At 40.5% G+C, this 144,179-nt stretch overlaps 4 protein-coding genes across 4 annotated transcripts in view; 2 read left to right on the top strand and 2 right to left on the bottom strand.

The window, feature by feature from the left end:
• LOC139452368 (uncharacterized) overlaps window positions 1–29,064 on the bottom strand; it is an 80,790-nt gene extending 51,726 nt beyond the window's left edge. The window contains exon 1 of the mRNA XM_071233827.1: window positions 28,697–29,064. Within this exon, the coding sequence (XP_071089928.1) occupies window positions 28,697–28,934 (238 nt within the window). The 5' untranslated portion in view covers window positions 28,935–29,064. The remainder of the gene's footprint in view (window positions 1–28,696) is intronic.
• A 4,453-nt stretch (window positions 29,065–33,517) lies between these two features.
• LOC139453207 (spermatogenesis-associated protein 24-like) lies at window positions 33,518–41,169 on the top strand. Its single transcript, XM_071234836.1, has 6 exons — window positions 33,518–33,680; window positions 36,319–36,396; window positions 37,504–37,566; window positions 38,887–39,017; window positions 40,129–40,199; window positions 40,857–41,169. The coding sequence occupies exons 1-6, from the start codon at window positions 33,519–33,521 to the stop codon at window positions 41,069–41,071; spliced, it is 720 nt and encodes a 239-aa protein (XP_071090937.1). The 5' UTR covers window position 33,518; the 3' UTR covers window positions 41,072–41,169.
• A 4,277-nt stretch (window positions 41,170–45,446) lies between these two features.
• Window positions 45,447–133,815, bottom strand: LOC139452174 (PDZ domain-containing protein 7-like). Its single transcript, XM_071233536.1, has 18 exons — window positions 133,746–133,815; window positions 133,013–133,078; window positions 127,691–129,226; window positions 119,702–119,851; window positions 106,672–106,846; window positions 73,279–73,467; window positions 72,499–72,646; window positions 68,389–68,464; window positions 65,268–65,935; window positions 64,085–64,250; window positions 63,734–63,796; window positions 61,339–61,472; window positions 60,236–60,327; window positions 59,489–59,649; window positions 54,059–54,413; window positions 52,076–52,167; window positions 49,973–50,073; window positions 45,447–49,217 (listed from the first exon to the last, which is right to left on the bottom strand). Exons 3-18 carry the CDS (start codon window positions 128,058–128,060, stop codon window positions 49,071–49,073), a joined length of 3,087 nt encoding a protein of 1,028 aa, XP_071089637.1. The 5' UTR covers window positions 128,061–129,226; window positions 133,013–133,078; window positions 133,746–133,815; the 3' UTR covers window positions 45,447–49,070.
• LOC139452931 (sericin-2-like) lies at window positions 86,446–92,049 on the top strand. Its single transcript, XM_071234550.1, has 3 exons — window positions 86,446–86,492; window positions 90,324–90,584; window positions 91,491–92,049. The coding sequence occupies exons 1-3, from the start codon at window positions 86,446–86,448 to the stop codon at window positions 92,047–92,049; spliced, it is 867 nt and encodes a 288-aa protein (XP_071090651.1).
• Window positions 133,816–144,179: the final 10,364 nt, after the last annotated feature.

Genomic DNA, 144,179 nt, shown 5'->3' with positions numbered 1-144,179 from the left:
CCCTAACATTAAAACATGATGCTCATCAATTAAATCTTGTCAAGTTAAAACATCAACACTGGTAATGATACCATGCTTGGCTATGCATAGTTTTTATACATGCTCATATCTTGATAGCAAATTAAAGTCACAATACAATGCATGATACAATCTATGAAATCTCATCACTTGACAGGTTGTTTGTTGTTCAATGCCACACTCAGCAATTTTGTGAATTGTCACAGCTCTATAAAAAGGCCCCAGTTGGCCCCTAGATATAGTAAATACCGGCAGACGCTCCGCCAAGATTCCTCACTGGAACAGAGCTCTGATCAGCTCCATTCTTTGAAACCAAACACACAAAGACAAGATTGAAAATAGTACATTACAATCCATTGAGAACTTAATCATCTATAAATATTCCACGGACAAAATGAGGGCCTCATGCATAACTGATCCGGAGGATCGAGTACTTACTTTAATGTATAATTCATAGGTCTGCCTGGTTTTCCCTCCGTTCACGGCACCGGTTCCAGCATGTAAACTCAGTGTTCTACATCACCATCATAGGTTCTAGTCCACTGACTGTGCAAATACATCTCCTGTACAGATCAATTGTTGGACCGGAGCCGCTCTTCAGGATATGTAAGATGCCATTCTACCCATACATTCCCACATAGATCATGGAGGCGTCCGACATTGATCTGTCAATATGTTTATGGATATTAAGTGATATTGGTGTGGAAAATAACTTTCCTCTACTGGTCATGAGCAACAATAACATCTGTAGTATGTTTTACCATTTTTTCCAATGATTGTGTAATAGATGGTTAATTACCACAGAGTAACCTCATAGTGACAGTTCCAGAAACGAGCATGGGGGAGAGAAAGGACACATTGAGATATTTTATTCAGTTTACTGAAGAGGAACCTGTGACCTACATTTCATACCTACTTTTAAACCAAGTTCACATTCACTACGATGGAGCTTACAGACCGAGGATAATAATCAGAAAAAATGTGGGATTCAAACCCCAGACCAGAAGATCTTGGCTCAGCAAAGAGATGCAAATGGATAGTGACAGATGTAACTTAGGCCAGTGGACCATGCATACGCTATGGTGTCTTTATACATACATGACACATGACACAATTATTGAGCGTTCATACGCCAATCTCTGTCACAAACAAATAACAAGAAATTTCAGAACCCACAATTCTGCATCCTGGCACAGTTAATGTACCCGTCATTTCTTATAGGGGTGGGTGGGTCAGAGGGCACCAGAGGAGGGTGACCGAAAAATAGGACAATATCTAGGAGAGGGTCATAAAAAAATACACATACATGTTTTGGGAGAGGGTCATATCAAAATGGACATTTTATAGTATGATAAAATATTAAGTGCTTTTTGATTTTGTCTTCTTGGAGAGGGTCATGTAAGATATGTATAAGGACATAGGGAGGGTCATCCAAAAATATGACAACCATAGCTCCCACAGGCTTTATTATAAAGTTGATTTAATAATATAAAACTTATTTGTTTGAGACCGTCATCTAGTCTAACCAGTGAAAAGAATCTGGCTAAACTCCGGCAATGTCTGACATATTGATCTGTGTATCATTGGAAAAACCTTCAGGATAGTGACAATAACACAGGTAATTTGAGCAGACGATTGATTCCATGATCAAAAGCCGAGAACTGCATGGAGTGATGTGCGGACAATAATGACAGCTTCACAATGATCAAGAAATAGTTGTGCTGTGTACATTTGTGTCTCCATATCAATCAGAGAGCTTAAGTGAAATATACTTGACAGCCATAGCGTAGAGAGCTTGATGGCTGTGTACTGGTGGGAGTCCGAGATAATTTCTGTGCTGACAGTGTGGTTACTGGATATACCTGTTGTATACTAGTATATATATATACAGAAAACTACGTTCATAACAAACACGTTTATAACAAACTGACAGATATAATGAACTTTTTTTGGTCCTGTCCTTTTGCTGTATACATGCTGTAAATGTGCTTATAACAAACTACGGTTATAACGAACTAAATTTGTGGTCCCTTTGAGTTCATTATAACCATAGTTTATTGTAGTCCGTTTCTAACATATAATTCTCATTTATACTTTTCATCAAATATACAATTTTACACAACTTTGAAGGTTTTCTTTAATTTCTTAAATTAAGTAATTCATGTTCTGTTTTACTTTATATTGTTTGTTAACTCAGAACATACAGTGAATATTAGCCCATACTTCTAAAAGGTATTGATCCTGAAGAAATCCCAGATGAATAATTTTCTATTTTGTTTGTTTGTTTGTTGTTTAACGCCGCACTTAGCAATATTCCAGCTATATGACGGCAGTCTGTAAATAATCGAGTCTGGACCAGACAATCCAGTGATTAATATCATGAGCATCGATCCACGCAATTGGGATCAATGACATGCATCAACCAAGTCAGCGAGCCGACCATCCTATCCCGTTAGTCCCCTTTTACGACAAGCATGGGTTGCTGAAGGCCTATTCTACCCCGGAATCTTCACAGGTCGAATAATTTTCGGGATTTAATAAGTGGACATAGATTCATATAAGAGACCGACTATTTGATACATATATTTGGATTAAAAATGCTTGAAAAAAGTAAATATTGAAATGAAGAAAAGAATTGTCTGACACCAAAAAATATTAGGTTCATATCAATTAAAACAAATTCTTGATTTTCAGCTGTAGCTGAAAAGAAAGTCTCCATACAAAACTCAAGGCACACCCCCGGTAATGTATTCATCATTTAGAAACATGAAAATACTTACTTCAGATCACATTTCAACACAATATGTGATGGTTGCAACACAATTTTTAAAAGCTTCCTATGAATTCAAAATGGCCTGACACCCTTGGTAATCCAACCATGGTTTCATCTGCATAATGAAAACTCTGCCATCAGTTCAAACTATCATTTACAAAATGAGTTGCGATGACGTTGTGTGACGTGCATGTCATCCCTGCTCAGCTGACATCATTCACACGGCAACCACTCATGTGCATCCAGCTGACACATCCCTTGAGATGCAACACGATTAGCGTCAGTTGGCTACGGACATTGTGAACAATGCCGTCTATTGAAGTATACAACCCAGTGATGTACTTCATCCCCAAGTGAACGACAGACTCACACTACAACACTTGCTACAAATCCATCACTAGCTTTCAATAAATAGGTATTTTTAGGTACATGTCTTTTCACTGATTACAATGGGTTTTTTTTGTTTCCATTCTTTCTGGCATCAACTGAACTGCTTTGACATCCTGCTAGTAACACCAGCTAAACTTAGGACTCAAACTACACTTTCAGAATGTGTATGCTATGGAACAGATATTCATTTCATGATTAAATGTGGAGGTGTTAACAAATAGTCTCTGAATCCATGAAGAACCATCCTCTGTTGTCCAGGGCATTATATCTGTTATAGTAAGGACACCCTGGACCCATTCGCCACCAGTGCATCATGTCATGTCTTCATCTCTCCTATCTCTAACTTAGCCACCATCAAACAAACAAACAAACAAACAAACAAACAAAGGCATTCTCTCACTCCTGGGTGTTATTTGACTGCTAGATTTAGCACTTGTCATCTGGACTGGGCTACAAATGAAGCTATGGTGGTAGATGGTTTCCGGGTATTTATCCTAATAGAATGGAGTCATAATACATTAGATAATTGTGGATGTGTCTTGAAATGTATGTCATATCTTAGGGCAATTGGCATCTTCCAGGGGCAAGGGAGTTAACTGACTATAAAAGTCCAGTTTCCACCCTTGCCGAACTTGGCTGCAATTTCGTCTATTACAAGTGTCTATTACAAGTTCTGACACTTCTATTTCGAATTCCACCTCTGATATCACTTGCTTTTGCTTCAACCAAAATGGCGGTGCCCAGTGAAGACGATCAAGATCTATAGTGTAATAAAACAGGTCTTTCTTTGCAAAGCGCATCAAATCACGTGAGCACCTTAATAAAAAACATGAAAAGATATGGAAAATGTCTGTGGACTCTAATGTGATGGAACACATGCTTTGCAAATCCTGTAATTGACTGAAATCTGCACAGCAGTTTACGAACTGGGTGTTTATTTCGGTACGCGATATTGATTGGACTTTGCATAGACTCAGCCAAAATATAACTCAATAATTACAGCCTAGTTTGGCAAGGGTGGAAACTGGACTCTTATTGTCATTAAATTCCTTTGCCTTGGGAAAATGAAAACTCCCACAATGCACTTCTGTATAATATATACCATTGATTCTCATAAAACTCCCACAATGCACTTCGGAAAAAGGTATATACCATCGATTCGCCAAAAACTCCCACAATACACACAATATATAATCAATTTTCATGTTTCTTCCACAATGGCCAACTGTATGTTACTTAATACCCTGCTATCTAAAATATGTTCCCCCAAAGTTTCCCCATGTTCTGAAATGTATCTTACCACATATCAATCCCGAAATTCCATTCGCCTTGTCCGCTGTGGTAGAGAGGGTTGTACACTGCTGTGGCCATGTTGTACACACGGGATGGATACATTGACACAATAATTACCCAGTTGGCAATTAGGCCACAGTAGCTTGTACACAAGTCTTTGCATCATACTTTAGTGAGCAGCCAAGCATGGGATGATCGATATATGGGATTACATAGTTCTGTACAATAACCTACACTATGACATACATAGATCCATTGTGTTTCACTTGGTGCATTTATGAGTGGGTTCGGTTGTATATATTTTAAGGATGATTGTATAAATGTTTAAAAAACAGGAAGTCAGTGAGGGCATTCAGGGTGGCCTGTGCATGATGGCTCCCAACATGATCTGTTTGTTTGTTGTTTAATGCCGCTCTCAGCAATGTTCCAGCCATGTCGATCTGTAAATAACTGAGTCTGGACTAGACAATCCAGTGATTGAAATAATGAGCATCGATCCATGCAATAGGAATACGATAACATGCATCAACCAAGTCAGCGAGCCTGACCACCCGATCACGTTACTTGCCTCTTACGACAAGCATAGTCACCTTTAACAGCAAGAATGGGTTGCTGAAGACGTAATCTGGTCTTGTCTTGATATGGCTGCAGAATTCTCAGAAAGCTTAAAAAAGATTCCCTCACTCACTCTGCATTATGATGCTCTGTGCAGTGCTCTCATTGGGTTCTGACATGCAAACACATCACTCCCTCACTCACTCCATGTCCCAACACACCTGTACAACTCACTCCCTCACTCACTCCATGTACCAACACACCTACAGCACTATGGGATGAGCTGATCAATGACATCAACACACAGGACAAATCACTCACTCACTCACTCCATGTCCCAACACACCAACACCACTATGGGATGAGCTGATCAATGACATCAACACACAGGACAAATCACTCCCTCACTCACTCCATGTCCCAACACACCAACACCACTATGGGATGAGCTGATCAATGACGTCAACACACAGGACAAATCACTCCCTCACTCACTCCATGTCCCAACACACCAACACCACTATGGGATGAGCTGATCAATGACGTCAACACACAGGACAAATCACTCCCTCACTCACTCCATGTCCCAACACACCTGTACAACTCACTCCCTCACTCACTCCATGTACCAACACACCTGTACAACTCACTCCCTCACTCACTCCATGTCCCAACACACCTGTACAACTCACTCCCTCACTCACTCCATGTACCAACACACCTGTACAACTCACTCCCTCACTCACTCCATGTCCCAACACACCTGTACAACTCACTCCCTCACTCACTCCATGTCCCAACACACCTGTACAACTCACTCCCTCACTCACTCCATGTCCCAACACACCTGTACAACTCACTCCCTCACTCACTCCATGTCCCAACACACCTGTACAACTCACTCCCTCACTCACTCCATGTACCAACACACCAACACCACTATGGGATGAGCTGATCAATGACATCAACACACAGGACAAATATCACTCAGCCAGGGCTGTCACAAGTGCCAGTCCATCAGTGGGTGACAGGATGAAAGTCTCTGATGCGTTGACAGTGTTGTACTTAATTGATGTAGTATCACAGGTAATGCCTCACTATATGCAGGGACAGCATCCTACTCAGCTGCCATGTAGGTGGTACATGGAAAAATTGCTGAATAAACAGATTTTTTCACAAAACAAAACTCTTTTTTACACAAAAGAAAAAAATAATATTTGCAATCCTTTTTTTTATTGCAAATGTGATTGTGTTGTTGGGATTTATAGATTTTTTTCATATTTCTATATCAATACGTCAACATGTTTTACTTAAGTGAGCAAGTGAATGAATGGGCTAATGTGTCAGCCTGTTTTATGTCGGACAACGTACTGACGGAACTACCGGTAAATAAAGCACACTCATACCAAGCGTGCTGTCTTCTTAAGCTCAAACCCAGGTATTTACATCGGTATTTACCCAAATGTTACTGTATTTTAAATTCAGAAAAGCATCTTACCACATGTTCACATAATCCCTGTATTCACAAAATCCATTAGGTGTGACTTTTTACAACTAGCGATTGTCCACGTATGTCAAAGAACAAGCTTCCCTATGCACATACACATTTTTTAAACCAACAATCAAAGCAAAATAACTTCAACTAAATTAAACCTCATTGTAGGAGCACTTATATGTTGATAAAAAAAGAAAGAGATCATCAACGTTTTATAATACTTATTCCTGGAGGCTTCCCTGACGAAGAGCCCTGCTGACAAGCCATCGAATGTGTTATAGTAATGTCACATATTGGCTATCAAACCACTGATTGATGCTGTACAAACTGGGGGCACGGGTGGCCCAGTCTTCTAAGGCGCCGCGATTGGCTGTGCAGAATTGCATCCCTTGGGCACGCTAGAATCCTATGATTGTGGGTCCGAATCCCAGTTCGCCCCGATTATGTTTCTAGGTTTGTCAGCACCATACCTGTGCTCATGGTAAACATTTGAGACCTGCATCACTTTGGGCTTTCCTCCCACATTAAGCTGACACGCCGCGATATAACTGGAATACTGTTAAAAGCGGCGTTAAACCAAAACTCACTCACTCACTGTACAAACTTACTTTCTGATGTTGCCTTCCTAGCTTCCCAGTGCCTGAACTTTGAACTCTGCGATGCCATGTTCTGATTGGACAATATTTATATTCAGTCACAGCAAGGACAACACAGGACAGTCATAACCCACTCATCAACAATTGGCCTGTATCCATGACAACAAGAATTCCTGGTAAGAGCTGCCTCCAACACAAGTCCTGCCGTGTCACAAGGCAGTGAGATCTACACCAGGTTCAGGGGGTATGAAAATATCACTGTCCAATTACTGTTATAGAAACGGGAATCATTTTCCCCAACCTGTTGGATATGATGTTGAAAGTTTATACCCCCTGTGAGGCATTTGTGTAGCAAGTAATTTTATCTCCACAACTCCCCATACGTCCATTGTTTGTGAACCTCTTTCACTGACAAAGTCCCAGGTAAACGTTCCTTATCGTTTCACCTGAGCCATCGAATCTCAAGACGAGTCATTAATCACCTAAGTGTCCACAAACCCATACGAGCTAAACTCCAGAAATCTCTAGGAATCCTAGCATTTTGTTCATTGTCTTCAGATCCTCTTTTAAACCATTGCACTTGGACAAGAACACATTCAGAATGGACTTTCTTTATGTACATGTGTGATTTTGTCACACTTGGTTACAAAAGTGGCGTTTAAGAGATTGTAAGCTTCGCCATACCAATCAGTGGCAGTAGCAGGGGTTGTGCGATCATGAGCGTGTGTTTTCTTAAGGTGACGGCAGCTTGGAGTCTACGTGAGACTTGGTACACAGGCGGCAGACAGAAGACACAATGTCTCACGTCTCCCCAGCACCTGTTTACTTCGGCTGTAGCACTGTCCAGGTAGACGACAGGTGAGACAATCTACCTGTGTGCAGGTTGGACAGAGGTTGTCTTATGCATCTGGCACCATACTGGCAAACAATGCCGTGAGGCTGATTGAGGGAGGTTGTCACAGTGGCAGGTGCAATGATTGTGATGGTATTGTGTTGACCCCTCGGACCAACATGGCACCACATATATAAATAGAGAATCTCACCCAAGTGTCTTTGATATCGAATATATCAAGACGAGTTGATAAAAAAATCACTTATGTCACTTTTATCAACGAGTGTTGATATGTTTGATATCAAAAGACACTTGGGTGAGATTTTATTTATCCCCCAACATCATTCTTCCAACTTTTTCAGTTTGTAGACAGTAATAAGCAGTGTGTTAAGTGTAAAAAGTACTGCTAACAGCTTCAGTAGCAGAGCCATTAGTGATGTCATTTGATTGTGACGTCATGGTAACAATCAAGTCACAATGGTCTGCAAAGCATTGTGATGCAATTTCAGTGCAGTGATATTTACAATGTAGATATCGCTTGATCTTACCCAAAGGAAAATCTCCTGTGGGAGCCAGTTTGGGATGATAAACACACATACTCAGACATAATACACAAACATTGATTGTTGTGTCTACATTTGAGAATGAACAATTTACTTTTCTTAAACAAGACTAATAATTTTTATGTCATCACAAATAAATACACATACTAAATAAAGTAAATAAACAAACAACCACAATAATATTTGTTGTGTCCATATCAGAGAATGGGTAGTCTCATTTTCGTATTCTATACAAATGATCTTAATGTCGTCTAAATAAATGCACTCAGACATAATACTCAATATTTATCATGTCTATATTTGAGAATGGGCAATCTCATTTTCTTTTTCAACACTAATGATCTTAATTTCATCCCTTATGTCAAATCTCAGATGTATTATCTGGTGATAGTGTTAAGGTTGTTCAAGACATTTCTACATCAGATTACACCTGTAGTTGACAACTATACCAGTATCTTAGTACTGAATTGAATGCCTGGCAGAAAACTGTTTCCACCCATAACATCAACAATACATGCAGTGACTGATTGACTAACTCTCATTATAAGAATTAGTTTCGCAGCCATGATCAGCTGATCCTATCACTGCCAGAACCTCTTATCTGAGGTGGGACATGAATAAAACTGTGTTCCAATCTGGTGTCTATATATGCTCTACAATCTGGTGTCTATCTATACTCTACAATCTGGTGTCTATCTATGCTCTATAATCAGGTGTCTATCTATGCTCTATAATCAGGTGTCTATCTATGCTCTACAATATAGTGTACATCTATGCTCTACAATCTGGTGTCTATCTATGCTCTATAATATGGTGTCTATCTATGCTCTACAATCTGGTGTCTATCTATGCTCTATAATATGGTGTCTATCTATGCTCTACAATATGGTGCCTATCTATGCTCTATAATCAGGTGTCTATCTATGCTCTATAATCAGGTGTCTATCTATGCTCTACAATATAGTGTATATCTATGATCTACTATCTGGTGTCTATCTATGCTCTATAATCAGGTGTCTATCTATGCTCTATAATATGGTGTCTATCTATGCTCTACTATCTGGTGTCTATCTATGCTCTATAATCAGGTGTCTATCTATGCTCTACAATATAGTGTATATCTATGCTCTACTATCTGGTGTCTATCTATGCTCTATAATCAGGTGTCTATCTATGCTCTATAATATGGTGTCTATGTATGCTCTACAATAAAGTGTCTATCTATGTTCTATAATCAGATGTGTATCTATGCTCTACAATCTTGTGTCTATCTATGCTCTATAATCAGGTGTCTATCTATGCTCTATAATATGGTGTCTATGTATGCTCTACAATAAAGTGTCTATCTATGTTCTATAATCAGATGTGTATCTATGCTCTACAATCTTGTGTCTATATATGCTCTATAATCAGGTGTCTCTCTATGCTCTACAATCTTGTGTCTATCTATGCTCTACAATATGGTGTCTATCTATGCTCTACAATCTGGTGTCTATCTATGCTCTACAATCTGGTGTCTATCTGTGCTCTACAATCAGGTGTCTATCTATGCTCTACAATCAGGTGTCTATCTATGCTCTACTATCTTGTGTCTATCTATGCTCTATAATCGGGTGTTTATCTATGCTCTACAAACTGGTGTCTATCTATGCTCTACAATCAGGTGTCTAGCTATGCTCAACAATCTGGTGTCTATCTATACTCTACAATATAGTGTCTATCTATGCTCTTTTAATCAGGTGTCTATCTATGCTCTACAATCTGGTGTCTATCTATGATCTACAATATAGTGTCTATCTATGCTCTATAATCGTGTCTATGCTCTATAATCTAGTGTATACCTATGCTCCACAACTTGGTGTGTGTGTCTATGTATGTGTGTATGAGTGTGATGAATAAATGTAACATGTATTCGGGAAGGGTTCGGGTGGGTGAATTGAGTACATTACATGGTACATATTGTCAGAAGAAATTAATCTTAATTGGACTACTGTTTTGAAACAAATGCAAGTTTGAACAATATCCACATGAAATTATTGCGGAAGTTAACAGCCCTAAAGTTGGGTTACATCCCATATCATCCATCTGATACTTCCTGAACAAAGTCAGAGTTGGTGCTTTGATATCAAAACATTTGACACAGATAGTAACACGGGACACGGAGATTGTTGGACTTGCATGTTGTTCAGGCGCACACTGCTGCTCCAGAATAACAAACAGAACTATATCACCTAGCGTGTATATAGATAATACAGCACCTGATGGAGTCGTATAGCTCCTAATCACCTGGTGTTTATATAGATAAAATAGAATCTGATGGAGCCGTATAGCTCCTAATCACTTAGCGTGTATTGGGATAATATAGCACCTGATGGAGCCGTATAGCTCCTAATCACCTAGCGTGTATTGGGATAATATAGCACCTGATGGAGCCGTATAGCTCCTATTCACCTGGTGTTTATATAGATAAAATAGAATCTGATCGAGCCGTATAGCTCCTAATCACCTAGCATGTATAAGATAATATAGAACCCGATGGAGCCGTATAGCTCCAAATCATCTGGTGTTTATATAGATAAAATAGAACCTGATCGAGCCTTATAGCTCCTAATCACCTAGTTTGTATATAGACAATATAGAACCTGATGGAGCTGTATAGCTCCTAATCACCTAGCATGTATATAGATAATATGGAACCTGATGGAGCTGTATAGCTCCTAATCACCTAGCATGTATATAGATAATATGGAACCTGATGGAGCCATATAGCTCCTAATCACCTGGCATTTATATAGATAATATGGAACCTGATGGAGCCATATAGCTCCTAATCACCTGATGTTTCTATTGATAATAAGAACCTGATGGAGCCCTATAGCTCCTAATCACCTAGCATGTATAAAGATAACACAGAACCTGATGGAGCCATATAGCTCCTAATCACCTAGTGTTTCTATTGATAATATAGAACCTGATGGAGCCGTATAGCTCCTAATCACCTGTATTTACACTATACAGCCCCTGAAAACAGTACAACTTCTACTCACATGAAGACATGGTCCTGTATCATTGCCACAAATTAATTTTTTCATGCTTGACAAAGGCAGCATGAGGAAGAGTTTTAGTAATCATTAATCATTAAAACGTCATTTATCAATCGATGAGATTTAGTCAACAATTTCCTGCAAACTATTAAAGTTATATGGATGAAAAATATTGAAATGTAACTTTATCCATTCCTACTTGAAAACTTCCCTCCATAATGTTTACAGTTAGGACATCATATTTGGAAAAAAATAAGGCCACTTTTCTTGAATCAATATAGACATGCTTAGGCTTCCACTAGAAATAAGAGTACTGGCACTGCTGATGAGACTATGGTAATGTTTGAAAATGAATTCAAACTGTTCAACTGTGTTTAATCTTGTAGTATCTTCCATTCAACATAGGGCTGCAACAATTCACCGATACCTATGATATCATCGATATTTCAATTGTCAGTTTGTGAGATTGCGATACCCAATAACTAGAAGAGGAACAAACAGAGTTACCTCCCATAATGGCAGAAGTAGCACAGCGCCACCTTTAAGTATGGCAGAACACAAGGACTTGATAGCTGAGGATGTGCCGACTTACATTTAATAACCATCCCTTCATTTGAACCTGTTTTGTTCTTGTGGTTTTCTTTGTTAAAGTTTTTGAGATATCAATACATAAATGAATGGAGATAGCGGTTTTAGAGTTGTATTTCAAAGATTTCATCATTTCTTCCTATATGATGTGGTGTGCAGTAGTATCGACAGTCTGTTTCGTGATACGAATCGTATCGCAAGATACCAGATGATACTCAGCTATAATTCAACATCAATAACACTATCATATTTTATTTCAACAGAACATTCTTTTCAAAAAGGGAGACTGGACCAAGTCAAGTCTAATATAAACACAACTCTCTATCTACAGGCAAGTCAGTGTGACCTCAGGAAACCCGGGTTGTACTCGTGTATAATATGAAGCTAAATACGGGGAAAGTTTAATATCCACCCAGGTGAAATATATTGAACTCTTTGCCTGCTGGAACAGAAGGGTGGTGTGTATCATGAAAGGTTGGTTGTATATCCATGTATAAATCACAGGAGCAGGCAGTTTAATGGTTGTGGGGCCTATTCCATAACACATTACTGTAACAGTGAGAGGTCAAGTCTAGCTGATAACATTGTCAATTGCATGGGAAGTCAATAACTTTATGACTTTCCTGAGCCAGGTTTTCATCAGTTGTCATTACAGGATTATTCAAAGCTGCTCAAGAAAATGAACACCATTTTTTCAGCACAAGTATACTAATGGAAACAAATAAGGGAACAATGACACATACAGGGAAATAAGCTTTGCCGTCAGTACATTTGATATAGCGCGCCTACAAATTCAACACGTCAGAATCAAATGTTGAGATGTGTTTGTGTGCATTGTTTCCAACGTGTATTTGGTAGACAAGGCTGGGAGCCCATGATGGCATATCAATTTACTGTCTCTAAAACTAAACGTTCCTTTATTAATTTCCATCATGTCCATCAGTATATCACTTAAGTCAGTACTAAATGGCTTAAGATAAATTAATATTTTGTAAGTTACATTTTCTATTGTCATTCATGTTCTACTGCTTTTGAGTCTATAACTTTTTGAAGTAATATAAACAACTCAAAAGAATTTAAAGAAAACCCAATGTATATATTACTATAGTAAATCAGTGAGTGTCATGCCAAGCCTTGGCAGATTAACTTTTGTATTATGAAAGAATCAGGTTTCTTAACTTCTTTTGGGTAATATATATGGAAATTAGAATATTTTCAATGACACAATCAGCTTTGAGAATTTCTTTTCAGAACAGGTTGATATAACATAGTGTCGCACTGTTCAGAAAGTCTATTTTTAGTATGTTTATCTGAACGCTGGTTTGTGAAGTAAATAGCTGACACTATATGGGACTACGTTGTACACAACACTAAGAATCTCACTCCCGGCCATCAATTATATATCAATGAAGCCACCTGAAGCTTTCCTGATGAAGATCATAGTTGAAAACCAACATTAAATCTGAACATACCTGGCTAGAGACCATTAAACACAGGTAACACTGTTGCAGTACACCTGGCGGCCAGGTGTGCACAGGTATGTGGAGATGATCAATGCAGTTCACTGCAAATTTCATTCAAAACTTTCTAAACTCTACTGTCTAGAAATACACCTTGGCAGGTGTTAATAGTTATATTGTTTATTCCCTAATGAGGCCAGCGGCTCATTATACAAGTCCATCCATTCATCCATCCATCCATGGGACAGAGATCGCCAATCTGTTTGCTCAATGATTGTTTGTTTGTTTGATTGTTTGTATAACGCCGCACTCAGCAATATTCCAGCTATATGATGGCGGTCTGTAAATAATCGAGTCTGGACCAGACGATCCAGTGATTGACACCATGAGCATCGATCAACGTTGCCTCATGATATGCAATAGTGGACAGTGTTACTACTTTGGATAATCAATGACATCTATTAATGAAAATCTTTTGTGTTAATATAAATAATATATATAAGTGCTAAAAAAACCACTTTTAAGTAAAGACAGATTTGAGCCGGAGAATAGCAGTTTAAGTTCTTGCTAGCTTGGATGGATACAGGAAACTGTAAGTTGTAAGTTGTAAACTGTAAAGCCATTTAATGTTTATTACTAGATTTTAATTAGTAAATTCGAATTGGCTTCTATACACAAAGTTTTCATGTTTGAACGAGTTCTAACTGTACATGCCTTAAATTGTAAATCCATTTAATCTACTTTCATATCTTAAAAATATCAGAATAGCTAGAATAGCTTTTTGTAGATAGAGATTTCTTTTAATCCCTTGAATATATCAAACAATTTGTTATTTTGTTTTCATTGGAAATAGACGTTATACCTCAAAGATATAAAATCTGATAGCAGTATCATTAAAAAAAGTCCCCTCTTAACCTCATCAAAGAAAACCTAAGCGTGTACCACATTCAGAAGGGTAGGTAACTCCGTAATCAAAATAGTGATTTCAGCACATTTAACGGTTGTGGAACAGGCAATACAGTAGTCTACTCATACTACCGTAATAAGTCTATTCTATTATTTAGCTAAAAAAAGTTATAATAATATTTGAATTTCAGTTGTTTGTATGACAATAAATAATTAATGATCACATTTCAGAAGTGTTTTTTATCATAGAAACTAGGTCTGGGATGGGTAGCTCAGGTACTCGGGTCGGGTAGGTCCTGAATAGGACCCGGTAACCCACCCGTGGTTATCATGTGATATATTTTTTATGGCAATAACAATAATATTCTATGGTTAGAGTTAAGTACAAGTCGCTAATGTTCGTATTTCTTTCTGACTAAGTGCACATTCCTTCTGATTTTTATATGTAGCAGGGCGTGGAGTCATCCCACAGATGACATCCTTACCTTGTCAGCTTGCTGACGGGGTTAACCTCTTTGGTCATGTGGACAAGGCGTCCGACCTCTGATCAGAAGGTCCGTGGTTCGAATCCCATCACGGGACTCGGAAATTTTATGGCCGCTACATTGGCGCCCAACGTGGGGCTGAGCACGTTCATATCAAATTTGAGCAAAATAAGCCTCAGTACCCTACTATGCGGCCCGGGACGTGCCTTCTGTTGACGGGGGAGTATGTAGCAGGGCGTGGAGTCATCCCACAGATGACATCCTTACCTTGTCAGCTTGCTGACGGGGTTAACCTCTTTGGTCATGTGGACAAGGCGTCCGACCTCTGATCAGAAGGTCCGTGGTTCGAATCCCATCACGGGACTCGGAAATTTTATGGCCGCTACATTTGAGTAAAGACAAAGATTTAGTCAACTTCAGATCGTTACATACTATATCTAAATACTTTTTGCCAGGGCTCCTGTAAAAAAATTCCCAAGGGAACATTTTGTACCCAACTTGAGTGGGTACCGGGTAGGGTCGGGTAATAGGGGGTCGGGTACCCGGGTAGTAAATTTAGACTTGTCCCAGCCTTAATAGAAACAATGAACATATCTTTATATAAAGCTTAACATTAACAGACAATACTTATATAAATGCAAATTTATAAATTATTTAGTGAGTGAGTGAGTATGGTTTTACGCCGCTTTTAGCAATATTCCAGCAATATCACGGCGGGGGGCACCAGAAATGGGCTTCACACAATGTACTAATGTCAGGGATCGAACCTGTGTCTTCGGCGTGACGAGCAAACGCTTTAACCACTAGGCTACCCGACCGCCCCTATAAATTATTTAGAAATCATATCTGTTTTGAAGTATTAACAAAGTTGTAATAATGTTTTTGAAAAGGATTTAGATGAAGCATATAATTCTACATTTTCCATTGAGTTTTTGAGTAAGTAGAAGTCTGCACTACTAGTGTCTTTACGGTAATATCGGTGACACATAACATACAGGGCTAATGCTCTGAGTTGAATGAACCCACCATTAGGCTAACACCAATGGGTCATATTTCCCCTTGACCTGGGTTCGATGAACTGGAAAGACACACTGCACACACATATACATCTTTGGTATGGACCAATACGCTGATCAATGTCTGTGCCAAACACTCCCAGTTCGACACACGTTGTGTGGAGTATAGAAGCCCCTTGTTGTTTACTGATATTCATAATTCATACACTTCAGTCACTGATCGTGTCAAATTTATATTCAGGTTAAGTCTATGAATTTTAATTTGGTATACCGTCACAATATTGTCAGTCAGTTGGGCTGGCATTGATAAAAAATATATCAGTATTCTCATATTGATTGATAGATATTATGTTATATTGGTATACTAAATACAGATTGTATTACAGACACGTTTTCAAGTACACGGTACATTTTACATTGGATAATTAGATTCCCGAAGATTCCTATTACTATGAGTTGTTATCAAGATCTATCATAATTGAGTTCTGTGTGTTTTTGCAGCAGCATTTTGCCAGATCCATTGTTGACAATTGCAAAATAATAGTAGAGGAAAAAGTTTTAAGTAATGACAATTATGTTTTCATCAATATTATTGTTAAGTGCTTTGATCAAGTATCTGAAGACATGTTGTAAAGATATATCAGAGAGAGAGAGAGAGAGAGAGAGAGAGAGAGAGAGACCAACCAACCGCTACCAAACACTCACCTCAAATTATTTTATTGTGGCCAAGTAAACAGACAAATACAATTGCTACGTGTGTTCATGATTCATGCGAATCACAGATACCCTGTACACAGACATCTTGAACAGTTTGTTTTTCATATAGAATAATATATAAAGAATAAAATGACCCCTGCCTTACATTTTTTAACAATTTGGATGAAAATCAAACAATTAATTTAAAATGGCCTAAAGTTGAATAAAACATTTGCAAATAGACAACAGAGTATTTCTACCCAGAATGACAATCACCTCTGTAGAATGTTGGTAGTCATTTCATTCGAAAGCACCAGTCATGTGTGATCATGTTGCGATTGAGTGCAACATACGAACCACACTCATTTCCAGGACTAGTCCTATGCTGAATCTGGGTCAGCTGTCATGTACGAGGACACATTCCCTATATACTTCACATGTCAGAATGAACGGGTCATTAATTAGAAAGTTTAGAATCAATATATTGACGAAAAAGTATCATGGTATATTGATTAATAACAAAATTACTTAATCTGCATGTGAATAGATACAAATGTCCTATCGAGGCCTGCAATTAATCAACTTAATGTTAAGTAATCACTTACTTGATAACAGTGTTAGAACCTACACTGAAACATCGCTCTTAGTTGTAATAAAGAAGTTGTTCATCCATAAATTCTTATATTTACTTATTACTCCAACTTCTAAATATCTGTCAAAGAAATTAAACTTAATGCTAATCAACTTAAAATTGAATATTCTGCCTTCCTATTGTTCATTTTAACCATTGTAATTTTAACAAAACTAAACGTTTCTGTGGATAATAAATTTATAACATATAGTTATAATTGGCATCGATGTATTAACAACTTATGATGACATCCCAACATGTCAGCATGGACTTCCCATTTTTGTCAATTTACCAGATTATTATTTTGTAAACATTTTTTATTGGTTTTCAAGAAAGAGTACAAAGCCAGTGACCACTGTCTACTAAAAGCTTGTTATTTGTTTAATGCGGCAGTGAGCAATGTTACAGCTGCATGTAATAACATTCGATCGATCGTTCGTTCGTTCATCCACTAAGTGCTGGGGTAGCCTAGTGGTTAAAGTGTTCGCTCGTCAAGCTAAAGACCCGAGGTTGATTCCCCAAATGGGTACAAATGTGTGAAGCAATAGGAGGATGGTTTTCCAGACCAACAGGGTCTGAGGAACTAACAAGGTTCCATGGTGTGTATGCTACATATTCAATCTTGTCACAGGTAAATATAAATATTTACATGACAGCAGCGAAAAAGGGGCATATAATTGCCTAGTAACTCTTCTTTTCTCACTACTGCTTTGTGTTTGGTTTTAAGAAGCAGCCCCACTTTAACAGTTTTCTAAGCACCCAGGGTGCTGATTAAGGCAAATATGGTAAATAGAATAAAACCATTCTTGTAACAGAAGTTTATAATTGATATAATGCAATGAGAATGTCCATTGAGACATATGTCACCAATTACCAGATTTCCTAGCAAGCTCTATGACACCTGAGTGTTAATGACAGGCATGTACAGGTACTCTAGGAAATTGATTACTCTGTGATATATAACTTCACACAGGTGACACACCTGAGACAGGTAGGAAAACGGGGGTAATTTGTCAATATCCTTATCCTCTGTCTGACGACATCCATTCATCATGATGTGGATTATCATAATCATCATCAGTTAGACAGGCATCATCATCAATATCACCTCAAGACCATTGGTCACTGACTCTCTGTGTGTGTGTGTGTGTGTGTGTGTGTGTGTGTGTGTGTGTGTGTGTGTGTGTGTGTGAGTGAGTCTGTGTGTCTGAGTGTGATGGGGGCTTTAACCCTGCCCTCCCTATTTTGAAAGTAACATTTGACCCAAAATAACCAAAATACTTTCTTACATAATCCTCAAATAACGAAGAAATTTGCCATGGTTAGATCGCAGCCGTAAAGCTGCTGCACACATCAAAGACTCTGCTGAGACAGTGAAGATAATCAAACAGGTTAGCCTGACCAGAATAACGTCCATTGTGACTGTGGGGAGCAGTGGAGGCAGTGCTGTGGAAAGTAGCATCTGTGACAGGCTAACATCTGAAGAGATGACAATAAACTGGGGTGGGGAAGAAGATGCAACAAACGACAGTGGATGACACCTGACATATCTAGGGAGGTAACTGTTATTATACTGATGTCAACACCACATTATGATAAAATATCAATCTCAAGAACACTCTTCGGAGGTTTGGAGGGGGCTCTTCATCAGCTCCGCTGGAACCACTTTTGGCATGTAGCTATGCCTGGGATGCTTCAGTGACCCAGTGTTGGAACCTGATCTGCTTGTGGCTTCAAACCTGTTGCACATATCCATATTATTCAACATCAGTGTCTGGGACAGATGACATGTAGCTATGTCTGGGATGCCTGTGGAACCAGAGTGACCTGTTATATCCCGGATGTGGGATAACCTTAAAGACATTTCACTTATAGGTGTTACACTACAGAAACACTGACATAGATTCCTACATGATGTAAACTTGGACAGGATTCCAACAGAGATAGTTTGATGGTAGTTTCACCACAGTCGATATCTCATTTTAATGCATGTGTTTGTGTGAATAGATATTAAATTCACATTGGGACATCCAACAACAGAAGGCAAGATGGACAAAGATTAATGCCGACTAATCAATTTCTTCTGTTATAGACTTTGTTGGTCAATGTGTAGAAGTCAGTAGGCTAAATACATAACACAATCAAGGTTTAGATACATGTATAAAATGATCTGGCCATACATACACTGAAGATGACTGAAGCTTTATCTTTATATATACTCATTGTTTATTTCTTAAATATAAAACAGCTACATGATAAATCGAAAAGAACAATGAAGAATATAGTGTGTTCTATCATGACGTCATTTCTGGAGATACGAATACGCGGCCTCAACTTGATATACTGTAGTACATTATATTTGAGAGGGAAGTGTCTGGAGAGTTGTTTCCCATGTAGCTGGGCTATGCAGATAAACACAGTGACTGAAGGGTTGCATCCAAAAGTGGGAGAGATATGTCAATCGTTATTAGGAGAAAAGGTCCATACAATCACGTGAGGATTGTGAGAATATGCAGGAAATGCCAAATTTAACCCACCCTTTCGTAAAATGGACTTGTCCGACATTTGTGAGATCAAATTCTCTTCCAGGAGTCATCATTAATAAACTTTAGGTAAATATTTTTAAAGCTTGTACATTTTGTACATAAGTCTGTGCCCCTCATGGTTTATTCTCCCTGCAGTGTTTCATTGTATGATAAACAACTCCCACTCTTCATTTATTTCTGAATTAAACACTTAAGAGGAATGAATGCATAGTCAGTAAGAAATACAAAAATTAGTGATTTGAAGTGAAACCATGGAGTTCTAGATCACTTTTGTCATTAAACTATATGACGCGTGACTAACCATGGGTCAGAGTAGTCCTGTGGGTACCTCTATCCTTTTCAGGACGGGCCCACCCAACCCGAGTACCCAAGTCATCAGTACCAGCCCTACTACAAATGTGCATCAGCAACTATGTACATCAACCATACACACACAAAACAAAGAGGAGCTATCATCTAAATGTATGACAGTTAGTTACAGGGGTTTAAGAAGTGCTGTATAAGCCTTGATAATCGTACAAGGGCATTGACGCAACAGGAAGCTCGTCAAAGGTCTGCAACAGGTGGCCCGTTTGACCGGTCAGTAATTGGTTATAATACCGGCCATATATATGTCAGGCAGCCTCAGGCATATGGTGAATGCAAGTAATAGTTTACCTATGTACATCTGTAATCACCGAGGTACCTTTAGAGCAACCCTGGGGGCTCTTGTCTAACTGGAGATTGTCTTTGATGATATGCGGTAGAAGTATGTGCCACAGACGGAACATTTCATGGGCATCTCAGCCTTGAATGTCAATTGTATTAAATCTGTATTCTACTGTGAGGAGACCCTCGAGTCACTCTCTGCCAAAGATTTATTTCGGAATTGATGTGACCATCTCAATCTATCTTATCACTATCTATAAATCTCTCTCTTGAATTGTGTGAGTGAGTGTGGGTTTACGCCGCTTTTAGCAATATTCCAGCAATATCATGGTGGGGGACACCAGAAATGGGCTTCACACCAGTGGTCTGGAAACCGTCATATGCGCCGGACATGTCCGATTAGGAATCTCAAATGTCCGGTTTAAAATATTGCTTACCGGACATTTAAATGTTTCTGTCTGGACATTTTAAAAAGTATTGTCCGGACACTCTTAAATTTTGACCAGACATGATCAACAGTTAGGACTGAGCAATTTCTGTCTGCAGTTGTAACACAATGAAGATTATCTACACTGACAAGCTTTGTTTGTTTTGATTGCTGTAAATACATCGTACCTAGAATGATAGTCCAATCGGTCAATCACTGTAATAGGCAATAAACTGAGTTGACACTGATTAATCGAGGATTTATTACTGAGAACATCTTGTTAATTTGAGTAAAATGTGTTTACAACTGTACATAAATACCTTGCATCATCGATGTACCTCATAATCCTCACAATGCTACGATACGTAACCTCAGACAAGAAGCGAAAGCGTGACGACAGCCAGTCGACCGATGCAGATCAGTCGAGCTGATCTGCCAAACCCTCAAAGTCTGAATGATCATTTTGTAAGTCGTGGCTAACGACTTTCACTTGGTTGACATACAATGAGGATTTGCAGATTTTATTGTTTTCAGTAGCTAGTCGTATATTGAATCTTGTTTGACCGCCATTTTGCTTTCTGTGACGATCGCTATCAAAAACTTTTATGGTCAATAATTAAGTACAGATGAAAAAGTATTCAAATAACTATTGCTATCAACGATAGTTTAGGATTTATGATTATATTATCTGTCTTGTTTTTAAATAATCTTTAGTTTAAAAAAAAAACTCTTCCCGTGAGGTCACGTGATAACCAAATGTGGGATAATAGTCTCGATCCAAATATTACAACGCGTGCACTTGAGCAGACTCATGAATATTAATTAGACCGTTCACAACGTTGACAGATCGTTATTATAACAGAAACAAACGTATATATCTAAAATGATATTATTTGTTATTAATCGTCCGGCGAATTAAACAATTTAAATTGAAACAATTCATAATTCATCATATTATGAATACGTAACAACTTGTAATTTGTGTGTAAAAAGTCGTACTAAAACACGCTGTTTGAAGGGGGCGTGGCATAAATGTAAATGTCCGATTGGGATTTTAAATTTTCCGGACCCCTGCTTCACACATTGTACCCATGTCGGGAATCGAACCCGGGTCTTCGGCGTGAAGAGCAAACGCTTTAACCACTAGGCTACCCCTCTATCTCTTGAAACAAATAATACTCAGGATAAACGAGGATGCAGGAACGTGAGCTACACATGCAGTGAGTGAGTGAGTGAGTGAGTGAGTGAGTGGGTGGGTGGGTGAGTGAGTGGGTGAGTGAGTGAGTGAGTGAGTGAGTGAGTGAGTGAGTGAGTGAGTGAGTGAGTGAGTGGGTGGGTGAGTGAGTGAGTGAGTGAGTGAGTGAGTGGGTGGGTGGGTGGGTGGGTGAGTGAGTGAGTGAGTGAGTGAGTGACATCATATAATGTCCAAAACAAAAGATTTCACAATTACACAATTCTTTCTCAGAGAGGCTCAGAACTTTTATCAATCCACCCTCGTATCAATACGGATTGCTTAGTTAATAAGAATGCTACCATATTATAAATTTCTGTGCATAGTGGCTGTTGGTCATTACTTTTGTTAATTTTACACCACAAAAACCAGATGTGGGCAAATATATTTTTGTTTGTAATAAACTTTACATTTCATCCTCTTACAGTATTCGGACATGTATCGTCACCACAAAGTCTAATACTGTTATTGAACTGTGTTGATATGTATTATATGAAAAGACACATGGGAGTGATTCTCTATCTATGCACCAGTGAGTGGGGTGGTGGAGAGGAGGGGTGTGGTGTGTGTGTGTGTGGGGGGGGGGGGGGGGGGGCACTGAGCCGATTGATGACTTAGATGGTCAAGTTGCACATTAGTGCTTCAGTCATTAACATATGACTGAGGGATGACCCTCAGAGACATTGGAGACAATCAGGACAACAATCGCCTTGGTATCAGCCAACAATAGCACCAATCTGGCAATTATGTTTAATGCGTGCCTTAATCCCTGTATTTGTCATGAGGCTGTTGTCAGAATGTGTGAAGTGGCCCTGATGACGCTGGGCTGGACTGATTCTTTGTCAAATATACCTTAAAAATATTGGGTTTCAATATTATTAATAAACGATCAATATTAATGTTATGATTAACAATTCATTTACATTGCATAATTATTAACCTTAAGCCGTTGCAATATTAGTAGTTGTTGTAGAAGTAGTAGCCATTATCAACATCATAAATACCCTTCCCTTTAAAGTACTTGTCTGAACTATATAGTTGTGAGTTCAGCGTAGAATTATGAAAACTAAACATGAAAAATATGTGCCAAACCATTATTACACTAACTATTGGTTGTATTGATAACTAAAAATCACTTCACATAACTGTCACGAAGACCATGAACTTGAATTAAAAGAGTAAAAACAAAACATTTAAGTGATAGTAGTAGTCCTCAGTACTTTTCAAATGATGGAAACATGTTGTTTCAAGAAACAAAATATATATGATATAATCTAACACACTAAAACTGCACAACAACACATTTGACCTTGTACATGTCACGCTTCATCAACAAAAGCTGTTTTCCTCAGAACTATTCCCAGGAAAACATCATCCAGCTTCACATGCCTCCATCAATATTGTCTAGATTCCCTGACAGCTAGTGTACCCTGCCCAATTGTAACGTATTCATAAAAAAAAGCTGTTTTCCTAAGAACTATTCCCAGGAAAACATCGTCCAGCTTCACATGCCTCCATCAATGTTATATATTGTCCACCTCACCTGACAGATAGCATACCCTGCCCAAGTGTAACGTAGTCATCAACGAAAGCTGTTTTCCTCAGAACTATTCCCAGGAAAACATTGTCCAGCTTCACATGCCTCCTTCAATGTTATATATTGTCCACCATACCTGACAGATAACACACTCTGCCCAAGTGTAACATATAGACTACCTATTACCTACCTGCCAAGTCATAGCATCTCTTTCAGAACGGCAAAATTGATTTGACAGGAAACTAACACAAATTTACTCACAATCCAGTTGGGATGCCACAGAGAAATGTACTTTCACACTTGATAATTAATTATTTAAATGTAACTTCGTTAGTGCTAATTACCCACTTAAACCTGAGTCGTCAATGTATGTACGATGACGGTCACAGGTGAGTGAACATCGTCGCCTCAGCCCAATGTGTTTACATCACAATCAATACTCTCCCGAAGTACATGTATTTTCGTATATAAACAAACCTAATTAACTATTGAATTGCCATGCTTCCAATAATAAATAATTAACACATCACTAATGTGTATGATTGTTTTTGTGAGGAGATGCTGGTGGTAGTGGTAGTGGTAGTGGTAGTGGTAGTGGTAGTGGTAGTGGTAGTAGTAGACGACATGGCTCAGGAACAATATTATTGAATATTTGTTACATCTATTTCAAATAAGTTCCGAGTACCGTACTTGTTAAAAGTTCTTGAATCTTTATTTTAACTTTGTAAAATGATTTTTTTTATCTTGCCTCCTATTGACAGAAGCTGTTTAACAATAGAGTCAGCTGGTCTTGACTTAGCCTCAATATAATTTGATTGTTCAGTGATTATCTTGGAAAAACAAATTAACAAGTCTTCTGTATGCAGCACTGAAACACTTGAACAATTTTTCCCCACAATAGGATGGGACAATTAAATTGAGCAAATTACAGCCACATCTTGGATATCACCCAAATCCTTTGACTAAACATGAAACACAATTGTCAATTTAGACACATCAAACAAATATTGTTATTGGCAGTGCAACAGAGAAAAGAAATCTGTTCTTAATGGCTAAAGGGGAAAGGTAATTACTCAACAAAAATTCTCAGACTTTGCCAACTGAATGAAACTATTGAAAACTGTTGAAACCTTGGTTATCCAGGGTATAATATCTCCAATCCATTCCTACCCTGGGCCTTCACCAGCACAGCCTGATTATGATTCCAGTTCAAATGCTGCTACACAAAAAGTGGTCATCTGACCAAATTACGTTGTGCTTTCATCATTGGAACAAGTGGCAAAATCACAAATACTTGACTGGAAATGATTTCCAGCATAACGACGTCCCTCACTCTGTCTTGACACTTATGGAAACATCTTCCCTGCTAAAAGTTCCTTCACAACAGTTTTCTGTTTTGATTGAATCTGTCAAGGGTTTTCTTGTATGACTCCACATGTGTAAGTGTAAATCTGTCCCATATTCTTGTTCAGGAGAGTCATTTTGACAAATTAAGCAAAGGTAGCGAAAGTGTATTGAGTACTGACCATGACAGAATATTGTGAGTGAGTGAGTGAGTGAGTGAGTGAGTGAGTTTTATTGATCTTACAAGACCAAACGGATGTTTACTAGACTCGGGCATCCGATAAGAAGCTAAAGTCGCAGACTGATGTACCAGTATAAATCAGACCCGGGCTCGTCACACCATGGGTGAAAACCAGGAGTGATGAGTAAGGGTACAATCAATAGCATTATGTACACACAAAGTAGGTCCAAAATGTATTCAAGGTAAAAACGTCATTTTCTTAAAGTGTTTGAGTGGGCTCCGTTTCACAAAGCTATCTCAGCACAACGATTATCGTAACTCCTACACTTAAACATAGACTTACGACATACATAGCGCTCCAGTCGCTCCTTGAAGGGGGACCAAGGTGATGGGGAAACAAGAAGTATGTGGATCAAGCTTAATGACTTTATGTGGAATCCGCAAGTGGAAGACTCTCTGCTAGGGCTGGCTATCGATATAGATCATAGAGATTGATAATTGTTAACAAAATATCGATCAATTATCAAAACATATTGGAGAAGTAATTTTGAGCAAACATCCAAAACATCCGAAAAGAAAGTCCGAAAGAAATCAACATATTTCACATGAAAGGTGAGTGGTGACACATTTATGCATGGATAACTTTCTGGACATTTAACATATATAACTGTTGCTTCCATGATCAGCAATTGACATGTCATTGACAATAACAAGTGTTTTTCAGTAAATTTAAACTTTATTTCTTCCCAATAGTTTGTGAAAGATATTATCGATAACAAAATTTTCATATTGATATTAGTTAATATTTCTTCCCATCGACGATAATTCAGATTATAAATCTTTTTAGCCAGCCCTACTCTCAACTATCCTGGGATCTGTTAACAGTTGTGAAACACTACAGACTAGTGAGTGTATAGGTCATCATGATTACACAGTGATACAATTACACAACTTTTCTACATGTAATATAGATATTAAACTCTTGACTCCACCAATCATCAGAATGATCTAGCTGATGGCAGCCTAACCTTACATCACTGTCCTACCTACCTTTACTGCATCCCAGCTACATCCCACAGGTAGATGTGTTTATTAACATACCACTGAATACAGCAATCACAATTCTCAGGGTTTATCTTGCAGTGTTCTCACTCAAGCAGGTCAGAGGTCAGTCAGGTGTATCTCTCTGACTGTGAGGGCGTGCTCGTATACATCAGGGATCACTATTATTCTGCTCTATGTATTGTACCATGACTAAAATGATTTCACTCAACATGGTTATTTTTGTCACAGCCTTGTATATTAGCCCAGCTTAAAACACTCATTTGATTATATGAAAAGGCTGGAGATGTCTTATTTTAAACCTTATAAGATACCTCCTTCCTCTTTTTCTAGGTTTGTCAGCACCATACCCGTGCTCGTGGGTTTCACCAAAGTGGTAAACGTCTCAGACCTGCATCACTTTGGGCTTTCCTCCCACATTAAGCTAACATGCCGCGATATAACTGGAATACTGTTAAAAGTGCTGTTAAACCCAACTCACTCACTCACTCACTCACTCACAGGAAGAACAAGATGCGAATTGTCTATTTGGAACAGATTTCCTCCAGGCAGTCAGAACAAGCAATTATCTAATAACATGAACAGAAGATTTAGAAGGAGATAGACTGACATGCAGTCCCAGGAATAAAGTCATCTTATCTTAAAATATGTATCTACAAAATAAAAAATGGAGCCCAGGACAACGCTTCGTAGAGCTGAGGCAGTCTAGATTTGTCATATCATTCAAGACTTGAGTTGGATTCATTTTTTAATTCCTTCTCCAGGGTCTGTGAGACAGACTAGGGAGACTGTGAATAATTTATGAACTGAGCTCACGTCATGAGGATAATCTGAGCAGAATATTATCAAAGTTGAAAAAAACCTCATTGAATATTTTATCAATGAGTTAATTGTCAGGGATAACATTATTATGTGTTAAAATGATATTTTTTCTCAATGTTATTAAATATGATTAGAAGTGTTGTAGTTAAAACAATTTGTTGAAAAGAAAATGTTCAACTTGAAACGTGTTTCATAAGGCAACAGTCAAGGTATTTTCTTGGTTTGAAGTTGTAATTAGCTGACCTCATTTTGAACCCCTTTACATTTATACGTAACATAATCTTCGACTTCTGTGTGGCGTTTGTGTAATACACAGAGCTGATAATCTCCTCATAATCATGGATTAACATTTCAGCAACGTTTAAGCGATGCAAAGTGTCAATGGGAACATTAGCTACTCTGATCCCACCAATCAAGACCATCACCCATGCATGGATGGGCATACTCCCCCAGTAATAGCAATAATCTATCACGTTTTGGCCAAACGATCGAGGTAAAATAATAGCTAGAGTGCATAATTTACATGCTTTAGAATAGCTGACTGAAAAGATAGATAATTTGAAGGTCTTGGTGTGTTCAGGGCCCACTTGCACAAAGCGATCTTAGCGCTACGACTATTGTAAGCCTATGTTAAAGTATGGGAGTTAAGATTATCTTAGCCCTAAGATCGCTTTGTGCAAGTGGGTCCTGGTATGTGGTGGTGTGTTGGTATGTTAATGTGTGTTGCAATACACGAATATAGTACACAGACACAAACATGACAGAATTAAATCAGGTTAATTACATAGTCAAGTTTCATGGAGAACGAACTGCTCTCTCTGTGAAAGATCAGAGTCGAGGTCCTGCATGTTGTTCAAACCGATCGATCGTTACTAATATTGTGTGTGTGTTTCAGAATTTATTTTGATTAAAAATACATTACTCTTTTAGAAAAAACAAACTTTTTTATGTACAATGTTCAGCATTTATGTCTAAAGCCCCCGTTACACTATCAAAAACTTTTATCAACAACTTGGTCAAAGAAAACTTTGACCAAGATTTCTTGGTCCAAGTTGGGCTGTTTACACTTATCAAAGTTTTTGAAAATTGTAAGAGGCTGCATTTTGGCAGGAACTTCAACATTTCAGACTCAGTTTCCTGGTATATTCAGATTTGGGCAGATAATCCGGTCTGTGACATATTTCTGTTTATTATTGATCTTACAATGACATGTCCATGAACGCATTGAGGCAGGAATGATGTCATACATCTGTGTTGTCATCTTGAGCATTCTAGACATTCTACTACAAACCACAGAACCATCAGAGATTCTAAAATAAATCTCTCACTTACGCAGGGACTAGTGAAATGTTAGCTTTGTCGGACATATTTCTGCTTTGGTTTTGGGCTTTCCTCCCACATTAAGCTGACACGCTGTGATATAAATGAAATACTGTTAAAAGTGTTGTTAAACCCAACTCACTCACTCACTCTTCATCAACTTCTCACTGCACAGTTGATTGCCAGTACATGGTTCTATATCGTAATTAAGATAAATAAAAAATGAAAGAAACTCACCAATTCCGAGGTCCAGAAAACAAACGCTCCCAGTCTGATCGAAGGCAACAGTTTCGGGGGTGATGCACAGCCCCTGGTATAGATCAGGCTCACTCTGCATGTACTCCAATGTGAGTGCACACTCTCTGCATAATGCCCATACCTCCAGCTCTGTGATACACGAATTCCGACTAGACAACACCTCCAACAGGGACAACGCTTCCTCCACCCCTTCGCTCATTGCTTGTAGGTGATCCATGCTTGATATACTGATATCACACTGAGTATTTCACTGAATTATTTTCTATTTGGAAAAAGTGCATATTTCCATCATACTTTTGGAAATTTTCTGGCCAGTTGACTTCTGGAATCTAAAGTCAGATGAACCTTCACCGACACATCAAATTTCCATGCTGCAGATCCATCCTGGAGGAGAAGAGTGTTATGTTTTCAGGGATTATAACACTCTATATCTACACATTATAACATATCAAGAGTTATAACACTCCATATCTAGACATCATAACATATCAAGGGTTATAACACTCCATATATAGACATTATCACATACCAAGCATTATAACATACTCTATCCAGACATTATAACATATCAAGGGTTATAACACTCCATATCTAGACATTATAACATATCAAGGGTTATAACACTCCATATCTAGACATTATCACATACCAAGCATTATAACATACTCTATCCAGACATTATAACACATCAAGCATTATAACATACTATATCCAGACATTATTACACCCTAGACATTATCATATACTAAGCATCATAAAATACCAGACATCATGTAGGTTACAAGACATTAGTCATGAAACAATATGTATAAGATAAACACAAACATCAAGCTATCGTTTTTTCTCTTTCTCTCTGAGACTGGTGACTAACATATGACTACAAGTAGAATAATAATTCAACCTTACGACAGAAACCAACATGTTTATCTTAATTTTTTAGACAGCCTCTGTGGTCTAGTGGTGGATCATCTGCATGGAGAGCGAGGGTCGGGGATTCCATCCCCGACCATGTCATACAAAAGGATGTTAAAAGATGGGACTTGTTGTTACCCTGCCTGGCGCTTGGCATTAAGGGGCTAAAACAAGGACTGGTCAGCTCAGAGTCAGTATACTGTGTCTGAGTGGCATATTCATGTTAAACTGCATGATATCTTAGTGTGCTAGCACTATAAAACTAGCCTAGACTAGTACAACCAGACACATACACATGTGCTTGCATGTCGCATATAATCTTAAATGTGACGTTAACCCCCATTTCACCTCACCTTAATTTTTTTATAAAGTCCAAATAGGATTTTTGGGGTGAAACGTTGGACTTGCAAACATATCTAATATTCCCATTTAACTTTTTCATAGAAAATCATGTTTGTATTACTGTAAAACAAGCATAATGAAATCAACTTCCTTATACCCTGATTATGAGGCAGTATAAAAAATATTACACTAACAACAAGATCCACATATAACACGTCTTCATCAACAATCTAACGTAATCTTCCCAACCCTCCAGTCTGAGTAGGCCCTTGTTATGTCAGACTTGCAAACATATCTAATATTCCCATTTAACTTTTTCATAGAAAATCATGTTTGTATTACTGTAAAACAAGCATGATGAAATCAACTTCCTTATATCCTGATTATAAGGCAGTATAAAAAATATTACACCAACAACAAGATCTCCATCAACTATCTAACGTAAACTTCCCAACCCTCCAGTCTGGGTAGGCCCTTGTAACTATGTTATAGTAAGTCTCACCTAAGTTGTGTGAATACAGTACAGGACCAACTAAGTTATAAGATGAATCTTTTACATATACATTGTGTAACATGTAGGAGCAGTATTGTTTAGCACTTATTCAAACATGTACCAGTTCCCTGATAATACAAGTACACCTCCTGCCCTTGTGTAACACAGGTAGAGAGGTATCCATCTTTATGACAGGTTTGTCAACACAACATATAACTAGTCACCACATGGGAAATATCAATTGTTAATTCATTTTCAAATGAGATAGTTTAAATTATTTATATTCTCACAAAAGGAACTAACAACACAGTTTACATACTGATAATATACCTGCACTTAAAGCAGTGCCAATAACCTCACTGTACTACAAACACTGTACACAAACACTGTACACAAACACTGTACACAAACAGGCTACCTAAGAGAACAAACAAGAGACTGAACAAACATGACAGACATTATGTCAAATACCACTCCCAAATCTTACAAGAAACACATTGTATACTGTATATCAACATAATAAAAAAAAATTAAACATAACTTCAGACAATAAATACAAACACAGATAAACAAAAAATCCAGAAAATCTCACCTGTGAGTTCTGTTCAAGGAGACCTAAGAAGATAAGCTATGTTTTGTCTTCAATCGTCTCTCCTTACAGTATAACAAGCACACTTGAATTCCTTCAAGTCCAACCCCTCACTCCTCCCTGCTTGACATGGGGCCAGTCAGTGGTCATATTGTTCTACTGTCCACTTGGCACAGGTCTGGGCCATCCCAAATACTGACTTCTACCGACACGCAAATCAAACGAGACAGATCAGCATGGACTCCCCCTAGTCTTTCATGTTTCACAACATGACCCTCCTCACTAATTAGGAACCGTTATCCGTCTCAAAGCCATGCCTCATTAAACAACAGTCCGCAATCAAAGAACAAATATCGTCCCAAGGAAGCAAATATGGAGACTGTCACCTTATAATGAAATCTTGAGTACACCTGTAGGAGTGACACCTGGACTAGGAATACGGTCCGAGAGTCGATCACTTGGATCAATCGTGGTTCAATACTCCTCCACTGAGGCCCCGAGGTAGAGGATTGAATTATCAACAAGAGGACAGGTTCGTGCCTGTATAATCTCCCTGAAAGAGAACCAGACCCAGTCTAGCCTCGTTATAAATAGCACAGATTAAGAAGAGATTACACATATAGCATTAGGACAAATTAATTAGATGTTAAGACAATGGGTGATTAAGAAGTGGAGCAGGTCAAAGCTCATGTCATTGCTTAGTTACATGTCTTTGTTTATCCACTGCTGATAACGCAGGAGAAACAATCCATACAGTGTAGGCTGTTTTTAAGAAGGGAGGGTTATCTAGTTCGGAGGGGTGAATATTTGAAACTTGACTTTGTGCAGTAGAAGTGACATGCACTTTTATACTAGCTACTTGGATATAATCCTGACATTGAACACACAACACTTGTCTTAGGTTATCAATACCTTTGCATGCAAGTGATATAAACATGCTAAAATATTGAGAAAAAATATTCAGGTGTGGTTGATACATGTAATTTGATCACTGAGACAAATACCCTCCTAAATTACACAACACACGTTTGAGGAAATCTGACAGTTTTCCTGTTTTCAAAATAATTCGGGTTAATCACACCAAAGAATGTTCATGATAAATAATTACTGTTTTAAAGAAAGTTTACGAAATCTTCCTATTATTTCTATATGGAATTATATTAAACTATTTTCAGTTGAAATCTGAATATACAGACTAATTTGGTATTAAAAAATCTTCAAAACAATAACAGAATGAGAATGAGATAATCCAAATAAATATTCAAATCTGTCAAAAATGCTCCACTAAAATAGATGAAAATTGATACATTAAGATTTCTCAATAAATTGGTGTATGGTATATTTAAATAAAATTACATTCAATGTAGAGGTAGGTGAGGAACTTCATGAATATACTTCCTGTTATATATAATACACTTTTGTTAAACTTTATTAGGGTGAAAAATGTAAAAGAGTTTTTTATATAGGGCAAGGAGAAAACTGACACCTTTCCCTTTACAAATTGATTGATGAAACCAACATGAATTCCATGAATGAATAATACTTTTCAGTATTTACATGGAAAAATATTTACTCGATTTTCATCAATAGTTTTTCTTTTTATTTGCAACAATATAAACAGTAGCAACACGAGACAATATTTGCTGGATATTTGGAGAGCTTAATGTCGGGACTAGTACACTGATACTACACTTGAATCAACACCAATATTTGCAGTGGTGGGGGACATAATGATGTCAGTTCATCTGATTCAAGGGTGGTTGGGTAGGCTCGTGGTTAAAGTGTCCGTTCCTCATGCTAAAGGCCCCGGTTCGATTTCCCAGATGGGTATATTGTGTGAAGCCCATTTCTGGTGTTCCCTGTTGTGATATTGCTCGGATATTGCTAAAAGCAGCTAAAGTTCCAACTCTCTCATTCATCTGATTCAGAAACAATTTCTGCATGCCCTGTAAACACAGAGAAATCTACATGTATTATTTTGACTTTAGTTACATTTTTTCTAAAATTTTGCTATTTTCAATCCTCACTTTTCTCACATTTGTTGTTTTAAAATAAGTCATCTACATTAATAATCACTGTGTCAAAACACAGGAATACGTTGCTGAACATAATTTTTTCCACATTTTGAACATTTTAATTGTTAATGTCAGCTACTTATTCCTGTGGTCAAATTAAGAAGGCATAATTATGATATTGGAAATAGATATCTAATAGCTCTGGTATTGGTAATAATCACTACGAACTCATACTATTAGTTTCTCTGTTTCAAACTAAATACTGTCTCAAAACTGCATTATGTCAAAACATTGACATTTGCTGTGACAGAGGTCCCGGTACGCCTTCCACTGGCACCCTCAATGTATTTTTACTGCATCGTTTACATTAGCAACAGGCACGCACTTGTCAAAGTTACGTCCTTGACCGCGAAGGTGACCTTCACCTTTAGTCATTGCGGGAATTTCAAGATGGCTGCCGATGTTAGGGAAGCCAACTGTGTTGTCACAGGGGAAACCACCCGAGGGAGTGATCCGTACCCGTCGTCTCTGCCGTCACACATCATTGTCCAGAATCAGCTGAGAGATATCATACTTGCACAGAACGAAGTTGTTACTCGACTGGGTCAGAATGTACGTTGTATCTAACATGAAATGACAAAATTACAAATGGATCTTACTGTTGAATTTGAAATGCAATACAAGTTGCAAATCGTCTCAGTCACAGCAGAGACCATATACATGTATGGTATTTGTCTCTTGTCACAAAGATTTCGTTCTTGCAAATTCTGTACTAGTTCAAATAATGATGCAGTTTTTGAATGAATATTGCCTTCATTTAGGCCTATTCAAAGCGCTAGATGTTACCCGATTATGTAATCAGCTGGTACACTTATCTAAATATAATTTTTTAATTTGAAGTTTACACGATGTTTGGCTTTTCCATTGGACGAGAGGTCAGTCACATGACCGCGAAATTGACATTCATAAGTGTATGAACGACTCAATTTGACGTTCATACGTTTTTCACGAGACTGTGTTCTTGAAATGACGTAAACACTGACAGACTACTTCCACATTCCTGGGGAAACCCCTGGGAATTCCCTAACATGCATAAGCATTCTTTCTGATCATTTAGAACCTTTAATCTTGGTCTCAGCGTTTCAGTATACATTGATAAATGTCAGAGAACGTGACTGCATGATTGTTCACGAATATCCTCGCTGCGGCCTATCCTAATAAACAAACGATGAAATGCACATCTAAGCTATCGTAGTGTCGACTCGATCCGTGCCTAGGCTGATATTGACCGTCTGCAGCAATCTCTGAATTTACCTTAGTGTATGTTTGAAGTATCTTTATTCACCTTTCAATGATCGGCCAGTTGATTAATAACACATGTAACCGCCACAGGTTCATTAAGAACTTCGGAAATCTCTCCCGTCACGTTTATCGTGTCGGCCATTTTGACGTCTTGTACTTGATGTAAATGTATTACGACGCGCTGTCATTGTGACTGACTTACTGAGGTAGTTCTTGACAGACCTTTCTCATCTAATGCAGATATGATTTGAACACATGTGCTTCGTAAGATGTTTCTGAAGAGCAAGTTGTGCATCCATACACCCATGTCACCTCTCTTTTTGAGGAACTATTATACTCTGCGATATAGTTGGTTGTTGTATGGCTGTCAGTGTAAACATGAAGTCATACGTACTAAATAAAATTGTGTTAGGATCATGGCCTACATCCTTTGAGGTAAGAAATTGTGATAAAAAAATTATAAGAATTGGCTTTCACTTTGTGTGAGTTCATTGGAGTATGAACCTTCATAGAGTGAGCGCAAAACATTGTATGAACGTCGTCGCAAGCTCCGACGTTCATACAGTTTGGCCCTCACTCTATGAAGGTTCATACTCCAATGAACTCACACAAAGTGAAGGTCAATTCTTAAGTGACTTCAAAATATAATATAAGGTGATAAAACGTGAAAGATTCATACCACATTTTGGTAAACATGCACAGTAGTCTGGGACCAGGGCCCTGTTCTGTAAGATGAGGTGACATTGGATTTAACTGAGTGTTCAATATGATTTCACTCTTATTGTGATATGCATCTGTAAATGTATGTCCCCAAGTCATTATGGGTTTTTGGACACATAAGAAACATTTATATTTTCTCTCTAGTCACATGAACAGCTGTAAACATCTCATTCACTTATAACATTGTATAAAAGACAACTTTCTCCAAAGAATTAGCCATCATCTAAGTATTTACAATGTCTGTGTGATGCTACATCCCCCATTACCGCGAGAGTAAACGCCATCAATGTGGTCTTCGAAAACCTATGACCCGACAATATGTTCTCCCTTAACATTTGTTCTGGTGGATTGAATATACCAGGAGTTTTGTTCCTGTGGAACAAAAGGATGAGAAAAAAAATCCACAGGAACATAACTCCTGGTATAGGGAATCCTCCAGAACAAATGTTAAGGGGGAACATATTGTTGGTGCATGCACATCATTTCATAAGTGCAGTAATCTTGGGCGCGATGTTAACACCATTTCACAAGTTGATTTGGTTAGTGTGCACTAGGGGTGTCACGATAAATCGAAATATCGATATATTGCTATTGTTAAGCACTTAAAGTTAATAAATCAATTGTTAAATCAGTTTCCGATCAATAGTATTGATTTCAGTTAGGAATATTGATAGTTTTGATTGTATTTACCGTATCAATAAATACATGCAATGCTGTTCAAATTTGTTTTTCTTTTGATCATGAGTGGTAGTAATTTACACATGGTAATGTGGAAGTTTCTTTTTCTTGAATTATTAGGGTAAAGAAAAAACAAATCAGTCATATCTCAAACTTTACTTTTTATATGGTGTTAAGGTTATCACATTCAAAGGAACTTCAGTTCCAAGGTTTAATTCAACTTTAGAAATAAAATCCATCTAAAATGATACACTGAAAACTATCAATATTTATCGCAATAGTTGCTTGCAATATCAATAGTTATCGCAATAGTTTCTTTCAATATCAACATTTATCGCAATAGTGATTTCCAGACCAATAGTCACCCCTAGTGTGCACCCTAGCCATGCCTGTGGGTTTCACCAAAGTGGTAACAACATCACTTTCTGCTGTCTTCCCACATTGACTATGATGACATAATTGAGTTAACATGCCGTGAAGATAACTGATATATTGTTCAACATGTTCAAAGGGGCTAAACCCATCCCTCTATCTGTGATATCATTGCCAGGTCAGCCAGCAGGAGTCCTTCATCAGGGAGAATCTCATGTCCAGAGAAGATCATCAGTCAAAGATGCAAGAACTGCAGGTTCTGATATGGATAATACCTTCTCTCATGTGATCTTGCAAGTGTCATGTACAAGTCAAACAAACTTATTCCCTGAGTAAAATAGCAGCTTTTAGATGCTTTATTTATTAAGAAAGGAACCGAATAAGGAACAATGTGGAACACACCTTTGTTTTTGCTTGTACACTTCATGTACATGTCACCGTGACAACCTTTAAATATTTTTTAGAAACATTAATCATGATGAAGAAGTTATCTCCTATGAATAGGGCTGTCTATCGATATAGATCTTAGAGATCAATAATTGTTCACTTAATACTGATCAATTATCGATAAATAGAAGAGATGCAACTTTCAGCTAATATACAAGAAGCTCAGAGGCAGAACATCCTGTTTCACGTCACTGGTGCATGGATTACTTTGTGTACATTTAAGATGTAATCAGTTGCTCTCCGTCTTTAGTTATGGACAAAACAGGGTTAGAAACTTACAGTTTTTGTCCACTAGTCCTTATATTGATAACATATAGCAAAACCCTTAAAACATGTTAAAATGGGCCAATGTCTACTAGTCCTTAGGATACCTTTACTATTGGGCAGTTTGGTAAGGACTACAGGACTAGTGCCAATTTCTAACGCTGCAAAAACAAGTCTGCTTCGGTAACTTAAGACTTTATTTCATCACAATAGTTAATGTAAGATATTATCGAGGACACTATTTTCACATCGATTATCATTAATCCATCTTCCCATCCACAATGATTCCGATTATCGATCTGTTCAGCCAGCCCTACCTATGAAGTTTCAAGTCTTCCAAACATGATGGCAAGTACACAGATCATCATTAGGATGTGGTAGCTTGAAGTTATCTATGAAAATGCGACATGAATGTACATATATTTGTCCATGTTTAGGCAGAAAGGGCCTAGTTGTTAATTGTCTGCTTATGGCCTATGTTATTAGTTGGTTTGTGTTTGTGAGAGTAACCATGGTTTATCAAGTGACATTTAATGTGTTGAAGGGTTGACATTGTTGTATGGACAGGCAGAGTTATGTATGTACAGTGAGTGTTTTTTTGTGTTCCAAAATTTGAAACCCAGATGCTGATTTAAGTAAATATGTTTTACAGGTGTCCATGTTGGAAGATTATGTACCACGCGATGATTATGAAAAGGTTTTGAATGATTATGAGGTAAGTTTCAAACTCCAGAATGTTTGGCTGCGGGTTTGAACTCGTGTATCTCCTGCTGTCATGACTATCATGTATTACATCAACTCTGACATGATGTGGGGCGGTCGGGTAGCCTGGTGGTTAAAGCGTTCGCTAGTCACGCCGAAGACCCGGGTGCGATTCCCGACATGGGTACAATGCGTGAAGCCCATATCTGGTGTCCCCCGCTGTGATATTGCTGGAATATTGCTAAAAGCGGTGTAAAACCATACTCACTCACTCACTCACTGACATGATGTTTTTGACACATGTATAACACATAGCATGTATAGTGTATAGTATGGCATATATGTTATGAATGTGTGTTGTGTAGGGAGATATGTCACTAATATGTCAGATATGTGGGGTCATATGACATATATGTCATGAATGTGTAGGGAGATATATCACTAATATGTCAGATATGTGGGGTCATATGACTTATATGTCATGAATGTGTAGGGAGATATGTCACTAATATGTCAGATGTGTGGGGTCATATGACATACATGTCATGATTGGGTAGGGAGATATGTCACTAATATCTCGGATATGTGGAGTCATATGACTTATATGTCATGAATGTGTAGGGAGATATGTCACTAATATGTCAGATGTGTGGGGTCATATGACATACATGTCATGAATGGGTAGGGAGATATGTCACTAATATGTCGGATATGTGGAGTCATATGACTTATATGTCATGAATGGGTAGGGAGATATGTCACTAATATGTCAGATGTGTGGGGTCATATGACATACATGTCATGAATGGGTAGGGAGATATGTCACTTATATGTCAGATATGTGGGGTCATATGACTTATATGTCATGAATGTGTATGGGGATATGTCACTAATATGTCAGATACGTGGGGTCATATGACATACAGGTCATGAATGTGTAGGGAGATACATGTATGTCACTAATATGTCAGATATTTTGGGTCATATGACATACATGTCATGAATGGGTAGGGAGATATGTCACCAATATGTCGGATATGTGGAGTCATATGACTTATATGTCATGAATGGGTAGGGAGATATGTCACTAATATGTCAGATATGTGTAGGTCCTATTTGTAGGTTGGTGTATAATGCTGACAGATGTGTAGGGGATATAGATCATTTGACACATGTTGGGGGAGGTATATGACTTCTATAACAGATGGGAGTTGGGAGGTATGTAACAGATGGGAGTCGGGAGGTGTAACAGATGTGTTGGGACTAATGAAACATGTGACAGATGTGTGGATCAGTATGTAACATATATCAAAGCCTCAAGACTGTTCTTCAGACAGAGAAGCTGGAGCATGCTCAGACCAAGGGTAAGCTGATGGAGGTGACAGATAAGCTGGAGTTCGCCCTTGGTCAGATCGAAGTCCTCACCAAGCAGCTCGAGAGGGAGAAAACTGCTTTTGAAAATGCGTAGGTGAAATTTGGCACAGATCATGTTGAAATGTCATGAAGGAGGAAGCTGGACTACCACCTGCCTTTCACTTATTGGGGTGGTGGGGTAGGACAGTGGTTAATGTGTTGGTTCATCAAGGGTCAAGCTGAGGACCCATGTTTTACTCCCCAAGTCAGTACACTGTGTGGAGCAGCATTTCTGTGCCTCTACTGTAAAATTGTTAATAATCTAACCAACTGAGTACAGGTGGCCCAGTTATGGTTATTTAAGGTGACACAATTTGCCATGCAGAGTTGCATCCCTTGATGTACCATGATCCCATGACCGTGGGTGTTGAATCCCAGATTTTGCCCTGATTTTGTGATCCTTGGTTTGTCATTACCATCATTACCATAGCCATTTTAATAAGTTTCACAGAAGTGGCAATGTTTAAAATCTGCATCACTTTGGCCTTCCTCCCACATTAGGATGACAAGTCGTGAAGTACTGTTCAAATCAGCCTTAAACCAAACTCATTCTCTCACTAGCTGGCTTCCTCATCATGGTTAGAAATATCGCTGGAATGTTGCTAAAAGCAGCATTGGATTGTCTCCAATGTCTCTGAAGGTCATCCTTCAGAGTCATATGTTAATGACTGAAGCACTAATGTGCAACTTGACCATTATAGTCATCAATTGGCTCAGTGCCCCCCCCCCCCCCACCCACACACACACACACACACACCACACCCCTCCTCTCCACCACCCCACTCACTGGTGCATAGATAGAGAATCACTCCCATGTGTCTTTTCATATAATACATATCAACACAGTTCAATAAAAGTATTAAACTTTGAGGTGACGATACATGTCCGAATACTGTAAAAATTACACAAGTTGAGGATGAAATGTGAAGATTATTACAAACAAAAACATATTTGGCCACATCAGCCTTTTTAAGTGAAAAATCAACAAAAGTGATGAACAGCCACTATGCACTCACTCACTCACTCACTCACTCACTCACTCACTCACTCACCATATTCAGTTTATAAGTATTTATATGTTGGTAGCAACAACAATGAATCATCTGTACTGTAAACAGCCACTGTGTAACATTTTATTTTCAATTGCTGTTTTATTTTTAAGATTTGGAAGTCTGAAAACAAAGGCAATAAAAGAAACATCGAAAAATCAGCAGCTGGAAAACAGATGTCAAGGTGCGTTGTGAATTGGGTCAGTCAGCAGCTGTTCATGGAGATATGAGATTAAAGAAAGTTATTTCATTGTTTGATATGCAGATGACTGAAGGGTGTACATATTATCTGTCCCAATATTACAATTTCAAATCAATTAATTCAGAAACAGTGGTAAGTCCAGTGGATAAAATGTTTTCTTGCATGCAGAAGACCATGGCTCTGTTTCCAACATGGTTGCGTGAACCCTAGACGTGGTGATGTAGTAGTGTGTATTGTCCGATATTGCCCGGCAGTGCAGTGAGAAGGAGGTGGTGATGTAGTGGTGTGTATTGTCCGATATTACCGGGCAGTGCAGTGAGAAGGAGGTGGTGATGTAGTGGTGTGTATTGTCAGATATCACCCGGCAGTGCAGTGAGAAGGAGGTGGTGATGTAGTGGTGTGTATTGTCAGATATCACCCGGCAGTGCAGTGAGAAGGAGGTGGTGATGTAGTGGTGTGTATTGTCAGATATCACCCGGCAGTGCAGTGAGAAGGAGGTGGTGATGTAGTGGTGTGTATTGTCAGATATCTCCCGGCAGTGCATCGAGAAGGAGGTGGTGATGTAGTGGTGTGTATTGTCAGATATCGCCCGGCAGTGCAGTGAGAAGGAGGTGGTGATGTAGTGGTGTGTATTGTCAGATATCGCCCGGCGGTGCAGTGAGAAGGAGGGTGTGCTACATCAGAAGCAGGAGGAGATCCGGGTCCTGGAGCGCAAGTTACGGGAACAGGCCCGGGTCAGCAAGTACAGGGTCAGCGAGCTCGAGGTGCAGAGACAGCAGGACCGGTACATCGCATCAATCATGGGTGGAGACAACAAGAAGACCAAGATCGGGACATCCAAACACAAGTTCTGAATGTCAAAGCTTGTATGCAAGGACACTTGCAAAAGGACTAATACCATGATGTTATTCACCAAAACTGTGAGCTACATGCAGGGCATACAGAATGTCATTAACAGGGCGTATAGAATGTTATTAGCAGGACGTACAGAATGTTATTAGCATGGCGTACAGAATGGGGTGTACAAAATGAGCCTGTACACCCTGAGAGAATAGATTTCTTTTCTTTGGAATATATATGTAGCGAAGCAAGATCTATTGTATTGCCCTTGTGGACTTGGATAGGTTTTTCACTGATGCAGTCTAACAGTCCACTGTGGTGTTGTGAGCTGACACAGCTATATCTTATAACCAGTTATATAGTGTGTCTGCAAGTGGCTGTCAGTCTGCTGCCACAGGAGCCTTTCTGACAGTAATTGTGTTAAGTACAGCAAAAGCAAAGATGATGGCATTTGAATCAGAAACTTGGTCAGGTGTTAACTTTTGGAGCCAAGAGATCGTGTCAAACTGGACAAAGGGAAGTAACTCTTATTTGCCAGTGTAGCAGGACACATGCACTAGAATAATTTCTGTTTTGGGCGCTATGCTTGAATTTGCTATATTCCAATACAAACCTTCATTCTCACATGTTTTATGAAATACTAGCAATCCATCCTTTTTCAAAATGGCCACCACAAAATGGCAGCAGATCACAATATGCCTGGTGTTCTCTCAATTCTAAGGGGGCACGGGCTCCCCAGTTGTCTAAGGGGCCGTGTTTCGCTGTGCAGAGTTGCGTTCCTTGGACTGTGGTTTCCTATGATTGTGGGTTCAAATACCTGTTCCCCCGGATTATGTTTCTAGGTTTTTCAGCACCATATTCATGCTCGTGGGTTTCACCGAAATGATAAACGCCTGACACCTGCATCACCTCAGGCTTTCCTCCCAGATTAAGCTGACACGCTGAGATATAACTGGAATACTGTTAAAAGCGGCGTTAAACCCAACTTACTCACTCAATCAATTCTAAGTAGTTTGTTTGATTCAAAGCTGAGAGTTGATAATGAAGTGTATCCATGCTGGTGAGTTTCTCGTGAGTGGTAAATATCTCTCTGCTTCATGTTCGCTTGTTCTGGCATGTAACCACATACCCGGACATGCCATCAATATAATTGAAATGCTGCTGAACAATGTGTTTAAAAACAGCTTAATCACTCCCTCAAAGAATATCTACCCTATTCTATTCAAATGTTGGACTGGAACCATTCCACTGATTGCTTGCCATGGTCACTGCCTACTTTTGGACACAGGGCCACCTTAAAATAAATAATTGGTCAGCTTTAGATCATGTTATTGTTCACTTTTTAATGACTGATAGGTCCACCTTTAAGTTATTGATTGGACCTCCTCAGATGATTGATTGGTGCATCTTTAAATTATTGATTGGACCACCTTTAAATGATCTGTTGGTCCACCTTTAAATGATCTATTGGTCTGCCTTTAGATGATTGATTGGACGGCTTTTTCATGATCTACTGGACTGTCTTTAAATGATTGATTGGTCCATGTATAATTGACTGATTGGTCCTCATCAAGATTATTTATTGGTCCATGTTTAAATGATCTATTGACACTCCTTTAAATTACTGATTGGTCCACATCGGGATTATTTATTGGTCCATGTTTAATTGACTGATTGGTCCACATCGAGATTATTCATTGGACCATGTTTAACTGATCTATTGACACTCCTTTAAATTACTGATTGGTCCACATCGGGATTATTTATCGGTCCATGTTTAATTGACTGATTGGTCCACATCGAGATTATTTATTGGTCCATGTTTAAAGGATCTATTGACACTCCTTTAAATTCCTGATTGGTCCACATCAGGATTATTTATTGGTCCATGTTTAACACGACAAAGCATGGAATATTATGTTTCACGAGAAAGGGGTTGTAGTGTACATGATAGTCATTTCTAAACTTCCTAAATTATTGATCAGTATTACAAGTTGTGATCATTGTCCATTATTAATGTGATGAGGGATGGGAGAGGTCTCTGTCAGGACAGGGAAAACTGAAGTGCTGAATCGTCATTGCAGGGATTGATGCAACTGGAGCCCTCAGCCTCTTTCCAAGTTAGATGCCAAATGGATCCGTTATTTTGAAACTGAATAGGATTGGCTATGAAGGGGGAAGCTTTAATTGTGACAGCTCTCTCAACTTCTAAAAGATTTGGTGTTAGTGTCTTCATCCTCTCTAGGAGTCAACTAATCTGTTAAGACAAAGATTTGTTTGTTTTTAAATGCCGCACTCAGCAATATTCTAGCTACATGACGGCGGTCTGTAAATAATCGAGTCTTGAGCAGACAATCCAGTGATTGATATCATGAGCATCGATCTATGCAATTGATGGCATGCATCAACCAAGTCAGCATGCCTGACCCCCCCGATTCCGTTAGTCGCCCCTTACGACAAGCATTCTGTTAGTTGCCTTTTACGACAAGCATGGGTTGTTGAAGACCTATTCTAACCCGGATCTTCACGGGTTGTTTAGACAATGAAAACCTCTTGCCATCATTCTGACCCTTTCACTAGATGTTACAAGATGGGTATTTGATATATGTGATATATGAGTGCTTAGATGGTCATTATATAGTGCAGATATAATTAATCCTAGATGGTGCTACTCATGATAGTATTGTGGTTAGATGCATGTGTGGGTACCCAAGACATGTGCCCTGGACAGGTGCCCCGAACAGGTGCCCCAAACAGGTGCACTCACAGGGTGTGATGTAACTATGCTAATAAATACTATATATTATTGTTTGTCTTCATTGTTGTTGGAATTCCAAGGCAAAAACAAGAGAATCAGGGCAAGGTCGCCACCATGGAGTCCCAGGGTAGTCGACCCTCACCAATATTCCAGCAACATCGTGGACTTCACACATTGTAACCATGTGAGGAAACGAACCTGGGCCTACGGTGTGATGAGCAAACACTTTAACCACTTGGCTACCCTGAACCCCTTCCAGATTAGAAGAATAGAATCCTATGTTGTTTGTTACAGTTGACAATGTGTAGCTGATTGTGTGTGGCTGATGTTGTTGATGGCGGATTGCAAGGTGCCGTGATGCAAGCTACCGTGATGCAAGATTTCACGATGCAAAATGCCGTGATGCAAGCTGCCGTGATGTGGCTGGAATGATAGTTGGAGTTTGATATGGTGTGGATCTAATCATTGGTAGGAGTAGGAAGAACAACAAATGTGGGTAAATTCATGAAACTGAAATCAGATTTTTTCACATCAAGAAACCATAATAAAGTTTAGTGGTTGACAGATGATATTTTATGAATGCTTCAAATTTGTTTGTTAGTTTATGGAATAGCTGTTGTTAACATTCTTGGTTATTCAGCCTTGGCCTTGGTGCAAAGTAGAGCCTCCATGATCTGGCAGCTGAGCGATCACAGACTGGTTAAGCGATCACAGACTGGTTAGGTGGTCCATGCTTCACTCACTGTTAAATGAGCAAAAGAAAGGTGGTCAGGTGACTTGGTTGATCTATGTCATCCTATCCCAATTGTGTGGATCGATGCTCCTGACGTCTGGTCCAGACTCAATTACTTACAACCATCATATAGCGGGAATATTGCTGAGTGCGGTGTTAAACAACAAACAAACAAATCTTTTTTCTCCTATCCATTTTATTTTTATTGAAACAACAAGGACATGATAAGTCTGTTTGATCTACTGAATAAGCTTTATTAAAGAGATATACACTTCTTCAGAAAAAGACTGATTTTAGCGGTTTTCAGGAAGTATTTGTAGTTCTGTACATATAAAGGCAATCTGTAAATAATTGAGTCTGGACCAGACAATCCGGTGATTGACATCATGAACATCGACACAAACAACAATTGGGATATGATGCCAACCAAAAACCAAGTCAGCAAGCGGGAACACCCAATCCTGTCTGTCTGACAAGCATTGGTTGCTGAAGACCAATTCTAACCTGGATCTTGAAGTGGTGATATAGAAATAAAAAGGCTAGTTAACAGTATTATGAACATTCCCGTAACTTTAAGAATTTCTATTTCGAGCAGGCCAAAAAGGGCCGTTTTCTAAATCTTGGCCAATGTTGGTAGACACCATGAAAGAAAAGACACCTCAAATTATTATCATGATTCGACGTTTGTAAAAATTTGTCAGCTGAATGGGAAAGCAAAGTGATAGATAAGAAGAGCATGATAATATTTTGATAACATTTATATTCAGATCTTTTCCTCCAATTTGATCAAGACCTGGAGAGAAGTACCTGATCAGAGAACCGTGTCTGATCTTATTGAGTTGACGTGTCAATCAGATATCCCAGCCGATCCTTCTACACAATAACAACACAACATGTCAACACTTCCCCGACTTTTATTGCAAGGAATAACACCCACCACCCTGAAAATGTAAATCATGGAATGTGCAGAAAACACAAATCAATAAATAAATTTGTCATGTTTGCAACAATTTGCACAAATTTCATGGAATGATATAATGCAACAATTCATACAGAAGATATAAGAATTTCTTTGAAGAATATATACTAGTCAAGTCAGCAGCACAACCCAATAATGTTGGTGATAAAGGTTCTAAATATGAATATAAATATGAATATTCTCATTATTTTGCATGTTTTACTAATTCCTGAAATGCATATTACTGTGACTTCAAGCTGAACATCTGGTTGCTATGGTAACTACAGCACCTTCATCTTAAGCACCTGTTCAGTAATATGCTGAGTTAATGAGGACAATATCAAACTCAGAACACTACACACTAACACATGGCTAAATATATGATATGTACACATTGAACAAAATGTTTCAGGGATCCTGAATATTTTGGGGATTTATAGACTGAGCACACAAGTTCATAACAGTATCCCCAAAATATTCATGATCCGTAACTTTGGTGAGTAAATGTCATTAATATCTTCCTGTTAGTATGATACATCACACTTTTCAAGACAATAAATGATATCTCAATTAACATGGAATGTATTTACATATGATTCATGTACATGATTCATGACTTCTGACGTCACTAGACTCAACCACCTCTTGATTCACTGATTCAAACCTCCAAACATGACAAGATTTCACCTCTGGTCTTCAACAAATAACATAAATAAAGACATCTCAAAGACCTGAGTAGCATTCCTTTTTGAATATGAAGAAAAGCCCCAACAAGCAAATACAAATATTTAGATACTGATAGATGAAATGATCTTTCATTTTTTTTTCCGGCAGTGGAATAATGATGAGCCATCTTTAATATTTCTGTCGCGACCTATAACGATTTATTTTTCTGACAATGGTCCCAGGTACCTAACGAAGCGAAAACCAGACACACAGTCTCTGGAATTGAGTAAATGTGGTTCCCGAGTGGCTTATATAGGACCCAAGGCTAGAACAGAAACTTGGTGTGGGGTGTGGGTTGGCTGAAGAAGGTGGATTCTCTCACTGGTGTGAAATGCTTGTACCCTCCCAAAATAGGTACACATTTTCTGGTCAATGAAATAGAGTCTTCCTATGGTGTACGTATTCTTAATCCCTTCTACTTGTGTTTTGTTTCAAGTGTTCCTCCATATCACTATGGTAACACATGACCACTATACATGTCATCACTATGGAAACACAAGACCACTGTATATGTTGTCACTATGGTAACAAATAACACTACATGTCATCACTTTGGTAACACATGACCATTGAATACATCATCACTATGGCAACACATGGCCACTGTGTTTCATCACTATGGTAACACATGACCACTATATGTGCCATCACTATAGTAACGCATGACTACTGAATGTTTCATCACTATGGTAACACATGGCCACTATGTTTCATCACTATGGTAACACATGACCACTGAATGTTTTATCACTATGGTAACACATGACCACTGTATGTTTCATCACTATGGCAACACATGACTGCTGTATACGCCATCACTATGGTAACACATGACCACTGAATGTTTCATCACTATGGTAACACATGACCACTGAATGTGTCATCACTTTGGTAACACATGACCACTGTATATGTCATCACTATGGTAACACATGGCCACTATGTTTCATCACTATGGTAACACATGACCACTGAATGTTTCGTCACTATGGTAAAACGTGACCACTGTATGTTTCATCACCATCACAACACATGACTACTGTATGTGCCATCACGATGGTAACACATGAGCACTGAATGTGTCATCACTATGGTAACACATGACCACTGTATGTGCCATCACTATGGTAACATGTGCCCATGATCCATGTTTGCTGGGGGTAAATTCTAACTACAGTATCTAACATAGTCTAAGAACCTGTACACAACTTGACACTGTTACACTGTGTAGGATCACACACAGGGCGGGTTACACTTCTGTGTGCAGTGACAACACATGCTTTGGTTGACACCCATGATGTGGTTGACACATATGGTTTGGAAGACACACATGGAACAGGTTGACACACATTGGTTGACAGACATGTGGGTTGACACACACAGATGGTTGAAGGGTAGTATTACTCACATGGGTTGACAGACATACATGATTGGTTGACACATAGGTTAACACACATACAGAATTGGTTGACACATGGGTTAACACACATACAGGATTGGTTGACACATAGGTTAACACACATACAGAATTGGTTGACCCATAGGTTAACACACATACAGGATTGGTTGACACATGGCTTAACACACATACAGGATTGGTTGACACATGGGTTAACACACATACAGGATTGGTTGATACATGGCTTAACACACATACAGGATTGGTTGACACATGGCTTAACACACATACAGGATTGGTTGACACATGGGTTGACACATATACAGGATTGGTTAACACATGGCTTAACACACATACAGGATTGGTTGACACATGGGTTAACACATATACAGGATTGGTTAACACATGGCTTAACACACATACAGGATTGCTTGACATATGGCTTAACACATATAGAGGATTGGTTAACACATGGCTTAACACACATACAGGATTGGTTGACACATGGGTTAACACATATACAGAACTGGTTAACACATGGCTTAACACACATACAGGATTGGTTGACACATGGGTTGACACAGATGGGCTGGTTGTAGTACTATACACACTAGGTAGGGTTAAACATGTAGGTAGGTATACACCTTGTTGGACAGGATGCTATCACATATCACATGCCCTGACAATGTATGCCTCATGACATGTTCCTTGGCACTTAATGCCTCATGACATGTTCCTTGGCACTTGATTCCTCATGACAAGTTTCTTGGCACTTGATGCCTCATGACATGTTCCTTGGCACTTGATGCCTCATGACATGTTCCTTGGCACTTGATGCCTCAAGACATGTTCCTTGGCACTTGATGCCTCATGAAATGTTCCTTGGCACTTGATGCCTCATGACATGTTCCTTGGCACTTGATGCCTCATGACAAGTTCCTTGGCACTTGATGCCTCATGACATGTTCCTTGGCACTTGATGCCTCATGACAAGTTCCTTGGCACTTGATGCCTCATGACATGTCAATCACTATAGCGTCACATAATGGAATGCTTCAAATGACCTTTACCTTGGTTGCCATGATACACAGAGGCAGAACAGTTAAGCCATGTAATGGTGTTCACAGTGTCACAAGTCTCATTTAGAAAGGTTTGAATCAAATCTATCTTCAACTGACCAGGGTAATATAATTACTGGTAACTCTTCCAAGCCCTTCAGAACACATAATATTTGATGTCTGCTGCAGTTGTCCCACAGTTTGTTCATCAGCACACACTGAGCTGAGTCAAGCCATACGCTTGTCTGTGTCTGAATATAATCTATCTTCAACTGACCAGGGAAAAATAATCACATTGTACCGGTAACTTTTCCAAGCCCTTAAGACCACATAATATTTGATGTCTGCTGCAGTTTGTTCATGAGCACACATTGAGGTGAGTCAAGCCATACGCTTGTCCGTGTTGATCTCCAGCTTGATCCTGGTCGTGGCCTTGCTGTGGAATGCCTTCTCCAGCAGTTCCTCTGTGTCCTCCACAGTGTAGCCACCCAGACTCTGACTGTCCACCGATATCAACGTCACACCAGGCTGAAATACAGACATCGTACATCACTGTCTATACAAATCTGCATCCCATTAATCAACTGTCCCATGTATACAAGTATACAAAGTCCCATATATACAACTACAATGTATACAATCCCCCATGTATACAACTATCCCATATATACAATCTCCCATGTATACAACTATCACATGTATACAATCCCCATGTATTCAACTATCACATGTATACAATCCCCATGTATTCAACTATCCCATGTATGCAATCCCCATGTATACAACTATCCCATGTATACAATCCCCATGTATACAACTATCCCCATGTATACAACTACCCAATGTATACAATCCCCATGTATACAACTATCCCATGTATACAATCCCCATGTATACAACTATTCCATGTATACAACTATTCCATGTATACAATCCCTGATGTATACAACTATCCCATGTATACAATCCAAATGTATACAACTATCCCATGGGAGTATGTATCAAATTTTACTTCACCTTTAGCAACAAAACAAGATATTTTTTATATAAACATATGAGCCTGATTTGAAAGAAAAGAAAAACACCTTGCAACAATGTTCTTTTGTGGCATGAACTTTTTTTGTGAAGTGTAATTTTTGTTGTTGAGACTTTTTGAGTACAATTTATTTGGTTGCACAAAATCCAAAATATCAAATTGCAGGACCCTACGACGGGACAAATCCAACCAAACTGTGCCCCTTGTGCTGGGATTTGATTTGAAATAGCAAAGAGAGACAAGTCACCTGGAGTTTCTCTTCATCTGCAGCTGCACTGTCCACGAGCACCTCATCGATACGAACTGGTAGAAAAACTTGACCGATAAGGCCCCCTCTCAAGCGGAGTCCTGAAAGGGGCAAATAGCTCTGTATATGACATAGCAGTTTGATTTAATATAGAAATATGCTGTGTTAAACCATCTTGAACAAAAAGCAGTTCAGTTGTGCATGTACATGCTTGAGTTTACAAGCTGCATCTAATGATGACTTATAGTATGTAGGGCTGGGACGAATCCAAATTTACTACCCGGGTACCCATCCACTATTACCCAACCCTACCTGGGTACACGCTGTCGGTCTCAAGAGATAGGTACAAAATGTCCGATTGGAAATAGTTTGACCGTAGCCCTGACAAAATGTATTATACATGTATAAAACGATCTAGTCATGCATACATTGAAGTTTCAGTTTTATTCAAACATATAAAAGTCAGAAGGAATGGGTGCATAGTCAGAAAGAAATGTGAACATTAGTGACACGTAGTGTAACCATAGGTTTAGATAATTTTTGTCATTAAACAATATATCACGTGACTAACAACAGGTCTGGGTAGTCCTGTGGGTACCTGGGTCCTACTCAGTACCCATCCATCGCAGGTACCTGAGTTACCTGTCCCAGCCCTAACAGTATGATATAATTGTGTGGAAGATAATCCACCTGTTAACATTGTTTGCAAACATTGCGATCTGAGATGAAACCAAATCAATATGTCAGGATAAGATGGCCGTGAGTACATGATGTAAGGGTAGGTCGAATGTAAAATGTTATGAAAAAGCAAACTACAGAAAGTAGGAGCTCATTCTTAACAGCAAAACACCGCACAATTTCATTCACAAATATCTGATCTTGATTATTTGAAAATTACATACATTAATTACAGAATTTCACAATGCCTGTGTGTTTTGCTGATTAATGAGCAGCCGATGATGGGATTATAAACTATGTAAAAAAAACCCAAAATGTTCAGTCAATAAGGTGAAGGTCACACAGACAACAAAGAAAGGCGTTGACTGAAACTTCAACAACAACAACCCAGGAATTCATACTAAAAATCTACAAAGAAAAATCTCTAGAATTCTCTAGTTGTAAGAAATCCAAATCCTGTTTAAAGCATTAGAAAAAGAGTTCTCTTGTGTCCAGATTTCCATTGTGTAAAAACTTTGACTTCAAAATCATGACAATGTTAGAGGAATTAGAGATGTGTCAAACCATGTTCTACTGATCAAAGACAACCTCCAAATACACAGGGGTGAGAATCTTCTGCAGATCCGCGAATTTCCGCGAATTTTAATGACCATAAATTTGTTAAAATCTGATGGCTTCCAAGCCCCCCTGAACCCCCATAAACACCCCCAAATTATGGGCCACGCTCCATTGAAGAGAAGTTTCAGCTGAAAAGGAAAATATCTTTCTCATCCCTGAATACACTAGCTACCCTGAGAAACATAGGGACTTCTTTTGGAGGAGCGTTATGGATATGGCTTGGGGTGGATCCATGTGATTGGCTTAACAGAAGTGGTGATCCTAGCCACTCCTCTGGCAGGTCAACATTATGCAGACAATGCGGTACCCACACTGATCATCACTACAAACTATACAGACTAATTTTCAGTAAACTAATTTTGTAAGACAATTAAATCAAATTTCAGTTTACATTAAATATGTCACAAACAATATCAGTTAATTCTTTGATGTCACAATGGCTATCCTGGCCAACCCGCTGACTTCTATAGGTTTTGATAAGACAACTGGTCAATAACAGCTCACTGGCTAAAATGGTGCCTCATTCAAGGGGAGATAACTCGTTACTGGGCAGGACAAAACAGACCACAAACTGTAGTGCCTGTCACTAGGTATAATATAAGCCAACAATTCTGATTACACTGATGTAAGACGAAACAAAGGACCAGATACCGTTCTATGATCCCTGGCATAACAGAGATGATAGGGAAGGTTATCTCATAGGTAATTCCACAAACTGATACAAAAAGAACTCTTTATTCTATGAAAAGCTGGACTTCGTGACTAAAACCAAGCTATCCCAACTCCAAGAGATTTTGGAAAGCATACCTAAAGTTTTCTTTAGCTTAGGGACAAACACAACCGTGGAATTTAGGTGTGGAATGCCATCCTTATTATTGAAAATTTGCCGAATTGTGCGTCTGAAAAAATATTAAGTAATATGTAATTTAAACATCATATTGTTTTCTCATGTACCAGGTAATTAAAGTTTAAAGCATTATCACACATAAGTGAACTGAGAGTCGAAGATATTGATACACAATGTCGGGGAGGAAAATACAAGGCTATGACAGAGAGGACCGTCCTCTTGTTCCAAGGACATTCTACTCATCAGTTTACTTCTAGGCAGGTCAGATATGTAAGAAATGTTTTGACACACCTCTTCATTCCTTTAACAAAACAGTTTCATTATTTCATGAAGTTTATTTACAACTGGGTCGTGCCAAATGGCTACCAAATAGACAGAGGTGATTATGGTGTTGTACACTTTCTATAAAACATTAAAAATGTCAACACCTCCATCCCAAAACAAATATTAATCATGTAAATGTCTCTCTTCCTGACAACCTCCATGGTCTAGTGGATAAGGCGTCTGCCTGGACAGTGGATCCCATCCGTGTCACACCGAATTACGCTAAAAGATGGTACATGTTGTTACCCTGTCTGGCGCTCGGCATTAAGGGGCTAAAACAAGGACTGGTTGGCTCGGAGTCAGTATACTGTGTCTGAGTGGGGTATCCATGTTAAGCTGTTGGCTGGCACATTAAGACTGACATTAGTCTAGACTAGTACAAGCAGACGCACGCACGCACGCACGCACACATGTCGCTATTTATGTAAGTACAATAATCTTGAATGCAATGTTAAACTCCATATCACTGCTGTATTCATGACTAAATTGTGTATATATCAACTTGTTCTCGTCGCTATATGATTGAAATAATGCCAATGTGACGTTAAATTTTAACTCACTCGCTCACTATCTTTTTCTTTGATAGCATATCACATAACTGTCTGTCTATTTCACGGATGGTTCACATAAATATGTCTATTTCATTGATGGCTTATAGCAAATATCCATCTGCTTCATTGACAGCTTTTCACCCTCGTTTGGTTTTATTCCACTAGCTGGAACGAATTTATCTTACCAACATGTTTTAATATGACATTGTAAAAGAATTAAAACAAATTCAAATTTGAAAGTAAACATGACTTTCATGACTCAGAAACATTGTGCAGCTTTTTGCTTTGAAGCAGGGCATAAGGGATTTATTCTGCCTCTCAAAAACCGTGAAGATTTCGGGAAGAATAGGTCTTCAGCAACCCATGCCTGCCGTTAAAGGCGACTATGTTTGTCGTAAAAGGCGACTAATGGGATCGGGTGGTCAGGCTCGCTGACTTGGTTTATGCATGTCATCGATCCCAATTGCGTGGATCGATGCTCGTGATATTAATCACTGGATTGTCTGGTCCAGCCCCGATTATTTACAGCCCACCGTCATATAGCTGGAATATTGCTGAGTGCGGCGTTAAACAACAAACCAACCAAAAATCTACATGCAGCCTGACCTGATCATGGCGGGGTATAAGGGATATATTCTCCTGCTAAGAAATTTAATTCCCTACAAGGCGGGATACATACTAGATAATCAAGATCACAAGGACCAATCAAATCTCATCATTCTGACATAGAGATATGATATAAGACAGTTGTCAGGGTTGATATTAGCTAAATACCCCAACATTATGTGATATCAAAAGCTAGTTGTTATAATTCCTGAAGAAAAACATTTGATAAACAATGTAACAAAACCTGTTATGATGTTATTTTTCAAAACAAGCCTATTTGTAATGTTTAGTTATTTCTTCATCGGTTCTGCAAACAAGAACAGGAACATCCTCAAAACAAAGAACAAAATGGTCTATGAAGACACGCATACTGCAGAAGTCATAAGGTGGTCATATTTCTATTGTCATGTATGTTGTAATGAACTTTCAACAAAACTCAACTAACAGTGGCGAAAGTCTTACTTATGTCCACTGTCTGCAACGTGGTTGAGCTTCACCCAGTGGATCGGCTCGGGCGTGGCAGGTTTGTGTTCAGATGTAATGGCCGACGTCTCCTTGAGGTGGATTGGTTTAGCTGCCACTGGTGTGGCTGAAACTGGTGTGGCTGAAACTGGTGTGGCTGAAACTGGTTTGACTGCAACTGGTTTGACTGCAACTGGTTTGACTGCAACTGGTTTCGCTGCAACTGGTTTAGCTGCAACTGGTTGGGGGCTGTCGAAACTTGAGTGAGTCTTCATGGTTTGTAGAACTTTAGCCTCCGTCCTCTTATCCCGTTCATACTGATCCACTGTCTTGATGTGGAAGTGGCCATTTTCATCTGGAAAAACCAGTGCTGGTGATTCTTAATGCATATTTTTGTTTAGGTCAGTGGTTGAAATAATAATAAAATTCCACTGTCCTATTTTTGTGCTTTTATAAAGAAAATACATGGCTTTGTAAGATGAGAAAAAAACTTAAATTTCAAATTCTCTATTTCTAATTATAACAAATAAAATACCTTACAGGCTTGAAACATGTCCAGATTTATAACCTGATAAACTACACCTATATCACGGGACCAACCGGTTTCCCATTTTGTATACATCATTTCAGAGCTGATGCAAATTGTTTCTGCCAGGAACAATGCAAGTTGTTAAAAGAACAAAATGGCAATATTGACAGAGTTACAATCAACAATAACACAGCTATATCAACATGGCAGCTTGCAAATAACCAAGACAGGATCAGACCTTGTAGTATTAGACACGGACATTAATCTGCTAGTCTAAGACCAGGTAATTCAAAGGTTTACTTAATTTTGCCCCCGATCTATTTGTTTTACAAATGGTGGTTGGATAGCAAAGTTGTTAAAGCATTCACATGTCACGCCAAAGGCCCGGGTTGGATCCCCACATATTGCTGAGATATTGCTAAAAGTGGCGTAAAACCTTACTCACTCACTCACGCACTATTTGTGTTAGATGAGCTGCTAGTACAAGCTGAGTGGTGGAATTGTTGGATTAAATGAGTTGTCTACCCCTGTAATGACTGACGGCATGAGCCAGTAGCATAACAACAGACAATAAGGGACCGGGAACCCGTTCCATAAAGCGATCTTAGTGCTAAGTTGGTCGTAACTCCCATACTTTATCACAGCCTTACGATCAACATGGCATCAAGATCGCAAAGCGATCATAGTGATACGACAGTCGTAATTCTATGTTAAAGTATGGGAGTTACGATCGTCTTACTACTACGATTGCTTTGTGGAACGGGCCCAGTCAGACACTCAGTATGTATACAGAACGAACCTTAATGAAAATAAATATTGAGTGGCAATGGTGGTCAGCAGCATAAAGAACAATGTTAGGCTGCAATGACACACAATCAGCCAGGGCCCACTTGCACAAAGCAGTGTTAGTGCTACAACTATTGCAAGCCTATGTTAAAGTATGGGAGTTACGGTCACCTTTGCGCTAAGATCACTTTGTGCCAGCGGATCCAGGTCACATATTGTGACCACCAAGCGGCCTATTCACAAAGCTTTTTTAGCACTAAGATTGTCTGGCGATTATGTGCCTCACTCTGGCGGTGTGGGTTTGAATGGGACTCAACCCAATAATGTACAAGAATCTCTACTTTACTAAGAAAGTGTTATCCCAGATATAACATTTGTTACTAAGATTGTGTAAAGAGTCCCAAGCCTAATCAGCCCTTGTAAGCTTAGGGTGCTAATAGGGCATATTCTTCTTGTGAATCTCTTTGGTGGGTCAAGTACCAAGATTGTGAGGCAACTATAAGAGATTATTGGAAACAAACTTGATCTAGATGACTTCAAAACAGACATCAACCGTGCTCATCTAATAATAAATGGAAAGGCTATTATTGCGCTGATACTGGATGATCACCATAGACGTGACACATTCACAGCCGCGAACAAGACCAAGGACTTAGACTGTGGATAAGTGGAGACTTCTCTAGGACCGTGCGAGAGAAGAAGAGGAAGCTGAAACCTATGATGATGGAGCAAGACATAATGAAGAGCGAACTTTTCTTTGATTTGCAAGTTGTTTATTAATGATTGTGTTAACAGTGACGAAGTAACCGCCAGTCACGCCCAGGGGCTGGAATGATGTCACATGTCAAAGGGAGTCACATGATCACCCACAGGAATTCAGCCCAGCCCTGACTGACGTTGAAATTGATGACAAACCTGAGAAATAACACCACATGGGTATTCCAGGTTAACCTGTTTATGACGGAGATACTAGTGTTAAGGAACAGTAGTTACCGACGGAGTTATGAAACAACGTTCATGGATGGAAAACAGATGAAAACATCACGTTATTACAACTATCTAGGTGTCTCTACACAGTTGTCATGGACGAAATGTACAGTGACTGTATCCTCAAAAACAAAAAAGGCACTACTTTCTGTAAAGGAATTACAATACAGTGTCCCAAATATATCTGCAACTGTACTTATTAAATTGTTTAACAGTAAGGTAAAACCTATATTACTTTATGGGGCTAAAGTTTGGGGATTCAGGGATAGACCAGTAATTAATTCCACTCTAACTTCGGTATAAAGTTTGCACTAGATGTGGGAAACCATGTCTCCAGCTAGGCATCACTAGCCGTGTGCAGCAGATAAGGTCTTAATGTTGAATAATATAGCACATGCATACGTTATTGGTGTTAACTATTTCATAATGCTGGCATCAGGTACCCAGCAATGTTCATCTTCCTGAGGCAAGGGAGTTAACGGACTATAAAAGTCCAGTTTCCACCCTTGCCGAACTAGGCTCATCTTCCTGAGGCAAGAGAGTTAACTGACTATAAAAGTCCAGTTTCCACCCTTGCCGAACTAGGCTCATCTTCCCGAGACAAGAGAGTTAACTGACTATAAAAGTCCAGTTTCCACCCTTGCCGAACTAGGCTCATCTTCCTGAGGCGAGTGAGTTAACGGACTATAAAAGTCCAGTTTCCACCCTTGCCGAACTAGGCTCATCTTCCTGAGGCAAGAGAGTTAACGGACTATAAAAGTCCAGTTTCCACCCTTGCCGAACTAGGCTCATCTTCCTGAGGCAAGAGAGTTAACTGACTATAAAAGTCCAGTTTCCACCCTTGCCGAACTAGGCTCATCTTCCTGAGGCAAGAGAGTTAACGGACTATAAAAGTCCAGTTTCCACCCTTGCCGAACTAGGCTCATCTTCCTGAGGCAAGAGAGTTAACGGACTATAAAAGTCCAGTTTCCACCCTTGCCGAACTAGGCTCATCTTCCCGAGGCAAGAGAGTTAACTGACTATAAAAGTCCAGTTTCCACCCTTGCCGAACTAGGCTCATCTTCCCGAGGCTAGAGAGTTAACTGACTATAAAAGTCCAGTTTCCACCCTTGCCGAACTAGGCTCATCTTCCCGAGGCTAGAGAGCTAACTGACTATAAAAGTCCAGTTTCCACCCTTGCCGAACTAGGCTCATCTTCCCGAGGCAAGAGAGTTAACTGACTATAAAAGTCCTGTTTCCACCCTTGCCGAACTAGGCTCATCTTCCCGAGGCAAGAGAATTAACTGACTATAAAAGTCCTGTTTCCACCCTTGCAGAACTAGGCTGGTATTATGGAGTTACATTTTGGCTGGACTAACGAGTCTATGCACATTCCAATCAAAATTGCGCACCGAAATCGAAATCCAGTTCATAAACTGTCGTGCAGATTTTGGTGGATTGCAGGATTTGCAAAGCATGTGCACTACCAACTCGTTGTCAGCAGATATTTTCCAAATCTACTCATGTTTTTAATCAAGATGATTTGATGCATTTCGCGATGTAAGACCCGTTTTATCACAATATAGATATTGATTATAGATCAGATCGTCCTGACTGGGCGCAACCATTTTGTGTGAAGCAAACGCAAGTGATACGAGAGGTGGAATCTGATTGGTCCTAAGGAAAGGCTTAGAAGGGACATAACTGGTAATAGCCACTGGTGGCGCTACGATCGAGCCCAGTAATTCCAGCCTAGTTCAGCAAGGGTGGAAACTGGACTTTTAAAGTCAGTTAACTCTCTTGCCTCTGGAAGATGAGCCTAGTTCAGCAAGGGTGGAAACAGGACTTTTAAAGTCAGTTAACTCTCTTGCCTCGGGAAGATGAGCAATGTTATACTCTCCTGAAATACTTAGATTCTGCAGCTAGATGTACCTGGGCATCACATGTAAAGTCATGAGTAAATATGTATTAGTATATATATTCTGGTTTAGCCAGGATGTTAGGGATATTTTGCAATATATTAGGATGTACAAACAGAGGCTTGAAGATAGTGAAAAGCAATGCATATTAAGCAAGATTACTGATTCATCTCATATGTATTATTAATGCAGGGGCAGTCGGGTAGCCAAGTGGTTAAAGTGTTCACTCGTCATGCCAAAGACCCGGGTTCGATTCCCGACATGGGTACAATGTGTGAAGCCCATTTTTGGTGTCCCCCGCCGTGATATTGCTGGAATATTGCTAAATGCGGCGTAAAGCCAAAACTCACTCACTCACTCACATTATTAATGCATGAAATTGTTATTCGATGATAAAGGATATAGAAGGGATTAGTGCCTGCTGAGACTGCATCAGCTGCCTCTATGCTGTAATGTTAGATGTAAAGATGGTGAAAGTATTAACAGATTATAAAGAATGTGTAACAGCAACAGTGCTGAAGATGAAATGCATTTTCTCTTTGACTGCAGCGCATACATTTTATACAGAGATAGATACTTACCATAATCTGATGGTTTATCTACAATAATCAAACACAAAAAGCTACCCAACAGCAAACATAAGCTTGTACTTATTAACTGTGCTAAATTTATTAACAGGCATTCTCAGAACTGCCAGAGACCGCCTCCGTGGTCTTGTGGTAGAGCGTCCGCCCGGAGAGCGGAAGGTCCAGGGTTCGATCCCGGGCCGCGTCATACAAAAAGACGTTAAAAGATTGTACTTGTTGTTACCCTGTCTGGCGCTCGGCATTAAGGGGCTAAAACAAGGACTGGTCGGCTCGGAGTCAGTATACTGTGTCTGAGTGGGGTATTCATGTTAAACTGCGGCATGGTATCTCAGTGAGCTAGCACTATAAATCGGCATCAGTCCGGACTAGTACAAGCAGCCACACACACACATACACGTGCATGCACGTCGCTATATAAGTGCAATAATCTTGGACGCGACGTTAAACCCAATTTCACCTCACCTCACCAGAACTGCCAGAAATACCTAATTACATCTCGCACAGAGATGTATAGTTATATGTTCATACTTCCATGCACACTAATCATGTTTCATTATCGCCCAAGGAATTAATGTGTACATATATATCTGTAGATGGGCTGATGGCCAAGAAAATAAGAATAAACTTGGTAGAAAGTACGTACCCAAAACGGTGGTCATGAGTTGTTTCTTGGGCCGATCCTTCATACTCTCTCGGTGACGAAGTGGCAGATGCAGCTTGGTAGATAAATCTTCGTATCTCTCTATCTCGTAGAAGTTGACCATGTTGTCAAAGCGGGCTATGTGGTACGGGTAGATAACACCCCTGGCAATGAGAGACGTGGAGCATGTGGTGAATAACTGGTGGACATCCTGCTATCCCTGAGGACAAGCCTGCATGTTAAGTGGAGCTAAACATGCTAAAGTGTTGCCCAACTAACCTGATATCGCTGAGGAGAAGCCTGCATTTTAATTAGAGCTAAAGTGTTGCCCAACTAACCTGATATCCCCAATGAGAAGCCTGCATGTTAAGTGGAGCTAAAGTGTTGCCCAACTAACCTGATATCCCTGAGGAGAAGCCTGCATGTTAAGTGGAGCTAAAGAATTGCCCAACTAACCTGATATCCCTGAGGAGAAGCCTGCATTTTAAGTGGAGCTAAAGTGTTGCCCAACTAACCTGATATCCCTGAGGAGAAGCCTGCATGTTAACCTGACATTCCCAAATAGCCTACATCTTAAGTGGTTCTTGAAATGTTGCCCAACTAGAATGACATCCCCCAAATGCCTGCATGTTAAGTGGAGCTAAAGTGTTGCCCAACTAACCTGATATCCCCGAGGAGAAGCCTGCATGTTAACCTGACATCTCCAAATAGCCTACATCTTAAGTGGTGTTAAAGTGTTGCCCAACTAACCTGACATCCCTAAGCAGAAGCATCTTGTCTGGCTTGTCCAGTATCTTCAGCAGTGACTTCACCAGTGAGTCCAGATCCTTGGTCTCATGGTACTGGAGGATATAAACAGGTCACCATACACATTCCATCTCCATTGTGAATCAAAGGAATGGGAATCAAAGAAATGTGAAGCAATGAAACGTGAAGCTATGAAATGTGAAGCTATGAAATGTGAAGCAATGAAATGTGAAGCTATGAAATGTGAAGCAATGAAATGGTGCTGCAGCAGGGCTGGAACTACACATTGGTTTGCTACACAAAAGGTTTCAGGATGACAAGGTTTAGACACAATGCAACATACAAGATTTATGATAATGAGTCATATTCCACTATCAAAGAGAAGTAAATAGAAACTCTGAATTGTGTAACATGAATTTACCATCAATGGGATATAACAGGTGTTCACAATAACGGAAATATTACATTATTTACCATCAAGGGGGTATAATTTACCACCAAGGGGGTATAACAGGTATTGACCATCAGGGGATATAACAGGGACTGACTATCAAGGGGATACAACACTGTTATTAACAGGTATTGACCATCAGTGGATATAACAGGGACTGACTATCAAGGGGATATAACAGGTATTGACCATCAGGGGATATAACAGGGACTGACTATCAAGGGGATATAACAGGTATTGACCATCAGGGGATATAACAGGTACTGACAATCAAGGGGATATAACAGGTATTGACCATCAGGGGATATAACAGGGACTGACTATCAAGGGGATACAACACTGTTATTAACAGGTATTGACCATCAGGGGATATAACAGGGACTGACTATCAAGGGGATATAACACTGTTATTAATAGGTATTGACCATCAGGGGATATAACAGGGACTGACTATCAAGGGGATACAACACTGTTATTAACAGGTATTGACCATCAGGGGATATAACAGGGACTGACTATCAAGGGGATATAACACTGTTATTAATAGGTATTGACCATCAGGGGATATAACAGGGACTGACTATCAAGGGCATATAACACTGTTATTAATAGGTATTGATCATCAAGGGAGAAATAAAAGATCTTTGCCACTCACTGATTCCACCAGACTGATAACTTCAGTGCTCTCCTTCTCTGGCAACTTCTCCTGAGCGTTCTCCTTCAGGATGGCCATCTTGTTGGGGTCAATGCTGGCCTGGGTCTGCAGGGCAGGGTGGGACTGGTCCGTGTCTACAACACCAATAGTTGCACTATTGTATCTCAACTTAAGCACTTATACTATCTAAACAGTTCTAAAGTTTATCTTATTCTGAACTCATGGAGCTACAAGATCTGATTGAAACGAAGAATGTATTTCTTTTTTCTATGTATGCATGAAGAAGGAAATATTTAGAATTAAAACAAATTGCTGTTTGTTTTATAATGCCACACTCAGCAGTATTCCAACTATTTGACAGTGGTCTGTAAATAATCAAGTCTGGGTCAGACAATTCTGTGATTGACATCATGAGCATCGATCTAAACAATACATGATTGGGTTGTCTTGTGGTTTCCTTTGACAATCAAGCCTTGTTTTAATCAAACACTTTACTTTTGCAAGAATAAGGTGGGATTTGTCAAAAATAATATATTGTCTTGCTTGCTCTGATGGAAGAGATGAAAGCATTTCTGAAACTCTTTACTATAAGTTTTAGCTATGGAAACGTGAAATAGTATGTTGTGAGTAACTAGATTCCTTTCCTACAGACCCATGAACATCAGGGGTAGAATAGGTCTTCAGCAACCCATGCTTAACGTAAAAGGCGACTGTGCTTGTCGTAAGAGGCAACTAACGGGATCGGGTGGTCAGGCTCGCTGACTTGGTTTGATGCATGTCATCGTATCTCAATTAAATGTATTGAAGCTCATGTCAATCACTCGATTGTCTGGTCCAGACTCGATTATTAACAGACCGCTGTCATACAGCTGGAATATTGCTGACTGTGGCGTTAATCAAACAAACAAACCTTTCATACATGATGGGGAAAATGTTACCTTTTTTTAAAGGTGCCCTTAAAGAGCACTCTTCCCCACAAATTGTTATAAGAAATAATTGAAAAAAAAGAAGATTGTTAATGAAGTTGACTTTTGATTTATTATTTATATACAACAGTAAATCATAAACTTGATATCAATAATGTCATTCTTTATATTTACCATTTATAAATCACCCAAACTGTCACCTACAGAGCAGTAAGAATAAAAATATAAACCAATAGGTTTATTATTCAGGACAAACAAAATTAATTTAATGTTTTATTGATGTTCAAGGTTTTTTGGGACAACTTTGACAACATAAGTTTTTAGTTTATACTTGTCCACAAACAGGAAACCAATTTGTGTGGTTAAAAAATAAGAAATCTTACTTACCTTTCTTTTTCCCTGAAACAATAGAGGAAACACACACCAAAAATAGAGTGACAAATAACGACAACAATACAGTCCACTATCTACAGGTGACGGGGGAAGGGAGAACAACATGCATTACTTAAACTCATCTAGGACTCTGGATGAGGTGAGTGAGTGTGTTGGGTAAAGCAGCTTGTAACAGTATTCCAGTTATCAGTGTTATATCACGCATGTCAGCTTAATCTGGGAGGAAAGCACCAAGTGATGCAGATCTTAGGTATATACCACTTTGGTGAAACCCATGAGCCTGGGTATGGTGCTGACAATCCCAGATAGCCACAATTGTTTCCAGGTTTGTCAGCACCACACATGTTGTGGGTTTGATCCCCTGACTGCCTCTGTGGTGTAGTGGATAGAGCATGTGGCCGGAGTGTGGAAGGTTGGGGGTTCCATCCCCCGACCGCGTCTTACCAAAAGAGGTTGAAAGATGGTACTTGTTGTTATCTTGCCTGGGCTCGGCATTAAAACAAGGACTGGTCAGCTCGGAGTCAGCATATGAGGACTGAGGGGGTATCCATGCTAAACTACAACGTGATTTCTCAGTGGGCTAGCAATATCACAGCAGCATTAGTCCGGACTAGTATAAGCAGTCTCACACGTGGACGGACATCACTAGGGAAGTACAATAACCCTGACAACCCATTCCAGCTCACCAGGAGAATCTAAAGACAAAATTCGAGCCCACATTTTGAAGTCAAAATCAAAACAGTAACGCTATTCCTGCATCTGCAAGAGAATTCCACCTTTGATGTCATTTACAGATGAAATTTCAGAGATTTGTTACTTTTTGATTAAAGCTGAAGCAATTTAGTGAAGATTTGGTGCACTGTGATATGTTGTACCACGATATTGAAACAGCCCTACTCCAACAATCTCAACACACTTTCAATAATCCTTGGGACGGAACACAGTATCCATGGTGAACTTGGAAGGACAATGAGAAAAGGGGGTGAAATCTTTAGTAAAGGTTGCGGAGATAAATAAAAACCATGCCTCTGACATGTAACCATGGTAACGTTGGCACAGTGACTGGGAGTACCTACTTGTAATTCCGCCTTTCAGCTTAGACTTGAGACGTGACCAAGTCCCTTTCTTGCCATCCGAATCTGAAACATGCATTCCAAGATACATTATATACTGAACAAGAAAAGAGTGAGTGAGTGAGTTGGGTTTAACGATGAGGTTTAAACGATGGAGATAATATTTGATTCCTTGGGACTTGTTAATCATTGTCAAAATTGATAAAACAATCTCAGCAATATGTCTGGGTTTCAGTCATCAACGCTCTACATACAAGCATTAATAAATTTCATCCTACTTTTCAATCTTATGAATGAAAGAGGCTGACTGCCCAATCCTAGTAAGCAAATATTTTTGTTCCAGCCATGTTCTACCTTTTTTGGAGTGGTCGATCTGCGTGACGGCTCGGTTGCCGAGATGGGACTGCCTGTCTTCCAGCATCTTCAGCTGCTCTTGGAAGTCGTGGAGAACCTCCTCCTCCTCAGGAGTCATGGAGCCGTCCGTCACGGCTCCGGTCTTCTCCAACTTCTTCTTGTTGACCTAAATGGACATACTACAACTACAACTGTCACCAAAGGACCATTCATTTAATATTCTGTGAGGGTCTGGCATTTTAAAAAAATTGATAATTCTTTCAGAAGAAACTGTAAAAACATAACTTGTCATGAAGAAAAATGAAATTATAAACTTAAGATGTGAAAAAAATTGTATTTCTTTAGCTCCTTCTTTCACTGAAATATTTGCATGTTTTGAAGCGGTGACTGCAAAAAATATTTGGTCTCTGACACATATTTTAATCTTGGCTAAGGGAGATAACTCTGTACAGCTTGTTGTGGCACCTCAGATGGCTGGTTTGTCCCTGGTCTCATAACTACATGAACAAATGGGTCATGGAACCAAGTCTCACAGTCATGTTTTTTCTGCATGTCACCACAGCATAAGTGTTTGCACCGGGGGTAGTTCAGCTTTCACCAAAACGCACAGGTGTTTAATGTTGACACCACAACTGCCATCAGGCGGGGACTTTTCAGGGTTCTAAACTAACTGCACCTGACAGGCAAATTGGGTAAAAAGCATGACTTTGCTTCAAGAGGTATTTTAACATTGTATTATAACATTGTATTTTAACATTGTATTTTGAGATTGTATTCAATCCAATAATATAAAACTAAGCATTAAAACCTCTTCCTATCTCTCGGTCTTCTTAACAGAGACATGTACCTCAATGTTTTGATAAACATTAGTAATGTTTATATTCTTGTTTGGGAATTTGGATAACAATTGCTGCAGACTTATTTATTAACGAATATCAGCCCCTGAGCAGGCCTAGTCAAAGTCGTTGCCATAGAAACTTGAAAAATGTTTTTTTTAAAAATACCAAACTATCAAAAGGCACAGTTCGCCACTAGACCTATCTATGTGCCAAGTTTGGTTAAGATATCTCACATGGTTTTTGTATTCTGCTCCCGGAAATGAAAGGTGACAGACGGAAGGACGGATGGGTAGCCCCCATTTCTATCTCCCCTTCCACTTCGTGACGGGGATAATAATACTGACCTTGCTGTACACTGGTTCCTCTTGCACTTCTGTGACAATGACAGTGTCGACAGTATCAACACCGTTCTGTTGGTGCACAGGTAAACTACTTTTAGGTATGACATATTCCTCCAAATTTAGAGGTCTATCCCGTGTCGACTCATTTATATCTTGCAGGGAGACATAATGGCCTCTTGAATTTGTGTTCGCATAAATAGGGTTTGTCCTTATGTGAGTTGCCTCCCTTTGGGTGTAATTATCCGAAATGTACACAGCGGGCTGAATTTCAGGTCTGACTATTTCCGCTGTCTCATAATGCTGTCGTAAGTCATGCTCATAGATGACTTTTGATGTACCGGGAAACACCCTCTGTTCCTGGTGCCGCTTGATCTTTCCCGAGTCTGTGTCATTCATGTCATCGCCGTTTAACCGAACAAAGTGAGTATCATCATAATCATCATCCTTCAGCCGAAGGTCAGTGGTGTCGTGTCTATCCGACCGGAACTCGTAAAGGTTTTCTTCATGATAGATGAGGTCGCCACTGCGGGACTCGCTGGGCAGGTAGATGGTGGATGGAATATTGTCAAGACTTCTAGCCATGGGTAAACGCGAAGCATACTGTGGGGTTGTGTGGATGTGCAGGGTGCTGTGTCTACTCGATATAGGGCTGTCGAACATGGCTACTCTACCTGAAAGTTGCAGAAAACTATACTTTTACATAAAATATCATTTAAATATGAAAATTCTTTCACACACGATTTGTTATTTAATGCCAGACTCAGCAATATTCCAGCCTTAATCATATAAATGATTGGCTGTAAATAATCAAATCTGGACCAGACAATCTAGTGATTGATATTGTGAACAACAATCCACGCTGGGGTATGATGACACGCAATCGACCAAGTTACCTGACCTGCCCCCTGATCCATTTGGTAGAGCTGAGGCAATCTAGACTTGCCAAACCATTCTAGACTTGGGTTGGATTCCTTTTATAATTTACTCTCTAGGGTCTGGGTCTGGGAGACAGACAAGATATGATACAAAGTGTCTTTGTATTGATTCAGGTTTTAATTCTGTATCAATTTTCAAAAAGTAATATTTCAAAAATATATAGTTTGGTAACATGAGCAACTAACGCTAAGGACTGGGAGGGTAGTATCCCTTGACGACCTGGCATCACCATGGCGACAACGCCGGGCATGGTGTTGAATAGCAATGGAATTGTGTATTCTCTCCCAACTTAGACTGTGACATAGCTGCAATATTGAGTGAGGCGTCAAACAACCAGGAAAACATTGCTTCACGTCATACATACCGTATTCGACGTAATAAGCGCCCACGGCGATATTTGCTAATATATAGGCTCGTGAACAATCCCAATTAGCACCCCTTTCGACTGATCAATGTACACAACAGTTATATATTCACGTATAAAACACACACGTGTGTTATATGCACCCTTAATTATGGGCAATGAAATTCTGGAAAAATGTATCTCTCGTATATGAACATTTCAGGCTGTCAGCATAAACCATGAAATTTATCTTTCAACTGATTTTTCACCAAAATAATATTCTAATAAGAGCCCCCTATTTCTAAGTTTGAGAGCGCCCTGGGCGCTTATTACGACAAATACGGTATACCACAATCTCATTACAATCTGATCTTAGTTCTCGTTCCTGCTAAACAAGATCTTTGTTGAACACAATATGGCCATCTATCAGACATTCCAGAATTTTGTTCAGTTTTCAAATTCTTAATCGAGAACTTTGTCAAAATATTTTTCAAAGCTGTAGCCTGCAATGAAAGTTGCAAGTTTGAAACTAGTGCAGTAGAGCTCGAGTAAAATGCTTTCTGATTGGCTGATGTTTGCGAAAGGTTGTTCTGACGTGACCTGTAATGGGATGTACTGAAACCTGTGTGTAGCCGAAGTGAGCACTAAGATCTGATGTAAATGAGATTGACATATATCATCACAAAAATATAGAATTAATAAAACAAACAAATAAAACAAACTTGTACAGCTGTTTCCACCTTTGCTACTGAATGTAAATTTTGTAAAAAATATGAAAACACATACTCACAGTCGTATAAATCAACTTCCACTACATAACCATATTCACGGAAACTAGGGAAGAGAACTTGATGTGAAAAACTGACCAATCCAAAATGGTTGACTTACAGGAAATGAATATATAAAAACTACTTGCAAATTCATATGGGAGAGAGCAAAATACTTATTTGTCCTTTTTTAAGAAAATATTGGAAAAAAATATTGGTTGGGAATAAAAAGGTGCAGTGACATATGAAACAGTCACCTAAATAAATTTAAAAAATAAATGTTGTCGTTTGGGTTAATTTATAGAGGTCCTCATCACAAGTTTGTATATTTGTTGTTTAACATCACACTCAGCAATATTCCAGCTATATCACGGTGGTCTGTATATAATCGAGTCTGGACCAGACAATCCAGTGATTGATATCATGAGCATCAATCTACACATTTGGGATATGATGACAACCATCAACCAAATCAGCAAGGCTGACCACCCGATCTCGTTAGTCACCTCTTACGACAAGCATAGTCGCCTTTTACAGCAAGCATAGGATGCTGAAGATAGGGTCTTCGCAGGTCTTCAAGGTCTTACAAGTTGGTGATCCATCTCAAGATTTAGAATATTTCCACGTTGGCCATGTGTTGTATGTGTGAACTTAAGGCCTTACATTGTTTTGCTTGGTTTACGGATCTGCTGACCTTAAAATCAGAAAATTCAGAAAATGTTGTTAATCAGAACAAGTTTTTTTATACTGCCGATGAAAAAAATCACTTTGACAATATAACTACTCAAAGGGATTTTTTATATGACTATAAAACATGAATTGTTCCAATGTTACAAGTCAGATTTTAGATTTATAATAACAAGATACAAACTGGGCCAGATTATTTTTTAACTTTCAACTCCCCATCCCCCTCAAAGAGTCCGGCCTAATGACAATGAAAAAGCTGTGTTAGGTTCACATCCAAACATGACAAGCGACAACATTGAGGTGTATTTAGCCGAGTCCCAGAGCCCAAGCAAACTGAGAAAAAGAACTCGAACCTATCAAAAGTGACGACTATAGGAATGGGCAGCCCAACCTGAGTTGCGATGAGCTCGGTCGCTCCACGTGTACTCTGCAAACAGTTCCTTGTAGGCTGGATAACGCCCCACTTCCTACAAGCAGAACATCTTCTGTTAAAAACATTCCACTTCCTGGAACTATTAGTCCCCTTCCATACAGAAAACCCTGAACAATCTCAGTGCTACGACTGTTGTAAGTGTATGTTAAGGTATGGGAGTTTCAATCGCCTTAGGACTTTGTACAATGGCACCCGAGTCTATCCATAGGGTACCGGGACCTAGTCTGTCCCAGAATCCATAGGGTGCTCGGAGCCTAGTCTGTCCTAGAATCCATAGGGTAGTGGGAGCCCAGTCTGTCCTAGAATACATAGGGCACTGGGAGCCCAGTCTGTCCTAGAATACATAGGGCACTGGGAGCCTAGTCTGTCCTAGAATACATAGGGCACTGGGAGCCTAGTCTGTCCTAGAATACATAGGGCACTGGGAGCCTAGTCTGTCCTAGAATACATAGGGTACTGGGAGCCTAGTCTCTCCCGGAATCTATAGGGTACTGGGAGCCCAGTCTGTCCCGGAATCCATAGGGTACTGGGAGCCTAGTCTGTCCCGGAATCCATAGGGTACTGGGAGCCCAGTCTCTCCTAGAATCCATAGGGTACTGGGAGCCCAGTCTGTCCCGGAATCCATAGGGTACTGGGAGCCCAGTCTGTCCTAGAATACATAGGGTACTGGGAGCCCAGTCTGTCCTAGAATACATAGGGCACTGGGAGCCCAGTCTGTCCTAGAATACATAGGGCACTGGGAGCCTAGTCTGTCCTAGAATACATAGGGCACTGGGAGCCCAGTCTCTCCTAGAATACATAGGGTACTGGGAGCCCAGTCTGTCCTAGAATACATAGGGCACTGGGAGCCTAGTCTGTCCTAGAATACATAGGGCACTGGGAGCCTAGTCTCTCCTAGAATACATAGGGCACTGGGAGCCCAGTCTGTCCTAGAATACATAGGGTACTGGGAGCCCAGTCTGTCCTAGAATACATAGGGTACTGGGAGCCTAGTCTGCCCCAGAATACATAGGGCACTGGGAGCCCAGTCTCTCCTAGAATCTATAGGGCACTGGGAGCCCAGTCTGTCCTAGAATACATAGGGCACTGGGAGCCCAGTCTGTCCTAGAATCTATAGGGCACTGGGAGCCCAGTCTGTCCTAGAATACATAGGGCACTGGGAGCCCAGTCTCGCCTAGAATCTATAGGGCACTGGGAGCCCAGTCTGTCCTAGAATACATAGGGCACTGGGAGCCCAGTCTCTCCTAGAATCTATAGGGCACTGGGAGCCCAGTCTGTCCTAGAATACATAGGGCACTGGGAGTCTAGTCTGTCCCGGAATCCATAGGGTACTTGGAGCCCAGTCTGTCCTAGAATACATAGGGCACTGGGAGCCCAGTCTCTCCTAGAATCTATAGGGCACTGGGAGCCCAGTCTGTCCTAGAATACATAGGGCACTGGGAGCCCAGTCTCTCCTAGAATCTATAGGGCACTGGGAGCCCAGTCTGTCCTAGAATACATAGGGCACTTGGAGCCCAGTCTCTCCTAGAATCTATAGGGCACTGGGAGCCCAGTCTGTCCTAGAATACATAGGGCACTGGGAGTCTAGTCTGTCCCGGAATCCATAGGGTACTGGGAGCCCAGTCTGTCCTAGAATACATAGGGCACTGGGAGCCCAGTCTCTCCTAGAATCTATAGGGCACTGGGAGCCCAGTCTGTCCTAGAAACCATAGGGCACTGGGAGCCCAGTCTGTCCTAGAATACATAGGGTACTGGGAGCCCAGTCTGTCCCGGAATCTATAGGGCACTGGGAGCCCAGTCTGTCCTAGAATACATAGGGTACTGGGAGCCCAGTCTCTCCTAGAATACATAGGGCACTGGGAGCCCAGTCTCTCCTAGAATCTATAGGGCACTGGGAGCCCAGTCTGTCCTAGAATACATAGGGTACTGGGAGCCTAGTCTCTCCTAGAATACATAGGGCACTGGGAGCCTAGTCTCTCCTAGAATACATAGGGCACTGGGAGCCTAGTCTCTCCCGGAATCTATAGGGCACTGGGAGCCCAGTCTGTCCTAGAATACATAGGGCACTGGGAGCCCAGTCTGTCCTAGAATACATAGGGCACTGGGAGCCTAGTCTCTCCTAGAATACATAGGGCACTGGGAGCCTAGTCTCTCCCGGAATCTATAGGGTACTGGGAGCCTAGTCTGTCCTAGAATACATAGGGCACTGGGAGCCTAGTCTCTCCTAGAATCTATAGGGCACTGGGAGCCCAGTCTGTCCTAGAATACATAGGGTAATGGGAGCCTAGTCTCTCCTAGAATACATAGGGCACTGGGAGCCTAGTCTCTCCTAGAATACATAGGGCACTGGGAGCCTAGTCTCTCCCGGAATCTATAGGGCACTGGGAGCCCAGTCTGTCCTAGAATACATAGGGCACTGGGAGCCCAGTCTGTCCTAGAATACATAGGGCACTGGGAGCCTAGTCTCTCCTAGAATACATAGGGCACTGGGAGCCTAGTCTCTCCCGGAATCTATAGGGTACTGGGAGCCTAGTCTGTCCTAGAATACATAGGGCACTGGGAGCCTAGTCTCTCCTAGAATACATAGGGTACTGGGAGCCTAGTCTCTCCCGGAATCTATAGGGCACTGGGAGCCCAGTCTGTCCTAGAATACATAGGGTACTGGGAGCCTAGTCTCTCCTAGAATACATAGGGTACTGGGAGCCTAGTCTCTCCCGGAATCTATAGGGCACTGGGAGCCCAGTCTGTCCTAGAATACATAGGGCACTGGGAGCCCAGTCTGTCCTAGAATACATAGGGCACTGGGAGCCTAGTCTCTCCCGGAATCTATAGGGTACTGGGAGCCTAGTCTCTCCCGGAATCTATAGGGCACTGGGAGCCCAGTCTGTTCTGGAATCCATAGGGTACTGGGAGCCCAGTCTGTCCCAGAATCCATAGGGCACTGTGGATCTAGTCAGCCCAGAATGCCAAGGAGAAACAAGCATGGACCACTGGGTACCCCATGTATAACCACAATGTCCCGTATCCCCATGGGGCACACGCATGGACCACTGGGTACCCCATGTATAACATCAATGTCCCGTATCCCCAAGGGGCACATGTATGGACCACTGGGTACCCCATGTATAACCACAATGTCCCGTATCCCCAAGGGGCACACGCATGGACCACTACAAGCATGGACCACTGGGTACCCCATGTATAACCACAATGTCCCATATCCCCAAGGGGCACACGCATGGACCACTACAAGCATGGACCACTGGGTACCCCATGTATAACCACAATGTCCCGTATCCCCAAGGGGCATACGCATGGACCACTACAAGCATGGACCACTGGGTACCCCATGTATAACCACAATGTCCCATATCCCCAAGGGGCACACGCATGGACCACTACAAGCATGGACCACTGGGTACCCCATGTATAACCACAATGTCCCGTATCCCCAAGGGGCACACGCATGGACCACTACAAGCATGGACCACTGGGTACCCCATGTATAACCACAATGTCCCATATCCCCAAGGGGCACACGCATGGACCACTACAAGCATGGACCACTGGGTACCCCATGTATAACCACAATGTCCCGTATCCCCAAGGGGCACACGCATGGACCACTACAAGCATGGACCACTGGGTACCCCATGTATAACCACAATGTCCCATATCCCCAAGGGGCACACGCATGGACCACTACAAGCATGGACCACTGGGTACCCCATGTATAACCACAATGTCCCGTATCTCCATGGGGCACACTCATGGACCACTGGGTACCCCATGTATAACCACAATGTCCCGTATCCCCATGGGGCACACACATGGACCACTGGGTACCCCATGTATAACCACAATGTCCCGTATCCCCATGGGGCACACGCATGGACCACTGGGTACCCCATGTATAACCACAATGTCCCGTATCCCCATGGGGCACACACATGGACCACTGGGTACCCCATGTATAACTATAATGTCCCGTATCCCCATGGGGCACAAGCATAATAAACATTTCATTCTACATCTGACACAAATCGCTTCAGCATGACAAGAACCTACCCTCAAAGTAAGAACAAGGTTGGGGTTGGTACGCAGGAAGTCTGCTGCTGCACTATGGGAGATTTTGGAGAAGTCGGTACCATTCACATCCAGTATCTGGTCTCCCGTACACACGCCATTCTTCTCTGCTAGACCACCAGGGTCCACTCTGTAACAGAAGCTCACCAGTCAACACACAGCATTAAGGACCAAGCCCAATCTCATTAAAATCAGATCTTAGTTCTTGCTACCGCTAAACAAAGATCTGAGGACATCCCATTAGGGGTCACGTCAGAACAACCTTTCATCTGACCAATCAGAGTGTTGCTTACCAGATCATGAAAGTCACAGTCGGCATGTTATTTCTAATCATGCAACCTCGAAAACTTTAACACGGGGTATTCTGAACGATAGTTACGGGCTTAACGACTGAATCCATACAATCTAGACCATCTATTAGCCATTTCAGAATGTTCTTTTGTTCAGGTTTCCAATTTTTGGAGGGAATTTGTCAAAATATGTTTCGAAGCATAGTCGCCAATTTGAAATTAGTGCCGTAAAGCACGAGAAAGCTGCCTTCTGATTGGCTGATGTCGACTTCTTGTCAGTCATTTCATTGGTCGGTCAAAGTCCGCGTGAGGTCGGTCTGACGTGATCCCTAATGGGATGTCCTCAGATCTTTGTTTAGCGGTAGATTGAGACCAAGCCTAGTCAAAGACAAAGATGCCATGGGTCCTTATCAACATAAAATTAACAGGAATTATACGACAGCTGTACCTCCAAGTACATCACTCCACCCACCTGGAGACAAAGATTCCCAGGCCATATTCACTGCCACCCCTGATATTGAGTCCTATGAAGTCTGTGTTGTTGACAGTCTTTACTGCCACTCGCTTCTCCCGGATGTGTTGCCGGTCAAGTCCCGAGATGTGGTACGTGTCTGGATCTGTGGGGGCGGCGGCGATGATGTCACCTTCGTGGACGTCATACCTGTAACAGAGTTCACACAACTGTATTACCACAACAAAACCAACATCTGGGCGACAAAGCTGGAGACAAGTATACACCCCTGTGAATACAGAGCGGGCCCACAGGTTATAAGGCCCACTCTTTATCATGACGTATTTGAAAACTCACTGGATAGGAGGGAGGATATTTATTTATATTTCTATATTTCTTTGGTATATAAGAACAAACTTGATTCTAATATACGGCAAGAATGCAGTATACCGGACACTTTGGTAAGGGATGTGCACGAGCTCATTCCTTAGTAACGGTTTCTATGATTTTCAGACGCCATTCTCGCCATCCTCACTAAAACAACAGCTGATTTAGGGGTCTTGCCCCCAACTCAAAGGCTTGAATTAAATGCTTTCGGAAGTAAATGAAATCTTTAATTACCAAAGTAGATACAAAAGATAATAATATATCACATGGTATATACTCCCAGCAGCCCAAAGTATGAAAAGATGGGTCCGAGGCCACGAATAGACGTGTGATTCCTAATAGCATGCTTAAAGGGGAGAAATCTAGTGCAAAACCACAATTTGAGTTTAAAGAAGTCGTTTCTTAACAGTACTGAACATAAAATATTTTTAAGGGCAAGCCTTAAAGTGGTTGCTTGTTACACTGAAAACCTGGTTTGATCCTCAACAATGAGTACAAAGTGTGAAGTGCAGAGTTAGTGAACCCCTCTAGCCTTATTGCCCCACTTTCAAACTCGTTACTTATAATTTCAATCACAGGATTGTCTGCTCCAGACTCAAATATTTATAGGCCATCATTGCTGAGTCACTCTAGCATTTAACAACGAACAAACACAGATCACAACAGAATGCATGAAATACCAGCAACTCCATTCATCATTAAATTCCCCCTTCAGCTATCCAATATCATATACAACAGTGTATATCTCCTGGCATAAATATTGTATCAACACATGTAATATACATGTCAAACATTGTTGCTGTTTGTGTGACCCTGTGGCTGTGGTTAATAAACACAGGGATGCCCTGGGTGATGAAGAAGGGCTTCAGCATGTCAGTATTTACCATCAACGCATGTGTAGGTGTACGGAAATAGATCTGTCTAAGATGTCTGTTAGTTTCACTCTACTTGATAAAGTGTATGTCAATATCTCCAGACGTATCTGAAGATTTTCGATTCAGGATGTATTTGAAGAGTAGCAACTGAGTTCTCCAACAATGAATCATTTAGTACACTGTACCCGGTACATGCAAAAGATGGCAAACGGATAGATTCAAAATGCTGAGTCATCAAATATAAGAGACATGAAATGACAAGGTACGACAAGGATGACCCACTAGATGTGGCTAAATGAGCAAACCTGTAATAGATATTTATATAACCAACAGAAGAGTTTCTCCATTATTGAATTTGAAAAATGCCAGCAGAGTTTCTTAATATTAGGCATGCACAAAAACAAATCATTTGAATTGTATCATTAAATATTTCCATGCTCCCTCTTCCACATCACATTCAAGAACATTGCACATGTAAAGCAATGTCCATGCACGCGTGTGTGTGTGGCTGCTTGTACTAGTCCAGACCAATGCCTGTTTTATAGTGCTAGCTAACTGTGATACCGCAGTTTAACATGAATAGTGAGTGAGTGAGTATGGTTTTACGCCGCTTTTAGCAATATTCCAGCAATATCACGGCGGGGGACACCAGAAATGGGCTTCACACATTGTACCCATGTCGGGAATGTAACCCGGGTCTTCGGCGTGACGAGCGAACGCTTTAACCACTAGGCTACCCGACCGCCCCTTAACATGAATACCCTACCCACAGTATATATACCGACTCTGAGCCGATCAATCTTTGTTTTATCCCCTTAATGCCAAACTCCAGGCAGGTAACAACAAGTACCATCGTTTAACAACTTTTGATACCACACAGTCGGAACAGTCAGTGACAAGTAGCAACATGTAGATATTACAGACTAAATACTCCCAGTCTAGCAACATAATTCCATTCACTATTTTACACACTTCACTTTGTTCAAACATTTTTTAAAATATTCAAAAACTATACTGACCATACTGAAGACTCAAAGAACACTATAAGGGCTATGCCATTGTCAAGCTGTCCGTTTGATTCTAAATAACTGAGGATACATCTCTATGTATTCATTTGTAACCCTGTTGGTGGTTTTAAGAGACGAAACTGTTTGTTTACTTGACATACAGATTTGGGGCTGAAAATGGAAACACGACAGCCCCTAATATGTATAATCAGCTTTGTTTGAGGTGTAAACACTGTGGAGAGAAATGATGGCCCATATTTGTCCTCAGTTCACAAGATGGACTAAAGGACTGGACACAGTTAATTTGCCAACATTTTTAGATCCGTGAAAATCCAGGTTAGAATAGTCTTCAGCAACCCATGCTTGCCATAAAAGGGCGGTCAGGCTTGATGACTTGGTTGATTCATGTCATTGAATAACAATCGTGTAGATCGATGCTCATGATATCAATCACTAGACTGTCTGGTTCAGACTCGATTATTTACAGACCGCCCTCATATAGATGGAATATTGCTGAGTACGGCGTTAAACAACAAACAAACAAACAAATCAAATACATCTAAATAGTAATCTGGTGACTCCAAATCAACTAACACATACAAAATCTCCTCCAACCTGTTCGTCTTCCATAAAAAGTCCCAGGAAAATATATGACCTCACCAACCTTGTAACAGTACACCTTGTATGTCATGATAAAACCTCCAGCAAATAGTTCTCCAGTACCATAGAGAAGTAGACCAGTCTCCCTGGTACCTCTTCACTGTAACTCTGTCACAGACATAAACTAGCTTTCTTAATTGCACATGAAAGTAACTTGACAGATAAATTCTCCAAACATATTCCACACTACATCACTGCCCCAGCTGACACGTCCCCAACCTATCATCATCCATCTATACTGTCACTCCACACAAAAGTTTTCTGTAACTACGGCAATATGCAAATATTGCGTCTCCTGATGCACCCACATGAGGGCTGTAGAAGCTAGGATCTGCAAACAGCAATTGTTGTTAGGGAAACATTACTGACCTTAGATAAAAAGGTGTTATGTAATCTGTCCATCGATCAGCGGTTGTAGCAGGGATCGGGAGACGGGAGAGTTGACACAGAGCGAACAAGGGAACACATTGAGTTGGTCACTTCAAGCATACAATCCCTGCATTTTTAAGGGTTTATATCAATACTTTGATCCGAGTTTTGAGTATTTGAGGTTATCTATGACTGGATGAAGAGACTTACACTAAGACAATACATAAGTGGCCATGTTATGAATGGACTTTCACCTCATTTACTTGTTTACCTAACTTTTCTATGAAACGCACGGACAATTCGCAAGGAGTATGGGGCTACTCTTGTCAAATAACATTCTTCTTATTGGACAATCTGTGATTAGCCATTACAAATAATGCGAATTATTGAACACAATTTACCAAATATTCCATTTATAAAAACTTATGTTTTCACTAACAATATTTAAAAGCAAACTTCATCTCCAACTCACCTTCATTTTGTCCAATGACAGGAGACTCATTAGCATGAGATTAATTAAACATTATTGTCAATCGTTACAAAATAACCGTTCTATTATGCTGACTTATCCAAAAGTTCTTTCCTTACTAGAAACTGAAGAAAAGTGTTAAAAGTCTTTGATGTCAATATTTTGTTGCTGTAGGAATAACCAGTACATTTAGAATTCATTGTCATTCGTCTGGTATGTTTCCAGTACTGAGAAAAGAACTACTTTTTTGGCAAATTAGCAATTAATACTCAGAGGAGTCCCTCAACTCACAGCAGACTTTTGGCCGTGTTCCAGTGGCATGCTTTTTTTCAAATAAATGACAAATTATCATTATAAAAAATAATAAATGAATATCCGGTACATGTTTGATTGAGCTGCACATCTTGTCCTTCATTATGGTCGTACAAGGTTTGTAAGTCTGATGGCTACTTACTACCACAAGCAGATGAGTGTACACACCAGGACACCATCGACATCCTCACAAGAACCCTTCACACTGAGTGAGTGAGTGAGTGAGTGAGTATTCTGTGGTGTGAGTGAGTGAGTGAGTATACTGTGGTGTGAGTGAGTGAGTGAGTATACTGTGGTGTGAGTGAGTGAGTGAGTATTCTGTGGTGTGAGTGAGTGAGTGAGTATACTGTGGTGTGAGTGAGTGAGTATACTGTGGTGTGAGTGAGTGAGTGAGTATACTGTGGTGTGAGTGAGTGAGTATACTGTGGTGTGAGTGAGTGAGTGAGTATACTGTGGTGTGAGTGAGTGAGTGAGTATTCTGTGGTGTGAGTGAGTGAGTGAGTATACTGTGGTGTGAGTGAGTGAGTATACTGTGGTGTGAGTGAGTGAGTGAGTATACTGTGGAGTGAGTGAGTGAGTGAGTGAGTGAGTATACTGTGGTGTGAGTGAGTGAGTATACTGTGGTGTGAGTGAGTGGGTATACTGTGGTGTGAGTGAGTGAGTGAGTGAGTGAGTATACTGTGGTGTGAGTGAGTGGGTATACTGTGGTGTGAGTGAGTGGGTATACTGTGGTGTGAGTGAGTGAGTGAGTGAGTATACTGTGGTGTGAGTGAGTGGGTATACTGTGGTGTGAGTGAGTGAGTATACTGTGGTGTGAGTGAGTGGGTATACTGTGGTGTGAGTGAGTGAGTGAGTGAGTATACTGTGGTGTGAGTGTGTGAGTATACTGTGGTGTGAGTGAGTGGGTATACTGTGGTGTGAGTGAGTGGGTATACTGTGGTGTGAGTGAGTGAGTATACTGTGGTGTGAGTGAGTGGGTATACTGTGGTGTGAGTGAGTGAGTGAGTGAGTATACTGTGGTGTGAGTGTGTGAGTATACTGTGGTGTGAGTGAGTATACTGTGGTGTGAGTGAGTGAGTATACTGTGGTGTGAGTGAGTGAGTGAGTGAGTATACTTTGGTGTGAGTGTGTGAGTATACTGTGGTGTGAGTGAAAGAGTATACTGTGGTGTGAGTTAGTGTGTGAGTGAGTGAGTGAGTATACTATGGTGTGAGTGAGTGTGTATACTGTGGTGTGAGTGAGTGAGTGAGTGAGTGAGTGAGTATACTGTGGTGTGAGTGAGTATACTGTGGTGTGAGTGAGTATACTGTGGTGTGAGTGAGTGAGTATACTGTGGTGTGGGTGAGTGAGTGAGTATACTGTGGTGTGAGTGAGTGAGTGAGTATACTGTGGTGTGAGTGAGTGAGTGAGTGAGTATACTGTGGTGTGAGTGAGTGAGTGAGTGAGTATACTGTGGTGTGAGTGAGTGAGTGAGTGAGTATACTGTGGTGTGAGTGAGTGAGTGAGTGAGTATACTGTGGTGTGAGTGAGTGAGTATACTGTGGTGTGAGTGAGTGAGTGAGTATACTGTGGTGTGAGTGAGTGAGTGAGTGAGTATACTGTGGTGTGAGTGAGTGAGTGAGTGAGTATACTGTGGTGTGAGTGAGTGAGTGAGTGAGTATACTGTGGTGTGAGTGAGTGAGTATACTGTGGTGTGAGTGAGTGAGTGAGTGAGTATACTGTGGTGTGAGTGAGTGAGTGAGTGAGTATACTTTGGTGTGAGTGAAAGAGTATACTGTGGTGTGAGTTAGTGTGTGAGTGAGTGAGTGAGTATACTATGGAGTGAGTGAGTGAGTATACTGTGGTGTGAGTGAGTATACTGTGGTGTGAGTGAGTATACTGTGGTGTGAGTGAGTGAGTATACTGTGGTGTGAGTACGTGTGTGAGTGAGTGAGTGAGTATACTATGGAGTGAGTGAGTGAGTGAGTGAGTATACTGTGGTGTGAGTGAGTATACTATGGAGTGAGTGAGTGAGTGAGTGAGTATACTGTGGTGTGAGTGAGTGAGAGAGTGAGTGAGTATACTGTGGTGTGAGTGAGTATACTATGGAGTGAGTGAGTGAGTGAGTGAGTATACTGTGGTGTGAGTGAGTGAGAGAGTGAGTGAGTATACTGTGGTGTGAGTGAGTATACTGTGGTGTGAGTGAGTGAGTGAGTATACTGTGGTGTGAGTGAGCATGCTGTGTAGTGAGTGAGTGAGTATACTGTGGTGTGAGTGAGTGAGTGAGTATACTGTGGTGTGAGTGAGTGAGTGAGTATACTGTGGTGTGAGTGAGTATACTGTGGTGTGAGTGAGTGAGTATACTGTGGTGTGAGTACGTGTGTGAGTGAGTGAGTGAGTATACTATGGAGTGAGTGAGTGAGTGAGTGAGTATACTGTGGTGTGAGTGAGTATACTATGGAGTGAGTGAGTGAGTGAGTGAGTATACTGTGGTGTGAGTGAGTGAGAGAGTGAGTGAGTATACTGTGGTGTGAGTGAGTATACTATGGAGTGAGTGAGTGAGTGAGTGAGTATACTGTGGTGTGAGTGAGTGAGAGAGTGAGTGAGTATACTGTGGTGTGAGTGAGTATACTGTGGTGTGAGTGAGTGAGTGAGTATACTGTGGTGTGAGTGAGCATGCTGTGTAGTGAGTGAGTGAGTATACTGTGGTGTGAGTGAGTGAGTGAGTATACTGTGGAGTGAGTGAGTGAGTGAGTATACTGTGGTGTGTGAGTGAGTGAGTTTGAGTGTGATGGTGTAGTGTTGTGAGTGAGTGAGTGAGTTTGAGTGTGATTGTGTAGTGTTGTGAGTGAGTGAGTGAGTGAGTGAGTTTGAGTGTGATGGTGTAGTGTTGTGAGTGAGTGAGTGAGTGAGTGAATGAGTAAGAGTACGATAGTGTGATTGTTATGGCATGAGTGGGAGAGTGAGTGTGATGGTGTGATGGTGTGAGTGAATGAGTGAGTGAGTGAGTGAGAAGTGAGAGTACGATAGTGTGATTGTTATGGCATGAGTGGGAGAGTGAGTGTGATGTTGTGAATGAGTGAATTTAATCAGGTTCAGCATTATGGCAGGGCACAGCAATAATGGCCTCCATCCAGTGTACCCATATTCCGATGTGGGGATATGTACCATGGCTTCGGCTGCTAGCCCATGCTACTCCACATCTCGTTTGTAATGAGTGAGTGAGTGAGTGAGTGAGTGAGTGAGTGAGTATGGTTTTACGTCGCTTTTAGCAGTATTCCAGTAATATCACAGCGAGGAACACCAGAAATGGGCTTCACACATTGCACCAATGTCGGGAATCGAACCCAGGTCTTCGGCGTGACGAGCTAACGCTTTAACCACTAGGCTACCCGACCGCCACTTTCGTTTGTAATGACTGTCAAGTGTGGGTTAACATGGCTCCTGCCTACATAATTACCACTGTCATGAACGTAACATTCCTTCACGTGCCAGATCAAATCAGTTACTCACACTCCAGTAATGCACATAATTACTGTGCACTCTAAACTCATTAACCTGCTGACCCTTCATGTTTATACCGTTTACCACATTGTGAAGAATCACAGCATGTAGGGCACTGTGTTCAGTGTCTTCACTGCAGCATCTGGTCCTCCCTCTATATACTGCACATCAGTTGTCATATCTCCCAAGTGCGTGCATAGGTGGGTGCGTGGGTGGGTGCATGGGTGGGTGCGTGCGCGCGTGCGTGCGTGGGTGTGTGGGTGCGTGCATGCATGCGTGGGTGCGGGGGTGGGTGCGTGCACGCGTGCAGATTGTTTAATACATGTTCCTAAATATGTTTTGCCAGGTCTATCCTAAAAATGTTCCCAATCGGACATTTTGAGACATCCCCTTAGACCTACAGTGGGTACCCAGGTAGGGTCAGGTAATAGGGGTGGGGGGGGGGGGGGGGGTACCCGGGTAGTAAATTTGGACTCGTCCCAGCCCTATAGTGTAGAGTTGAGGTAAAATAATTCAATATTTCCTTAACAGTCTGCGTACTTTGACATACACATTTGTATGTTGGCTAGGCCTGATGATTATAACTCATGAGTTGTTGTACAAGACTCGAGCCGCCATATTATCAACACAATAAAATATGATGCTTGACTTGAACTTGTAAAGCAAACAAAAGCGGTATTTTGTTTCCAATGAGTTATAGAACATATGTTTCCACGGGTTCTTATTAACTCTCAACAGAACAGTGGCAAAAAAATATAATATACCTCAGATATGATTTTGAATTAATTCTTGTTGGAAGCCATGTTTTCAGTCTACTGTTGTGCAAGAGTAATGTGTTTGTCTCGTAGCTGTTTACACAAATATGATAGTTTATAATATTTACATATGTGCTAAGGTGGATAAACATTATGATGAGACAATGATGTGCTCACCTGATGTTGTAGTGTTAAAATAATGATTAACGAGACAGGTAAATACAACATCTATCTACATGCATATGTGGATTACAGCATTAACCAAACAGTTAAAGTTTGCTGTGTGAGGGTATGTACAGGTGGGTTTCATGTCAGTAATCAAGAGTAGATTGTAATAACACCTCTGTTGTGAGGGTATGTACAGGTGGGTTTCACGTCAGTAATCAAGTGTAGATTGTAATAACACCTCTGTTGTGAGGGTATGTACAGGTGGGTTTCATGTCAGTAATCAAGAGTAGATTGTAATAACACCTCTGTTGTGAGGGAATGTACAGGTGGGTTCCATGTCAGTAATCAAGTGTTGATTGTAATAACACCTCTGTTGTGAGGGTATGTACAGGTGGGTTCCATGTCAGTAATCAAGTGTTGATTGTAATAACACCTCTGTTGTGAGGGTATGTACAGGTGGGTTCCATGTCAGTAATCAAGTGTTGATTGTAATAACACCTCTGTTGTGAGGGTATGTACAGGTGGGCTCCATGTCAGTAATCAAGTGTTGATTGTAATAACACCTCTGTTGTGAGGGAATGTACAGGTGGGTTCCATGTCAGTAATCAAGTGTTGATTGTAATAACACCTCTGTTGTGAGGGAATGTACAGGTGGGTTCCATGTCAGTAATCAAGTGTTGATTGTAATAACACCTCTGTTGTGAGGGTATGTACAGGTGGGTTCCATGTCAGTAATCAAGTATTGATTGTAATAACATTTCTGTTGAGAGGGAAATGACAAGGGGGATATCAGATATCAACAGTTGATTGATTTCTTGTAAGACAATTGTAACAGAATCATACAGCATCTACAATGAAAAAAAATATTTGAAACTTGTAACAAATAATTATCACTGTTAGACAACATGTTCTAAGTTTTTGGGTGTCAATGCGCATAAATCATGCATATTTTGTCCCTGTTCGCGTGAAATGAAGCCCACTGAAACACTATGTAGAACTGTTGCTACAGCACACAGCCACAGATATTGGATAAAAAATATATACCCCAGATGGTGTTTGAATGCCAGCTTGCAGGGCCACACTGGTGGCAGAACAGATATAGATATGTTCAAGACTCCATACTTTTTAATACTTTTCTTATCCCAGATGTATATTAAGACTGTCAGAGGCGTGTTGCTCAATTTGACTGACCCCTAAACCTGCACAGAAGACATACTGCAGCTCACTTAAAGAATTTAAGAAACAATTGGTGATTGAATGAGAGCAAGCAATTCTCATATTTCTCACCATAGAAACACAAGGGGGCATTAGGGAGTCACACTATAAGATCACTGAGGAGGCATACTACCATTAATGAAATGTGCCCATTTGGGGATCAAACCCAGGCATTTGTGTGTCCAGCTAACACATTAACCACTAACTCATGCAGGATTGGGTGGTCAGGATCGCTGACTTTGTTGATGCATGTCATCATATCCTAATTATGTAGGTCGATGCTCATGAAGTGAATCAGTGGATTGTTTGTCACAGACATGGTTATTTACAGATGGCCATCATGTCGGTGGAATATTGCTGAGTGTGCCGTTAACAAACCTGACTAAACGCTAATTCATGGATTGATAGGAATGCTGAGTGTGACATTAACAAACCTGACTAAACACTAATTCATGGATCGCTAGAAAAGCACTATCTCTAACTCTATTGATTTCAGACAGGTAGTGTAATGGATGTTCGAATGAGAGAAGTGTTTAATGAGAAGGGTGGGCATTTTCTAGCTACATAATGTTTCAGTTTGTGACACTAAAAAAGCCTCCCAATGAAGCAATGAACAAGCACTAACTATGGGGCCAATACACAATATCACTATCTCAAACAGGACTGAAGTCTGAATGCCCAAACATCAAAAGTCGTAGCTTTTTTCATCAGATCAAATCTGTAGAAGCAGAAGATGAGTTAGTTGGCTTTTACGCCGCTTTTAGCAATATTCCATCAATGTCAAGGCAGGGACATAGAAAAGGGGCTTCACACATTGTACCCATTATGCGAATCGAACCTGGGCCTTTGGTGTGACCAACGAACGTTTTAACCACTAGGCTACCCGACCGCCCCAGCAACAGAAGACAGGATGATCCGACCTACATTAGTGCAATTCTTATTTGACGTACATCCAACTGCAGAATCAAGAGAGTAAATGCTAAATTCTAAATTAGATTCCACCAGGAGAGTAGTCTTTACGGAGAAATTCCGTCCAAGAATATTCCACCATGTGTCTCAGACTGCACAAACAATCACAACACTGCGCACCCACCTAATGAATTCCTGTTTTTAAGCAGCGCATGTTTTATACATAACAGAGATCTGGTCATGTGACTTCGCAGAAAGAAGGAAGTAGGTTCCACTTCTCCCCAGGAGGGCAAATCTACCAAGCACATTTCATGAGATACGTGAATCTTGAAATGTTATGCGTGAAACCTGCACATACGGTGCAATTGTTTAATGTTCATCTTGATTATTTCTACAGGGGCAGATTTAGTGTAAATATCACAGTTTTAGTTTATTATCTGGCATGGCCGTGGTGGACATGTGTTTGTATATTTACACGCCAGTACAAATACATGTGCTGCATCCACTGGGTGTATGGTGTACACAGAAGGAAGTCAAATCGTCAAGTGTTCATTTTGGTGCAGCGCCATAAAGAAGGTCTACCCTAATTTCTTTAACTACATCTGGTTATTGAGTGTTCAGGGTTTTATTCATGTCTTAGCAGGGAGTATCATACTGGATTTAGTTCAGGGCCTTCATCACAGTAGAGGAGGTTTGAGTTTTGTAAATACATTGGTGTAGGGCAGAAAACCCTTGGACATCTAGAGTGGTTGGTTGGTTGGTTTGTTGTTTAACTCCGCACTCAGCAATGTTCCAGCTATATGACGGCGGTCTGTAAATAATCGAGTCTGGACCAGACAATCCAGTGATTAATATCATGAGCATCGATCCACGCAATTGGGACCGATGACATGTATCAATCAAGTCAGCGAGCTTGACCACTCGATCCCGTTAGTCGCCTTTTACGACTAGCATAGTCGCCTTTTACGGCAAGCATGGGTTGCTGAAGACCTATTCTACCCTGGAATCTTCTCGGGTCGGACATCTAGAGTGAGTGAGTGAGTGAGTGAGTGAGTGAGTGAGTGAGTGTGTTTTGAGTGAGTGGAGTGAGTGGAGTGAGTGAGTGAGTAAGTGAGTGGGCTTGATTCTGGGTTTGAATCTCTGATTGGTCCTGACTATGATCCTTGGTTGGGCTGCAACATACCTATCCACAAGGGTTTCACAAAAGTTGCAAACCTGTATCACATCAGGCATTCTTATCAGCTTGATCTGCTGTGATGTCCCTGAGATAATGTTGTATTAAACACAACTCAACTGGTCACAATGTTGTCACAAACATATTTACCCATATTTAAATAATGATCACTCCTGATTACAATCTGATGATGGACAAGTCCATTTTATGAATGGGTGTTAAGTTTGGTATTTCCTGAATATTCTGACAATTCTCATTGCGGTTTTATCTGTACTGTCTCCCCCAATTCAGATTGCCATATTTCGCCCACTTTTGGAGGCTATTTTGAGTTTCCTTGCTACACCTGAGGGGCAAAAATAATGTTATCTAATTTATGATGACATCTATGTGCGAGCGGGGTATGTTCGAATCTTTAGAAATAACATCATGATAAAACAATGTTTTATTGTGAAATAAACCACACCTAGTTCATTGTTCTTTGCAATTTATCGTATATCTTATACACAGCCACATTGATACACATGAAACAGCTTTTATTGTCAGACCACAGGATTATCAAATGTCTCCACTAGATGCACTGCAGCATTTTGATACACACTGTATCAGAACCATATTGCGAGGTCAAGTCAAAACTCACAATGTAGGACTTATTTATTAAATTTTCTCTGTTTTCAAATCAGAGTTATTTTACTTGTATGTTGTACTTGTGTTGAAATTAACAGGGTCATTCTGCCACTGGAAAGATGTGATAACTTCAAATGACTGTCAGAGTTGATCAAATCCAGGGAGGAAGTACAGTTGTCATGTTTGAAGATCTCACAGGGAAGTCACAATGACCTCAACAATAGGCTGCATCTACATCGTGATTCCCATCGCTGCATACATGCTGAGTGAGGTGGATATGCACAGTACAAGGGATGGGTGGTGTGCACATTGCACAATGAGAACCAGCGTGAAGCACAACTCTGTATTCATGAAACGTAGCGCTGCTCCAGAACAGGGAAATAATGCATTATTCTCAAAACACAAAAATGAAATGAATTAAAGTTTCAAAAGCAATTAAAACACATCGTCGGGAATATAAGTGATTTTGTTTTTATGCCACTTTTAGCAATATTACAGCAATATCGCAGCGGGGAACACCAGAAATGGGTTCACACATTGTAACATGTGGGTTTTTTCGGTGTGACAAGCAAATGCTTTAACCACGAGGTTACACCACTGCCCCTTTGGAATAAAAAGGTGTAAAGACCTAACATAATCAGCTCTTAACTTTCATCACCACTAATCCTTTAGTTCCTGCAGGTATATGAGGATGACATGGTAGATAGGATGTGTTTACAGCTGACTGCCCCACAGCCAGGTGAGACAAGGCATGTAGACACTACCAGGGTGTATTTTAAGCATGTGTTTTAATCGCAAGCTGCAGGCAATGATGAAGGCTTATCGCATGTCAGTCTCCAGTTATCTCCCCTTCCAGGTAATAATGAACATGTCTTCACACATTGAATAACACATTATACACTGAAGACACTGTGTTGTAAACAATGAGGAGGAGGTGTTTTCAGAGAGGCTGTTGAAAAACATGAAGTGCCTTTTTTGAATTACCGCCAGAATTTTATCAACTAGATGACAAATTATTTACCTGCATATCATAATGGATAAACAACTATCAGTTTTATGTGTAAATCTTTTCATTAACAGCATAACCTTTGAAACTGCCTGTGAAAAAGATCAGCCTTTTGTAATACTGCTCACTGCAGACTGCCATGATTATCAGTAATATTGAGATCGCCTCCATGGTCTAGTTGTAGAGCGTCTGCCTGGAGAGCGGAAGGTCCGGGGTTTGATCCCGGCCATGTCATACCAAGAGACGTTAAAAGATGGTACTTGTTGTTACCCTGTCTGGCGCTCAGCATTAAGGGGCTAAAACAAGGACTGGTCGGCTCGGATTCAGTATACTGTGTCTGAGTAGGATATTCATGTTAAACTGTGGCAAACCCCATTTCACCTCACCTCACCAGAAATATTGCTTGCAACAGACTGCCATGTATCTGTAATAGTGCTGGCTACAGGACAATTGAATACACCTGTAATATTTCTGTACATGGGAAGATGATTCACTCTAATATCGCTGACTATAGCAGAAAACCCTTCACACTTACTCCCTGAACCGGGTTGTTGGGTAGCCTAGTGGTCAAAGCGTTCGCTCGTCACACCAAAGATCCAGGTTCGATTCCCGACATGGGTCCAATGTGTGAAGGCCATTTCTAGTGTCCCCCGCAGTGATATTGCTGGAATACTGCTGAAAGCGGCATAAAATCATACTCACTCACTCCCCTGAATCACCAAAATAAATCTACCCATAATGCTCCTGACATAAGAAGGAACTGATTTTCGCCTAAGTCAGCTTGTTAGTTTTCTAGCGTTCAAGTTGCTATTAAATGTGAGTTCAGTTGTCAGTTCTCTTGATTATGATCATTCAAATATTTGACATTGCATCAGGTGCAAACCCTACAACTGGCATCACAGAACATATAAGTTAGTCAGTCTTTCATTGAAATTATTCTTCCAGGCAAGATTGGCAATTACGTGTTTGGCAACTATTAACTTGATGAGTAAAGCTGTAGGTGAATTCTGAAGGAATGCTAGACCTGCACTCATTCCTCAAAGATTGCAGAAATCTGTTATCTCCAGGTCTTCTAGTCTACATTACTACCTCGCAGCGAATAGCTGGAAATTTGCTGATGTGGCGTAAAACAATATTCAGTCATTCACATAACTACAGTCTACAAATTAAATTGTTTGTTCTGTTTGTGGTTTAATCCTAGTCAGGAATATGCCAGCTTTATCATGGTGGTCTGTACGTAATTGATTACAGGCCAGACTAACCCAGTGGTTGATAGCATGAGCAACATATAACTGTAACATGACAAATAGGTTGTAAAAAAATGCTTATTACATTTTGATCCCAGCTTGCCTCACCACTACACATCTCACGTCACATCATCACCACTACACATCTCACATCAAATCTCACGTCACATCATCATCACTACACATCTCACGTCACATCATCACCACTACATATCTCACGTCAAATCTCACGTCACATCATCATCACTACACATCTCACGTCACATCATCACCACTACACATCTCACGTCAAATCTCACGTCACATCATCACCACTACACATCTCACGTCACACCATCACCACTACACATCTCACGTCACATCATCACCACTACACATCTCACGTCACATCTCCAGAACATCATCACCACTACACATCTCACGTCACATCATCACCACTACACATCTCACCTCACATCATGTTACCCGTCATTTCCACCACACAATCATCATCCGCTTTCGTTAAACCACAGCTATTGGGAACAAATGTACACAGGTGTCTGTAACAGTGTGCTAAAAGAGAATACAGTAAACTATGGTTATAACAAGGGACCCCTTATTTTAATTTGTTATAACCATTGTTTTTTTATAATAATACATACAGCATATATGATATATCTTTCAGTTCATAATAAGAGTGTTCGTTTCAAATGTGGTTTACTGTACAATGTAAAAATAAAATCCCCTGACCCCGATTTAAATTATTGTGAGTATAAATATTGTTATTAACCACTACTCTGTTGCTACTGCTTATACTCCACATGCAATATACAATTTTATTTCCCCTGAACCCACTGTACATATTTCAGTATCACTGAGGCCCTAATATACATATTATCGGGCAGACAACTGATCTAGACAATGCAGTAAATGTACAATAATTAACTGTTGTTGGAATTCGAGTTTGTACATTCAGGAAACAGATAGAAAGTCCATTCAGTTATATTAATAACCAAATGCACATAGATATCTAAGTTCAGTCAATAAGTTCACTCTGTAATACAGTGAGTGAGTATGATTGTATGCCGCTTTTAGCAATATTCCAGCAATATCACGGCGGGGGACACCAGAAATGGGCTTCACACATTGTACCCATGTCGGGAATCGAACCCGGGTCTTTGGCATGACGAGCGAACGCTTTAACCACTAGGCTACCCGGCCGCCCCCACTCTGTAATACAGCGTGGATGAGTAACATTACAGGTAGTAGGCCGGCACAATGACTGTGGAATATATTTATTTTGTGAAAACAAAACCAATCTAGATATATATACAAAAGCAAAACTAGCCAGTTCTATAAAATCAGCATCAAGAAAATTATCTGCTTAATTATAGAGGAGAGAATTGTATTGTGTAATAAAAGATTTCATAGACTATACGAGTATGTTAGTCTAACCAGTTTGATGATGAAGTTCAAAGGACTATGTACACATTATTAATCAGCTTATGCTAAAATGATGTTATTGTTGACAGAGTTTTTAAGTTTTAACTGTGTTCATCAATGTACTTTTCATTGCCATTTTCTGTGAAGGCCAACTCTGAGAATATCTGAGACTTTCATGTCCTAAATAACAACATGGTGACATTCCACACCAGCAATGTTTTGGAGAGCGTATGTTCAGCTTTTAATTCAACAAACTTTGCAGTCGTAGAGAGTTGAAACGATTGATTCTGTTGATATTACTTTTCTGAATTTATTGAAAAATACTTTTTTTAAAAACCTTTGAAATAACATCCACTCTCTTGTGCGAGTTATATTTCCAATTACATATATAAGTATTATTTTACCCTTTTTGATGTGAGATAAACACTTGAAAAAGTAACGCTTACAGTAGCGTATAGGTATTTTTGTGTTGTGTTTTATTATTTGAATACAGTTCTTAAATTACTGTTTTCTATTTCGGTCCAGACTGCTTACAGATCACTAAGCAGAAAATTTGACACACTAGAATTCTCATCTTATAAGAAAAGAAAGAACAACTCTCAAATAACACAGCATCATTTGTTTGTATATATATACGTATCGCATCAATCAGTCACAAGGCACAAAAAGAGACAGGTACACCTAAACAAACACAGAGCCAACATTCCCCTTCTCACTGTCATACTATGCAGCGACACCCTCCTCCCCCTGTACAGCGAGACCCTCCTCTCCTGAACAGCGAGACCCTCCTCCCCTGAACAGCAAGAACCTCCTCCCCCTGAACAGCGAGACCAACTCCTCACTCCGTTCTAGTTCAAGTGGTACCAACTCCTCACCCCATTCTAGTTCAAGTGGTACCAACTCCTCACCCCGTTCTAGTTCAAATGGTACCAACTCCTCACCCCATTCTAGTTAAAGTGGTACCAACTCCTCACCCTGTTTTAGTTCAAATGGTACCAACTCCTCACCCCGTTCTAGTTCAAATGGTACCAACTCCTCACCCCGTTCTAGTTCAAGTGGTACCAACTCCTCACCCCGTTCCAATTCAAGTGGTACCAACTCCTCATCCCATTGTTTAAGTGGTACCAACTCCTCACCCCGTTCTAGTTCAAGTGGCACCAACTCCTCACCCCGTTCTAGTTCAAGTGGTTTCAACTCCTCACCCCGTTCTAGTTCAAGTGGTACCAACTCCTCACCCTGTTCTAGGTCAAGTCGTACCAACTTCTCACCCCGTTCTAGTTCAAGTGGTACTAACTCCTCACCCTGCTCTAGTTCAAGTGGTACCAACTCCTCACCCTGTTCCAGTTCAAGTGGTACCAACTCCTCACCCTGTTCCAGTTCAAGTGGTACCAACTCCTCACCCTGTTCCAGTTCAAGTGGTACCAACTCCTCACCCTGTTCTAGTTCAAGTGGTACCAACTCTTCACCCCGTTCTAGTTCAAGTGGTACCAACTCCTCACCCTGCTCTGGTTCAAGTTCAAATGGTACCAACTCCTCACCCTGATCTATTCCAAACGACCTCAAGTGCATAACCCACTCTGGTCCAAGCGACACCAACTCTTCTCCACATTATATTCTCTGTACAGGTCACTGTCTGTCACACATATACCTCACTAAGCTTCTTCACCATACCAAAGATAGAACCCAGGCAAGAAACAAGTCACATTATTCCACAGAAAATTTGACACACTAGAATTCTCATCTTATAAGAAAAGAAAGAACAACTCTCAAATAACACAGCATCATTTGTTTGTATATATATACGTATCGCATCAATCAGTCACAAGGCACAAAAAGAGACAGGTACACCTAAACAAACACAGAGCCAACATTCCCCTTCTCACTGTCATACTATGCAGCGACACCCTCCTCCCCCTGTACAGCGAGACCCTCCTCTCCTGAACAGCGAGACCCTCCTCCCCTGAACAGCAAGAACCTCCTCCCCCTGAACAGCGAGACCAACTCCTCACTCCGTTCTAGTTCAAGTGGTACCAACTCCTCACCCCATTCTAGTTCAAGTGGTACCAACTCCTCACCCCGTTCTAGTTCAAATGGTACCAACTCCTCACCCCATTCTAGTTAAAGTGGTACCAACTCCTCACCCTGTTTTAGTTCAAATGGTACCAACTCCTCACCCCGTTCTAGTTCAAATGGTACCAACTCCTCACCCCGTTCTAGTTCAAGTGGTACCAACTCCTCACCCCGTTCCAATTCAAGTGGTACCAACTCCTCATCCCATTGTTTAAGTGGTACCAACTCCTCACCCCGTTCTAGTTCAAGTGGCACCAACTCCTCACCCCGTTCTAGTTCAAGTGGTTTCAACTCCTCACCCCGTTCTAGTTCAAGTGGTACCAACTCCTCACCCTGTTCTAGGTCAAGTCGTACCAACTTCTCACCCCGTTCTAGTTCAAGTGGTACTAACTCCTCACCCTGCTCTAGTTCAAGTGGTACCAACTCCTCACCCTGTTCCAGTTCAAGTGGTACCAACTCCTCACCCTGTTCCAGTTCAAGTGGTACCAACTCCTCACCCTGTTCCAGTTCAAGTGGTACCAACTCCTCACCCTGTTCTAGTTCAAGTGGTACCAACTCTTCACCCCGTTCTAGTTCAAGTGGTACCAACTCCTCACCCTGCTCTGGTTCAAGTTCAAATGGTACCAACTCCTCACCCTGATCTATTCCAAACGACCTCAAGTGCATAACCCACTCTGGTCCAAGCGACACCAACTCTTCTCCACATTATATTCTCTGTACAGGTCACTGTCTGTCACACATATACCTCACTAAGCTTCTTCACCATACCAAAGATAGAACCCAGGCAAGAAACAAGTCACATTATTCCACAGGCCCAGCCAAAGTCTCTGTTGAAGCACCCCATTCCAGCCATTCCACCCACCATACCCCCTCACCAATGTCCTGTAGGACTTATCAGACAGACAATCAGGGCCGCGAATCTTCTGTCCTGTAGCAGGGATAGACTGACATTTAGTCCCAGTAATAAAGATATCTTATTTAAAAAATATATTTGCAAATTTAAAAAAAATCCATATGGAGTCCTGAACAATCCTCACCTAGAGCAGAGGCATTCTGGATTTGCCAAGTCATTCTAGACTTGAGTTGGACTCCTTTTTTAATTTATTCTCAAGGGTCTAGGAGACAGATTATAGCAGGGAGAATAGTCAGTGTGTTTTTACGACACTTTTGGCAATATTCCCGTCATATCATGCGGGGAGAAACCAGAAAAGGGCTTCACACATTGTACCCATGTGGAGAATAGAACCAAGGTCTTCGGCATGAGGAGCGAAAGCTTCAACCACTGGGCTACCCCAACGCCGTCACAGAGAATAGGATGCAATACAAAATTATGCAAGGAGGTGATAGAATACTTGTTGAAACCTTTCCCAGTTTTACCGGCATCTGCCACTGTGGCGACATAATGAATAAAGCAAACACCTTCTCTTTAGGCCTTGTTTGGAGGTAGCAGGTCTGGGAGGAAACCCGACTCCTCCATAGAAAACTGTTAAGCCTTGGCAAGGTGTCCAAAATTGTCAGAGTCTGTGCCATCAACTGCTCGCAGGAAAATTTTACCACATGATTTCAAATCACATTCCAGAAACGATTGCCATGGCAATGAGGTAACAACTGTGGCAGAGGAGAGGGGTAACCTGCTTCTCTCATTAAAACTGCCGAGCTGGCAAGAAAAAGTTTCTCGTGTGGAGCGTGAGTGTATGAACCAACAGAACAGTGGTATGAAATGATTACTACATCAGTTGAGTTTAATGGTGCAGTGCCTGTTACGGAACATTGGTCCAAGTGTTTAATACACTGCAGATGGGGAATACGGAGTGAGTCATAACGCTCTACACAGAACAGTTACCCTCCCCCGGAAATACACTGATCCATGTGTTATGTAACATTAGAATAACCTCAGTACAAATATTTACACATAACTCATACATTGTTCATACAATAGAAGCATCCTCACTGTTAAAGATAGACTAATGTTTAGTACAAGAAATAAAGTTATCGTATCTTATTTAAAAATATATGTTTCTACAACATTAAAAATACAACAAAACTTAATTTCTAGAGATGAGGCAATCTAGACTTGCATTGGATTCAGTTTTTTTATTTATTCTCTAGGGTCAGGGAGACAGGCTGTGTTAAAGACAGTCATTAGGCAAACACTGTCCATCAAGAAATCACATCATTATAATTAGTTGTCAGAGAGTCTCCTTTGGTTTGAGTACTGTTGAGAAGTGGGCAACTATTTCCAGTTCGTCATACCATGAAGGTATATCAGCTGAGGTGTTCCAGCCTAACAGCATCACTAAATTAAGTCACAAACACTTAGAAACTATCTTCACATGTCAAACCATGTTATATAGTAACAGGTTCCCCAGGTGCTTAGTAGTAGGTCTGGGACGTATATAGGAATGTAAACTTGAATCTGCCCACTCAATACACCTGTAGCAGGGATTGGCATGCGATGCTAAATTTAGTTAAAACTTATTTCAGTTTCGTTGACTCATAACAACTAATGGAGACTCAAAACAGTTTAGGTGCATATAAGAAGCATGGTGCATGCTCACCCTTATATTTCAGACACTGTATGTGTCAACCTAGCCTTGCTCCATGTCTGTACTGAACGAAAAGTCCAGGAATGGGTAGTAATTCTATCCTCCAAATAGGCAAGTCTAGATCTGTGGACAGTACAAGGACTCCTGTCTCTTATGGGGACAACTTGTTCTTATTATATACCTCATCTAAAACTTATGATTTAAACTCATAATTATTGCTTCAGAGACTATAATGATGCAAGTCTAGTGTCAACATGGTACTCCATCTATATGTGGCTTGTGTGTCTTTTTGTTTACTTTGACTTGGCAGCGTGCACCCCTTTTCTTCAAATCTTGGATAGACCTCTTGTGAAAGTGACAATATTTCTGGTCAAACAATGTAATATGTTACAAATATCTCTGCCATCTTTGTTGATTACATCCATAACTTTACCTAATATGAGAATGACATCCTATAATGGTGGTTAAAATATCTCAATGTGCTGTACCGTTCTATGTTTAGAGTGAGTGAGTGAGTATGGGTTTATGCCGCTTTTAGCAATATTCCAGCAATATCATGGCGATGGACACCAGAAATGGGCTTCACACATGGTAACCATGTCGGGAATCGAACCTGGGTCTTCGGCTTGATGAGTGAACGCTTTAACCACTAGGCTACCCAACCGCCCCTCTATGTTTAGAGACAGCTAATAAGACCAATGTATGTTTCCCTTCCTTTTATATACCATGATGGGGTAGTCTAGTGGTTAAAGCGTTTACCTGTCACGCCAAAGACCTGGGTTCGAATCCCCACATGAGTACAATGTGTGAAGCCCCTTTCTGTGATATTGCTGGATTATTGCTGAAAGTGGCATAAACACAATCACTCACTATCTAAACATGAGAATATATTCCCTTTTATGTCTGGTAATTAGTTGACACAAATGTTGCCAGATTCCCTTGATCTTGTCGTGGACATGGACATTAATTGAAGCTCCATCCACAGACAGGTGTGTGATGATGGAGTGCACACATCACAAGCCCAGAAAGAGGCTCTCAGAGTAAATATTAATCTAATTAAACTTCTTTGACATGGGAAGCTGTGAAGGTGGAGAGCTTGTCAGATTGGCGCCAAACAAATTCCCCTTTTGACGGAGTCACCCAATTAATGTGGACTTGTGTTCTGCAAGCTGTAATTGGTGAGATGACCTAGACAACAGTCCCAGAATGCACTGCAGTTTTTCCCACTATCCACAGCTCCATGATGTGATAAGAGCATTACTTGGTTCAAGAATTACTTATCTTAGACGAGAATCATCCGAAAAATACAAATCTCCCCAGTCTCCAGAAATTTGAAAGAACAAACCATCTGACTATTACAGTCCTACAAAAGTGATCTGTCCAACTTGATTAGAGTATTCCTTGTTGCTATGGAATCAGAAAGAATAAAAATTTAAAAAACCTTAAAAGACAAAAGGCACAAGTTGACAAACTGGTCATTGTATGTGCAAAGTTTCATGAAAGCATACCAATTAGTTTTAGAGATTTGGTCTGAACGTTCACACCAATATGAACAGAGTCAAAGTCTAAGTCAAACTTGTTGCCTTGGAAACAGGAAATGAATTAAAATCCTAAAAAACCCTGAATAACAAAAGGCACAGGTTGACAAACTGGTCAGAGAGTGTGTAAAGTTTCATGACAGAATGCCTATTAGTTTTAGAGATTTGGTCTGGACAAAAAATGATTACAGACGGACAGATGCACAAATGGACAGACAAGCTGATTACTATATCCCTCCTACCCCCCGTATTACATACCCGGGGAACAAAAACACCCTTCTTATTACTTAATGACATATTTAATTATTGTAATGTTTTTTTGTAACATGCCATTACACACTTTTTATGAGGTCAATAACTGTTTTAATGAACCCGAAAGAGGCAAAGTTGACCGAGGGCGAATTGTTGTATTAAATAATTAGTAGACAAGGCAGATTCAACATATCAAACCATGTTTGAATAGATATAATAACATAAGAAGGTTTCATTCAATGGAGACATTTGATTGGCTAAGGTTTGGGGAAATTTGGGTAATTCCCATTCTATTTTAAGTAACTCAAGCCACTACAGTAAATAGTAAAAAACATGACTTGAGTCATCATGTGTTTCTGACGAATGATACATGACCACTTCAAGGTGAATGAATAAGGAAGTTACCTTCACATTATATAATAATACTTGCAATCACTGTCAGCAGCAGCCAAAGCAACATAAATCATTATTGATGCATTCACAAATGTATTTCTCAATCTTGGTGTTACGAGACTTTTCACACCATATCCCTATACTATACACAGCTTGTATTTCAGGAATGTTAATGTACAAACACTACATGTTATTACGTAACATGACTCAAACTCAAAACAAGGAAATATTATTTTGGGCTTTATCCTTGAACCACATTGCCCTTGGCACTGGAGGAGAGCTGTAGACAACATCTGATAGTGCTGGAGCCAAACCTGTCAGCAATGTACTTTTCCAGAATAATTCACTCCCTGGTCCCCCTCCCCCAGCCCCCTCTCTAACTGTCCCCCTCACCTTGCCCCCTCTCTAACAATCCTCTCCCCCTACCCCCTCTCTAACCATCCCCTCACCCTGCCCCCTCTCTAACGTCTCCCTCACCCTGTCCCCTCTCTAACCATCCCCTCACCCTGCCCCCTCTCTAACCATCCCCTCACTCTGCCCCCTCTCTAACCATCCCCTCACCCTACCCCTTCTAACCATCCCCTCACCCTGCTCCCTCTCTAACATCCCCTCACCCTGCCCCCTCTCTAACCATCCCCTCACCCTACCCCTTCTAACCATCCCCTCACCCTGCTCCCTCTCTAACCATCCCCTCACTCTGCCCCCTCTCTAACCATCCCCTCACCCTGCCCCCTCTAACCATCCCCTCACCCTGCCCCCTCTCTAACAATCCCCTCCCCCTACCCCCTCTCTAACATCCCCTCACCTTGCCCCCTCTAACCATCCCCTCACCCTGCCCCCTCTCTAAACATCCCCTCACCTTGCCCCCTCTCTAACAATCCTCTCCCCCTACCCCCTCTCTAACCATCCCCTCACCCTGCCCCCACTCTAACCATCTCCCTCACCCTGTCCCCTCTCTAACCGTCCCCCTCACCCTGCCCCCTCTCTAACCTGCCCCCTCACCCTGTCCCCTCTCTAACCGTTCCCCTCACCCTGCCCCCTCTTTAACCATCCCCTCACCCTGCCCCCTCTCTAACCATCCCCTCACCCTGCCCCCTCTCAACCATCCCCTCACCCTGCCCCCTCTCTAACCATCCCCTCACCCTGTCCCCTCTCTACCCATCCCTTCACCCTGCCCCCTCTCTAACCATCCCATCACCCTGCCCCCTCTCTAACGTCCCCCTCACCCTGTCCCCTCTCTAACCATCCCCTCACCCAGACCCCTCTCTAACCGGCCCCTCACCCTGCCCCCTCTCTAACCATCCCCTCGCCCTGCCCCCTCTCTAAGCATCCCCTCACCCTGCCCCCTCTCTAACCAGCCCCCTCACCCTGCCCCCTCTCTAACCATCCCCTCACTCTGCCCCCTCTCTAACCATCCCCTCACCCTACCCCTTCTAACCATCCCCTCACCCTGCTCCCTCTCTAACCATCCCCTCACCCTGTCCCCTCTCTAACCGTCCCCCTCACCCTGCCCCCTCTCTAACCTGCCCCCGCACCCTGTCCCCTCTCTAACCGTTCCCCTCACCCTGCCCCCTCTCTAACCATCCCCTCACCCTGCCCCCTCTCAACCATCCCCTCACCCTGCCCCCTCTCTAAACATCCCCTCACCTTGCCCCCTCTCTAACAATCCTCTCCCCCTACCCCCTCTCTAACCATCCCCTCACCCTGCCCCCACTCTAACCATCTCCCTCACCCTGTCCCCTCTCTAACCGTCCCCCTCACCCTGCCCCCTCTCTAACCTGCCCCCTCACCCTGTCCCCTCTCTAACCGTTCCCCTCACCCTGCCCCCTCTTTAACCATCCCCTCACCCTGCCCCCTCTCTAACCATCCCCTCACCCTGCCCCCTCTCAACCATCCCCTCACCCTGCCCCCTCTCTAACCATCCCCTCACCCTGTCCCTCTCTACCCATCCCTTCACCCTGCCCCCTCTCTAACCATCCCATCACCCTGCCCCCTCTCTAACGTCCCCCTCACCCTGTCCCCTCTCTAACCATCCCCTCACCCAGCCCCCTCTCTAACCGGCCCCTCACCCTGCCCCCTCTCTAACCATCCCCTCGCCCTGCCCCCTCTCTAAGCATCCCCTCACCCTGCCCCCTCTCTAACCAGCCCCCTCACCCTGCCCCCTCTCTAACCATCCCCTCACTCTGCCCCCTCTCTAACCATCCCCTCACCCTACCCCTTCTAACCATCCCCTCACCCTGCTCCCTCTCTAACCATCCCCTCACCCTGTCCCCTCTCTAACCGTCCCCCTCACCCTGCCCCCTCTCTAACCTGCCCCCGCACCCTGTCCCCTCTCTAACCGTTCCCCTCACCCTGCCCCCTCTCTAACCATCCCCTCACCCTGCCCCCTCTCAACCATCCCCTCACCCTGTCCCCTCTCTACCCATCCCTTCACCCTGCCCCCTCTCTAACCATCCCCTCACCCTGCCCCCTCTCTAACGTCCCCCTCACCCTGTCCCCTCTCTAACATCCCCTCACCCAGCCCCCTCTCTAACCGGCCCCCTCACCCTGACCCCTCTCTAACCATCCCCTCACCCTGCCCCCTCTCTAAGCATCCCCTCACCCTGCCCCCTCTCTAACCAGCCCCCTCACCCTGCCCCCTCTCTAACCATCCCCTCACCCTGCCCCCTCTCTAACCATCCCCTCACCCTGCCCCCTCTCTAACGTCCCCCTCACCCTGTCCCCTCTCTAACCATCCCCTCACCCAGCCCCCTCTCTAACCGGCCCCCTCACCCTGCCCCCTCTCTAACCATCCCCTCACCCTGAACCCCTCTCTAAGCATCCCCTCACCCTGCCCCCTCTCTAACCATCCCCTCACCCTGCCCCCTCTCTAACCATCCCCTCACCCTGCCCCCTCTCTAACCGGCCCCCTCAGGGGAGAATGTTTCCAACATATCTGCAAAAATCATGAAGGTTTTGAGTGGAAAAATGTGCTTTAGCTATGATTATGTATGTAGACTATTTGTGAGATTAAAAGAAATGCTCTTGGGTAATCAGGTCCAACAGTCAGGTCATGACGGTACCTTCCTCCAGATACAGGAAACATCCAAAAACCTTATCCATATCCTAAGAACTGTGTACAAATTATGTGTAATTGCATGTCTATTTAAAGGCTGCTGGCAGCTGAAGAAACTGCATGGGGAAAGATAAGGTATGAAAACCTGCTCTGCTGCTGCTGATGCTGCTGCTGCTGTGTAGGAGAGATTCATTGTGGAGGGCACCTGTCTCGGACCATCATCTCCAGGAACAGAAGTATTATACATCACATTCTTCAACATCATCAGTGCCAAAGTGCACTAATTATTAGGGGAGAAAGAAGGCAAGACACATTGCAATTTCTTCCTCTGTTGGTGCTTGATTTCCAAACAATGATGTGAGGCGAGCTATTTGGTAGTGAGACCGGCAGGGATCAAGATATAAATCTAATATTGCCTTAATTATGTGAGATGTTACATCCAATCCTTGAAAGATATCAATACTCTAACTTTCCTGCAAGGGTATTTCTGATGCTTCGAGAAATAGGCCATAGTTCCCATCTTGCTTCGCCCTTATCATCATTAAGGAGCAATAGTTGTGATGTATGGGAGGTGAAACGTGGTTTAATGTCCCGTTCAAGATTATAGCACTTATATAGCAATGTGTGTATGTGTGTGGTGGTGGTGGTGGTAGTGTGTGTGTGTGTGTGTGTGTGTGTGTGTGTGTGTGTGTGTGTGTGTGTGTGTGTGTGTGTGTGTGTGTGTGTGTGTGTGTGTGTGTGTGTCCATATGTGTGTATATGTGTGTATGTCTGTGTGTGACTGTTTGTCTGCTTGAACTAGTCTGGACTAACGTCTCTTTTATAGTCCTACTTCTGCACCCACAGAGACACCATGCCGCAGTTTAACATGGATACCCTACCCAGACACAGCATACTGACTCTGAGCCAACCAGTCCCTGTTTTATCCTTAATGCTGAGTCCCAGACAGGGTAGCGATAAGTAAAGTACCATCTTCTAATGTCTTTGGTATGACGGAGCCAGATGATTAAACCACCAATCTACTAGACTGTGGAGGTGGTTAGTGATGTATGAGCACTCCCGTCTCCTCCAAGCATATACAGATTCTAAAGCAGAATCTTAATTGTCTTTAAATTCCTAAATAGCAAAAGGCACAACTTCAACCCCTGATTAATACATGTACAAAGCTTGGATGAAAAATGTAGTATGTTATTTGGGGTTCTGGTCCGGAAATGATACCTACCTCCATTTCAGCCAACTTTCTCTAACTTGTTTCCATGGAAACAGGGGAAAATCAAATTTTGACAAATTCCTAAATAGCAAAAGGCACAACTTCAGCCCTAGGTTAATACATGTACCAGGTTTGGATGAAAAGCTTTTCACGGTTTTCAAGTTGTGTTCAGGAAATGAATTCCACCACCCCTAAATGAAAATGCAAAATATCTGTAAATAGCAAAAGGCACCATTTCAGGATCGATTTGATATAATTGCCAAGTTTTGTTGAAAGATATTGAACACTTTTTTAGTTGTGTTCTGGAAACGTAGCCCACACCTTTATGAGACTAAGTCCAGATTGTTTTCATGGAAATCAAGAAAAGTAAAATGACAAAAATCTGTAAAAAGCAAAAGGCAACATTTCAGGATCTCCTTGATATATCTGCCAATTTTTGTTGAAAAGAATTGAATGGTCTTCGGAAACGAACTAATTTTGGACAGACGAGGCGATGACTATATCTCCCTGCATTATGTGCCAGGGGGATAAAAACAAATCATGAAGTCAACACAGAAAGTGAATCAGATGGACTTTCTAGATGAGACATAGAAGCATGTGCCTGTACTAGACACTGTACCCCTGTTACAACTTATCAACATCCCACTATCACCAGGCATGTGCCGGTAGATAACAGCTAGACACTATCCAGATTGCCTCAGTGAGGTGTGGAATAAAAGAATATACATGTTACCAGCACTGAAAATGTCATGACTGTGTGATAGACAGATGTTTGACATAACCTTGTCCCAGGGGAGGTAACTGATAACAGCAGATAGTTTCTACATTATCAACTACTGTATTCGACGTAATAAGCGCCCCGCTCTAATAAGCGCCCACGGTGATATTTGCTAATATATTGGCAAGTCAACAATTCCAATGAGCACCCCTTCCGATTGATCAATGTACACAAGACTTATTTATTCGTGTATAAAACACACTCTTGTGTTATATGTACCCTTAATTATGGGCAATTATATTCTGGAAAATATATCTGTCGTATATAAACAGTTTAGGCCGTCAGTATAAACCACAAAATTGATCTTTTTCCACCAAAATAATATTCTAATAAGAGCCTCCCATTTCTAATTTTGAGAGCGCCCTGGGCGCTTCTTACGTCGAATACGGTATTCCAAATGACATGCATCAAAACATGGCATGAAAACAACTTTCTGTTTCTAGCTGTTTCACTCATATCTCTGAAATAAGGTTGGAATATCTGTCTCCATGCTGACGTGCCCCCCTCCTCCCCCAGCCACTCCTTAATACAATAAAAATATTACCAACTCCGATCTTACACTGTGTCAATTGTCCATGACCACCCCCCAAACCAATGCAATGAGAAAGGCACAGTATGCTTACCAGTGACTGTATCCCTCTGAGAAAACTGTAGATATCAAATATCATTCAGTAAAATATTTTAATAAAAGTTATTGGCTGTGATTGGCTTGTTGATTCCACATCAATCATCATCTTATAATGGGTTACTCAGAAATATTAGTATATTTTTTTTCCTAGCATGATTTAAAAAAATATTAATGTCTTTCACAAACATTCCTGCATTATGACATTTGTCATCCCAATTAGAACATTTATTATAAATTAAACTTCCAAATGTATAAATGTTTAGTATGCCTATAAAACGATAAAGTCACCTCAAACACACCACTGGATCAGGTTATGACAAAATATATTCTAAAACAACACTGAAACAGAGACACTTTGAGAAATGTACTACCTTCTCTCAAACTAACAATTAAATCCAAAAGCTGCAATTACTGAGTTGAGAGATGAGAGCTGCTTGACACCTAGTTCTACCTGGTGTATATAGGAGATATCTCCCAGAGGGTCTTAGGCTGGGTCACGACTGGACCAATTGGGCAGCACTTCAGATAAGGCTGAAGCTCAGCCAAACTCTGACATATCTGATGCTGTTAAGTGAGACTTCCATAGATTTTTTCTTGACTTATCAGTTTAAGAACCCTCCAATTGCTAAAGAAAATAAACAGATGATAACAAGTTCCATGTTATCAGCTTGCATGTCAAACTGCTTACTACTCAGGATGTGGAATGACTCCCTTATATTTTGTTCTTTGGCACCCTTGATTTCTGATTCTGAGTGTATCTGGACATCTTGTATAGAATTTCTAGGCGGGGCACGAGAATAAATCTAAAGAATTTTTTTGCTTGATTTCCTCCCCTTACTGCACCTGGATACAACAATCTGGATCATTTTTTTTCACTGATTAAATACTATTTCAGTAAACACACAGCATTAGAACATCTTGACCTACATATGACCTTGAAAGGATGGATGAAATAGCTGCCTGCAGTGGTAGTAATGTTTAAGCTGGATGTGTAGACTGACATCTAGTCTCTGAAATGAACATATCTTACAGAAAAAACAGTTAAATTATCTCAATAAAAATATAAAAAAGGAGCCCAGAGACTCGCTTCATTTTCAGATACTGCAGTAATAAGACTTGCCAAACATTATAGACTTGCATGGGCTGTATTTGATATATTTGTTTCACTGTCTGTAAGGTAGATAAGGTAGACACAATTTTATGGATAGCAACTTCTTTAATACTGTAAAAAGCGATGTTTCGGTATAGATCCTTATACCGTTGTCGAGTGAGACTAAAAAAGGGTCTGTAAGTCAGACTACTGGATGTGTGTATAACAGGGCTCCAGATCATATTTTGAGCCTATCGAGTATTTACTAACATAGTTTTCTATAGGTATTTAACGTGTTTTTACTTGATTGGGTCCAGTCTATTGGCTACTTTTACACCAATATTTTTAATAATTCTGCCTAAAATGCTGTCTTAGGCTGACTCTAGACTAACGTCTAGTCTCTGAAATGAACATATGTTACAGACAAAACAGTTGTTGAATTATAGATATAAAATATAATAAAAAGGAGCCCAAAGACTTTCTTCATTTTCAGATACTGATACTGCAGTAATCTAGACTTGCCATACATTATAGACTTGCATGGGCTGTATTGGATATACTGTATTTGACGTATTCGGTCTCAAAATTGGAAACAGTGGGCTTTTATTAGAATATAATTTTGGTGAGACCAAAAACAAAGTTGAAAAATTGTAAATTTCGTACAGTAGTTTATGCTGACCGCCTGAAATGATACCAAAAAAAAGTACGTACGTATCATACACAACAGATACATTTTCCAGAATTTAATTGCCCACAATTAAGGGTGCACATAACAAACGAGTGAGTATTATACACAAATCAATAAGTTTTGTGTACATTGATCAATCGGAAGGGGTGCTAATTGGGATTGTTCACAAGCAAATATATAAGCAAATATCACCATGGGTGCTTATTAGAGCGGGGCGCTTATTACGTAGAATACGGTATTTGTTTTAAGGTCTGGTTGACAGACTAGGTTGATTCCAACTCTGTACCTGTTCATGTGCTGCCCTAAGTGCGTAACCAGTTGTACAAATTCACAACAATCATAAAAATGTGTAATTAACATCAAACGAGACATAGAGCCTTTTCATGTATTATCACTGCAAATGCTGTCCCTTAGAGTTCCTGTATGCGTGATGCCTGCATTCAGTCATTAAATAAAGATATGTGAAGAATTTAAAAAGGATACAGAGTGTAATAACACAGGGTGGTTATAGTGGTCGGGTTTGTACATAAGCATTTCAAAATTAAATGGGTAATGGTGATTTATAGGATGATGAAGCAATTTTCTGAAATCACATTAACACTTTATATAATCAGATAATGTAATAACAGGTCTTACTTGTGTAATTAAGAATTGATTTCTTGACATGCTATTTCCAGTGTTATAAGCTCACAGTTGCGTCTATTGTGTTGGTATAAATATTCAAAACCCATTGTATGCATGCATTATGCGCACACCCCTCTACACAGCTGTATATTTTTTTAAAAATAATTGGCATTATACACAAGAAAATATTCTGCCCGAACAGTAGCACAAATTGTTAGTAAATGTCAAGGTCACTACAACCATCAAAATCCGAACATATGAATTGTATGTGTCAGAAGGGGGTAAGCTGGATTTTACGAGCTGAATTAAACCACAAACCAAATGACAAACTTATCATTAAGACATAGGTCAAAGACATATTTCTGGTGACATTCTTGTCTATGGAAACTCAAAGCTCAAGTAGAATAAATTATAGTGTGACATCATGTCAGACATTGTGATGTCATGACAACCGAACAGGCCTTGTACAGGTCTTCAGGGACCGGCCAATCAAATAGCAAGATTCTTTAGAGAGTACAATAATAATAGTTGTTCTGTCTAGGGAGACAAGGAGGGCAACAATCATTACAATAGTGTGGTGTTTCTAGAATTACTCACTTCCTACCTCACAACCAGAATCAACATATATCTCAGTGATTTATTTTTTGTTGAAATATAGCATTTTAATAAGAGCAAAATTTGAGTCTGAGAGACCTGAGAGGGCTTTCGAGCTTCAAGCAATATTCCAATTTTCCAGCAATATCATGTTTGGGGACACCAGAAATGGGCTTCACACATTGTACCACATGTATTTAGGCGGCATTTGCTGATGACACATCAGCGTTACTGCACACTGTTTCACAGTTCTGCACTGAGGAACACACAGTAAGGATACTGTTCAGGTTTATCAATATGTGATGGCTTCAGTATTGATTAGGGCTGGGACGGGTAACTCGGGTACTCGGGTCGGGTGGGTACAGTGTAGGACCCGAGTACCAACAGCTCTACCTGGGCCCGTGCTTAGTCATGTGATATATTGTTTCATGACAAAAATTCACTATATAACTACATGGTTACACAATAATTTTAAGTCTTTATTGTTCGCATTTCTTTATGACTATGAACACATTCCTTCTGACTTATATATGTTTGAACAAAGCTAAAACTTCAGTCAACTTCAGTGTATGCATGATCACATTGTTTTATACGTGTATCTAGATACATTTTACCAGGGCTACTGTCAAACTATTCCTAATCGGACAGCCCTAGTATTGATAAAGAATTAGGAGACAGTACAGCGCATGTGTTGAAACCTTGGAGACACTTCTAATCAGCAGTGGGTGTCTTTGTATTGATTGTTCAAATGTCATGTTCAGAAACACAATATCATCGACAGCTTTATGGGCTGGGATAAGTACCAGCTGAGGAACCTGCTACAGCTGATGGCTGCATAGCCATTTGACAAAAGCCCCCCAAAACACAAATAATTTGCAAAGATTAAAAATACCATCAGAGGCACCTTAAATATAACAACACACCACTAACACCCATTGCAAAAGCGTGCGTGTGGTTGTGTGTGAATGGGTGTGTGTGATTTGTGTGTAATTGTGTGTTATTTGTGTATGTGTGATTTGTGTGGTTGTGTGTGAATGGGTGTGTGTGTGATTTGTGTGTGGTTGTGTGTGAATGGGTGTGTTAGATTTGTGTGTGGTTGTGTGTGAATGGGTGTGTGTGATTTGTGTATGAATGGGTATGTGTGAGATTTGTGTGTGTGTGTGTGATGTGTGGTGTGATGTGTGGTGTGGTGTGGTGTGGTGTGGTGTGGTGTGTATGTGGGAATCAAACCTAGATCTTTGTAGTGACAAACAAACCTTTTTCCTACTGGGCCATCCCCAACTGAACATGGAACCCATGCTTGGAATCAAACCTTGTTCTTTTCTGGGACAAGAAAACACAGGAGCAATGTCACCCCCTTCTGGAACCATGGGCAGCCAAGTGGTCAATGACCAGGACTTCACAGTAATACAGGTACATTGGTATGGCGGAGACTTACCGTGCTGTTTTATTTATCATAGTATGTAGAAAAAAGGATCTGCCTGTTCAATCAGTGCCAATCAATGTCAAACACTTTGGCTCCCGATATATCGCAATACAGATTACAATACAGATACCTGTACTGCATTATATTGCAATACATCTTTTTCCCAATACACGGCCCTATCAAAGACACTTCATTTCATTCAGCAAAGTTGTGTCCCTTAGCTCTGCCAGGATCCAATGATTGCGGGTTTGAATCTAAATTCATTCTGATAATGATCCTCAGTCTGCATCCCACCATGCTAAACTTCTATCACTTCAATTTCCTTTTACTATAAGCACACACACTCTGATACAAAATGAAAACTGTTCAAAGAAGCTCTCTCATTCACTCACCCCATTACAATGACTGAAAATGATGGGAAGACAAATAGATAAGACTCACCACAGAACCTTCTCCCTGGCGAACTTCCACTCGGGTAGTTTTCCCACCCGCTTCACCACCAGCTTGAGTCGGTCGGTGACGGTCAACACCCTCACTGCGCTGCTGCAAGCAGCGTTCTCAAGGCTGATATTGTTTGCCTCAAGAATCTGATCACCAACTTCTAAACCAGAGGCAGCTGAAAAGTAAATTATTTAACTTAATATGCATGTTATATACAACACTGATCTAACCTTTACTGGCGGCACGGGTGGCCTAGTCGTCTAATGTCGCAATTTGCTGTACAGAGTTGTGTCCCTTGGGCATGACAGAAACCTATGATTGTGGGTACGAATCCTGCTTAGCCCTGATTATGTTTCTAGGTTTGTCAGCACCATACCCGTGCTCATGGGTTTCACTGAAGTGGTGAACGTCATAAGACCTGCATCACTTCGGGCTTTCCTCCCACATTATGCTGACAAGCCACGATATAACTGGAATACTGTCCAAAGTGGAGTTAAACCCAACTCACTCACTCACTCACTCTGAGTAAATAACACACTAGAAGAATGAAGTGCATGTCAACCTGAGAAGTGTTTATTACTAAGTTTGGAGCAAGCAAACCAGTGTCTGAAAGTGACCATTTCCTGATTAGAGTAGTATATGAGTTTAGTCTCTGAAATGAAAATATTTTACAGAAAAAAACTCTTTTTAAATTATCGTTATAGAATATAATAAAAAGGAAACAAGAGATTTTCTTCATCCTGTCACTACAGTAATCTAGTCTTGGTCTGTATCGGATGTATTTGTTTGAGCATCTGTAAAGCAGACTTAGATGAGTGAGTGAGCTATGTTTTGAGTGAGTGAGTGAGTATGGTTTTACGCAGCTTTTAGCAATATTCCAGCAATATCACGGCGGGGGAAACCAGAAATGGGCTTCACACATTGTACCCATGTCAGGAATCGAACCTGGATCTTCGGCAAGACGAGCAAATGCTTTAACCACTAGGCTACCCGACCGCCCCTGCTATGTTTTGATCCACAGTCAGCAATGTTCGAACTATGAGACTGTTGTCTTGGCCAAATAAACCACTGGTGAACAGTGAATGGTGCCCATGACAAATGACACTTCATCAACCAGGCCACACTTTGTTGTCAACCAATTCTTGTTTTCGTTGACTCGTATGACTACCAGTTACCAGTAGTGTGTGTATCCCCACAGAATTCATGAGCAGAGTATGAGAATCAGTTAAATTTAATTAATTGGACCTGGAAAATCTACAGAATTATGTTCCTCTAAAATCGGATTTGAAAAAGGCCAGCCGAGTGTCTTAATGTTACACATGCACAAAAGCAAATCCTAAGGGTCTGAATTGTCTCAAAAATATTTCCATAACCACGTGTAAACGAAACAGCCATGTCCTCTACATGATAAACCCAATCCAACGGAACGGCATCAGCGGTACCTTGTGTGACAGATACAGGGGTGGGTCAAGGTGATGGGGAATAATGTCGCATTCAAGATTATTGCACAAATATAGTGATGTGCATGTGTAAGAGTGAATATTATCCTACCCTATTTTTTATCCCAGGGATGAAATTCTCTAGAGTCAGGATGATTCTCCCTGGTGAACTTGAACCAATACCAGTGTGGCACTAAGGTAGGATACTATACTCTAGAGTAAAACTTCCCCCGGGATAATATTAAGGTAGGATATAATCCTTGCCCATCCATGTACCTGTGTGCCTGTGTGTGTGGCTACTTATACTTGTCCTGAATAATGCCAGTTCAAGAGAGCTAGCGCGATGAGATACAACACCACAGTTTAACTGAATATTCCACTCAGACACAGTATACTGACTCTGACCCGACAAGTCCGTCTTTTATCCTCTTAATGCTGAGCACCAGGCATGGTAACAATAAGTACCATTTTTTAACCTCTTTCGGTATGACGCGGACAGCTGATTGAACCACCGACCCTTACTCTCCAGGCACTCTATCAGCTAGACCACAGAGTGGATTCAGTGAGGGTGTGAGACCCAATCCATATCAGCATACCTAACATTGACACATGTATGTAGCAGGGCGTGGAGTCATCCCACAGATGACATCCTTACCTTGTCAGCTTGCTGACGGGGTTAACCTCTTTGGTCATGTGGACAAGGTGTCCGACCTCTGCTCAGAAGGTCCGTCGTTCGAATCCCATCACGGGACTCGGAAATTTTATGGCCGCTACATGTACACAACTGTTATAAGTAATGGTATCAGCTAAGTGTAAATGTATTACAACAATATTACTAAATTACATGGGGAGATATTTTTCAACAAAGAACAGGAATACCAAACACACCTTTAAGTTAACATAAAATGCGCCCCTCCTTTCTAAAGAAGTTCTATCTGCGCCTGCAGGTGGGTGAAAGTCTTCCTGGTTTCACACTTACTGTTCGGGGGATCTCCACCAAGAGTGGAAGCTAAACAAAACAGCCACACTTTCACAAACTGTGCTTTGTACTGGTACTGTGAGATATTTCCACAACATTCCGCACAGAACTAAAGATGAGACTCCAAGTTCCTTGTCACAGCCTTGCCGTCAACTTAAATTGTATAGCGGCCATTTGTGGATCAATCCCAGAGTTCAGTAAAGGGGCTGCTTCGTATGGCTTGATGGCTTGAATCCAGGTAACACACATGAATCATGATACAGTCAAACCCTGACCATCTGGGCATATTAGCACATTTTGGAAAATTTCAAGATCAACAAATCATGTTTTAGAATATGGTCTACTTAATAATATATATACTATATAGCGTTCCTGAAACGATCATTCCAACAGAGCAGTTTCCAGAAGAAAAGGTCCTTACTGTAACCCAGAGGTCCTGGGCTTATCCCCCGAACACTAGTTGACGACAGACAGCTGACCAACAAATGCAACCGAAGTCGTTCAATCCATGACTGAGGTAAACAGGCCCAACTGAAACGTCCTGGATTAAAAACCGATCTCCCCTCAAGCATGTATTCATAAACTATTAATAAGAATAGAATGCATTCAAACAACTGCCTTTACGCCGCTGAATACCCGAGTTGAGATCTGATACGGTAATGACAGTGCCCCTCACATAATGGTGTTCACTAGACCACACTTCTTCCCATGTCATCACTGACAGGAACAGTACAGTAGAATTACATACTACCTGATACTCACCTGATCTGTTACGCTGACACACACAGAGATAGATGGTTAATGATGCATGCTGTATACTCTCAAAGCTATTCTTCGGCTCATTAAAGGCTTAGGATCAGTAGATCCACTTATAATTTCTAGCCGTTTGGATTTGTGAGCAGTATTTCAGCTGTAGGGCAATTGTCATAGAGATCTTCTCCTGACTGTGTTTGACTTACTGTGAACGTCAACCTCATCCATTGTTCTGCACCACTGACTGTGTCTGTGGAATCTCTCTATATTTTGTCCTTTACATATCTGAGAGGTTATCAGGGCATCTGGGCCCAGGAATACTGCCCCCAAGAACTGCTCCCAAACTACACATTACTCAAAAGATAGACCACCCGATTCCTGCTTATAACTATAGTTATTCTGTCATGGCATGACATTAATTATAGTAATATGAAGGAATCAGATGGTCCTAACTTCTTCTGAGTAACTTCATATATCATGTTAACGTGTAAACTTCATTTAACAGAATCATTTGGTGACAAGATTTCAAAAATAACAATGTTTTTACTGATTTTGTTTTCCAAATGAATTATTTACATTCATCTGGCATTGTTTAAATTTCAATGCACCTTCCTACACTTTTCAAACAAGTATTTTCACCATCCTACCTTTTCAAAAAAGCTGTATCTGCACTTGCAATATATTCATATTTCTTGTAACATCTAAATATTAACATTTGTTTCCAAATATCATCTTTATTAACCTGTTGCCACGTTTGCCTATAGTATTGTAGGTTAATCTTGCTTTCTCACAATAACCGTGAGAGAGGTACTACTTTCAAGCGAGACCTGCTGAGAGGTGTTACATTTAAACTATAAGACCTGCTAGGATGTTTTACAGTTCAATTGTTGTTGAATTTTGACTGGTTAAAAGTGACATATATTTCTTCATGACAATGTCATGATGTGAATCGAACCTGCAGCCTCAGATATCATGTTCTGGATGTATCCCACTGTTTTATCACTGAGCCACCGGGGCAGGTGATGAAAGGGTGTTCAATCTTACATGTAAAGACTTCAGTTGTCTGCATGCTGCACATGATATGTCTCGTGCCTGCTGTCACCAAATTTGTATTATAATGCGACAACTGTATTGCCTTTACAATAAAGTATCCTGTTTTCTTATTTTTATCTGGTACTTCTTGCATTTAGACTGTTCATAAGTTAGTTAAATCACTTTCTTGATCCACCACTGTTCTTTGTCACATGTTTTAGTTAAAAGATGACTCAAGGTTTGGGTTGAAAATGTAAAACCTCGAGCTCAGCTAATATTATATTATATGATTAGGTTATACATTTTCAACCAAAACCTTGGAGTCGTTGTTTAACTTCAAAATAAGCCAAAGAACACCTGTGATATGTGGTTAACAGTCAGGCTTTGATTTGACAAACAATAAAACACGTATGTCATTGATCACTGGGTGGTTCAATACGACCTATAGCTTACCGCTGCTGAAACTAAAGATTATATAGTATGGTATTGCTGGAGACAGAGAGTTAATCTTGCGTTAAATAGCGAAGATAGACTCAATGCAGTGATTGTTTATGGACAACATCACAATGTAGTAGCTGATAATATTTGGGTTAAGTTTGGATGATGCTGTTGTATAATTCTAATTATCATCTCACCTTGCACAAAAATCGTATTTCATGAATATAGTTCACCAGGTTTAAATGTCCTTGCATGTATCAATATTATCATCCTATGATTCACGGATAAAAACCTCAGTTGTTGAAGCAAAAATAATTTATGATGCTTGACTATGACTTTCTTGGGTTCACTCACACAAAGCAATACCTGTCCGTTCACCTGAATTCGCTGAAGGGATACAATGTGTTTTTTTTTAAAGTGCATAACACTCGATGAATCTTTTTTTACACTATCAATCATAAACAACAACTATTCTAATCTTCTTTCAAACTTTGAAAGTGCATCGTCGGCAGAGCATGTTAGGTAGGCAGAGCATGTTCTGTTGTGTTGGTCATCTACCCTCTACTACCCCACCTCCGTTAAACTGTTGATAGTCTATAACGCTCATCAATCATTTGGACCCCAAAGATACCATTGTAGTGAGGTATCACTGTATTAGCGTTACGCCTATTGTAAGTTTATGTCAAAATGTCTTCTGGTTGATGTTTGCATATCTTTTACTAGTTATATCCAACCAGAAATCAACAACAAATCATCCATGAGTAATGTTTTCTAACACGTGGTGGAGTTTGTCTTCTCAGAGTCTCCCGCCCCCCTAGTCATCTTCTAAAATAAAATTTAAATCACCAACTGAATTGATTTGCTTTTTCAAAATAGAACACAATACTTAATTCAAATCAATATCTATTCAATTTGGCCTCTGTGCCATTTATTGCAGAAGGGATATATAACCTCTGTTTTGAATGACCAAACAATGCACAATAGTAACAATGAGTAAACTTTCGAGGATAATAGCAAGCAAACAGAACAGCTTATAGCTTTGTATATTTTAGTTCACATGTCTTTAATCATTTTAATATAGAAATATAAATATAAACTAAAGCCATTTAATTGATAAAAAAATATTGCTGAATCTACCCTATATTCTGCAAAAAACATTCACACAAAAACTTTCATGCTTATTTGAGTTAGTGAGTTGGGTTTAACGCTGCTTTTAACAGTATTCCAGTTATATCTTGGCGTGTCAGCTTAATGTGAAAGGAAAGTTCTAAGTGATGCACGTCTCAGATGTTTACCACTTCAGTGAAACCCACGAGCACGGGTATGGTGCTGACAAACCTAGAAACAAAATCGTGGCGAACCGGGATTCAAACCAACGACCATAGGTTCCTGGCGTGCCCAAGGGACATAACTCAGTACAGCGAGCTGCAGTGACTTAGATGACTGGACCATCCATGCCTCCGATGCTTATTTGAAACCTTGACTCGTTTGAACATACAGTCAAGTCCTGTTAATCCGACATTGTTGGTTGCATATGATTATGTTGGATTAACGAGTATGTCGGATAAAAGAAATTAGGTAGTATAAACGTTTGTGATCGAAAATTGGACAACAACACGAAAGATAATGATACCAACACGTAGGAAAAGGAAAAATAAAATATTCATATTGTTGTGTTACATTGTAGTTTTCTATGTAATGGGGGAAAACAATTTACCGCATAATTATGATGATCAACATGCATTACACACCCCCATTGTTTATATTATCAACTATAATGTGTTTATTTTTTATTGACCTTACGCTTGTTTTTTCCTTCTGTATCTTAGAAAATCTTTCTGAAATTTGTTTAAGCAGTTAAAAAAAGCCCTGAAACAGTTAGATCTGTTTCCATGTATCAATGCAGGTTTGGGACTGTATGAAATATTAACAATCTTGTTTTATGAAAGACCCAAATGTATAGCAATAAACTTCAACAATCAAATGGGACTTGGAGAATAGAGGGAGACAATCCATTCAACGCTACATTCAGTATGAGTTGGGCTTTTAAAGGGAGATAATCTATTCAGAAGCAATTTTCCACAGAAACATTTATCATCAACATAAATATGTCAATCCTGCAAATCATCTACAATATAATAAGCCAGAATAGTAATGACTCCACCTTTCTGTGTAATCAGGCAGAGAATTAAGGAAAATAATCCACCATTTCACACCTAAGTCTACGATCTATTCTTAGCAACATATTTGTGTTCATCCACTATGCCATCATGATGTGAACATGGACAACAACAGTTTCAATACTTTGATCAACACATGACTCAAAGTATGCCACATTCCATTGGAAAATATAGAAACAGTCAGCCATCAGATCAATAAAAGACAATCGTGGCATCGTGATGAGGCGTGGCGCCTTCCTCGCACCTGTTGCGTTATAGATCCCTTACAACAGCTGTAGGTCGGGACAAAGGCTTGACAATGCAATACTACATCACTATCCATTACTGACTCTATACCTGGGGATGCTGGAAATCAATTAGCATTTTTAACCAGGGTGTTAACGTGAAAGTCAATAACATTGTGCATTTTGTCTGTATAGGTCGATGTTAATGGCTACGAACCAAGTCCTTACTGACCCATTATAAAAGTTTGGAAACAAACGTTTCTTGATATGCAAATATTATTGCTGCATGCAATCTTTGAAATCTTGTTCGCATTACAGAAATTTATTTATTTCTTGACAAACCATGGTGCTTACATTTATGTAGAGCAAAGGGATAAAGTTTTGTTGCTATACACATTTTTTTAAACATTTTATAAATTTGATGGCAACTACTTATGGTTGATACAAATTAACTGTTACTCAAGAAGTTTGTGGTAAGAAAGTGTACTGGAAGAGTTTACAGAAACATTGATACAGCCATAGATCATGTGTATATATAGCACTGTTGGGATATAATAACTGTATGCCACGCTTATAACATTAATGTATTGTGCATGTATTGTGATAAGTTGATGTGAAAGGGGGTTTAACACACATTATATAGTGATATGTATGAAATTGTGTCTGAGCGTGTGAGTGTGAGTGTGTGAGTGTGTGTGAGTGTGTGAGCATGTGAGTGTGAGTGTGTGAGCCTGTGAACATGTGAGTGTGTGAGTGTGAGTGTGTGAGCGTGTGAGTGAGTATGTGAGAGTGTGAATGTGCGAGTGTGTGAGCATGTGAGTGTGTGAGAGTGTGAATGTGCGAGTGTGTGAGTGTGTGAGCATGTGAGTGTGTGAGAGTGTGAATGTGCAAGTGTGTGAGTGTGTGAGCATGTGAGTGTGTGAGAGTGTGAGTATGTGAACATATAAGTGAGTGTGAGTGTGAGTGAGTGTGTGAGAGCATGTGAGCATGTGAGCATGTGGTTGAGCATGTGAGCATGTGAGTGTGAGTGTGTGAGCATGTGAGTGTGAGTGTGAGTGTGCGAGTGTGTGAGTGTGAGTGTGTGAGTGAGTGTGTGAGTGTGTGAGCATGCATGTGTCTGCTTGTACCAAACTGCTGGGCAAAGGAAAGCATACACTAGAAAATTGGATTTGACTAAAAAATTAAAAATGTTACCAAAACGTTACAAGGCTGAAAACCATCGCCGAAACACCGCAAACTTAAGGTATAAAACACAACTATGATACCCATATCAAATACATAACCATCACAAAACCGTTTCTTCTTTGTTTCATTTTTAGTTACCATGAAACATGTAAGTAAACTTTCTTTGCAAGTCAGTTTAGTCACGACGAATGCCGGTTTTATAGCGCCAGCCCATTTATGATACCATGGCAACAAAGATACGTCACTCAGCCTTTACTGACTTGGAGCTGACCAGTCCTTGTTTTATCCCATTTATGTGAGTGCCAGGCAGGGTAACAACAAGTACCATCTTTTATTGACTTTTGGTATGACTCGTCCTGGGATCAAACCACTCACATTCCACTCCCCGGGCAAACACTCTATCCACTAGGCCACAGAGGTGGTTGTTTCATGACAAGAATTACTATATTGTAATATGTATATAGAAATATCAAAAAAGAGCTGAGTGAAGATATTGGTAAGTAGGGTTGGGACGATACATCAACTGTGCGATACAATACGTATCACGATACCTTACTCACGATCCGATATATCATGATACTTACATGTGCTCTTATCTGTGGTGCGTAAGCCATCTTTTTCATAGAGAGGATGGCCAAATACCTGGCACACTGACGATTTAAAGTTGGCAGTGTCAAGTATGGCACAACAAATGAAAATATGTATGTTTTCACTATTAACTTGTACTAGTGATTAGTGTTTAGTGGAACAGTTATTAAAGCAAACATTTAAGGTCAGAGTCGATATTTTTTACTTAATGTGCGACTGCGATCGATACTTGTATCAAGAAGTAAAAAATCGCGTTCCACCGATGCATCAGTATATTGTCCCACCACTTTTGGTTTGTTTGTTGATTTGTTTGTTTTTTGTTGATGCTATAATATGCCTTTCCTTGTAATTTGTTTGTTTTCTGTATTCCACACGAGTATTTTGCTTTAATACAGTGTTTGCTGACACCATTCCCTTCAGTACAGATAGTATAGTGAAGAATTGGCACTGAAAAGAGCATAGTTGTTGATTGTTTATCTTTTAAACATACTTTAATCACAATAGTGAAATGGATTGGGGACAAGTTGTCTAACTTAGATTATCAAACCGCCATGTCAGAATGATGAATCTGATTGGTCCATGTGACCTTGATAAAATACTGTTTAACCCACCTTCGGTGGAATAAATTTCTCAGTGGGGGAATATATCTCTTATACCCCGCCATAGGCAATACAGGCTGCACATGGATTTCTCAGAGGCAGAATAAATCCTTTATACCCAGCTTCAAAGCAAAAAGCCACACGCTTTTTCTGAGTCAATGGAAGTCACATGACATACCACAAGTTAATCTCAGCTTGATCAAACAGCTGTTTCTATATATTTTGAATTTGTGTTAATTCTTTTACAATGTCACACTAAAACATGTCGGTAACATAAATTTATTGTAGCAGGATCACGAGCTCATGGTATAAAACCTAACTAACGATGCGAAAAAACCCATGTACCTCTCATGATCCTGCTACAAGTTATAATAGCTTCGCCATAATATTTACAATATCCATTCACAATAAATGTGATAACCTAAAAAACAGTAAGGGGAACACAGTGGAATAGTGAAGATGAGACACGCCGTATTCGACATAATAAGCCCCCGCTCTTATAAGCACCCATGGCGATATTTGCTAATATATTGGCTAGTGAACAATCCCAATTTGCACCCCTTCTTATTGATCAATGTACACAAGACTTAAATTTATTCGTATGTAATACACATTCATGTGTTCTGTGAACCCTTAATTATGGGCAATTAAATTCTGGGAAAATATATTTGTCGTATATATAAACATTTCAGGCTGTCAGCATAAACCATGAAATTAATGATCTTTCAACTCTGTTTTTTTCAACAAAATATTATTCTAATAAGAGCCCCCTATTTCTAATTTTCAGAGCGCCCTGGGAGATTATCGTGTAGAATACAGTATATATAAGTTAGAACAAAGTATTAAACCTTTTTGTATTGCATGATTTTATTTCAAAATGCTTCTTACCAATAATTGTGGGTTGAATACCTGAGATTTGCCCTGATTGTATTTCTGGATGTCACCAGACAGGTAAATGTCCAACACCTGCATCACTACAGGCTTTCTACCCACATCAAGCTGACACCAGGGATAAACTGAAACTCTGTTCAAAGCAGCATTAAACTAAAATCCCTCCCCCATTCTTATTTCTACCTATAAGGCTGTGACGTGTTTAACTGGAAAACAATTTCCCTACACACTTAATGACTTCATGACCTGTGAGTTCAAATTTTATATCCCAGTCACCCAAAGCCTTAGTCACAGTACTTCTACCAGTGAGTGTTGAAACAAGGCGTGACAGCATTGAACAGTTCTATTCAGGATGTTGTGTACTCGACTGAAAAACCTCACAATAAATCCCAGCGATGACACATTTTCAGCTGTAATTTAACATAACAAACAAAAAAGTCCACTTCAAAACTAATGTGAAAATGATATTTCCCAAATCTATCGTCATGTGATATGAATTTATTCATAGAAATTTATGTTTTTCTTGAAACCATGAAATGTAGTTTGTGATGTCCTTATCAAAGGATGTTTATCTGCAGACAAGTTTCATCACTCTGTCAACAAAAAATATTTCAACAACTTAGCCTACCAGAGTCTACCAGCTTCCATGAATGTTATCAACTATGGTTGTTTATATCCATAAACTGATAGCTTCACTCATCACAAAACCTAGGCATAGCAACCATCACAGCTCGGATCCCCTCATATCTGAGGCCTCTCACCTGTGGTGTATAGACACCCCATCCCCTGCTTGTCACTATACCGTATCTGCACTGTTTCCTTGCACCTAAACACAAGTCAGGAGCATAGACACTCACTACAGGTATTGTGTGAGTTTCGCTTACACCAATATTCCAAGTTCAAATCCCAGATTCGCTCCAATCATGATCTTTGGTCTGTCAGCACCATACCACTGCTCATGGGTTAAAAAAAGTAGTAAATTTCTCATATCTACCTCACTAAATGCTTTTTACATATTAGTGAGTGAGTTGGGTTTTTATTGCTGCTGTTAACAGTATTCCAGTTATATCACGGTGTGTCAGCTTAATTAGGGAGGAATGCCCGAAGTGATGCAGGTCTCAGACGTTTACCACTTTCGTGAAACCCATGAGCACGGGTATGGTGCTGACAAACATAATTGGGGCAAACCGGGATTCGAACCCATAGGTTTCTGGAGTGCCCAAGGGACGCGCCTTATATGACTAGGCCAACTGTGCCCCCTTTTTCACATATCAAACTTTCATGTGATATTACTAAAATACTGTTCAAAGTGGCATAAAACCAAACTCCCTCCCCTTTCTCAATACATCCAAAGCTGTGATGTGTTATATGAGGTAAACTATTTTCCTACACACTGACTTCATGACCTGTGAGATCAAATCGTGATATCCCGGTCACCCAAAGCCTTAGTCACAGCACTTTAACCAGTGAGTGTTGGAACAAGGCATGACAGCATTGAACAGTTCTATTCAGGATGTTGTGTACTCGACTGAAAAGCCACACCATAAAATCCAGCGATGACATATTCACAGCCGTAATTTAACAAAAAGTGTTCACTTCCAAACTAATGCGAAAGTGATATTTCCCCAATCTACCCTAAACTCATCACTCACTCTTCCACATCAATGACTTGGCAAGAATACACAAGAAGGAACACGCGGGAATTCCGGGTTCAAATAAGTTAATTGACTTGGTTGATTGTGAGTCATCGTACCCTGATCGTATACAACATTCTAATAGTGAGTGACTAGGTTTTACGCCGCTTTTAGCAATATTCCACAATATCACGACGGGGGACACCAGAAATGGGCTTCACACATTGTACCCATGTCGGGAATCGAACCCGGGTCTTTGGCGTGACGAGCGAACGCTTTAACCACTAGGCTACCCCACCGCCCCCAACATTCTTGAGAGTGGCATAAAACAACAGCTTAACATAACAAGGGCTAGATGCAACAGTTATAATGTTCCGTATTAGACGTAATAAGCACCCAGGGCACTCTCAAAATTAGAATTAGGAGGCTCTTATTAGAATATGATTTTGGTGAGAAAAAAAAACAGAGTTGAAAGACTGTAAATTTTGTGGTTTCTGCTGACAGACTGAAATGATACAAAAGAAAAGTATGTGCGTATTATATATGACAGATATATTTTCCAGAATTTAATTGCCCATAATTAAGGGTGCATATAACACATGAGTGTGTATTATACACGAATAAATAAGTCTTGCGTACATTGATCAATCAGAAGGGGTGCTAATTGACATTGTTCACTAGCCATTATATTAGTAAATGTCGCTTATTAGAGCAGGGCGCTTATTATGTCGAATACGGTATTTGTTTGTAAGCAGGCTCATGCAATGTCACCTAGTGGAGGAGAGACACAATATGTGCATCAGGGAACAGACTCTGTAATCGCTTCCCAACATGGGTACAATGTGTGAAGTCCATTTCTGGTGTCCCCAGCCGTGATGTTGCTGTAATATTGCTAAAAGCGGTGTAAAATCCAACTCACTCTGTAATCGGTATCACAGTCAATCAACAACAGTACTAATGTTACAGGATTGATGTCTTCAATCAACCCAACTCACTTCAACCAGTCAACCCTCACCCTATAAGTCAACCAGTCATCACCAACACACATCATAGTAGAAGTGTCACTGTGTCTCCTACGTTCAACTCACCTGCAGTTGACCCGTCGTCGACTTCGCTGACGAATATCCCGAGTCCGTGTTCAGAGCCACCTCGTATGCTGAAGCCAAGGTTCTCGTCTCTATGGGGTATGACAACTACACGCAGGTCCGACCGTCCGTTAGGAATGCTTGACCTCACAGCTACAAAAGAGGACACTTAGTTACACAAGGCACTATACTCCGACCCATACAGTTCTAGCAAGGATAAAGGACAATATCACACCCATTTTCTGCCATAATCGTGTTTTGTCCTACACGAAAACATGCCTTGAATGGATTGACAGGCGCTCGTTGAAGGGTTTCAAGCAGGTAGATGTCACTGGCTGTCTATTGCAAACACACCCGATTGTGTCACTGTAGTGTTGGGGGTATGGCCATGCTCGAAATGAAAAGCGTGACATTTTATATCTCGTATCACTTACCGGTATTTAACAATACCCATGCCTATCACAGACATTATGTATATAGATCAAATATTTGACTCTGAATACAAAATGAAAAAGCACCATTATATGTAGTGATACTTGTATTTCTGTATCAACATTGCATGCCAGACAATCAAGTGTTGATATTTCATTCATATTTTATCCATACATCTACACTGTTTGTTTGTTTGTTTGTTGTGTAATGCCTTACTCAGCAATATTCCAGCTATATGACGGCGGTCTGTAAATAATCAAGTGTGGACCAGACAATCCAGTGATTGACATCATGAGCATTGATCTACACAACTGGGATACAACGACATGCATCAACAAAGTCAGCGATCCTAACCACCCGATCCGTTAGTCGCCTCTTACACCAAGCATTGGTTGCTGAAGACCTATTCTATCCCGCCTTTACTTTAAGGCCTGATAGAGACGGTTCACAACGTGCTATCAATTCTTATCATATTTTCATAATTTGTCTGCATTAGTCTAAGATAAATAACAAATGATTATGAAGAAATTATAGTAATGAAAAGGCAAAACACTATTGTACCAAGAACCACATAAAAAACAATATCATTTATCTCTAATATTTCTACATATCATTTCCTGACAAGAAAAACATAATTCATAACTAAAACCTACTTATTGTTACTTATTCTACTACCAAGATAGGTATAAAGCACCTCTATTAAACTCTCAAATCTGAAGTTGAAGACATTTAAAGTGTAACCATAGCAACCATTGAACCATTCAGGATCTAATAGAGAGACAGTCGGTAAAGCAAGTTTGAAAATAATTAACATGTTGACAATGAACAATGGATGGGGTGAGCTGGTCCACCCCAGTGAATATATCCCGTATTCCCCTGTGTCTGTGACATCACAATGTGGAGAATATACCCGGATATACACTTGCTGTTTACCCAGTACAATCAGAGACCACAAAATATTTTATGGCATAATGACACAAGTTGTCACATGATCTACACAACAAGAGTTTTTCTCTATCTTGGTATGCTTGGCTTTCTATTGAATAATTTATGCAGCTTTAATCCGATTATACTTCATTTTGAATAGACCCCCCCCGCCCCGCCCCCCCCTGCAAATTTCTCAGGCCAACCCCACCTGCCGGGTCTAGTCAGATTATGTGAAGATTACGAGAGTTAGGTGTACCGTGGTACACAACACAGGCTCATCTATTTACTTTCACACACAGTAACATTCAACAAACTCTCCCAGATTTACATCTGGGCTTACAAATATACACAGATTCCTCGGAATATAAACTATGCATGTCATGATAGGAAGGGCGGGCAAGACTGCCGTGACTCGGAACATTCTAAATATGTAATGCTACTCTCTTTATGAGAGATACTTGATATTTTATAAACTTGCGTTTACAAAAACACATAGCATCTCTTGATAAATATGGATAAAATTTCAAAATAATGCTTGATTCAGAAAATATTTAGATAAGAAACATTTTCCTTATTACATAAAATACAGGAAAGACAGGTGTTTGACATGCCCCCTCCTCGTCTATCAGTTTGTTTGCTACATCTTATTTTTTATTCTTTTAACTTCAAAATTCAAACAACCTTGACCTCTTGCCACCATTTCCAGTGTGTAAGCAGAGGAGAAAGCAACTGAATGCCTCCATTTATTTTTATCAAATACATTGCATGCTCTGTTTACACTCTACGTCTAGATCAAATGTAAATGTTTCAGATTTTTAAATTTCTTGTCATGTGGTTATCACTAAAACTTGAAATAAGATTTTACAAGGTAACTCAGTACATGATAACTGTGTGACAAGATACACATTTAAAAGACATTTAACAGATATGCTTGAAAATTAAAGTCGTATTTGCAATAAGTTTGAGGAAAACATAAAATGTTGTGATATGAAAAAAAGTTTTCATTCTTTTGGGGCACATGCGAATGGCGTAGATGACACAACTGGGTTCATCGTGTGTATTACTAACTGTTGAAGGTCGGCAAGAGTGGACGAGTTGCCTAAGGGGACATAACTCACAGTGCAGAGTTGCTTCCCTTAGTTGCATTGATCCAGGGCCCCGTTCCACAAAGCGATCTTAACTACAATCAATCTTGGAGACTTACGTCGATTCTAAAATTGTCTTAGCTAAAGTTTACAACCGTTCCACAAAGCGATCTTAGGGCGATTGTAACTTTACAAGTTCTTAAGTAGCCGATCTTAACAAAGATCGGAATCTTCAGCCATGAAGATACGAAATTTTCCCTTGGAGTGGCCTCCCTTGGTCATGTTTAGCAGACGACGCATTTCCTTGCACACCATAATAAAAGTCGCCATCTTTGTTGTTATGGTACAATATTTAAGATCGATTTTAGCAATCCTAAGTTGGTCCGGAGCAACTTAGCATTTTGATCTTAACTTACAACTCTCTTAGTTAAGATCGCTTTGTGGAATGGGAGGCTGATCGTAACAAAAATTTAAGATCGCATACTTAGTGAGTTACAATCAACTTAGCCCTAAGATCGCTTTGTGGAACGGGGCCCAGGTTTGAATTCCAGCTTCTCATGTTTTCCCTGATTATATTATCCGTTGTCTACCAGCAACAAATCTTTGATCTCAGTGGCTAGTCATTCCTCCTACCCTCACATGATGGTTTTTTTTTGTTTGTTTGTTGTTTAAAGACTCACTCAGCAATATTCCAGCTATATGACAGGTGTCTGTAAATAATCAATTCTGGACCAGACAATCCAGTGATTGACATCATGAGCATCCATCCATGCAATTGGGATACGATGACATGCAACAACCTAGTCAGCGAGCCTGACCATTAAAAAACGTAACTGTAGCTGGAATATTGCTGAGTGTGGCGTTAAACAACAAACAAACAAAACAAAATCAACAAACTTACCATTTAGGGATTATATTCTTGTATTTTCCCAGCTGGTATGATCGCTTAATCTTCCTGAACTAACTCCTCTGTCAATACTTGAACCACTGGCTCTGTGCCTGAGGCTTCCCTGTGGTGTGTGCAACGTTCTCTGTGGCGTGTGTAAGGTTCTCTGTCGCGTGTGTAACATTTCTGTGGTGGTGTAACGTATCGAGGTAGTCTACATGGGGACACAAAAGAGGTTACGAGTCCGAGGCCTGAGAAGTGATCCGGCTGAGTGAACCCCAATACGACAGCCTGTGGGGGCGTGTAGCATGACCGAGTTCAGTGGACAAGATATACAGTTGTAATTTGGACTGATACAATTATGATTATTGCAGTGTTTCGAATACTAATACTATGGGGAAGGTCTCAAAACACTTTGAGGGATTTCTTTAAGTGATTATGGGTCAGTTTGTGTGGTTAGGTTGTTGCAACCAGATGTATGAGGGTTAAATGATTAGTTCTGAGCCTCAAATAGAAAGTGAACTTAATACATGTCGTGAAATCTTTAGCTGTGGACATTACATGATGTTGTCGAAGAGTATCTGTTCCTGTACGGGCATTGTTCCTTTGTTCTGTTTTTCTGAGGGGAAATATTCCAATAGAACATTTTTTACTTGGAAAAATGTTCCAAAATAAATTTACACTTGCAATATCGTATTCCCGAGGCAAGGGAGTTAACTGACTACAAAGGTCCAGTTTCCACCCTTGCCAAACTAGGCTGGTATTATGGAGTTATATTTTGGCTGGACTGAGTTTATGCACAGTCCAATCAAAATTGCAGGATTTGTATAGCGTGTGTACTGCCAACTCGGTATAGACAGATATTTTCAAAATCTTTTCATAGGTGCTCATGGGATTTGATACACTTTGCAAGGTAAGCCATTTTGTTTGAAACAAATGCAAGTGATGTAAGATGTGGAATCTGATTGGTGAATAGGAGGGACATAACTTGTAATAGCCACTGGTGGCGCTACCATTGAGGCCAGAAATTCCAGAATAGAATTGAAAATGGACTTTTACAGTGATTTAAATCTTTTACCTCGGGAAGATGTTGCAATATTTGTTCCAATTCTGTGCGGAACTGATCATTGTTGACAATGTCACAGAAGTATAGCCACAAAAACTTGAGTTAACTGAGCAAACTGTTTCGCTGTGACAAGTCAGTAAACTAAGCTTTGGAAAATGGACAAACACTGGTATTCATCTACCCTCTTTCACGGTACCCCTTGGCAAGTGGAATTTTCCTCCATACAATCTTATGGGTACCCAGAAGAACATAACAGAAACAGGTCAGATTTGTGCTTTACTTTTTGTTATTACTGTGTAATCCATGGAAAGTGGGCCTGTCAGTTACATACACTACTCAAAAGAAGTTAAGGACCATCCAATTCTTTTATATTACTATCGTCCATCGTGCCATGACAGATTAACCATAGTAATGAGAAAGAATCGGATGGTCCTTAACTTCTTTTGAGTAGAACACATGTCTTGTGTTGACATTGTGCTGTCAAAGTGCAAAATACTTCAGCTCTATTTTTTTAAAAATTATTTTAAAAAACATGTACCATTTTCATGACTTAGATTCCAATCGGATACACATTTGTTTGTTGTTGTTTTACGCCTTACTCAGCAATATTCCAGCTATTTGATGGTGGTCTGTAAATTGACTCTGGACCAGACAATCATGTGATTGACATCATGAACATCGATCCATTCAATTGGGATACGATGACATGCATCAACCAAGTCAGCAAGCCTGACCACCCAATCCCATTAGTCGCCTCTTACGACATGCATAGTCGCAAGCATGGGTTGCTGAAGACCTATTCTACCCCGGATCTTCAGGGGTCTCTGATACTCTGTGGCCTTATAAAAAAATGCCGCACCACACCTTGAACTGCCCCCCTGCCCTCAATCACAGAAACACCTGATACCTGTAACTCATACTCAACAGCTTCATAACAATAATCAGAGTTACTGGGGCACTTATATTCAATAGAATATCAAGCTGAGGGGATAACGACGTGTGCAGCCTTTTTGAGGTGAGATTTCCATATGCCTGTCGTGCCCATTATCCCACTGAATAATGAGGGGGGGGGAGACCAAAGGTGGGAGTAGGCAGGAAACTGCTTCTTTAAGTGGTGAGAAGGTTTTTATCATTCATTCTCATAAATGTTCTTCACATCATTCATCAAATCTCTAATGGGTTCTCTTTAATACTGGTTCATTCAGATATTCTGCAGTGAATAGCAAGCCGATCCTTACAACTCTGCACTGTGACAGTGTGTGGGGTGAGTGAGGGTGTGTGGATGACAGGTGTGAGGGAGGATATCAGTATAAATGTTCTAAAGAATATATCATTTTTAACTGAGTGTAAATGAAATTCACATATTACCTTCTGTACTAGATATACATGTAATAATAAAGTCATATGAGATAATATTTCCTATACTGAACCAAAAAAGTAAGGGATCAGGAATATTTTTGGAGTGAAATTGAGCACACAATTTCAGAAAAATATCAAAAAAATATTAATGATCCCTAACTTTTTTTGTTCAGTATATAACAAACCCATTATAGAGTCCCTAACTTTTTTGGTTCAGTATATAACAAACCCATTATAGAGTCCCTAACTTTTTTGGTTCAGTATATAACAAACCCATTATAGAGTCCCTAACTTTTTTGGTTCAGTATATAACAAACCCATTATAGAGTCCCTAACTTTTTTGGTTCAGTATATAACAAACCCATTTATAGAGTCCCTAACTTTTTTGGTTCAGTATATAACAATCCCATTATAGAGTCCCATTAGAAGTAAGCCATGTTAATTATCATGTGAATTGTGAATATACGACATAATGCATTAATACTTAAAGTTTCATGAACACCTGGTGTTGTCACTGATTTTTCAGTCATCCATTCGAATATACTGAACAAAAACATTAGGGATTGGGATTGTTTTGGGGATGTTTTTATGAAATTGTGTGCTAAGTCTTCACTACAAAAAAATATTCGGAAAATATTCATGATTCCTAACTTTTTTTGTTTAGTTTATATCAAATTTCACTGCTCTTTTGCCTTTCATTCCCATTGAGTGTTTCATTGGATGATTGAGTCTGGTATTAAATTATCTGATGTTGATTCTTTACATTATATTTGACTATATCTCGTATAATTCTGACTATTTAAAGTATTTAGTGAAAATAATGCTGTCCTAAAGGTAATTAAAATGGGTAGGATTATTACCGGAGAAAGAATAGGTTTGGCAATTTGAATGTTACTGACACTCATATAAACGGTTTGTTCAATTTGATTTTTCTAAAATGAAAAACATTTATGAGAAAAGCATAATGTGTGTTAGATTTGTGGACATTACAGAGAAATTGATGCCCGAAAAATAGTTTGCTCCCCCGCCCCCAACTTAACAGCGTTAATTAAAAACAGATACAAGAAAATACAAGAAACATATTCATATGCATCAAAAAACGTTTGGAAGATTCCGGGTTCTAATCCAGTATAACAACTTTTCACAACAATCAGACTGCAGCACTCACTTCAGTTCACATCCCAATTGGGGCGGTCGGTGGTTAAAGCGTTCGCTCGTCACGCCGAAGACCCGGGTTCGATTCCCGATATGGGTACAATGTGTGAATCCCATTTGTGGTGTCCCCCGCCACGATATTGCTGGAATATTGCTAAAAGCGGCGTAAAACCATACTCACTCACTCACTCACTCACTCACAATTAGCCCCGAGTGGCCGTAGGCTTACAACTTACTTTTGACAATCTTGCAATTTTGTGAAAAAACGTCTCCTCCTTGGCCAAAGTTATGGCAGGTGTGTGATAGCCTCTTACGACCTTGTGTTACAGATCACGACCTTGTGTTACAGATCACGGTCTGCTCAAGCCAGTCCACCCCTCCACTATTTGTTTAGCTAAGTAGTGGGGGTAAGGTGAAACTCGGACTACAAGTCTACGTTTAGATCTACATGGAGAAAACAAACATCTCACCACAATGGCAGCACACATTGTGTGCATTCATCTTCCACACTTAACAAAGATGAGTTTCTGTGATCTTCAGGGGGTAGTGGAGTAGCCGTGTGGGTAGGTGTTTGCTCATTGGGTTGAACACTTGTGTTTGATTCCCCACATGGGTACAATGTGTGAAGCTCATTCTTGATGTTGTTTCTTATGATGGTTGGAGTATTGTTTGTTTGTTTGTTTGTTTGTTGTTTAACACCACACTCAGCAATATTACAGCTATATGACAGCTGTCTGAAAATAATCAAGTCTTGACCAGACAATCAAGTGATTGACATCATGAGCATCATCTGTTCAATATATACTACTCAAGAGAAGTTAAGGATCACCTGATTCTTTCATATTACTATAGTTAATCTCTCATGTCATGACAGATTAACTTTACCATTATGAAAGAATCGGGTGATCCTTAACTTCTTTTGAGTAGTATACAATGACATGCATCAACCACAGCAGTGAGCCTGACCACCCGATCCCTTTAGTCACTGTTTATGACAAGTATGGGTTGCTGAAGGCCAATTGTAACCAGGATCTTCAGGGGAAGTAGTGATAAAAGAGATGAAACATTAAGGCAATACTTACAAGGTGCGTGAGAGTAGGTGTCAGGTTTCGATCTGATGGTGAAGTCGGTTCTTCCTTCCAACTTGTAGTCCAGCCTGGCAACGAACTTGTCAAAGTCGTGTTTGTCAAACTCGGACAGGATGGTGCGAATGTAGGGCATGAGACGGAGCTTGCCTGGGGTGTTGATGATCTGTACAAGTTCCTGGCAGAAGATCTCGATGTGACGCGATCTCTGGTACTTCTTGGCACAGCGGTACATGAACTCCTTCTCCGCTTCGGTCAGCAAGCTCCGGACCAGGTACTTGTAGTTTTTCTTGATCTCCCGCTTGGAGAGCCCCACCCCCGAGATGCTTTGATTCGACATTCTCTCCCGCTTCTTCACAAATGCCATAGCAGCTCCTTATCAGGATCCACGAAAACTGGTATATTCCGAAACTTTGATCCACGCATTCAAGGACACAGCTTAAGGACACAGTAGTTCAGCGATGCAACTTAAGGACACAGCTTAGGGATGCAAATTAAGGACACAGTTGAAGGACACAGCTTTAGGATGCAAATTAAGGACACAGTTGAAGGACACAGCTTTAGGATGCAAATTAAGGACACAGTTGAAGGACACAGCTTTAGGATGCAGTTTAGGGATGCAACTCATGGATGCAGTCTAGAGAGGCATCTAAGGGAAATGGCTTAAGAACACAGCTTAAGAACACAGCTTTAGGGCACAGCTTAAGGGCATAGCATGAGGACTTAGCCCTAACGACATAGGCTGTTTTGATACACTAACCCGTGTGAGGCACTGAATAACATGATAATGTTATAAAAATGCAATATTTCTGACAAACCATGGAGAGACGTGGCTTCTAATTATTGAGATAAATCTACACCACAGTCCCAATTTCCACTCTAGCGCCTGATATTGGCAAACTGCGTGTAAGCAGATTCATCAATGTCACTCTAATGTCTCGGGTCAATAGCACCAACACAATGTCATTTAATAGACAGTCATCCCGGACAGATACAGTCAGTAGAACACTACAGTCCTTTGTTCCATGCCATATAGCTGGCTTTAATAACTATCTCTTTACCCCTTGTAGGTATGTCACTGACAAATCATAAAATTATATTTTACAATAGTCAGTGGTATAATAGTCAACTCAGCACCCTGAGAGGTCAGAGGTCAGATTAATGCCATGTGCTCACTTCCTGTTTCAGTCCTCTCTACACAATCCTACATGTTCCTCTTTCCAAGAATACACTTTGCACATATATCTTGAGACTATTGAGCTATAAGTGACAGGTTTACAAGAGTCAGTGTGATTCATCCACTAATCATTGAAAACAAAATTTTTGCCAATTCTTATATCACAAAAGGACTTCTTTTCTTTCGAAAAAGAAGAATATTACTGTCATTCAGAACAGTGACCTTGTCACCACATGTCACAGAGGTCATTAACCTCTTGTGCCTCGTCAATGTAAAAATCACCGTGGCAACGAAGTCCCACAACTGTCACTCACTTTGACACTGCCACAGTCCTCTGTCACAGCTGCCCGTCAGCGCTGTAAGTAGAAGTGTCACCATTGTGAAACAGGTCCAACACGCAACAGGATATGTAGAGTCATGACATAACAATGTCCTATTGTAAAATATATTTATTTGAATAATTAGTCATACTCCATTGAATATAAATAATGTAGACTCAAAATACTTCATACATAGCCTCGAACAGACATACGTTTTGCAATAGTTAGAAAAAGAACAAATGATGTGAACATATTCTTATTTTGATGTTTGTTGGTTGTTTAATGCTGCACTCAGCAATATTCCAGCTATATGATGGCGGTCTGTAAATAATTGAGTTTCAACCAGACCATCCAGTGATTGACATTGTGAGCATCAATCTATGCAATTGGGTAACTATGACATGCATCAACCAAGTGAGCTCATGAAATTGATTCCACAGAATACATATAGCCCAGTGACTGGACACAGCATTTACACCCCAAATGAATACTGCAAACAGATTTGGTTCACTTGCATGAGTGAGTGAGTGAGTGAGTGAGTGAGTGAGTGGGTGGGTGGGTGGGTGGGTGAGTGAGTGAGTGAGTGAGTGAGTGAGTGAGGTTTTATACCTTCCTTTCAGCAATATTCAATATCAAGGTGCCGATCACCAGAAATGGCATTCATGTGTCTAGGACCTACAAAACTTTGGATTTTCCTGAGCAGGACGCTGAAATGCTGTGATATAACTGAAATTCTGTTCAAAGGGATGTTTAAACTCACTCACTCAAAAAGTTTACTTATATGCAGACTCTGATGGTTCATGACTGCTTTGTTCCATTTGTAACATCAATCTCATTAAAATCTAATCTTAGTCCTCGCTACCGCTAAACAAAGATCTGAGGACATCTGATAAGGCCGCAATGGGATGTCCTCAGATCTTTGTTTAGCGGCAGTAAGAATTGAGATCTGATTTTAATGAGATTGTTTGCAACATATTCTTTTAAGGGATCGATGTGTCAGAGGTTTTGTATGGACCAATGTACAGGCTCTCCACAAATATGTGTAATAGTTTTATTACCCTTCCTTAGAGACCCTCGGAATCCTACTCCCAAAAAACAACAAAAAACATTATAAAAAACCCAAAACATTAAAAACAAAAATAAATTACCAGTATCTAATCATGAAAATATATTTTAAAGTACATGTACATGATTTTACTTGAGGTGACTTGTATTTTGACACTGAGCACTCTTGACCACTATTATCACTCTGATGTAATAAACACATTATACAAAAATATTCTGTAAAATTCATTTATTCCCTTGCGTTAACACAGAAATACAATGCTGTCATTCTGGGTATTTTACTGACAAACTAGTGCTTTCCATTTAGTAAATCCATTCCAGGGCCATTATGCTGTGTGAAGAGTATCCGATATATCACCCGGTAGATTCACCATACAGAACAACATGTGTGACTATGTGAGACTCATTGTGTGATAGAACTCAAATGGAAATAACAGAAGCTCAAATTCACAAAGTAAATATTTACACTTCACCCAAGCTATTGTGAGCAATCTGTATCAAATGACACCACTTTGATTGAGTTCCCATGTCCTAGTGGTTGCCACCAGGAACAATATGGCACACGGTGAGTGAGCCACTTCACAGCCTCTCAATACCTGGTGTACACACTACAACCTGTACTACAGCACCTTGTTCCTGAACATTCAACGCACTTGTCTGTCCTAGTGTACTATTACCGTGATTCGATGTCATATTCATGCTCCACATTGACCCTAGAACTTCAATGCATGCTGTAAAAGGCGACTATGCTTGCCGTAAAAGGTGACTATGCTTGCCGTATAAGGGGACTATGCTTGCTGTAAAAGGTGACTATGCTTGCTGTAAAAGGTGACTATGCTTGACGTAAAAGGCGACTATGCTTGCCGTAAAAGGTGACTATGCTTGCCGTAAAAGGTGACTATGCTTGCCGTATAAGGGGACTATGCTTGCTGTAAAAGGTGACTATGCTTGCTGTAAAAGGTGACTATGCTTGCCGTAAAAGGCGACTATGCTTGCCGTAAAAGGTGACTATGCTTGCCGTAAAAGGTTACTATGCTTGCCGTAAAAGGCGACTATGCTTGCCGTAAAAGGTTACTATGCTTGCTGTAAAAGGTGACTATGCTTGCCGTAAAAGGCGACTATGCTTGCCGTAAAAGGTGACTATGCTTGCCGTAAAAGTTGACTATGCTTGCCGTAAAAGACGACTATGCTTGCCGTAAAAGGCGACTATGCTTGCCGTAAAAGGTGACTATGCTTGCCGTAAAAGGCGACTATGCTTGCCGTAAAAGGTGACTATGCTTGCCGTAAAAGGCGACTATGCTTGCCGTAAAAGGTGACTATGCTTGCCGTAAAAGGTGACTAACGGGATCGGGTGGTCAAGCTCGCTGACTTGGTTGATGCATGTCATCCATCCCAATTGCATGGATCGATGTACATGATTTCAATTACTGGATTGTCTGGTCAAGACTCGATTATTTAGAGACCACCATCATATAGCTGGAATATTGCTGAGTGCTGCGTTAAACAACAAACCAACCAACCAACCAACCAACTTAGAACTTCACTCATAGCGTGTAGGACCCGGGTACCCACAGGACTACCCAAACCCGTGGTTAGTCACGTGATATATTGTTTGATGACAAAAACTCACTATAGCTCAGTGGTTATGTTCGCATTTCTCTCTGACGATGCACATGGGGCGGTCAGGTAGCCTAGTGGTTAAAGCGTTCACTCGTCACACCTAAGACCCGGGATCGATTCCCGACATGGGTACAATATGTGAAGCCAATTTCTGGTGTCCCCCGCCGTGATATTGCTGGAATGTTGCTAAAAGCGGCGTAAAACCATACTCACTCACTCACTCTGACGATGCACACATTCCTTTCGACTTGTATAGGCCTGAGTAAAGATAAAGCTTCAGACAACTTCTGTGTACTGATCGTTTGATATATGTATCTAATTAATTTTGGCCAGGGCTGCGATAAAACAATTCCCAGTCAGACATGAATTTGTTTCCAACTCTTGAGACCTGCAGTGGGTACCCGGGTAGGGCCGGGTAATAGGGGATCGGGTACCCGGGTAGTAAATTTGGACTCGTCCCAGCCCTACCATGGATGTATACAACATTTTCATTTCTGGATAAACGTCCACCTTTCCTGAGTACCACTGTCTGAATTTTCTAGATTTCCTGGTGAACCCCACATATCTGCATATGACCTGAGCTGGTCAGAAGAGTTGACTAAATGGATCAGACATGGGGACTTGGTTGATAATGAGTGAGTGAGTGAGTATGGTTTTACGCCACTTGTTGCAATATTCCAGCAATATCACCACGGGGGACACCAGAAATGGGCTTCACACATTGTACCCATGTCGGGAATCGAGCCCAAGTTTTGCACCACTTGGCCACCAATATAGCATTACCCCTGTAGGGGTGCGAACCCGGGTCTTCGGCATGACAAGCGAACGCTTAAACCACTAGGCTACCTGACTCCTGGTTGATAATGTGTCATCATACCGCGAGAGTGTAAAACGTTGTTCATAATATCAATCACTAGATTGTCTGATCCAGACTTGATTACCAACAGGCTGTCGGCTTGGATATTGCTGAGTGTGCATTAAACCAACAAACATACAAAGCATATGATTCTGAAATGCAGAGTCTGTGGTGTAAACAGGCTACTACATCAGATATATATACCAGCCTTACATCAACAGCAACATGTCTTATACATTGTCATTTGTCAATAAGACATATTACCTGACAAAATAACTTACCCTAGTATCTGGGTGACATCAACTGGGACCACTTCACCACAGGCAACATCGTCCACAAGCTGCAGTCTACAAATGAGATACCTCACAGGTTTTTATGTGTAACGTGTCAACAAACCACCACAATACAAATGCTAAATTTATTTTGTGAATGTCATTCTGACCCTTAACGTGCTTTAGATGAGCAAGTAACAAGTATACTCCATTGATAAAAAACCCATTTCCCTCACTTGTATGACACGCCTACCTCCATTCTGTTACCTCTTTGCCCTACTTGGAGAACCTGTTTAAAACTTGGATTTGTTGAAAACTCACTCAAGGTGGTCTGGGGTCGAGTTTTAAGTAAATTTTCTTTAAAAACTCAAACGAAAAGGTGATAAATATAAGCTTACATAATTGCATTTTTTCTTTTGTTATTTTGTTACCTTTTCTGTCAAAATTTTTTGAGCAGATTTACTTGTAAAACAAAAAAAAGAGATTATCTAGCGAATCTTAGCATGAATATATTAAAAATTATTGTGACCTTTCTCTTACTTTATTTTTAGATAATGAGGTTCCTGTGAACATACTCTCAATGAAGCTATTTAAGTCTGATATGAACGTAAGTGTTGGGTGTCAGCTGGGATTTCATCATCAATCATTTCATGTACCGGATTCCTCCGGCGTTTTGACAATAGACAGAGGGGTCTGCTTGTCAGAGATAGAGTGGTCGAGAACAGACATAGTTCAAACTTACATGAAACGAAACTGTTTTCGGTAATAGTTACTAGGCAACGATATACCCCTTCTGCACTCCTGTGTTTTCTGTAAATAATATCTCTAATATGTATGAGAAAATACAGATCGTCATGTAAATTTGTGGGCTTAGAACTGGGTACTTATAAAGATTACATACAGATTGGTCTTGAAGTTCGTTAAGGGGAGCTTAAATTTGGAGAATACCAAGAGAGGTATAATAAAAACAAGGACAGTAATTCTGCTACACAAATCGCTTAATAAACTAAAGGCTGTTCAAAATAAGAGACCCATGAAGATCCGGGGTAGAATAGGTATTCAGCAACCCATGCTTGCCGTAAAAGGTGTCTATGCTTGTCGTAAGAGGCGACTAATGGAATTGGGTGGTCAGGATCGCTGACTTGGTTGATGCATGTCATGGTTACCCAATTGCCCAGATTGATGCTCACGATGTCAATCACTGGCTGGTCTGGATCAGACTCAATTATTTACAGACTGCCGTCATATGGCTGAAATATTGCTGAGTGCAACGTTTAAAAACCAACAAACATCAAAATAAGAATATGTTCACTTAATTTGTTCTTTTTCTAACTATTGCAAAACGTATGTCTGTTCTAGGCTATGTATGAAGTAATTTGAGTCTACATTATTTATATTCAATGGAGGATGACTAATTATTCAAATAAATATATTTTTCAATAGGACATTGTCCATACTTTATTCAAAACGGAACATCTGTAGGCACACATTGTCCTATTTATAACAAACCCCACGATTGGTTAAATCTTCCAAATGGGCCATACATTGGTTAAAGCGTTTGCTTGTCACGCGATTCCCGACATGAGTACAATGTGTGAAGCCCATTTCTGGTGTCCCCCACTGTGATATTGCTGGAATATTGCTAAAAGCGGTGTAAAACAATACTCACTTATACTCATATTACATTTTGAATCCTGCCTTCTTTAAAACTGACCAAAAGAAATATGAAAAGAAACAATTAAGATTATTGCTTTGGACAAGTTAAATATAAACAGGTTGAGGATGTTTCAGTGACAACCAAAAGAATTCTTGTTTTTTTTCATACACTCACACATGATTCACAAATAAGGCTCATATGTGCGCTCTGTGTTTGAGGTCATAGAGGCATATAGGTGATCAAGACGCAACGTATCTTGATATACGTATTGATCCAACCCTAGCCTAAAATGTATTATTAACACTAATACCTATCTAAACCCGGATTCTCCTGTTTAATTACACCGCACTGTTCGACATACATACCTAATTGATTAAATCCAATCCAAAGTTCTATCTTGAAGTTGCTTGCAAAACACCTGTATTTTCAGCAATTTCAGTTCTGTCAGTCAGTCTAACAAACACGGATGTCGCATCTGTGACTTCCTACAAAACTGGTCTTCTCGGCCCTCAATGGCTTCCCTAACATTATACGTAGACAGACCTAGTCACTAACATCCTATATTCGATATTCAATAAACATGCCATTTGTCTCCCAGCTGTCAGAGCACAATAATACCAGCGGGCACATGTTTACTGTCCCAGCTGTTTACTAGCAGATGACGCAGTAGGGACAGGAGCGAGAAGGCTACTTCCGGCGCAAAGGTGTACGAGTCTTTGAAGACATCAAACACGAGGGTTCGAATCCCGAATGTGACAACATGAACATGCTAGTTAATTGTGCTATTTAGTTTGTTTGTATAGGTCTATAGTTTGTTTGTTTGTTGTTGCTATATCTGATTTTAGTTTATTTTTGTTTAAGTCATTGCGTGGTAAGGTCTTTGATTGAGGTTGCATGTATGGCTGAAATCAAAGGATCGGGGAGGCAAATGACTTAAAAAACCAAAGAGGTATCATGACTTGTAGAGGAGATCACCATTAAAGTACATGTAAATCACAGACCAGGATGCATTAGAGCTGAGCTGATGCAGGTGTGAAATTAGTTAGAAATTAAGAGAGTCATGATCTGCAAATATGGGTTTTTCACATATAAATCACTTGCCTAACTTATACGAGGCAGTGAGAAAGTGGTTTTATTGGCCCTGACCAATTTAAGATAGCAATAAACTGCAAAATGCCGTCAGTTTGTCAGGCTGTTTCCACAGCTATTCCTCAACAGCCGCAAGAAGGCTGACGAGGTGTGAGTCTGCTGATATTTATTACTTCTGGATCGTCGTTAACCAGACTAACACTTAGTCTGTGCAGAGACCATATAATAGAATTCTATCTATTATATGGTCTGTGGTCTATGGAAACATTTCTTCATAAGAATTGTAATTTTTTTCTCCAAAGAAACTTTCCTCTCCTGCTGTTTTCATAAGCTGTGGAATCAAAGAAACTAGACTTGGTTCAGTTTGATCTCGACTTTCCTGGACATTTTGTAAATATATATATTCCAAAGTCATGGCGCAAGACTAGTCGTTAACATGCACAGGCTTCACATACCAAAACGCAGGAGTGAGTTGGTTTTAACGCCGCTTTGATAATATTTCATTAACTGTTTATTTTCTCAAGTAATTATTGATATTTTTGAACATCATATTCCCAAAGCGCATGTACACGTGTTAACAATTTTACTATTACGTGTGTTTATATATTTAGTGCCACTTCTTTTATCCAGGTGTCAGCCGAATGTCGGAGGAAAGTCTAAGTGATGACTTTGGTGAAATCCACGAACACAGATCTCGGAATTGTCCCCGCGATCATATAGGATTCTTGCACAACAAAGGCATGCAACGTGCACAACGAATTCCTGTGCCTTAGACGACTTGACCACCTGTGTCAAAAGGCGACTTTGTTGATGCATGTCATTGTATCCCAGACCGTTGCTCATGATGTCAATCACTTGATGGTATGGTTCAGACTCGGTTATTTACAGATCGCCGTCACACAGCTGGAATATTGCTGAGTGCGGCGTTCAACAACATACAAAACCAAACCTGTGTCCTAGCAACGCAGGGCGTATATGGCTCATCTTCTCTGAGTCGGTGAACGAATGCTGTTTTAGGACGCAATCAGTATTACCCAAGCTATTAGGGAGGCATAAAAATAAATTGAGTCAGAGGTCTATATCTTCGAGTGGGGTGACACACAAATAGCCACGTCACGCATTGGATCCTTATTCTAGTCGGTTCTCACCATAAGCATTGGGCGCTTGGGACCCGAAATCTCCACAGGGGGTCTTCTCAGAACTAACCATGGGAATGATGCCCAGTTTGTGTCCATGCAGCAAAAATCGCTGAACTAAGCAATAAATCTACATAATCAAAGATAACGGTTTAGCAGATGTTTCTTCAACTTTTACCGTTTTTGTTTGTTTAGTCATTTTGTTTTACAAAATCTGAACACCATTATCTCTTAGCAACGCTGTGATGATAACTAGCACTGACTGTAGCTAAAACGGGTAACACGTTTCCATGGTTACCTGATGCAACAAGCCTTTCGGGGGGGAGGGGGGATTCGTCATCATTTCGTAAGATTAGGTCTGAATTTCCTATAAACCTAATACATGCTTTTATTGATGGATCAAAATGTCACTTTGTTTGACAATATAACCACCTCTCTGGCAAACAAATACGCGGATCTGAGCATTCAGTTACCCCAAACAGCCACCCCCCTCGCTAAACAAACAGAATCACAGGTTGTAAAGCAACATGTCGGCTTGCAGCCAGACGCTCCGAGGTTTACGATTCCAACACTAATGGTTTTACTGCAGATTGCACCGTTTAAGACCAAACACACGCAAATGCCACTGGCTGGGTCAAGTGCGTGCTTCGCGGATATCAAACAGACTCCATCAATCTTTCAAACAGAATGATGGACACCGATCATGAAGTAGCCGGACGCTGTATATAACTTATGAGACTGTCGATATCTGTGTATTAAATTAAATAGAAAAGCAAAGCGTTTGTTTCTTGCTGTGAAAATACGTTTGGTTTATGAAAACCGGCACAGACAATAACGATATATAAAGTAATTTCTAAAGCAAGATTTGTTTTCATTTTGAGAAAAACAAACCACATTGCCATTGCTACTTTGAAGAACTTTTTAGAACCATTGGAGCTAACAAAAGACCACTGGAGCGTGAAAAGGAGCATAACCATATCGGCGCATGCGTAGATTAGTTCACTTACTACACATGCGCACCATTAATCGAAAAAGGCGACATATTTTGACCCTTGAAAATTGTCGCATTGTCGCCCTAAAGTAAAATAAAAAAGAGTATTCAAAGCACGACAAATGGCCAAAATGTCGCGTTGTCGCATTGTCACGCTTTGGTTAATTTTGAAACTTTTTGCTTGATTTTGTAAGGGCGACAATGCGTCAATGCGTCAGAGCGACAGTGTCCTTTCTTGGATTCCATAGTTTATATACAATAGTATTTGTATATACAATGTTACCTCAAGCATATGGTAATGGGTACCTTTTTTCAAAGCTTCATTGAGGTATTCCATCTACAAACATCGAAGGACAGCCTTGTTTAACTAAATCCTTCGTCGAGAATCAATCGCCAGTCACATGTAACTCAATCTCAAGTCGAGATTGACTTTAGAGATGTGATATGCACCAGCACTCAATATATGCCTGATTTGCAGGGTTTAATGAGAATATGATCCTCTGTGATTTGGTAGCAGCTTTGATAAACTGTTTTCTAACAAGCAAGTGTCAATATGAATTGATTAAACTATCAGAGCGCAGCGATAATAAATATGGTTGCGAATTTTAATGAACGTTTGTGCATGAGTAATGATAGAGAGTTGTGGAAATAAGTACTTGTGGAAAACCTTGTGACAAAATAACCGCACACAAGCTTTTACAAAATATATTGTAAATAAGGTGGTGGATGTAAAAAATCATTTTCTTCTGAAAAAACATAGATTTCAGGCTAGGAAAAATTCCAGTGAATGGATGTTGACCTGGGAATAACTGAACGCCCTTAGACACACCGCCTCCACACCACGTGCATCTTTGGCGGTTCTTTGAACCCGTAGGGTGAATTTCGGATTGGACACCACTTTTATTGAGTGAGTGTGTTGATTTTAACACTAGTATTGAGTTAGTGTGTAAAGTTTACCACTTGTATTGAAAGTCAACAAAAAGGTAATACAGGCGTTTAGTGTTAGTTTGTTCAACGCCGCACTTAGCAATATTCCAGTCACATGGCGGTGGTATGTAGATAATCGAGTCTGGACCATACAATCCAGTGATTGACATCGCGAGCATCTACACACAATTCAGTGATTGACATCGCGAGCATCGATCTCGATCTACGCAATTGAGATACGATGACTTGCATCAACCAAGTCAGCGAGCCTGACCACCCGATTCCGATTTCCATTCTAACTCGGATCTTCACGGGCCATATCCCTTCTCGGATATCCCGTATTTTAAACATATAACATACCTCATTGAGTTAAGTGGGGGTACATTACCATAGAATCTCTTCATGTTGAATGATGTATATTCATGTTGAATGTGAAATAAATACCACCAAATACATTCTTGCCGGTGATGACTTAGCATGAAAACCATCCCCTTACCTAATTCCTCCAGGAGTTATAAAAAGTCTTTCTAGAATTCTGAAACAGCAGCAACAGTAAGTGACTGCCCGAGAGATGGGATATACGCAGTATTGACTGGGGGACCCCTACCCATCTGAATTAAGGGGCTAAAACAAGGACTGGTCGGCTCGGAGTCAGTATACTGTGTCTGAGTGGGGTATTCATGTTAAACTGCGGCATGGTATCTCAGTGAGCTACCACTATAAATCGGCATCAGTCCGGACTAGTACAAGCAGCCACACAAACACACACACGTACATGCACGTCGCTATATAAGTGCAATAATCCTGGACGCGACGTTAAACCCCATTTCACCTGACCTGCCCACCTGAGGGCGTGGCAGGCCTACACAGTAACTCTGCTATATACCCTGGTAATGAGATCCTGCCATCTGGAAGAAGTCTTCATATACAGAAGTCTGAGTGACATAAACCAATCTGTGGCAGCAGACCTCACACATTTCAACTTCTGATGCCAACAATCATGTCTTATCTAGCCTACATGCCTGTATCTCCGGGGCCTATTCCTTCTGACCAGACTGCGCACTTTCCAAATCCATGACACTTCTAAGACAGGGTGATGGTGCAGGGTCGGGTTAGGGTATTTGTGTGTTGTGAGGGGGACGGAGAGGACTGGCTTGGGGGTGGGAATGTCGGTGGCAGGTGCTTGGCATGCACCTGACTCATAGCTGAAACTTGTAGAAAAGGGTTACGAATTTAAAATAAACTGTCAATGAATGTAAACCAGCGCGGATTCCGTTTGGAGTGGGGGGTGTCTGCATGCCCAGAGAGCGGAATGTCAGTGGCTCAACCCCCTAGGCCTGACCGTACCATACCAAAAGGCGCTAAAAGAAGGCACTTGTTGTTAACCTACCCTCCGCTCTGCATTAAGGGGGAAAACAAGGACTGGTCGGCTCTGAGTTAGTGTTATGGTTCGGTTTAGTTTTTTTCTTTAGCACTGCACTCAACAATATTCCAGCTATATGACGGTGGTCTGTAAATAAATCGAGTCTGGGCCAGACAACCCAGTGATTAATATCATGAGCATCGGTCCACGCAATTGGGATCGATGGCATGCATCAACCCAGTCAGCGAGCCTGACCCCCCGATCCCTCTTAGTCGCCTCTTACGACAAGCATTGTCAGTTAGTGTTATGTGTCTGAGTGGAGCATCCATGCTAACCTCCGATATGATATCACCGTAGGCTAGTACTGTAGACCCGGCCTGAGTCCAGAGTTGAAATAATCTTCAAAGCGACGTTAAACACGGTGCCTGCTAGTGAATGCGATATATGTTCAGGACGTGCCATGGCTACATAGTGCTATTCACTCAACAGGAGTATATAGATTGTTGTAAGCACATCTTTTTCATCAACTTTACATCTATTTAACCATACATACAGACACGTACAATCAGATAGGGTACAGATTCCCGTGGGTGATTAATATGAGAGCTGATATACCCACAGGCCTATCATAACCACCACACACACAAAATGGAGATAACGTCATCTATGTTCGTGACGTAACCGAAGATTTTATATCACGTCGTTCCATGGAGGGTCTGACTCAGCTGAGCACCAGACACACCTTCTTCTACATCTTCTTGCGTCCCGTGAAGATCCGGGTTAGAATTGGTCTTCAGCAACCCGTGCTTGCCGTAAAAGGTGACTATGCTTGTCGGGTAGGAGGCGACTAACGGGATAGGGTGGTTGGGCTCGCTGAACGTGTTGATGCATGTCATCGTTTCCCAATTGCGTGGATCGATGCTCATGATGTCAATCACTGAATTGTCTGGTCCAAACTCGATTATATACAGACCGCCGTCATGTTCTTGGGTTATTGCTGAGTGCGGCTTTAAACAATAAACAAACAAACAAACATCTTCTTATCAAACTATTGACAATATACAGCCAACCTACAAGTTGTAAGTGAATTCCTTATAATGAATGCCGCAGGTCCGTCCATGGAGCCCTGGACGTACAAAGTTAATTCAGTGGGAATAGATATTCTGGAAATATATCATACTTTATGCTCTAAGTATGTCCTCTCCCATGCACTGATCTCATAAACCAGCCCCTTCCTTTATCTGCTCCATCAACGGATGGTATATCCTGTCTTGTCTCAACTTTCCACTTATCTGCACAAACTCCGTACACAACACGGAATCAAACTTTGTAAACCTTCATTAACTTCAAGACAAAACGCATCCAGACCGAAATCATACAAGTAGGATCAAAAGTTGTTACTTCCGCAACCGAAACCTCGCGAGAGTTCATTAACGGCGCACAATGTTCCTGCAACCGCACTCTTCAAAGAGTTTAGGGGGTGTAGTGAAGTTCACTAAATGACTAGCACATGTGTTATGTCGAGAGCAGTATGTTATGTGTAAGAATACACAGGAGTCTTCACTGACAGTTGTAGCAGTCGGAATGTGGACGACTAGTACATATACAATACTGTGTAATGGTCAAGACAATACTGTATAATGGTCAAGACATGCCTGTGTAATGGTCAAGACAATGCTGTATAATGGTCAAGACAAGCCTGTGTAATGGTCAAGACAATGCTGTGTAATGGTCAAGACAAGCCTGTATAATGGTCAAGACAATGCTGTATAATGGTCAAGACAAGCCTGTATAATGGTCAAGACAAGGCTGTATAATGGTCAAGACAATGCTGTATAATGGTCAAGACAAGCCTGTATAATGGTCAAGACAATGCTGTGTAATGGTCAAGACAAGCCTGTATAATGGTCAAGACAATGCTATATAATGATCAAGCCATGCCTGTGTAATGGTTTTAGACAATGCTGTATAATGGTAGGCCTGTATACTGGTTTAAGACAATACTGTATAATGGCCCAAGACAATACTGTATAATGGTAAGACAAGCCTGTGTAATGGTTCCAGACAAGGCTGTATAATGGTTCAAGACAAGGTTGTATTCTGGTTTAAGACAATGGTGTATATCGGTTCAAGACATTGGTGTATAATTGTTCAAGACAAGGCTGTATGATGGTTCAAGACAATAATGTATAATGGTTCAAGTCAAGGCTGTGTAATGGTTCAAGACAATAATGTATAATGGTTCAAGACAATGCTGTATAATGGTCAAGACAAGCCTGTATAATTGTCAAGACAAGCCTGTATAATGGTCAAGACAATGCTGTATAATGGTCAAGACAAGCCTGTATAATGGTCAAGACAATGCTGTGTAATGGTCAAGACAAGCCTGTATAATGGTCAAGACAATGCTGTGTAATGGTCAAGACAAGCCTGTATAATGGTCAAGACAATGCTGTATAATGGTCAAGACAAGCCTGTATAATGGTCAAGACAATGCTGTGTAATGGTCAAGACAAGCCTGTATAATGGTCAAGACAATGCTGTATAATGGTCAAGACAAGCCTGTATAATTGTCAAGACAATGCTGTGTAATGGTCAAGACAAGCCTGTATAATGGTCAAGACAATGCTGTATAATGGTCAAGACAAGCCTGTATAATGGTCAAGACAATGCTGTGTAATGGTCAAGACAAGCCTGTATAATGGTCAAGACAATGCTGTATAATGGTCAAGACAAGCCTGTATAATGGTCAAGACAAGCCTGTATAATGGTCAAGACAATGCTGTATAATGGTCAAGACAAGCCTGTATAATGGTCAAGACAATACTGTATAATGGTCATGACAATGCTATATAATGATCAAGCCATGCCTGTGTAATGGTTTTAGACAATGCTGTATAATGGTAGGCCTGTATACTGGTTTAAGACAATACTGTATAATGGCCCAAGACAATACTGTATAATGGTAAGACAAGCCTGTGTAATGGTTCCAGACAAGGCTGTATAATGGTTCAAGACAAGGTTGTATTCTGGTTTAAGACAATGGTGTATATCGGTTCAAGACATTGGTGTATAATTGTTCAAGACAAGGCTGTATAATGGTTCAAGACAATAATGTATAATGGTTCAAGTCAAGGCTGTGTAATGGTTCAAGACAATAATGTATAATGGTTCAAGACAATAATGTATAATGGTTCAAGACAAGGTTGTATTCTGGTTTAAGACAAGGCTGTATAATGGTTCAAGACAAGGCTGTATAATGGTTCAAGACAATAATGTACAATGGTTCAAGACAATAATGTATAATGGTTCAAGACAATAATGTATAATGGTTCAAGTCAAGGCTGTGTAATGGTTCAAGACAATAATGTATAATGGTTCAAGACAATAATGTATAATGGTTCAAGTCAAGGCTGTGTAATGGTTCCAGACAATAATGTATAATGGTTCCAGACAACAATGTATAATGGTTCAAGACAATAATTAATGGTTCAAGACACTGGTGTATAATGGTTCAAGACAATAATGTATTATTGTTCACGACAAGACTGTACATTGATTCAAGTCAATAATGTATAATGGTTCAAGACAAGGCTGTATAATGGTTCAAGACAATGGTGTATAATGGTTCAAGACAAGTCTGTGTCTGGAAGTTAAACCTTTATCTACATACTGATACAAGAACCACCCGCCACACAATTACACCATCTCACCTGTCAGCACGTGCAGGTCACGTGACATGGACGCATACTTGCAATGATTTATACTCCACATTCTTCATCATGACACGTGCAGCAGGTGCGTGGTGGGTCTGACCTGCCGAACTGTGGTACCTCGTTACAGGGCATATCGACCAAGTATGCTATTACCAGAGATTTGTCTCGTAAATATAATAGTCAAGGACAAACAGGAGTAAAATACTGTCCGCATATACTACAAGACACGTGGAATGAATTAATGCGAGTACCTGTTATCCACGTGTAAGACGAAGCACGACTGCACGAGCCAAAGCA

The sequence above is a fragment of the Haliotis cracherodii genome, unplaced genomic scaffold, assembly GCF_022045235.1.
Source record: "Haliotis cracherodii isolate W230 unplaced genomic scaffold, xgHalCrac1.p SCAF_9, whole genome shotgun sequence".
Taxonomy (NCBI): domain Eukaryota; kingdom Metazoa; phylum Mollusca; class Gastropoda; order Lepetellida; family Haliotidae; genus Haliotis; species Haliotis cracherodii.
This window is presented reverse-complemented; position numbering and strand designations above follow the sequence as displayed.

Coding starts and splice junctions, on each gene's coding strand:
- LOC139452174 (XM_071233536.1), bottom strand. CDS start 128,060: ATGGCATTTGTGAAGAAGCGGGAGAGAATGTCGAATCAAAGCATCTCG. Junction 73,468..106,671: donor GCCAGGGAGAAGGTTCTGTG/GTGAGTCTTATC, acceptor ACTCTGTTACAG/GTATGACGTCCACGAAGGTG. Junction 52,168..54,058: donor GTTGCAGACAGTGGACATAA/GTAAGACTTTCG, acceptor ATATTTTTTCAG/ACGCACAATTCGGCAAATTT.
- LOC139453207 (XM_071234836.1), top strand. CDS start 33,519: ATGGCTGCCGATGTTAGGGAAGCCAACTGTGTTGTCACAGGGGAAACC. Junction 33,681..36,318: donor TTACTCGACTGGGTCAGAAT/GTACGTTGTATC, acceptor TATCATTGCCAG/GTCAGCCAGCAGGAGTCCTT. Junction 37,567..38,886: donor AGGTTTTGAATGATTATGAG/GTAAGTTTCAAA, acceptor ACTGTTCTTCAG/ACAGAGAAGCTGGAGCATGC.
- LOC139452931 (XM_071234550.1), top strand. CDS start 86,446: ATGTGTTTTAATCGCAAGCTGCAGGCAATGATGAAGGCTTATCGCAT. Junction 86,493..90,323: donor ATGATGAAGGCTTATCGCAT/GTCAGTCTCCAG, acceptor ACCCTGTTTTAG/TTCAAATGGTACCAACTCCT. Junction 90,585..91,490: donor AACTCCTCACCCTGTTCTAG/GTCAAGTCGTAC, acceptor ACCCTGTTTTAG/TTCAAATGGTACCAACTCCT.